The 141,004-nt window shown below is 51.4% G+C and overlaps 3 protein-coding genes across 26 annotated transcripts in view; 1 reads left to right on the forward strand and 2 right to left on the reverse strand.

Annotated features, from left to right (window-relative positions):
- Positions 1-1,361: 1,361 nt before the first annotated feature.
- On the reverse strand, positions 1,362-44,658 carry ELAVL1 (ELAV like RNA binding protein 1). Its single transcript, XM_004059909.3, has 6 exons — positions 44,380-44,658; positions 30,505-30,692; positions 19,894-19,997; positions 12,529-12,682; positions 6,660-6,885; positions 1,362-2,897 (listed from the first exon to the last, which is right to left on the reverse strand). Exons 2-6 carry the CDS (start codon positions 30,674-30,676, stop codon positions 2,573-2,575), a joined length of 981 nt encoding a protein of 326 aa, XP_004059957.1. The 5' UTR covers positions 30,677-30,692; positions 44,380-44,658; the 3' UTR covers positions 1,362-2,572.
- On the forward strand, positions 44,648-100,998 carry CCL25 (C-C motif chemokine ligand 25). 16 transcript variants are annotated; one of them, XM_055371499.1, is made up of 8 exons: positions 44,654-44,843; positions 90,697-90,794; positions 91,614-91,672; positions 91,850-91,972; positions 95,020-95,137; positions 95,234-95,367; positions 96,692-96,808; positions 100,565-100,998. In XM_055371499.1, exons 4-8 carry the CDS (start codon positions 91,900-91,902, stop codon positions 100,570-100,572), a joined length of 450 nt encoding a protein of 149 aa, XP_055227474.1. In that variant the 5' UTR covers positions 44,654-44,843; positions 90,697-90,794; positions 91,614-91,672; positions 91,850-91,899; the 3' UTR covers positions 100,573-100,998. The 16 variants fall into 16 exon arrangements, with proteins under 16 accessions (XP_055227467.1, XP_055227474.1, XP_055227465.1 ...); XM_055371490.1 differs by having other exon boundaries at positions 44,655-44,843; positions 90,677-90,794; positions 96,689-96,808; XM_019014374.2 differs by having other exon boundaries at positions 44,704-44,848; positions 96,689-96,808.
- A 2,750-nt stretch (positions 100,999-103,748) lies between these two features.
- The window catches only part of FBN3 (fibrillin 3), an 86,863-nt gene continuing 49,607 nt past the window's right edge, over positions 103,749-141,004 (reverse strand). For 6 of the 9 annotated variants that reach the window (XM_055371514.2, XM_055371513.2, XM_055371509.2 and 3 more), the window contains 24 exons: positions 139,327-139,398; positions 135,776-135,901; positions 135,368-135,493; positions 134,929-135,054; positions 134,450-134,566; positions 133,861-133,989; positions 132,931-133,050; positions 129,948-130,073; positions 128,581-128,733; positions 128,376-128,441; positions 128,027-128,152; positions 126,554-126,673; positions 126,319-126,441; positions 125,578-125,712; positions 124,710-124,835; positions 123,694-123,900; positions 121,576-121,701; positions 119,707-119,829; positions 119,353-119,469; positions 113,625-113,753; positions 113,413-113,532; positions 111,405-111,639; positions 110,394-110,544; positions 103,749-104,602 (listed from right to left, as the gene is read on the reverse strand). In XM_055371514.2, coding sequence (XP_055227489.1) covers positions 104,261-104,602; positions 110,394-110,544; positions 111,405-111,639; positions 113,413-113,532; positions 113,625-113,753; positions 119,353-119,469; positions 119,707-119,829; positions 121,576-121,701; positions 123,694-123,900; positions 124,710-124,835; positions 125,578-125,712; positions 126,319-126,441; positions 126,554-126,673; positions 128,027-128,152; positions 128,376-128,441; positions 128,581-128,733; positions 129,948-130,073; positions 132,931-133,050; positions 133,861-133,989; positions 134,450-134,566; positions 134,929-135,054; positions 135,368-135,493; positions 135,776-135,901; positions 139,327-139,398 — 3,341 coding nt within the window. In that variant the 3' untranslated portion in view covers positions 103,749-104,260. The other 3 variants (XM_063700936.1, XM_055371515.2, XM_055371510.2) reach the window with 3 other exon arrangements.

The raw sequence follows: 141,004 nt of genomic DNA on the forward strand, positions 1-141,004 counted from the left end.
TTAAGAAAAGGGATCTCCCCTTTGCAAACAGGCCTTGATAAGATGTAATGAACTTTGAGGACACAGGGCCAGCAACTAGAACCTTGATGGAACAGAGATTGCTTTTCAGGAGTGACAGTTGTAAGCCAAATCCTTCCACAAGCTTGAAAGCTAAGACTCCCAAATAAAGGCTTTGGAATTTTTTAGCTAGAAGGCTGTTCAAACAGTGGAGACCACATACAATGAGAATGTTCCTGAACTGAGAAACTTCAGGGAACTTTCAAAGGCTCATATACTTCACAGTTTCTTCTCACCTGTCCCAGCATCAGAATAATTGATAGGATTCAGATAAAAGGGGGCGAGGAAAGAAGCTGAGGTGCTACAAGCCCGTCATCATTTTCACAGTTGAAGCTTAAGACAGAGTTCTCTGTTGAATGCTAGCTACGGGCATGTGTGGGAGTGAGACTCCAGGGGGAGTTTCAGAAGCAGGAATCCCGCCTTCCATCAGAAGGGTGTTGGCTCCCACCTTCCATCAGAAGGGTGTTGGCTCCCACCTTCCATCAGAAGATGCTGGCCCAGGGAAACCTGAAAGGCTTCTTTTTCCAGGAAAGCATTCTGGTCCCAGGATGCAGACTGCTCTCGGGCAACAGAGCAGGGACCCTCTTTTGTGTCGAATCCGGGCAACGGGCCTCGGTTTTGGCTTTTCCTGAGGATCTGGGATTCTGTGGGAGAAAGGAGGTCCTCTCTGGCACCAGGCCGACTTTTATGAGACACGGCCTGGGTACGGATGGCAACATCATCACTTTGCAAGGATTGCGCACACAGCCCCTCAGTAAAAGATCAGGGAAAGGGGAGGGGATGGGCATCCTCAATTGTCCAGGGGCCTCTCGAGACGCTGACCTGCTCTGGGGACGGTGGTGCCTGCCTATTGCTCAATTTCCCACTTCAATAAATAAATACATAAATAGGTATAAATAAACAGATAAATACAGCCATCATCTCATGAGAGCAATAACTAAAAAACAGCCTACGGTCACGTTTTAGTCTCACGTCAAGGTTAAAAACTGCTGGTACTAAGTTATCCTGTTTGTGATTCTCTCTGTATACTAGTTATTTATAAACGCCAGATCCCAGTCTTGAGGAGTTTTAGGTGATCTGGCCCTGCCTATTTCACAGGCTTTCTCTTTCACCCTTCCTCCGGGCTCCTGGTTTAAAAGCCACCAGCCTGTAACTGCACATTCCTGCGTCACAGATTCAGAAATGCTTTTGCTTGAGGCAAGTATTGGTTTCTTAAGATCTTACGACTCCTCCCTGAATGCTGGGCCGCCTGCACCTTCCCTAGCCAAAAAGAAAGAAAAGGTAAAATAAAAAACAAAACAAAATTCGAGCAAAACAAAATCAAATTTAATGGTCTTAAATGCAAAAGTAAAAACAAACAAAAAACACAAAAAAGCAAAAGAAAATTAACAGAACAGAACAACCCAAAATGTCAAGGCAGTTATGAAGAGAACTTTGAGGGTTAATCTTTAAAACTACAAATCAAAGGTTTTGGTTAATAGATAACTGGCAAGAAGTAAGTACTTTTCTGCTGAGTGTTCATACAAAAGCAAAATTCCAAAACAAAATCCGACTAAAATAGAAAAAGGTCTAAGCGCTCACGAGAAGGGATGCGAGAAATACAATGCTCAAATGTTTCTGTGTTATTAAAATACAGAGCCATTTTACGCCTCCAAGCTATGTTAAATGCTCTGGAAAACGGGAGAAATTATCGTGAACAACAGTATCCAATGTGTGGGGCGCTGTGCATGCAATGTGTGGACAGAAACTCGGGATGTCAGAGTAGCAACACATCTTCAGGCGTGCCTGGAGCTTAGATCTGACTCTGGAATATACTGGAGTTTCCCTGAAACTCTTTGGTCCATTCCCATTGGTGCCTGGGCTTACGAAACACGTTTGTGTCCTTCTCTGGAGGGCCCGCCCAGCATGCGGCCTGCGGCCCCCGGCCCCAGTGGTGGCCCACGCTGGACGGGCCCGCCGCCATTCCCAGGACCACTCGGCAGAGCCCGGGACTGAGTGAGCAGGAGGTGGCAACGGGACCTGCCTGGAAAAGGAACTTCCTGTCAACCAAAGCATACATCGCTTACAATGTTGAAGCGGTTGAGAAAACGCACACTCAGCATCTGTCTAACATCTTTAGATTAAAAACTAAAACTAAAAGGTGATTTTTTTTGCTACCCAGTCTGTGGAGACATTGAATGAAACGCGTGTTAGACAGTCTTAGAGGTTAAAGCATGCTTCAGGTTCACCACCATCCAGAGGGACTGGTTAGTCAATGCAGTTCTACTTAGATTTCTGTTTAATATATATCTTAAAGGAAATAACTTACGAAACTTAAGATTGGTCTAACATTGTGGGATTTCAAACATTTGAACATGTCGGTTGCATCCCAGAGTATAAAAACCTTCTCACTTCTCATTCAGACAAAGACAAACACTTGTGAAAATTGGCGCAAAATGAGTTGTACACTAACAAGAAAAGTTTCAACTCCTTCACTCTTAATTATCTATTCCGTACAAAAAAAAGCATGAGCGAGTTATTTGTGGGACTTGTTGGTTTTGAAGGAAACCTGTAAGATTTTGTCCCCCAGGCGGTAGCCGTTCAGGCTGGCTATGGCCATCGCGGCTTCTTCATAGTTTGTCATGGTCACAAAGCCAAACCCTTTGCACTTGTTGGTGTTGAAGTCGCGGATCACTTTCACATTGGTGACGGCGCCAAACGGCCCAAACATCTGCCAGAGGATCCCCTCGTCGGCATCCTGCCCCAGGTTGTAGATGAAAATGCACCAGCCGGAGGAGGCGTTTCCTGGCACGTTGACGCCAGAGAGCCCGCTCATGTGATCGACGCCCATGGGGGAGAACCTGGCAGACAGAGAGCAAGCGTCAGGCCACGGTCAGAGCAGGCGGCCTGGGGATGGGGCAAGGCCTGGACGCATGCTGACCATGGCCGCTGGGCCCCATCCCGCTCTGCGCAGCCACGAGGTGCTCACGGTCGAGACACCTGCATGGGTCAAAACCCTGGGAGGAATTAAATACAGTAGTGGAGGGGCGGGACCCTGTTCTGTAGGGAGCTGACTCTGAGGGGCTGGTTGGTGCCCTCCACTCCTCCCACTGTGTATGTCGGGGTTTCTGTTTAGGGGTTCCTGCGGTTCCCCACATTTTAGATGATGGGCGCTTCTCCTGGTCCTCCGTTGAAGGTAGAAATGCTCTGCAGGCCCCTGACAGCCTCAGCTTTCCCTGGAGGAAACTCTCCTCGTACTGTGGGGTACGTGCAGGGGCTGAACTCCTTTTTCCAAATTTTGCACCTTCCCCTTATCATGACCCGCCCCCAAGCGTTGACAGCCCAGTGGTCTCTGGTTAGAGCACACCTTTGCCAGGGCCACTTGTAGGGCACAAGAATTCCTTCCCAAGCACCAGGCAACCAACCCTCTGTGGCTGGAGCTCAACATCCCACGAGGGTCAGCGGCCAAACCACTGAGGACTGAGAACTCAGGGACAGGGAAGGGCCCTGGGACACCAGCAACGGCAGGCTCACCAAACTTGACCACACACGTGGGGCTCTTTCCACAGTGATACTTTTATTTACATAAAAAATAAGCCTTTCTGGGCCAGGCATGGTGGCTCAAGCACGGAATCCCAGGACTTTGAGAGGCCAAGGTGGGAGGATCACTTGAGACCAGGAGTTTGAGACCAGCCTGGGCAACACAGAGAGACCCCATCTCTAGGAAAAAAACAAAAACCTCAGAAAACAAAAACTAAACTAAACTAAACTAAAATAAAGCCTTCTGAAAATGTACAGATGCTGTAATAAGGATTAAGGTATATGACAAAACAGTTCCTAAAGCTATATTTCCCTCTGGAACTTTCTCAAATTAAAAAAGTAAAGGTCTGAGGGTCAGTTTGGGAATATCTGAGTAGCATACATTTGTGAAGCCGGCATCTGTGAAGCCGCGTGATGCATGCAGAGAAGCATTACCTGCTCCAAAATAAAACTGGGCTTCAGGCTATGGCCCTATCAGCCAAGTGCAGCCCTGCAGGCCCCAGCCGGGGTAAACAAGTGCCTTCAAGCGCCGTTAAACAGATTCACCCTCTCGACAGACACGAGAGGACACCAGCTGCCACGGGGCAGCTCACTAGCCCAACGGTGATTTTCTTTATTTTTGAGAGAGGGTCTCACTATGTTGTTCAGTATGGTCTCAAACTCTTAGGCTCAAGTGATCCTCCTGCCTCCTGAGTAGCTGGACCACAGGTGTGTGCCACCATGCTGGCTAATTTTTACATTTTTTGTAAAACCATTTTCAGGATGGAAAGACTAAGAAGAAAGGGTCTATGTTGTCCAGGCTGGTCTCAAATTCCTGGGCTCAAGTGATCCTCCTGCTTTGGCCTCCCAAAGTGTTGGGATTACAGGCGTGAGTCAATGCGCCCGGCCTTCTTAGGAATTACTCTTGTTGGTAGTTTTTCTCCTGCTGATTTCTCTGGTCTTGACAGTCATAAATCTTCTCCTCTCTTCCTCCAACCCAATTCTTTTCCATCCCTTATCTCTGGGCTTTTCTGGACGTGATAGGGACTGACTGCAAACTCCCTGCAGTCTGGGTCTTTCTTCCTCCTCTTCTCTCAGCCTCCTGAGCGAATCTTTCCCTCCAGACTCTCCCGCCCTCCCCACTTCCTTCCATCACTTTGTCTTAGTGGTTGCCCTGCCACTCACTTTTCCTGCTCGACCAGAAACGTCCACTTCTCCGGTTTCCCCTTTCTTTTCTTGTCCTCATTACTGGGACCAGAGTCCCATGTCTCCTCCAACCTTCCCTGTTTTCCTTCCAGGCTAAGGAGCAGTTCACCCAACCCCACCGCCCATATAGCCCGCCCCATCAAGAGCAGGGCCGACTGTATGATGGGATTTCTAGAGCTGGATTTTAAAATTCAGCTCCATTCCATCCAGAGAAGCTTCCCCAGCCTTGTCTTCAAGCCAGAAACCTCAAGGAAGGCAGGCCAGCTTTGGAATTTGAGCCAGGCTGAGAATGCTGGGTAACTCAGCCATGAGAATAACACCTCTCACAGCAGCATGTGTGGCACTGGGCAGCGCCCACCCAGCCTCACTGATAAAACAACGATGGGGCCGGGCTCATGCCTATAATCCCAGTATGCTGGGAGGCTGAGGTAGGAGGATCACTTGAGGCTAGGAGTTTAAGACCAGCCTGGGCAACATAGTGAGACCCCATCTCAACAAAAAATAAAAACATTAAAAATTAAAAAAAAAGGGAAATCTATCCTTGTCACACCTGAGATAAGCCCTCGATGCCACTCCTTGAGGTTTTGACAAAAACAAAACAAAACAGCCCTGACACTGAGACCTCTGCTGTTTCTGAGGCGACAGCACACCAGATCCTGGAGTCCAAGGCCCTGACTCTCATCGCCTCTATCCCACTTCATCCTGGCAGCCAGAACCATTTTCAGGATGGAAAGACTAAGGAATCCGGGAAAACTCCTTCCCTCTAGGACAGGGCTTATAAACAGAATGCATACATACAACATTCACCAATACAAATGACTCCACGAGGCAGGTGTTTGAAAAAGGTTTGCCTTAGGGCTGCTGATCAAATGTCTAAGAATGCTGGAAGATCTACTCTCACCCAAGTACACCTAAGGCAGCATCTTTTGTCCCACAGATATGAGACGTTCATTATTCATTTATTTTTTAGAGAAAGGGTCTCACTCTGTCACCCAGGCTGCAGTGCAGTGGTGCAATCATAGTTCACTGCAGCCTCCACCTCCTGGGTTCAAGCGATCCTCCCACCATGGCCTCCTGAGTAGCTGGGACTAAAGGCCAGCATCACCATGCCCAGTTTTTTCATTACTTTTTGTAGGAACAGGGGTCTCACTTTGTTGCCCAGGCTGCTCAAACTCGGGGCTTCAAGTAATCCTCCTAACTTGGCCTCCTGAGAGCTGAGATTACAGGTGTGTGCTCCCCAACACTGGGCATGAAACCATCTTTAAAGCTCGCGGCTCCGTTCTGCTGTTACTAGGAACTGCGTGCTGAAGCTCTAAGTGCTCACACTCACAGCAACTGGTGGGGACTGGTGCTGTCTTTTTTTTTTTTTTTTTTTAAATAAAAACAAAAAAAGACAGGTTCTGGCCCTGTGGCCCAGGCTGGAGTGCAGTGGTATGATCACAACTCACTGCAGCCTCAACCTCCTGGGCTCAAGCAATCCTCCCACCTCAGCTTCCTGAGTTGCTGCAACTACAGAAGCGCACCGCCATGCCTGGCCAGCTTTGTATTTTTTGTAGAGATGGGGTCTCGCAATATTGCCCAGGTTGGTCTTGAACTCCTGGGCTCAATCGATCTTTCTCTCTCAGCCACCCAAGGTGCTAGGATTACAGGGATGAGCCACTGTGTCCAGCCTGGAGTCACTGTTTTGATCATGAAAGACAACGCCCCATCGGAAGTAAACGGCTTTCCTACAGACACCTTTCTGATAGAGGTTGTGGTGTGGAGCTGCAGAATGATTCTGAAACGCGCTCTCTGACGGGATCAGTCTGTCATCCCCGTGGTTTCTATTCTGTGGCTGTGCCGTCGCCTGCCAGCGGGGCTAAGTATGGCTTTCAGGAGCGCGCACCCTCCCGACCCACCTGAATCTCTGTGCCTGGTGGTGAACGGGGCCTCCGAACCGTCGCGCTGGCGAGTGGTATAGCTGCGAGAGGAGTGCCACGTTTTTGTTCTGGTTGGGGTTGGCTGCAAACTTCACTGTGATGGGCTCAGAGGAACCTGGGGGTTTATGACCATTGAAACTGGTAATTGCCTCTTCTGCCTCCGACCGTTTGTCAAACCGGATAAACGCAACCCCTCTGGACAAACCTTTTTAACAAATCAACAAAAACGGAGTTAGGGGGAAAAACGCTAGGACTTTCAAAACTGAAAAGCAAAAGTCAGGTCAGTCTACTGTGGGCCAGGCTAGAAGTCTGGTTAAGGAAATAAACAAAAATTAAACCTAAAAGTGAAAACAAATGGATGGAGTAAAGAAAACCAACGACTAACAGAAGATTAAAGCTTCAGACTTTCTTCCCGGCTGAAGCCATGACTCCACAGTGTCGGCGCCCAAAGATATTTTGGTGACAGATATCCCCAATAGACACCCAGGCCTCTTATTTGGAAGAAAGCAACATTAGGAAACAGCACATCCACCGTCACTATTTAGCTGCCAGGTGTCCGCCACAGAGTGGGTGCGTGGGTGTGGTGTGTGGTTGGTGGGTAACAGGGTTGGAGTGGGGACTGCGTCTGAGAGATCCTCCCTGGGCTCAGGGGCCACTCTCCTGGCTGCTGTCTCTGGGCCCGCTGTGACAGCAGGCCTCGTGGCCGAGCCTGCTGCAAAGGTGCCCAGCTCAGCCTGCATGCCTTCTCCTTCATGCCAGGAGGGAGTGGGGTCCTGTGGCCACCCCCTGCCAGCTCCATGCTGCTGCTGTCACCTTACTCCTGTCTTGGGATACTCCACTCTAAGGTCCTACACCCTCCCGTGGGCCCCAAATTGCCGTCAGAATCAAATGAGGCCAGAACACTGCCCAGGCTCACACAGCAGAGCTGAACCTATCCACAGGCTCACCAGGCAGGCCTGGGGTCCCTGTATGGGAAGGGCCAGGGCCCCAGCAGCCAAGCCCAGAGGGCACCTTCTCTTGCCACCTCAACTGAGCCACCCAAGGGCCAGTCCCGGGTTCCCGGCTAAACCCAATCCCTGGACGGAGCAGTGTGAGACCTGAGGCCCGTCCTGCTGTGGGGGACATTGGTCAGCTGGGCATGGGTGTGAGATGCTGAGCAAGGCGGGTGGAAGGAGAGAATGGCTGTCCTCCACCCCTGCCCGTCCATACACTAGGCCCGGGAGGGAAACATGAGTAGCCCGTCCCTTGAGGAACCTGGGAAGCGGGCTGGAAACTGGATGAGGGGGATGGGGGTGAGGGCACACTGAGCAGCGGACTAGCTCCTTCTCCGGGGGCAAGGACATGATGGAGTCAGGGGAAGGCCCAGGGGTGGGAGAGGTGACAGCTGAGAGGCCAATCTGAGAGTGACATCACTAGGCGGGAGTCGCAGGTGTGTCCCAGTGGGAGAGGCCGTCACAGACAGCCCAACCCAAACACCCTGGTTCTCAAGACTTTTAGTCAAGCCAGGCCAAGGCTCGTGCCTGTGGTCTCAGCTACTCCAGAGGCTGAGGCAAGAGAATCGCCTGAGGCCAGGAGTTCAAGACCAGCCTGGACAACACAGTAAGATCTCACCTCTTAAGGAAAAAGAAAGACTTCCAGTCAAAGGGTGTCTTAAGTCAGGTTTCTTCTCCAGGCAAAGGCCTCTGGCGCATGGTAACAAACAACGACCAAAGCCAGGCAGCCCGGGGCCTTGGGTGACCTGTCCAGCGGGCACCCAACTGTCCCCATGTCCTGTCTCCATGCCTCACATGGCACCTTACTCCACCACTTCCTAGAGGGTCCCGCCAGTTGCCCCCACAATCGCGACACTGCAGGCCCCCTGTGAGCACACAGACAGCAGCTTTAGTAAGGTCAGACCTAGCGCTACGCACATGTGCCAGGAATATTCTGGGGCTCAAGCTCATTTCTGAGCTGCTGCTCAGAAGGAACACCTGAAAACACAACCCTGACAGATGCTGTTTTCTTTGAGTCTCTCACGACACAAATGACAGCTTAGTCAGTCTTGGAAACCTAAATGAAAATCTAACTTTAGGCAAATACGACTGAGAGCTGACGCTGGCCGGCTCGTAGGGAAGGTGGCTCCAAGCAGATGGCTTCATTCTGTTTCTAAAGACCCTGTGGCCCAGCGGAGAGAAGGCATGTGTGCAAGTGTGGGTTCCTCGTCTGGGGTTGTAGAGTGGCTTTCAAATGCAAACTGCCTGAGTGAAAGGAAGAAAACTCTAGTAAGGGGGGCAGGAGGGATGCTGTTTAACAGAGGGGGATATCAATTCACTCAATTATTTAATGGATGTATACTTTCTGAAGATGGCTCTGCATTTTTTGTTTTTTTCTTCCCCTAGTGTTTTTTATTTTTAATTTTTTTTTTAAGATGGAGTCTCGCTCTGTCGCCCAGGCTGGAGTACAATGGCACGATCTCAGCTCACTGCAACCTCCACCTCCCCGGTTCAAGTGATTCTCCTGCTTCAGCCTCCCGAGTAGGTGGGACTCCAGGTGCCTGCCACCATGCCCGGCTAATTTTTATTTTATTTTACTTTATTTATTTATTTAGAGATGGAGTTTCGCTCTTTTTGCCCAGGCTGGAGTGCAATGGTGCAATCTCGGCTTACTGCAACCTCCACCTCCCAGGTTCAAACGATACTCCTGCCTCAGCCTCCCCAGTAGCTGGGATTACAGGTGCCTGCCACCATGCCTGGCTAATTTTTTGTATTTTTAGTAGAGACGGGGTTTCACCATGTTGGCCAGGATGGTCTTGACCTCTCGACCTCGTGATCCACCCACCTTGGCCTCCCAAAGTGCTGGGATTACAGGCGTGAGCCACGGCCCCGGGCCCCCTTGTGTTTTTTAGAATTTAACAGCAGAGTCCAAGAAACGGCATAATCTCCAGATGAATACACTATAAAGTTCACAATTAAGGTGGATATAGAAGTGAAGGAATAAAAAAAATTAAGCTCTGTCAGCTCAGGGTGGGATTTTTTTCTCTTTTTTAAAAAAAAGAGTTGGGGGTCTCGCTATGTTGGCCAGGCTGTTCTGAACTCCTGGGCTCAAGCAATCCTCCCACCTTGGCCTCCCAAAGTATTAGGATTACAGGCGTGAGCCACCGCGCCCGGCCATCCTCATCTATTTAACACTAAAAAGCCGGTCACAGGAAGGCAAACTCCACACAGGCTGGCCTGCCACACACACTCTGTCTCCAGCAGAGGGAGCCACAGCCCTGGGATGGGAGCCTCACCTTCCCACCAATTCTGCATCCTGGGGTGGGAAGCAGAGCCGGGAGACCCTCCTGGCTCCCTTCTCTCTGCCTCTCTCACTGTTCTGCAAAGATGACAAAGGTTCCTTAGGCCACCTTGAGGTTCACAGCCGACCCTGGGGGCGCAATACTGAGGTGTCCCCAACACCCTGGGAGACACTATCTTGCAGAGGGAAAGGAAGCAATGCCCCCAGCAGCTGTGTGCAGAGGTGAGTTCCCCCTGCCTGTGGCCCGTGTGTACCTGAGAGACTAGGGAAGGCCCCAAGAGAGTTGGGTAGCTGGAGGCATGTTCTCAGGCATTGGGGGCTCCAAGTGGAGCACAGGCTTCCCTCATCAGGGCCATACTGGACACAGGCCGAGGCAGAGCAGTGCATGTGGGGTCTAGAGGAGGAAGGGAGTGGACTGTGGGCCAGTGAGGTTGGTTCCCCCAGCCCTGGGCCCTGCACAGCCAGCTCAGATGCCCCAGTGCAGAATGGGGGGCAATAAACCCACACACTGGCCCACTGACAGGATCATTCGCTCAGCTGGCACTTGAAGGTAAGTGAGGGGACTTTAGGGACCACAGGAGACTCTTCTGGTGCAGACCAGGGGAGTTTACACCGAGTAACTGGCATCCCCCGACCCTCTCCCCAGAGCAAAGGCAGAATGGCGGCAGCCGTACGAGTGAGCCCTGTCCTTCAGCACTGCCCGGTGCCAGGGCGCGAGTCTGTGCTAGGCTACAGGAAGCTCCCAGGGCCCCCATGAAGTGCAAAGGGGCCCTTCCCCTCCTCTAGCCTGCAGGCCAGGAAGGCCCCACCTGTGTGCACATGAAAGGCGAGACTCTGGGCTGTTGGGGGAGTGCTGCTGTTCTCCCAAAAAGAGGTCACCTCAGAGCATGACTTTCTGTGGCCCAACTACTCGGTGTTATTTCAACATCACAGCCAAGGTGCGGCACACACAGTCTGTGTGGGAAGAATATGAAAACCACCCATACAACGCATGGGCCTCACTGGGCTCAGGGAGTGGACTCTTCCCTGCTGGTTAGTTAGCAGACTCCTGCTCCTGCCCCAAACAGAGCTGAGCGATCCTAAATCCCCTCAGGGTGGCCCGAGCTCCCTGTCCCCCAGGTGGGGCCACGTGCAGGGCTTGGCAAAGGATGTGGTGGGGCACTAGTTCCTAGCCTAGTGCGGCAGGCGGGCCAGGCAGTGGGGCCGGAGCACAGCCGTGGGCGTGCACATGTCCCCTGCTCATCTCTGCCTGACGGCGTCACACAAAGCCCAGAGCCCACATCCAGTGCCAAGACGGACTGGGAGGGCCAGCAAAGTGGCCAGGATTGCCTGCCCATTAGAGGAATTCACTGCCATGTGCTCTGTGCACTTTAGATGTGCTCCCCAGAGAGGGGCATCCGAATTCTGGGGATTTGGGCCATCAGACTACTGCACCCCAAATGCCTGCAATGAAAGCCACAGTGGACAAATGTGCAGCAGCCTTTTCTTTTTCTTTTTTTTAAGAAACAGGGTCTTGCTCTGTTGCCCAGGCTGAAGTGTAGTGGCGCGATCACGGCTCACCACAGCTGTGAACTCCTGGGCTCAAGCAATCCTCCCACCTCAGTCTCCTGAGCAGCTGTGATGACAGGCCCGCACCACCGCACCTGGCTGCAGTATCCTTTTTTTTTTTTTTTTTGAGATGAAATCCCGCTCTGCTGCCCAGGCTGGAGTTCAGTGGCGCAATCTCGGCTTGCTGCAATCTCCGCCTCCTGGGGTTCAGGCGATTCTCCTGCCTCAGCCTCCCGAGTAGCTGGGATTACAGGCGCCTGCCACCACACCTGGCTAATTTTTGTATTTTTAGTAGAGATGGGGCTTCACCATGTTGGCCAGGCTGGTCTCAAACTCCTGACCTCAGGTGATCCGTCCACCTCGGCCTCCCAAAGTGCTGGGATTACAGGCGTGAGCCACCACACCCGGCCTGCAGTGTCCTTTTCACCCCATTCATGGGCAAGGCCAGGACATTTGGGTGCCTGAGGGAAGGCGCTAGAATCTCTTGGTGTTTTCATTGTACATGAAATGCTGGCCTAATCCCCAGCTTTTTTTTTTTTTTTTTTTTTTTTAAGACGGAGTCTCGCTCTGTCACCCACGCTGGAGTGCAGTGGCAAGACCTCGGCTCACTGCAACCTCCGCTTCCCGGGTCCATGCCATTCTCCTGTCTCAGCCTCCCGAGTAGCTGGGACTACAGGCGCCCGCCACCACGCCCAGCTAATTTTTTGTATTTTTAGTAGAGACAGGGTTTCACCATGTTGGTCAGGCTGGTCTCGATCTCCTGACCTCGTGATCCACCCGCCTTGGCCTCCCAAAGTGCTAGGATTACAGGCGTGAGCCACCACGCCCAGACATCCCCAGCTTCTTTTAATGCCATCTTACCTCCTCAGCCTCCTCAAACCAAAGCCAACGTCTTCTCATTTTGGTGCTGTCCTCGTTTGCGGAATAACTAATGACATTTAAAATCAAACGGTGATCTGCCTTCCCTAGAAAACCCAGCCCCCACCTAGAGAACACCCTCCCCACGCGTCTGGGGCCCCTCTGGTACCTGTAGTCTGATCCACGAGGACCCGCGAGTTGATGATCCGCCCAAACCGAGAGAACATGTCTTCTACGTCCTTCTGGGTCATGGTCCGCGGGAGCCCGCTGATGTACAAGTTGGCGTCTTTGATCACCTCTGAGCTCGGGCGAGCATACGACACCTTGGGAACACAACCACTTTCCGAGATTAGTACAGGCACGTGGCCAAAGCATTGAGGAGGGTGTTGAATGTTGGGTTAGGAAAAGCCAACACTGCGTGTTAGAAATCATGCAGGGAACGATTATCATCACTGACGCTCACCGCCTGCAGCCGCATGGTGGCAAGCTCACTGAGGGATGGGCCGTGAGCCGGGATGCCTGGCAGTGCTTCCTCACTGGGTGCTCACCATCCTCAAGGAGGCAGGCGTGACTCCTATGTCACCAAGCCCAGCAACTGAGGGCCCGCAGCTTGTGTGTGGCTACCTCTCTGATGTGCTGGACAGTGAGCCGGTGCCAGAGAGGTCCTGGTGCCTGAAAGCAGCCCGTGCTGCAGCGGGCAAGCAAGCTGGGAGCTACTGGGAACACACGAGACTCCCCTGCCAAAGAGCAAGCTCGCCACGGAAGCCCTGACAGGGGCCGTGAGTTCTGGGAGGACCCCGAGTTTGTACTCAAATCCACTCAAGTGTTCAATATTAAATGACTCAATGCCTTTTGGATTTATATTTTGCAAAATCAAAGAAAACTGAAGAGAACCTTCTGGGTGCTTTGACAAAATGGTACATTCATCATTCGTGTGGAGAGGGTGGTGAGGGGAGCCCAGAGGCCAATGCAAGACAAGGTCTTCGGTGCTTTCTCAGATTGGCGCTGACGGCCGTGCAGACCCCATGGGCCCAGAAGGAAGAAAAGGACCACAGTGGAACCCCTCTGCCTGTGAAGGGGCAGCCTGGCAGGACTCACAGCCTCGTCAGGAGGCTGGGATATGGAGGAGGGAGCAGGAGATGTGTTCCCGAGAAGGGTGGGGACTTGAACCTGTGCGAAAGGAAGTTTGTTCCCTTTGAGTGAGGGGCACAGAACTGATGAGCCAAGGTAACTGAGACCAGAACGCAGGGAGAAGCCGCCGCTCAGGAGTCACTGGGCAGAATCTGCGTGCCGAGAACACACACACAGCATCCTCTGAGAAGCTCCTATCATGTTCCAGAGAAGGAACAACAGACATTGCCCCTGCTCATAGGGCAGTGGGCGGCCCAGCAGGGGAACAGGACAGTCCCACGATGAGAGGAGTGTGGGGCTGGAGGCCAGCTCCGCCTGGTAGCAGTGGGAATCGAGGGAGCATGTCACTACGGAGCCCATGAGGTCTCTGGGGAAGCCGTGCTGCTCCCAGGCCCGGGGCACCTCCATCAGCCTGTGGACAGGAGCTCTGGGGACACTTGCTCACCCCATGATGTGGGTCACGGGCTGCCAGTGCTGTCCCCAGAGAAAAAGAGGCTGCCTTGGCCCCCAGCCTCCCCTAGTGTCCGGGCTTGCCCTGGCTCCCTGCAGACCTGTCTGGACTGGGGCAGTATTTGGGGGCCTGCCAAACCGTGACCCTGGCGCCGGTGGAGCGGAGCTGAGGCTGGCGCTGACTGGACCTACTGCCGTCCCTGGATGAAGCCCCAGAGGAGAAGTGCCCTAGAGCCAAATGCTGGGGAAAGCTCTGATGCCTCCCAAGGACAGGTGTCTCCAAGGACCATGGGAACTCTGCTTTCCTCTTCTCTCTGGACACTGTCATGTTCAGTCAGGCTAGAATCAGAACAGCTGGCGCACAGCGGGCGTGCACTGACCTGGGGCTCCCCGGCCCCTCGGCCAGAACTCTCTTTCCTAAGCTCCCAACATCGCTTGCTCTTTGGCCTCAATCAGGTCTTTTTCTGGCTGCCCATTCTCAAGAATTCATCCAGTGAGGGGTTCAATTGTGTTCCCCCCACCCCACAACCCAAATTCATACGCCGAAGTCCTAACCCCTTGGGACCTCAAAACGTGACCTGATTTGGATACAGTCATTGCGGATGTAATCAGTTAAGATGAGGTCACACTGGTATAGGGTGATCTCTAATCAAATGTGACTGATGTCCTTATAAAAGAGGGAAATTTAGGCCAGGTGTGGTGGCGCAGGCCAGTAATCCCACTGTTTTGGAGGCTGAGGTGGGAGGATCGCTTGAACCCAAGAGTTCAGCCTGGGCAACACGGCAAGACCCCATCTCTACAAAAAAAATTAGCTGGTCGTGGTGGGGCATACCTCTATTCCCAGCTACTCGGGAGGCTAAGGTAGGAGGATCACCTGAGCTCAGGAGTTTGAGGCTGCAGTGAGCCGTGATCACACCACTGCAGTCCAGCCTGGGTGACTGAGTGAGGTCATGTCTTTAAAAAAAAAAAAAAAAGTATTTTTTTTTTGGCTGGGCGCAGTGGCTCATGCCTATAATCCCAGCACTTTGGGAGGCCGAGGCGGGTGGATCACAAGGTCAGGAGATCGAGACCATCCTGGCTAACATGGTGAAACCCCATCTCTACTAAAAATACAAAAAAATTAGCCAGGCATGGTGGCGGGCGCCTGTAGTCCCAGCTACTCGGGAGGCTGAGGCAGGAGAATGGCGTGAACCCAGGAGGCGGAGCTTGCAGTGAGCTGAGATCGTGCCACTGCACTCCAGCCTGAGTGACAGAGCAAGACTCCATCTCAAAAAAAAAAAGTTTTTTTTTTTTTTGAAAACATAAATTCAATTTAGAAAGGCGGGAAATGTGGGTACAGGCACTCTCACAGGGAGAAGGCTGTGTGAAGATGGAGGCAGACACTGGGGCGATGCTTCTCTAAACCAAGCAGTGCCAGAGACCACCAGCCTCCACCAGAAGCGGTGAGAGAGGCCTGTGACAGATCCCTTCCCAGTGCTTTCAAGAGAAACCAACCCTGCTGACACCTTGGTCTTGGGCTTCCAGCCTCCAGAACTGTGAGTTGATACCCTTCTTCTGTTGAAGCAACCTGGCCTGTGGGGCTTTGTCATGGCAGCTGAGCAAACTCCTGACCACTCAGCTTGCCACAGATCCCTCCACTGGCATCAACGCCCAGTTCCTCCTGTCCCTATTTAGTTCTTGACTGCGTTGATCATGACCTGACACGCTACATTTTTTATTTTTTTTTTTAGTTTTTTTTTTGTAGAGACAGGGTCTTGCTATGTTGCTCAGGTTAGACTTGAACTCCTGGGCTCAAGTGATCCTCCTGCCCCAGCCTCCCAAATGCCCTGGATTACAGGCATGCACCACCCTGCCTGGCATCTATTTTACTTATTTAACTTTTAACTTTGCAAACAGACTCTGTGAGGGCCAGACTTGTGTGTCTCCTGCCATATCCAAAGCACTCAGAGCAGCCTCAGGTGAACAGCAGGCATCTGGGGACCGCTGCTGCGTGAGTGGAGTGCGCAGTAGCCACTGCTGTGAAGAACGCCTGCCTATCTGCACTGCAGTCCCCGGCGCCGGCTTCTGTGGGTGACAGGAGTTTTGCTGTTCTGGTTCCTGAGGCTTGGATCTCATAATGTGCTGGGGAAGCCTCCAGGTGACAATGTTAAGTGCCTGTAGCCACACACAGCACCCGGTTTCACACCCTGGCTTTGCCCCTCCATCCCTCCATGACCTTGGCAGAGCTGTTTCACTACTCGAAACATCAGCTTCTTCAACCCGAATCTGGGGACCATTTTTTATGGGGCTGTGGAGAAGGCACGTGAGATACAGGATGGAAGGTCTGGCCCTGTTAGCCTTTGGTAAGCACTGGCTGTGTGTGGCATACAGGGACCCAGCAGTGATGCAGAGCTGCACACAGAGACTGTGCAGCATCCCGGCAGGGACACTGAGCTGCATCTGGGACATGCTCGGCCTGTCGCCTCCATGCAGGACCACTCCCACTGTGGCTGCCTGGGCTGCTACTATGGGAAAAAGATAGGGATGAGGAGACAGGACTCCTCCTTCTCCACTCTGCCACCAAGGGAATGACATCAGGACCAAAGAGGACAAAGCGGACGGGGTGAAGGCAAGGCACGTCTGGGCTCTCTGTGCAGGGCTGGGGCCTCAGAGCCCAGGATGAGCACAAGGCTCCAGGAGGCCCTGCCTGCAGGGGAGGAGCGGGGCAGAGGCTTGGGGCCAGCCTGCAGTTCCCATTATGTGCCTGGCCACTGGGTCTCCTCTAGGATGCGGCCCTTGCCTTGTGCCCCTGCAGGTCCTGCTGCTCAGAATACCCTCATCTCCACCCTGGCCTGGCTAACTCCCTCTCCTCCTCCAGATCTCAACTCTGGCTTTCTTGAGGGAGCCTCCTCTGGCACTGGCCACTATTACAGGCTCCTAAGCCCACCCTGGGACCACCTTACAGAGAATAGTGGGCACCACTGGGCTCCCCGAGGATGGACCATGGGCCAGTGACCCCCAGCACCTGGCAGAGGGCTTGGCCCTAGCCCGTATTGTCATAAAGGATTTGTCTGGTCTCTGTCCCAGATTCCTAGGAGGAAGCTTGTAAAACTCCTGGAATTTCTGTCTTTGTTACCATGAGGCCTTGGATCCCACTTGAGTTTGTGCTAAGTCATGGCTCAGGATGGGCTCCGGCACCAGAAAGACCAAGCATGTGACTAGAGGGCTGGGGCTGTGAGCTGGGCGATACCGGCCTGACCTCCAGGGTGGGGGAGGGGAAAGGGGTGCTGGGGATGGAGTTCGATCACATGGCCAAAGAGTCAATCGGTCATGCATTCGTAATGAGCCCAGTAAACACGGCAGACATCAAAGCTCCACGGAGCCTCCTGGTAGGTGCACAGGTCACATGCAGGGAGGACTAGACACCTGATCCCACCAGGTGCAGACATGTGAGCTCTGTGCTTGGGACCCTCCCTGTGTGGCTCTTCATTTGGCAGGCCCTGAGTTGCAACCTTTATAAACAAACTGTCATCAGAAGTGTGAGTTCCAGGAGTCATTCTAGTGAGTCATGCACCCTGAAGGGGTGGCAGGAACCTCTGAATTTGTAGCCAGTTGGTCAAAAGTGCAGGGGACTGGGGTCCCCCAAAGGGTGACTGGCATCTGAGGTGAGGGCGGTCTTGTTGGGGACCGTGGCCTTAAATGTGCTGGGGCTGTGCTAACTCTGGGTGACTGGTGTCAGAACAGAACTGCAGGACACCAGGTGGCATCAGACCAACATGCAATAAAATCCAGGATCAGTTGAACGCACAACTCCATCCAGGCCCTTATCACACTGCACAGATCAGTCACCTTTAAACTGGGGATGGCAGGGGATCCAAAGTCCCTCAGTATCAAGGTATCTGGCCCAGCACCAGACACTGGCCAGGGGCTCAGTAAAGGTTTGCGGAATGAACACACTTGGAGCACAGAGGACCCCAGGGCTGCGCCGGGGGAACCGCTAGAGGAGCCAGGCCCAGGGAGCCTCGGGGAGACCTGGGGAGAAATTACTTAGGGCTGTCACGTCCCCATGAGGCTGGCCTGTTTCTGCAGAACTAGGACAGTGGTGTGAAGCCACTGAGAAGCAGACTCTGCCGGCAGAGGGCAGGGCCGCCGAAGGTGAGGCAGGCTTCTGCATGCATGGCCGGGATGACAGGGAGGGACACCTGCCCAGGCCTGGGCCCCTGGGGTCCCGTGAGGCTCTGGCTCCAAACTCAGGCAGCCACTCCAGCCTTTCCCACCAACATCAATCCTAGAGAGGCAAGAGAGTCCTGTTTACACACTGGGCACCCGGCTCCTGCATCTGAGTAAACGGAACAGCTATGCAGGAATAATCAACCGTTCTGCTCCACACCTCAGCCTGGCTGCCTCAGAAACAAGAACCTTCAAACATTTTCTAAATAGGGGAGAGAATTCCTAGATGGGGAGTCCAGGGCCAAGGATAAGCCACCTGGGGCTGGAGGCGAGGAAGGGCTGCCCCTGCTCAGGTGGAATCCCATGGCGCTTGGCTGCCCTCACCAGCCCCCACCGGGGAAGGTGCCTCTGAGGACCTGCACTGGACACGAGGAGACAGGAGTGGCGCGCCTGCCCTCAGGGAGCCCACTGCACACCACGTCCATGCGGCATGGGGCAGGTCTGGGAGAGCTGCTGCTGAGCCAAGGTTTGGCCACTGAGTAACCAAGATCATGGGGCAGTCTGAAGGCAGGGACAGAGGCCAGCTGTTGGCTGAAGGTGCTGTCACTGTCAGGTCACAGAACCCCTCTTGGTGGGCAGGCAAAAATCCAGGCTCCCAGGCCCACCCTGCAGTGACTCAGGAGGCCTCCCTGTGACCGTGGAATCTATATGTTACAGCTCCCCAGGAGGCCCTAATAATTGGCAGGTCCAAGAGGGACCCTTCAGGGTGCCTGATGTGACTCAGGGAGCACCTTTCTCTGGGGCAGGGGAATCTAGCAGATCTAAAGGCTCACACAGGACCACCTCATTCCAAATGGCCTCAGAGCAAGAGAGGGGATTCTGGCCGGGAAGCCCTTACGTCTGTGGGTATCTTGTGAAGGCGGGCACTGAGGGCGGGTGGGTGCAGTGGCTGCTGCAGGAAGCCCAGTTGCAGGGGCCTGCCTGGGGCACGGGAGGCTCAGGGAAGGCTCAGCAGTACCCAGGACTGACAGGAGACCAGGGAGCAAAGGTCGGAAAGACACGAGGCTTGACCCAGGTGGCAGGAGCTGCCCAAGAACCCAGGAGCCAGAAGGCAGACACGTGGGGACGGGGGTAAGTGGGGCTCGGGGTTGACAGCCCCAGTGCACGAGAGCGCGGGTCAGATGATGAGGACAGAGGAAATCCATCTGTGTGACCTGGAGGACCTGCAACTCATCCCAGGAAGCCACTATGGCCCTGCTGGAGGTGCCGCCCCTGGGCTCCTGCACAGTTGGCTTCCTCAAGTCACCTGCCGCTGTGAAGCCTCCACACACGGCAACTGCCTGTCACACATAGCTATCCTCTGTCTTGTTTACTGTCTGCACCCCCGACCCATGGGGGCACTGAATTTGTCTGTTTTGGTCACTGTGGGGCACACAGTAGGTGCTGAGTGAGGTGCTGGGTGAGGGAAGGGTTACAACTGGCCCCAAGGAGCGCGGAGGGAGCGCTGGGCAGGCTGGGGGTGGATGGAGCTGTCCAGGGATGGGAACACAGAGAGCCAGGCAGGAGAGACGACAGGGGAGGCCTGGGAGCTGACGCAACCTGGGGGCACCCTGGGCGGGGAGTGGGTCCTGAGACACTCATGTAAGGCCTGGGTCAGATACACCTGACCAGGGTATCTGATGGGAGCCCCCGACGAGCGGCTGTGCTCATAGTCCCTTGGAGAGTGACTGTGAGGCTGGGCAGGGCTCAGCACAGACCTGTGCCCAGGGCAGGAATGGATGCAGTGGTGATCAGATCCCTTTACCTTAATGGTTTTTGACTGGAGCCTCAAGCCATTCAGCGTGTTGATCGCTCTCTCTGCATCCTTCGCGGTCACGTAGTTCACAAAGCCATAGCCCAAGCTGTGTCCTGTGCGAGAGAACATGAAGACATTGATAAGCCAACCGTCTGCGAGTGAGGGACAGGGAGGTCGGGAAGCACTATATCTGCCTGGCCTTTGGGAAATGGGATTACAGGTGCTAGCAAACTTTATTTTCTTTGGCAAACACGTACATTTTCTGCAATGAACACAGGTTACTTTTTTTTTTTTTTTTTTTAAGAGATAGGATCTTGCTCTGTCACCCAGGGTGGAGTCCAGCGCTGTGATCACAGCTCACCGCCACCTCAAATTCTTGAGCTCAAGACAGCCTCCCACCTCAGCCTCCAGAGTATCTGGGACTACAGGCCCGCTCCAGCAGGCCCAAGCTAATTGTTAAAATTATTTTTAGAGATGGGGTCTCACTATGTCACCCAGGCTGGTCTAAAACTTCTGGGCTCAAGCAATCCTCCCACCTCGGCCCCACCTCGACCTCCCAAAGTGTTGGGATTACAGATGTGAGCCACTGCGCCTGGCCAAGAGGTTTTACTTTTGTAATTAAAATAACCCCAAAAGTTATTTACAAAGGAGTATTTTTAAAAAATACTGTGCTATGGACAGCATCTTTCTGAAAGACCAGTCCCGTGGGTGCCGGCTGCTCTGTGGGGCCTGGGTGGTGAGGATGAGGAAGGCCACGGCAGTGGACAGGCTGGTGGGACCCCAGTTTGTGTCACTGCTGTTTCTCTGCCACTTCCTCGTCCAGAGCAGGAGGGCCTGCTGGCACCACCCACCACCAGTTCCATTTACCTTTCCAAGCCTGAGACCAGCCCGACCCCGCCATGGGGCAGAAGAGTCCAAGGAGAGGCCAGGGGCTGAGAATCCCCAGCCCTGCCAGACAGTGGGGGAGAACCAGGTTCACAGGCAGATTCCCCTGCACCCCCTTTGTGAAACACTCAGCACTGGTACAAGTGAACACCCACTCACTGGATACCATGGGAGGGACCTGGGAGGGCAAGGGCAGGACCAGAGGGGAGAGCCTCTGGGGTCAGGGTTCAGAAGGAGCTTCACAGGACATTTGGCCAAATGCTCTCACTAAAGGGGAAGTGAGGAGGCACAGGGAAGAGCACAATCCTCGTCTCCCGCAGCTTATCCATGCACTTGCAAGGCTGCTGAACATCTGCTGTGGGCCTGAGCCTCACCCAGCACTGCTCCATTTCCCCAGCCGGCAGAGCACGACAATGAGCAGGTCACCGAAGAGGAGGTGGCCTGGAGCCCCACTGAGGCAGAGATCCTCCTGGCAGCTGGGCCAGGGACATCCAGATCCATCTCACCGACAGCAAGATTACAAATCCAGCAGAGAGCCTAACCCAGGTTTGCCACTTTCTTTTTAAAATGAATTTTATTTTTCAGAACAGTTTTAGGTTTACAAAAAAATTACAAGGATAATACCAAGTTCCCATATGGCCCCTCCCAGTTTCCCCTATGGGTACCACCGCAATTGAGTATGAAATGCTGGTGACGATGAATGTTCCCATTACCTCTGGTCCACGCCCCAGCCGCTTCCTTAGTCTTTCCCTCATGTTCTTTCCTGCCCCACGACCTCATGCAGGATCCCACGTGACATTTAGTAGTCACATCCCCTCAGGCTCCTCTCAACTATGACAGTTTCTTGTTTCTCATGACTGTGACGGTTTTGAGGACTGGTCGGACATCCCGTAGACTCTCGATTGGGTTTGCTGGAGTCTGTCGCAGCTGGAGCGCCCTTCTCGTCACACGATGTCAAGGGCACAGGCCGTCAACGTGACTTATGGCTGCTGGTGCTGACCGTGATCACTGGGCCGAGGCAGTCAGTTTGCCAGGTTTCTTGGCTGTAAAGTGACTCCCACCCCTTTCCACACTGCCCTCCGCGGAAGGAAGTCAGGACGCCCAGCCCACACTTAAGGCATGGCCCTGACGTAGCAGCTACAGAAATGACGTGCAGTTAGTTCTGCATGGGGCGCTCTCTTTCCTAAAGAACAAAACCAAAATCAGATCCTCTAGACCCGTATTTCTAATAAAACTCCTCATGGCTAAGAGACTCAGCTCTGGGGCCCCGGACAAAGTGAGAACCCGGAGCACCAAGACCGTAGGACCAGGCCCGTGTGGAGCGAATTGGGATCGCAGCTTGGAGAACAAGCAACGGAGCAGTGCAGCCAGGTCAGGACTGCCAGGGCCTCTGCAAGTGCTCCAGATGGCAGTGTGAAACTGGCAGGTGTCCCCGCACCCCCTTTGTGACACACTCAGCACACGTACAAGCGAATACCCACTCACTGGACACCACGGGAGGGACTCGGGATGGCAAGGGCAGGACCAGAGGGGACAGCCTCTGGGGTCAGGGATTCCTGTGATATGGATTCTTGACCACGACGCCAGCCTGGCTGGGTTTTTTTCACTCCTGAACACCTGCTCTCGAAGTGCTCAGCGTCATCTGCATCCGGGCCCCATCTTTCTGCTCCATAAACGAGCCTGGACCACCTGCCTCCTTGGCTGCGGCGCCTCAGGCAGCCTAAGTGCTGCTTGAGAAAGTCACACACTGGTAGGGACTCGAGCACCAATCCCCGTTCCTGTGTCCTCAGCCACAGCCGGTTCCTCTCAACACAGAAACATGGTCCCTGCTTGGACCAAGTCCCTGCTTCCTCATCTCCCAGGTGCTGGGTGATCCTGACTGGTCCCCTAGGATGGTCACTGCCCCAGGGACCGTTTCAGGATGTGTCCCCTGAGCTTTCGGCAGCTCAGGGTAGGGCCTACCCTCTTGGGACACCCCTCCTCCGGGATGTGGAAACCACACCAGGTTTCCATCTCCCTGGCTGTCCCTCCTCAGGCTCCTCACTCCCTGTCCATTCCATGGAGACCCATGGGGCCTGAGGACCCACCTTTGGCCCTTGTCTCTGACACATGCTCTTCCTCACCACACATGCCCACACCTGCCAACATCACCGAGGGAATCGCACACCCCTGGGCTGCCCCTGTCACCTTCCATGGTCAAGCTCTTCTCTGTCCTCAAGGAGCTGACGCATTAACTGAGCACCTACTATGTGTCAGGCCCTGTGCTTGGCTGGGAGTTAGTGATGCATGACAGAGGACGGTCGCTGCCATCATGAAAGCCGTCACATCCCTGGGGGCAAGTCAGACAACATGGTGGTGAGAAACTGACAAGCATTAAGACAGGGGTCAGGAGGGCCCGTTGCAGAGGAGATATTTTAAACCTCTGCATGGCTGATGTGAGCATCCCAGACAGAAGAGCAGGTGCCAAGTCTCCGAGGCAGAGACAATGCCAGTGTATTCCCAGAAAGTAGAGGTGGCCCGTGTGGCAAGGGCCTAGGAAGTGGCCACTGGCAGCAGGGCAGAGCCAGTGTGGAGCCAGCGGGCTGGTGATCTAATCCAGATGGGAGATGCAGGCTTTGTGCACAGGCCAGGGCAGTAGAGGAATGCCCCACCCAGAGGACAGGTAGTGGGGGCAGGCCCCTGATCTCCCTACAGGCTGAGCCTTGTGAGTCAAGGCCTGGCTTCATCCCCAGAATCTGCTCTCCTCTCTGTGGTAGGTGCCTGGAGGCAGCAGGAAGGCAGGCAGGTGAGGGATGAAGGTGCCCTGGTTTCCACCCACTGGGCGAGGCCATCACTGGAAGGGCTTTGTCCAGCACTTGACCACCCACCTCCACCTTTGCCTCCAATACAAACAAATCTGGGCAGCTTTCTAAGCCACCACTGACTGCCCAGGCGACACCCCCAACCAATGAAGTCAGAAAAGGAGGAGGTGGGGGGGTTGCCAGTTGGCCTCAGTGGTTTTAAGTCAGGGTCTCAGTCTGTTGCCAAGACTGGAGTGCAGTGGCACGCTCTCGGCTCACTGCAACCTCTGCCTCCTAGGCTCAGGCGATGCTCCCACCTCAGCACCCCAAGTAGCTGGGACTAGAGGGGAACGCCACCATGCCCAGCTAATTTTTTAATTTTTTGTAGAGATGGGGTTTCGCCATGTTGCCCAGGTTGGTCTCAAACTCCTGAGCTCAAGCGATCCTCCATCCTTGGCCTCCCAAAGTGCTGGGATTATAGGCGTGCGCCACCGCGCCCGGCCTCCTCAGTGGTTTTTAAAGCTCCCTAGTGATTCCAGTGCATGAGGGGCATGGGGCTTCCCATGGTTATGCAGAGGAGAGGAGGCCTCCAGAGGAGAAGTGCAAACGGACCCCCAAGTTACTGTTTCTCCAGGCAGGGTCCACAAGCCACCTGCACCAGGGGCATCTGGAGTTCAATGCAAAAACTTGGCTCCCTAGATGCCCCTACCCCATCCCGGGACCCAGGATGTCAGGCAGGTGTGGGAATCCACATCCCCAAACTCCTTACAGATGCTCCTCCTGCCCACCAGTGGCAGAGCCTGCCATAGCCCCTGCCTGGAGATGGGAGATCAGCCCCGAGACAGGAGGCCTGAGGGTTTGCAAGGGAGCAGGAGGACAGGGAGCCAAGCTCAGAGGGGCCTGGCTCCTGCACAGGCCGTGGTGGGCCTGCCTGGTGTCGGTGCTCAGGGGGCAAACGGGGCCCCTGGGATGGGAGATGGGATGGAGAGGGTGTGGGTGGGAGATACGGGGAAGCAGGAAGGAGACTGGCAGGGAGGAATGCAGGACGCAGAACCCGGGAGTGAAATGCAGGGCTGTCCCAGAGGCCAGTGCATGCCCGGCTCTCACTTCCCTCAACTGGAGGAAGAGCCTCCTCACCCTTTCTGGCCACAAGGCAGGGTCTGAGAGTCACATTTCCCCAAGTATCCTGATGCTGCTGCTGGCCCAGGGACTGTACCCTGAAAGCTGCTGCCTGGAGAAGACAAAGCTGCCTCTGCGGGGAGCACCATGGTTGCCTTACTGGGCACCCATACACCGCCCACACTGGGCAAACGCTGGCCAGTGCTCTCGAACTTCCAAACACATTTCTCCCTCTCTTTGGATGAGGGTTAAGACTGGAGAGCTGCTTCCTTGTCTTACGCTGCCAGACACAATGCTTCCATCCCTCCATGCTTCTTGCAGCTGGAAGCGCCCTGACCTGACATGGGGTGCAGGGCTGAGGGGGAGAGTGCCCTGTGGGTGAAGCCCTCCTCTGCACCGTGAGGGCAGGTCCCGTGAGTTCTCTCTTTAAAGGCTCAAGGGAAGACTTCACTGAGAGACAGAGACTGGAGGTGGGGACTGAATTAATTCAGCAATAAATAAGAAACAGGAAAGGTCTGCAAAAGAAAAGAAACAGGCAAAGGACAAGAAGGGTATTTTACAAAAGTAGTACAAACAACCACTAAATAGAAACAGTGATGAACTTCACTCGAAATAGGAATCACCCTGATCGGATGTCGCTCGTCCCTCACAGGGTGGCAAAGGTGAGAAATCCTGCCAAGGCTAGCGGATAGCAGGGCTGGACAGAAGGAAGGGTGAACTAAGCATCCCCCAGAGAGCAAGTTAGCGACAGGGACCAAGAGCCTTTAAAAGGTGTGCTCTCCCATCTGCTGCTTCACAGGCAGGAAGACTTTCTATGGAAATAACCAGTGAGCAAAGATTTGTGCCAGGACATTTATGTCAGCAGGGCTTTCAAATATCAACAAATGGGAAGCAGAATACCATGCGACCGATGATGATGGGATCGCGAGATGTTCAGCGAAGTGGAAAAATGTCCAGATACAGTAAGGAAAGTTTATCCACAGCCTGAGAGAAGAGCCCATTCTGTAGAAGTACGTGACTGCTTATAGCCATGAATACGTAAAGAAAATCGTTTGGAGGGACATGTGCCCAAAAGCTAACAGCGGTGTGATTGTGGGTGATTTTTGGTTTGTTTGTTTGTTTCTGCTTGGCTCATGCTTAAGTTTTTTTTTCTGTGAGGAGCAAACATGACTCATATTAAGAAAAAAGCCGTCAGGCTGGGAAAGTCCGGAAGGACATTCCTGCAGAGGGAACAGTGTTCAGAGAATCACAAGCGCCCAAGAGTAGAGCCTGACCGGGGGGTGCGGGCGGTGGGGGAGGGTGCAGCAAGTGGGGAGAGGGGGCAGGCGCCCAGGGGTGTCCCTACCCTCTCGGGACACCCCCTCCTCCGGGATGTGGTTAAAGCCTTGGGCAGCGGTGTGGGCTTTAACCCGACCAGAGATATACAGCAAGACAGAAGCCGTGAATGGGGCTGCAGCCTGGTGGCTCCGGCATGACAGGTCATCCATGAGGGTAGAGGGCTGACTCCTTCTGATCCCCAGAGGGACATATGGGGCCACTGTGGAGAGACCAGACACTGGGGCAGGGCTGCGCAGGAAGGCAGTGGGCAGGACCACCGGGCGCTGCAGTGGCCTCCTTAGCTGGTGTTTGTGGGTGGAACAGCCAACAACCAACCAACGCCATATCCCCAACATAGGGACCAGGGCCAGGCCAGCCAGAAACATTCCGAGTCTTGAGAGCAGCACATGGGGCAGTCCCTTCCTCCCAGCCATCATCACAGCCCCTCCTTCCTCCCGCCACCAGTGCCCAGCCCATGGCTGGCACTCAACCAGTATTTGCTGAATGATGATCTGCACTCTCCCCCATCCCCAGCACCACTCATTCATTCACTCCTTCCTTCACTCTGCAAACACCGACTGGCTATGTCTAGGGCTACGGAGATTAACAAAGCTCCTCCCTCCAGGAGAGATACTGATGTGCTGGACCAGAAAGCTCCAGCTCAGTGCCAGGTGGAAACCCCACAGTGCAGGTCGGCCCAGGTGCCATGGGAACCCACAGCGGAGCATCTGACACTTGGGCCAGGGGAGGCCTCCTTAAGCAAACACGACCAGGACCTGAACGGTTTGAGGAGGGGAGTGACAGGGTCACATGCGGGCTGTCAAACAGACCCCTCTGCTGCAGTGAGGACAGTGGTCTTCAGGGAGCAGAGGAGGCCAGTTAAGAGGCCAAAACGACAGCGCAGGCCACCAGCAGTGGTGTCCTGGGCTAGAATGGTGGCTGAGGAGAGAGGGGAAAGGGATGGACTGAAGAAACACCCAGGAGGATGAGAGCCAAGGACACGCCTAGATTTCTGAGCAGAGCTACCAAGTGGATGGTGGTGCCATCGGCTAAGGTGGGGACAACTGGAAACGAGTGGCTGGCTTTAGGGAGAGTCAGGTCAGTTAGGAATATACTGAATTTAAGGGGCCAAGGGCGTCTGGAGCTCAGGACAGCCTTCTGGTCAAAAAGGAGGTGGCAGACAGGGGCAGCTGGGAGCCATGAGGTGACTCTGCCCACCCTGAGTGTCAGCTTTGGAAGAAGAGGAGAATGACATAACCCTCTGAGCATAACCCTCTGAGCATAACCCTCTGAGCATAACCCTCTGGCATAACCGGCTGAGTCAAAGGCTGGGGAAAGGCGCTAAAGACAGATGGGGCATGGCCTCAGGGGCAGTTAGACAGGTGGGAGGAGGAGGTGCTCCTGAAAGCCAATGGGAGAGGATGCTTCTGGAAGGAGGTGGAGACAGGGAACAGGACAGTATGTGGGTGGGAGGCCAACACACACAGCAGTGGCTCTCGCTAGGGGAGACTCTGCCTCCCAGGGGACATGCGGCAATGTCAGGACATTTTTGGGTTTCACCACTGGGATGTCACTACTGGGACCACGTGGGTGGAGGCCAGGGATGCTGCTCAACACCCTGCAGTGTCCAGTGCAGCGTCCAGCCCTGACGTCAGGAGCCACAGATGTGGAGGAACTCCGAGCTAGAGGAAGCTGGAAGCCTGGAAGGAATTCCTTTCAAGACACTCGAAGCCCAGGAAAAGTGGGCACTTGGAGAGCCTGAGGCTCTTGGGAAGCCGGGAAGGGAAGGGAAGGGAGGATCGGGGCTGGAGAGCTGGAGACGCTATTAGTTCCACTGCGAAGCGGGAGGTGGTCATCAGCTGAGGGTGAAGGGGGTGGTCAGAGGACCGAGGAGGGTAAACACGGGGAAATGGCTGCTGTGGGGCTCGGGGACACCCGTGTTGTGAGCTGAGCTAGGCCAGGGATCAGATTCGCCGGGGTGCCTGCCTGGCCGGGTGAGAGGCTGTCTTGGGAGGCTGGGAGAAAGCCGTTGGCTGGGGAGAGGGGTGGTGAGACCTAGCGCCGCGCCCCGGGCCCTGCCAGCGAAGAGGTTTGCCCACACTGGCGGCAGGCTGAGCAAAGCCAGGTTGCAGCATGTTCTCCATAAAGCTCCAGTCACTTGAAGGGCTGCTAACAAGAGGCTGGGCCAAGATGAAAGCCCAGGCCCAGCCACTCCACAACTCCTGGTGCGCCAGTTACTAACTACTGTCCAAAGATAAGACAGGGCTCACCTCTGAACTGAAATAATTTCCAAATTACACTTTTGCAGCCTTCACTGATTCTCAAAACCAGTTCTCTCCAGATTGAGCCAAATCTAGGTGTTCCTTTAGCATAGCTCACATTCCTGTGAAAACCACAAGGGAACAGACAAAGAAGTCAGGTTGCAGGAAAATGACTGCAAATTCCATGGGAATGCTTGCAATATCTCTGGTGCTCAGGAATATCAAGGAAAATTCCCTTCCACCAGAAAGAGGAAAAAGGTGAGAATTGTTAGTGGCACAGGAGAATTTTAAAACCCTTCTCTTATTTAGGATGGTCTCCTGGAGCAGGAGAGAGATGCTGGCTTCTAGAACATTCTAACACTGCTCAAGTTTGTATACTGCGTAAAATCCCTATTGAGAAGGCGTTTATTAAATCAGACTCTTGGAGTTGGAAGGAGAGAAGGCTTTCTTATTCAGTGCCTGCATCTGAAGAGCTAATTCCCTGTAGAGCGGCCAGATAGGCTCTTTGGGAGTCATTTGGGGGTCAGGTGTCTTAAGGTTACTGGGGAAATGTTGAAGATAAAGTGCAATGATGGGTACATCAGGTTCAACACATCACTCTATGTTCATGTATGCCTGAAATGTTTCATAATAGAAACTTTTTTTAACTTTTTATTTTTGAGACAGAGTCTCACTCTGTTGCCCAGACTGGAGTGCAGTGGCGCAATCTCAGCTCATTGCAACCTCCGCCTCCCAGGTTCAAGTGATTCTCCTGCCTCGGCCTCTTGAGTAGCTGGGATTATAGGCGTGCGCCACCACGCCTGGCTAATTTTTGAATTTTAGTATAGACAGGGTTTCATCATGTTGGCCAGGCTGGTCTCGAACTCCTGACCTCAGGTGATCTGCCTGCCTTGACCTCCCAAAGTGCCGGGATTATAGGCATGAGCCACCGTGCCCAGCATTCAACTTTTAAATTAGTTTTTTTTTTTTTGAGACAAGGTCTCACTATGTTGCCCAGGCTAAAGTGTAGAAGACACTTTAGTACCAAGTGGTACTTGGTAAGGTGCAATCTCAGCTCACTGCAACCTCAACCCCCGAGACTCAAGCAATTCTCCTGCCTCAGCGCCCCCAAATAGCCAGGACCACAGATGCGGGCCACCACGCCCAGCTAAGTTTTTGTATTTTTCGTAGAGATGGGGTTTCACCATGTTGCCCAGGCTGGTCTTGAACTTCTGAGCAAGTGATCCTCCCACCTCGACCTCCCAAAGTGCTGGGATTATAGGTGTGAGCCACCATGCCCAGCCTGAAGTGAGTTTTCAGTATAGGGAATCACAGTCCCCAAATCCAGGGTGGCAGACAGAGCCCCGAGAGGACTGGCCACTCCTTGGCTTCCTAAAGCAGGGCGGAGACAGAAAGGAAGGCAGGGGGGTGGGGGCGGGTAGAGGGAAGAGGAGGAAGAGGGGCCATTGGGAGAGGAGGAGGAGGAGAGCTCCGCACATGGTCTGTCTGTAATTCTCTCCCGAGTCCTTGAAGCCATGCTCTCAGAATGGAGGCCACTCTGTAAGGAAGGCCTTCACAGGTGCCAGGACCTCTGCAAACACCTACGAGGTAGGGACCAGGATGTAGAAGCCACAATCTCCACATTCCGGATGGGGACACAAAGGCTTAGAAGTCCCACTGTGAGGGAGTGGAACAGCAGGGCTTTTAGCTGCCAGGCTCCTGCCCCTCTGAGAGTTCAAGCTCAGCGTGGTGCAGAAGTTCAAGTTGATGGCGTTGACAGTAGACAGAGCAGCCCAAACATAACGAAGGGCTGTCCACGAGGTCCTCGGTGTTCTGCTGACCTGGGCCTGACCAAGCATGGGGGCCTGGACATACAGGGGCAGGCCTACCTGTGCCTGCCCTGGACAGTACACTCGCCAGGGTCCCTTCCACACGTGGGACCCAATCAATCTGCCCAGGCCAAGCCAGGTCAGGCTGTGGTTCTCCAGCCCCTTCCAGCTCTCAGAATGCCCTGTCTCTGGTTCCTTCCTCTCCTCCCACTGTCTTATTTTGTACATGCTCTCTGTCTTACAATGAATTTTTCCTCTTTTGGGAACTTATGTCCGATCTTATACAAGAGCAATGGACAGAGTTTGAAATAAAAATGAAACTTCACAGCCATCGTTTCAAGGCTGTAGTTATCCTGCACTGAGGAATGCCACAGAGTTACAGGCAAAGGAGACAGTGCCCAAAGGATGGCCACCAATACCCGGTTTACTAAAACGCCTCCATTTCTTTACCTGCTACTTTATCCCGAATAAGTTTTGCAGATTCAACTTCACCAATGCTGCTGAACAGGCTTCGTAACTCATCCTGGGTCATGTTCTGAGGGAGGTAGTTGACGATCAAATTCGTTCTCCCGATGTCACCCCTGCAGTCTTCGGCCATGTGGTCTTCATAACCATTAGACATTGTATTTTTCAAAAATCTGCCAAGAGAAAAAGAGCAAGTAAATTCAAAATGTTCATACTGCAGTATATGAAGGCAAAACTAGTAACTGCATTTGCACTTAGAGATTTTCTTTCTTTTTTTTTTGTTTTGTTTTGTTTTTGAGACAGAGTCTCACTCTGTCACCCAGGCTGGAGTGCAGTGGCACAATCTCGGCTTACTGCAACCTCTGGATCCCAGGTTCAAGTGATTCTCCTACCTCAGCCTCCTGAGTAGCTGGGATTACAGGCATTTGCCACCATGCCCAGCTAATTTTTGTCTTTTTAGTAGAGACGGGGTTTCGTCGTGTTGGCCAGGCTGGTCTCGAACTCCTGACCTCAGGTGATCCACCTGCCTCAGCCTCCCAAAGTGCTGGGATTAGAGGCATGAGCCACAGCATCTGGCCCTGCACTTAGAGATTCTTTTCTACGCTGCATGTTAACTTACAGCCACACAAAAATCTGCACGTGGATGTTTACAGCGGCTTCACTCATAATTGCCAAAACCTGGAAGCAACCAGGATCTCCTCCAATGGGTGAATGAATGAACAGACTCCATTCATGTGGGTCAGCTGCACAGGGGCATATTTTTTGATGATAAAAAGAAATGAGCTATTAAGCTAGGAAAGACATTTAAAGGAACTTTAAATGTATACTGTTAAGTGATACACTGTATGATTCCAACTCTATGACCTTCTGGAAGAGGCACACTACAGAGAAAAAGATCAATGGTTGCCAGGGATGCAGGTCGGGGTGGGGGGGACAACAAATAGTGGAACACGGGATTGTCAAGGTTTTAGGGCAGTGAAACTATTTTGCATGATATATAGTGGTGGATGTGACAATACATGTTTGTCAAAACCCATAGAATGAACAACATACAGAGTGAACTCTAATCTGAATTACGTGCTTTAGTTACTAATAATGTGTCAATATTGATTCACCAAGAATAACAGAGGTACCACGTGAATGTGAGATGCTAATAATGGGTGTGGTGGCGCCATCACAGCTCAGAGCAGCCAAGGCTCCTGGGAGATCCTCAAGCGATCCTCACACCTCAGCCTCCTGAGTAGCTGGGAACGCAGGCATGCGCCACCACGCCTGGCTGATTTTTAAAACTTTTTGTAGAGATGGTATCTTGCCCAGGTTAATTTTGAACTCCTGGCCTCAAGTAATCCTTCCATCTCACCCTCCCAAAGTGCTAGGATTACGGGCATGAGCCACTGTGTCCGGCTTCTTTCTATTTAAAAAAAATTTTATTCAGTCAATACTTCATTGTAATGCTACGGAACGAGTGTTCTCCACAATTTTTCTGTAAACCTAAAACTGCTCTAAAAAATAGTCTATGGACACAAAACAGAACAACTCCAAGTTCACTAAGAGGGCTTCGGAGAGACCTACAAACAATTCCAGCACCACAATTTAAGATCCTGTAAAAAAGCCTTTGGGTTGTCTCTCGAGAGAATTCCAGATTTCCGATTGCTTTCTCCCCATGTCCAGAGCCTGTGGGGTGTACCTGAACCCCACCCCTGGACACCCTGCTGCTGAGGGGGCAGGTAGGCAATGGTCCTCTGCACCTGTTTATTCCCAAAGACGCAGTGACTGAGCTGGAAAGACGTGAGGGTTTCTCTACCAGTCAGAGGAACTTGGTCTTCACAGTTTGCAGGCTTTGAAATGTCTTTCTCAGTTGCTGAAGTCTTTCCTTTCAGTGATAAACATCAGAGCCAGTGATGACTTTGGAGAAGAGTCCAGATCAATGCGGCCAAGTATGCCGAGCCCGCCCTGCTGAAAGTGCGCCGCACACTGGGCTCACTTCTCAGAGGCCCCTCATCCCTGCCTCTAAACACACAGGTAGGCATCCCTGTGGATGGCCACCCGCCTGGAGGTCTCGGTGAGAGCCCATCCCTTTCCCCAGATCCCTGTTGCTCAATTCTGTTATGTTTGAACACCCAGTGCCCACGGTCATGCGCCTTTGGCCTTCTTTAAAAATAGCCTTGCCAGCAGTTACATAAAAATCTGAACACACCTCTCATGTGGAGATTTCCTACCTACTCCCTGAATCAACGCCGAGGGAAGAATTAGGTCTGGTTTCTTTCTTCCTGGTAGAAACATCCAGGTCTTCCCTACCCTCCTACTACTCTCAGACAATGTGCAAAATCAGTACAATTTCCTAGCATTTCTTTTATTTGAGGATGTCCTATGCTCCCTGCTCTTTAAAAAGTAGGTTAGCATCAAAAGCCATAGAAAAAAAGACTGAAAAGTGAGACTCCATGAAATTAAAAACTTCTGTACAGCAAAAGGCATCACAGACCTAGACGAGGAGGAGTAGCCTAGAGAAAAGATTCACTGCATATTCTATTATTTAGACCTGTGGTTTTCACACTGGGCCATTCTGCCCCCAAGGGGACACAGGGCAATGTCTGGAGACATTTTTGGTTACTGTGACTTGGTCAGGGCCAGGGGTCAGGGGGAGGGGGTGCTACTGACACCTGGTGGGTAGAAGTCAGAGAGCTGTAAAGCATCCTTCAGGGCACAGGACGGCCCCACAACCAAGAATTATCTAACCCCAAATGTCAGTACTGCCGAGGTTGGGAAAACTTGATTCGGAACATCTACAAATTGGTAAGGGATAAAAGAAGAGACGTAACCAAGAGGGAAGTAGGCAAAGGATGTGAGCAGCAATTTATAAAGGCCTTAAATTCAAATGGCTCATAAGTCCAGAAAAAGACACTGAACTTCATCTTCGTGAACAATGAGGAAAATGCAAAAGAAAACCAGATGCTATTTTCTGCCAGTCACATGGAATAAAATCCAGCGCAAGATCACCTGCTACTGATTGAGTATGAGATGGTAGAACCTTCTGACTCACAACTGCAGGATCTTTCTACAGAAATAATCACGCAAGTGCAGGAGTTCAAGACCAGTCTGGACAACAGCGTGAGACCCTGACTCTCAACAAAAAATAAAATAATTTAGTGGGCATGGTGACCCATGCCTGTGGTTTCAGCTACTCGGGAGACAAAGGCAGGGAGGATCGCTTGAGCCCAGGAGATCAAGGCTGCATGAGACATGATGGCGCCACTGCACTCCAGCCTGGGCAACAGAGTAAGACTCTGTCTCAAAACAAAACAAAACAAAAAGTGCAAGGAAGGCACTACCTCATGGTTCATAAGAGTATAAAACTGGATAGAATTCTAAATATTCGTTAATGGGAAATGGCTAAATTTCAACTTTCAGTAGCAGCTCGGGACCTATGGAGTTTAATCATGAGAAACTCCACGTGTCTGTTACACCATCTGTGGCCACGAGATTTTAGAATAGCTCACTGGCTCAAAAACAAACAAACAGACAAAAACATTTGCTGGAAGCTGATCCAAACAGACCACAAGGGTTAACACTGAAGAATTAAAATGCACATTGAAGCTTGCTCAAAATGTAATTCAAGCATTTCCCTTCTTTCTTTCTCTTTTTTCCTTTACCTTTCCTTCTCCTCGCCCTTTCTCTAAGAGTTAGGCATCTACTTTGCTTTTTCCCTCATTCTGCTTTCATGGACGGTGAGATGGACAATGGCTGCCCCAGGCTTACTGTCCACAGTGTGGTATCCTCTAGGCCTGGGAAAAGTGGACCTTCTGAAACACACATCATGGCCTGTGGTACAAATCTGGCCCACTGCCTGTTGTTATAAATAAAGTTTTATTGGAACACAGCTTGTCTCATTTGTTTATGTATTGTCTGTCTATAGATAGTTTTGTACTACAATAACACAGTTAAGTAGTAGCAACCGTATGGCCAAAAAAGCTGAGAATATTTACCATCTGGCTCTTCACACACAAAAAATCTGCCGACCTCTGTTTTAAAATGTAAAAATATAAAATTTCTTGGAGAAAAATCTTTGTGGCATTGGGCTGGGGAAAGATTTCTCAGACACAACACCAAAAGCCCACTTCGTTAAAAAAAAAAAAAATGGATAAACTGGGTATCATCAAAATTTAAAACTTTTGCTCTGTGAAAGATACTGCTAGGAGAATTAAAATCCACCAACTGGAGTAAACATTCGCAAAAGGGACTTGTAGTCAGAACACTTTTTTTTTTTTTGAGTCAAAGTCTCACTCCACTGCCCAGGCTGAAGTGCAATGCCATAATCATAGCTCACTGCAGCCACAAACTCTTGGGTTCAAGCAACCCTCCTGCCTCAGCCTTCCGGCTAATTTTTTATTTTTTGTCGAGATAGGGTCTCACTATGTTGCCCACGCTGGTCTTGAATTCCTGGTGTCAAGTGATCCTCCCATCTTGGCCTCTCAAAGTGTTAGAATTATAGGCGTAAGCCACCTCACCCAACCCAGAACTCTTTTTTTTTTTTTTTTTGAAATGGAGTCTTGCTCTGTCACCCAGGCTGGAGTGCAGTGGCATGATCTCCGCTCACTGCAAGCTCCACCTCCCGGGTTCATGCCATTCTCCTGCCTCAGCCTCCCAAGTAGCTGGGACTACAGGCGCCCGCCACCACGCCCAGCTAATTTTTTGTATTTTTAGTAGAGACGGGGTTTCACCATGTTAGCCAGGATGGTCTCTATCTCCTGACATCGTGATCTGCCCATCTGCCCACCTCGGCCTCCCAAAGTGCTGGGATTACAGGCGTGAGCCACCACGCCTGGCCCAGAACACTTTTTTTTAAGCTCTCAAAACAGAAGCAGGCCAGTGTGCTGGCTCACGCCTGGAATTCCAGCACTTTGGGAGGCCGAGGTGCGTGGATCACCTGAGGTCAGGAGTTTGAGACCAGTCTGGCCAACATGGTGAAATCCCATCTCTACAAAAATACAACAACAAAAAAAATTAGCAAGGCGTGGTGGTGGGCATCTGTAATCTCAGTTACTGGGGAGGCTGAGGCAGGAGAATTGCTTGAACCTTGGAGGCAGAGGTTGCAATGAGCTGAGATCGCGCCACTGTACTCCAACCTGGGCGATAGGGCCAGACTCCATCTCCAAAAACCAAAAACAACATAATGAGCAAACAACCTGGTTTCAAAAATGGCAAAAGATTTGAACAGATACTATACCAAAGAATATATATGGATGGCAGACAGGCACATGAAAAGATGCTCAACATCATTAGTCAAATTAAAACCACATCGAGACACCGCTACCCACTTATTAGAATGGCTAAAGCAAAATAAAACAAAAACAACCAACAGCAACAAAACAGACAATGTCAAGTGCTGGCAGGGATGTGGAGAAGCCAGAATATTCATGCACTGCTGGTGGGAATGCAAAAATGCGAAATGTGACAGCCACTTTGGAAAACAGATTGGCAGTTTCTTACGGTGAAATATACACTTAGCATTGGATCCAGCAATCCTACTCCTAGTATTAAGGCAATAGAAAGGAAAATCTATATTCACACAAAAATCTGTATATAAATGTGCAGAGCGGCATTATTCATAATCATCCAAAACTACAACAACCCAAATATTCTTCAAGCCATTCATGGATAAACTAGGATACACCATACAACAGAATACTACCTGGCAATAAAAGGTATCACCAATTCATGCTACTTGTGTGAATCTCAAATACATCTTGCCACATCATTTCTGTGCCTTCCTGGAAAAGGCAAAACCACAGGGATGGATCTGTGGTCGCTGGGGTTAGGGAGTGAGGGGAAAAATCAATTACACAGGGACAGGAGGAGGGAGTATTTCTGTTTGTGGGAGAGCGAACTTTCCAATCTTTATTATGGTGGTAATCAAACAACTTTATCCGTTTGTCAAAACTCAGAGAACTCTACTCGAAAAAATGAATTTTCCTACATGCAAATTTAAAAATAAATTGTCTGAGTGTGGCGACTCATGCCTTTAATCCCAGCGCTTTCAGAGGCCAAGGTGGGAGGACTGCTTAAGCCTGGAGTTCAAGACCAGCCTGGGCAGCACACAGAGATGCCATCATTACAAAAAAAAAAAAAATTAAAAATTACCCAGGAATGGTGATGCACACCTGTATGCAATCCCAGCTAATCAGGGGGCTCGGCTGGGAGGATCACTAGAGCCTGGAAGGTCAATACTGCAGTTAGCTACGATTGTGCCACTGCAGTCCAGCCTGGGTGACAGAGTGAGATCCTGCCTCAAAAACAACAACAAAACCACAATAAAAATAAATTTTAAAAGGTTTAAAAAGAGAACTTCTGCTCTGCAGCCCTGTTCCTCCTCACACTCTGAGTCAAGGCTGAGCAGCCCCTGCAGGTCAAGTTCTTGGTCAACTAGTAACACGGGAGAAACCAACAACCTGCCCTGCAAAGCAGTTTCATGACGTTTCTGGGCCCCCACCCTCCTCTCTGGAGGCCCTTCCCTTGACCTTCTCCAAATCTGCATCATCAATCCTGGGCCAAAATCAGCTTCTATCCCACAAGCTCCAACCACAACTGGGCCTTGTCACCACTCAGTTACCACTGACTCCCAAGTCGTAGCCACTTCTGTCTCTCGAGGTGCAAGGCCTGCACTGTCCTGCAATCAAGATGCTCACCCCTCTGGTCTTCCCTGTCAGTGGTCACCACCCATTGAGGCTCGGCGGTCACACGATGATGCTCACGGTCAGGCATGCCGTTAGTAAGTGGCAGGGCCAGGCCTCAAGTTGCCACGACAGTGCAACTGTCAAACTGGCAAGGCCCTTCACAATCGGACCCAGGTGGTTCTCCAGCCTCAGTCACCACCCTCCCTTCCCGCTCACTCCAGCTTCTTGCCAATATGCTACAGGCCTCTGCTTTGGCTGTTCCCTCTGCAGGGCACTAGTGTCCTCTCCTTCACTTCCCAGCTCATTTTTTAAAATTAGTGTTTTTTTTTTTTAAAGAGATGGGGGTCTCGCTTTGTTGCCCAGGCTGGTCTTGAACTCCCAAGCTCAAGTGATCCTCCTACTCTGGCCTCCCAAAGTGCTGGAATTGCAGGTGTGAGCCACCATGCCTGGCCTCCCAGCTCACTTTTATTTTTACTTATTTTTCTTTTGAGACAGGGTCTTGCTCTGCTGCCAAACTAGAGTGCAGTGGCATAATCACGGCTCACTGCAGCCTCAAACTGCCTCAGTTTCCCAAGTAGCTGGGACTACTGGTGTGTGCCACCATACCCGGCTGATTTTTAAATTTTTTTAGAGATAAGGGTCTCATTTTGTGCCCATGCTGGCTTCAAGTCATCCTCCCACCTGGGCCTCCCAAAGTGCTGGGATTATAGGTGAGAGCCACTACACCAGGCTGGCTCATCTTTAAAAAGCTACCTTCCTGGCCTGGCGTGGTGGCTTATGCCTGTAATCCCAGCAATGTGGGAGGCCGAGGTAGGCGGATCACCTGAGGTCAGGAGTTTGAGACCAGCATGGCCAACATAGTGAAACCCTGTCTACACTGAAAATACAAAAATTAGCTGGGCGTGATGGTGCATGCCTATAGTACCAGCTACTCAGGAGGCTGAGACAGGAGACTCACTTGAACGCAGGAGGCAGAGGTTGCAGTGAGTCAAAATCACGCCACTGCACTCCAGCCTGGGCAACAGAGTGAGACTGTCTCAAAAAAATAAAAAATAAAAAATAAAAGGCCACCTTCCCCCAGGACAACAGGTTACTTACTCTAGTTCTCAGTGCCTCCATGCCATTGCTGTAAACCTTTGTTACTGTCCCAACCACTCCTATCATTATTTGCCTTACACTCAATGACCAATGTCAGTGGTGAGAACCTTGAGGGCCCAGGTTATACCATTGCCATCTAAGAGTCCCCAGGCAAAGCCAGGGTGTGTCACACAGCAGGACAGGAGGCTGCTGGCTCTCAGACCAGGCTGGAGTGCAGAGGCATGATCACGGCTCACTGCAGCCCCGGCCTCCTAGGCTCAGGTGATCCTCCCACCTAAGCCTCCCAAGTACCTAGGACTGCAGGTGCGTGTCACTACGCAGTCCTACTAAGTCCTCTATGTAGTTCTGTCTAAGCTTTTTTATGTTTTGCAGAGAGGGGGGTCTTGCTTTGTCACCCAGGCTGGAGTGCAGTGGCGCGATCTTGGCTCACTGCAACCTCCGCCTCCTAGGTTCAAGCGATTCTCCGGCTTCAGCCTCCCGAGTAGCTGAGATTACAGGCACCTGCCACCACGCCCGGCTAATTTTTGTATTTTTAGTAGAGACAGGGTTTCACTACGTTGGCCAGGCTGCTCTCGCACTCCTGACCTCAGGTGATCCACCCGCCTTGGCCTCCCAAAGTGCTGGGATTACAGGCATGAGCCACCACACTTGGCCGCTTTTTTATGTTTTGTAGAGGCGGGGGCGGGGGGGTGTCTCGCCATGTTGTTCAGGCTGGTCTTTAACTCCTAACGTCAAGTGATCCTCCTACCTCAGCCTCCCAAGCACTGGGCTTAGAGGTGAGAGTCACCGTCGGTGCCTGGCCTCTGGGAGAAGTCTTGTTTGGATGATCTCTGAAGGTTTTTGACTCCAATGCACTATTTTAAACAATCTTGGTTGTCTATGTGACATCAGTGATGTTGTTCACATCCGTCGATCATCTAGCGCATAACCAGGGGAGAGAGATGTGTGTGTCTTTATGTGTGACAGAAAAAGAGTGAAGCAGTGAGGCTGCTTTCCACCAGGCAAGCATGAGAATCACTTTCATTGCACCATGACGGAGCAGGTATTCTAAACCACTTGAGCCAGAGCAAAACTAGAACAGTCAAATCTATCTTCAGGCTCAATCTTGACACTTCACACATCATCTGACAGGGCTTGGACCCAATAATGTTTAAGGTCCTTTCCAGATGCAACATTCTGAGTCTTCAAGGTAAAAAAGGCTTAGGTCATTCAGGAAATGCTCTGCTGCCAGAAAAAACCCAAAGCACCACCTGACCCAGTTATAAATGCCATGCAAGGCAAGGTCTCAGGTGGACATGGCACCAGCTTCTTCCAAGCCCCTGCCCATGGCCCACAGAAGGGCAGGATGCCTGGCTGGAGCAGCTCCAGCTAAGTGACAATTCCCTTTCAGCCAGGCTGAGAAGCCCGGGGCAGGAGCAGGTCAGGTGTGGCTGGCCTGTGGCCCAGTCCAGGCACCCCACAGCCCTGGTAAGAGCTCTGGCTTCTTTCTGGCTGGTCAAGGCCAAAGGCCACTGCAGGGATCTCACACAGAAGTGCAAAGCAACAGGGCATGGCAGGAAAAAACCCTGAGCTCTGGAGCCTGGCAGGCCCGAGCTGGGCACTAAGTCTCCTGCTCATCAGCTGAACTACTGTGCAGAAGTCGCTCCCCTTCCCAGAGCTTCAGCTTCCTCCACTGGGGATGTCACCCCTTGCTCCACAGTGCCTGGTACAGTGAGTACCTGTCTCTAGTCCCACTTCATGAACAAAATCAAGGTGAATGTATGTCTCCCCAACCTCCCTGTCTGCAGCTACAAACACCTTCATCTCCTCTCCTCCTGTCCTTGCCCTCTCTTCAAACCGCCTCCGCCCCCTGAATTACTTCATTTGGTGGCATAGCCCCACCTGTCCCCCAAGCCACCTCTCTCTAGCCCTTGGACCTAATCAAGCACCATGTCCTGCCCGTTTGATATGTGAGATCTCTCACCGTCCTGCCACCATCCCTATTCAGATTCCTGTCACCTCCTGCTAGACTGACTCCTAAGTGGGATTGCAAACTCAGTGTCTCTAAACCCAGCTTCATCTTCTTCCTCCTAGTCACTCCCCTTCCTTGAGTCTGCCTGTTTCTGTTCATGGTGACATGAGTCTGGCCATCGAGCTGTTCAGGATTGTTCCCTCTCCTGTGATTCCTTCCCCTGACATAAACGTCTCGCTCTTAAAAAAAAATTTTTTTTTTTTTAGAGATGGGATCTCGCTGTGTTGCCCAGGCTGGTCTTGAACTCCTGGCCTTGAGCAATCTTCCACCTTGGCCTCCCAAGCTGTTGGGGTTACAGGTGTGAGCCACTACACCCAGCCACAGATGTCTGTTTGACAGGTACCTGGATCCAGTCACTTCTGAGTAGTCTGCCAATCTTTCCTTTCCCTGGCACAGACAAAATATCAACCACGTGCCAGGCACAGAGCAAAGCATCAGGCATACAAAATAAAGAAGCAGTCCCAGTCCTGACCCTCAAGCGGTTCAGCCATTACAGGGCCACCTCAGTACTGCAACAGCCTGTGACTGGTTTCTCCTTGTCTCCCCCCAGCCTCTCCACCAGGGTGAGCAGTGAACTAAAACTGCTCAGTAGCCACCCCTGGCCTACCTGCAGGGTAACAGCCAAGCCCTCTGCCCAGTGGACACCTGAGCACTCCTGCCACCACTACCCATCTCAGCCTTCTTATCCCTAAAGAACCCACGTGGTTCTTTGAACACACGATGTTCTCTGAACACTGCGATGTTCCCACCTCCGGGCTTGGCTCTATCCTACAAAGCCCCACCCTATTGTCTTTGCCTGGTTAGCTCCTCCCCACCGCTACTGCCTCCTCTCCTCCAGGAAGCATTCTGGGCTCTCCTGTGCCCACCCATGTCCCTTTTCTGGGCTTCCACATCAGCCAGGGCATAATTCTCACAGCACTCATCAGAGTGGGCTGAGATGACCTACACACATCATGCACACTCTCCAGAGCCTAGCGGGGGCCCAGGACACAGCAGCGGAGCAGGGAGAGTCGTTCAGAGGAGGGAGCGAGCCTCACTTCCCTCCCACAGGCTGGCTTCCGTCGGTCTTCCCCTGACCCACAGCTCGGGTCGGCCGCACCGCCTCGCTACTGCCACCTAGGGGCGCCAGCCGGGCGCTGCGCTTCTCTCGCCATTCAGCCTTGAATTCGATTCAATAAACTGAACGGGATGGGAACACTAAGGAGGGAACAGTTGATTCCGGTGCGGGTGGAGGAAGAGTGGCAGTCAGACGAGGCTTCAAACGGCCAGTGAGCTCTGGGCTGAGCCATGGAGCATAAGCAAAGGATCTCCAGGTGGAAGAGATCTGTCTCCAGGTGGAGGCTGCAACAGGCAGGGAGGGTTAGAGTTTGGGGTCTACGTGCAAGGGCGGGGAGGGTTAGGGTGTGAAGGAACTGGCACTCCAAACTAAGGGCTTCTAGCTTTATCTTTTAAGCCACCAGAGAGGTCAAGAAAACGTGTCTTTTTTCTGCACAAAGATTTTAAATTAGAAGGGATACAATTAGATGTGCATTTACAGAACAGAACTCCTGCTGGAGTGTGGAAAGAGGGAAGAGATGGGAAGCGGAGAGTGAGAGAGGCAAGAAATTTTCATAAAGTTTTTTCATAACTCTCTCATTTCTTTTACTTGAAATAGCACCATGGGCTGGGCGCGGTGGCTCACACCTGTAATCCCAGGACTTTAGGAGGCCAAGGTGGGTGGATCACCTGAGGTCAGGAGTTCGAGACCAGCCTGCTCAACAAGGCGAAATCCCACCTCTACTAAAAATGCAAAAAATTAGCTGGACATGGTGGCGGCTGCCTGTAATCCCAGCTACTTGGGAGGCTGAGGTTGCAGTGAGCTGAGATGGCACAACTGCACTCCAGCCTGGGCAACAAGGGTGAAACTGTCTCAAAAAAAAAAAAAAAAGAAAAAGAAAAAGAACAAAAAAAAAAAAGAAATAGAACCATGGTCCGGGCGCGGTGGCTCACGCCTGTAATCCCAGCACTTTGGGAGGCCGAGGCGGGCGGATCACAAGGTCAGGAGATCGAGACCATCCTGGCTAACACGGTGAAACCCCGTCTCTACTAAAAGTACAAAAAATTAGTCGGGCGTGGTAGCCGGCGCCTGTAGTCCCAGCTACTCGGGAGGCTGAGGCAGGAGAATGGCGTGAACCCGGGAGGCGGAGGCGGAGCTTGCAGTGAGCCGAGATGGCACCACTGCACTCCAGCCTGGGCGGCAGAGTGAGACTCCGTCTCAAAAAAAAAAAAAAAAAAAAAAAAGAAATAGCACCATGATCTCAGACTCAACACATCCAGACTGAAACTCTGTCTGCTCAAAACCAATGCATCAACATAAACAGTATTATTTCCTTCCACATTTGGAGACGTTCATGTATCTCAACCTCTTTGTGGGCCTCGAAGTTGCAGAATTTGATAATAGATCCCAGCACAGAACTTTGCACACAGAAAATATTCAATGACAACTGAGTGGAGTGCCCTGGAGCCTTGTGATTATAGGAGCAGTACAATCGAGTGGTTAAGAGTAAGGGTTTTGAATCAGAGGGCCCGAGTTCAAACCCTGGCGCGGCCACTTTAGTGCATGAGACTGGTCATTTGACTGGTCATATCAAGTGACCCATCTAAGCCTCGGTTTCTTCATCTCTAAAATGGAAATTAATGGAAATTATAACATCACCTGCCTCAAGGACTGCAGACAAACGTCCACAAAGTGTCAAGCACATAGTAAATCCTCAATAAATACTGGTGGCTATGTACAACATCATTTATTCAGTGCCTACCAGGCACAGACCACGCACAACGCAACGGGCTTCCCACCCTCTTCAATTTGCACCACACTTTTGTCCTTCCCATTTTACAGATAAGAAAACTAAGGCTCAACAGAGTCAAGCTTGTTCGAGATCCTGGGAGCATCTCCCAGGGCATTAGAACTTTTGGAGGAAGAGCATTTAGTTCAGTAATGGTTCTCACCTGTGCGTGTGAGAGTGGAAGAGACCCCTCCCCCGCAACCCGGGCCATCTGGCAATGTTTGGAGATACTTTTGATCCTCACGACTTGGAGCATGGGGATACTGCTGGCATCTAGTGGGTAGAGGCCAGGAATACGGCTCAACTTCCTACATTGCACAGGGAAGCCCCCACTACCACCACAACCAAAAACTATCTGACCCCAAACATCAGTAGGGCCAACGTCGAGAAACCCTGCTCTAGACAGATCATTCTCCTCATCTTCCCATTTCTGGCCATCCGGATCTTAGACGAACACTTTCTAGCAAGGGGGCTCAGTCCCACCACGGGAAGCCCGTGCAGAAGTTGTGCAGAAGTTCTTCTCCACCTGCCCTGCACACAGTAGGGGCCAAAACCCATTTTAACAAGCCCCGCAGCCCAGAGCACCGGAAAAGGAAGGAAGGGCATCCATCCCCCATTGTTCAACTGTGTGCAGCTTGTGTTTCCAACAGGCACACACACATATTTTACAAATCCTAACGTCCCACGCCCCACAAACAGCTTTGTTAGAAATGGCGCTCAAAAAAAGATGCAGTTTCGATTTTTTTACCCCCAGGACTCCCGTGTATCTACTGAAGGGTTTGCACACTTCTCAAAGGACCTCGCACCGGCCGCGGTGCTCTGACAACGACCACAAAAGAATCTGTGGGATTTCCCGGGGGAGCAAGCCCGTGGGCCGTGACCTCTGCGCGCTCAAAGCGTTCCCGGCGCTCCCCCGTAGCTGGCCCCACTCTCCCGCCCCCGGAGCCCGGGCTTCCAAGGCGACCGGGGCCCCCGGCCGTGCAGCCCGGCCCCCCGGCGCATGCCCACGCCGTATCCCTCTCGCCCGTCCCTCGAGGCGCCAGAGGAATCCGGCCCCGGGGCCTGTCGCCGGCGCCCACACCGGCCCGCCCCGACCCGCCCGCCGCGGCCCCAGCGCGCGTCCTCTCCCCCGGTCCGGCGCGGCCTGGGCCTCGGCCGGTGCAGGCCCGCGGGCGCCCCGCGGCCAGGCCAGGCGAACTCAGGCCTGTCGCGGCCTACCCCGTCGGGCGCCGCGGAAGGCCCCCCACCGCCTCACCTGGACGCGGGCGGGCGGGCCCGGGGCTGCTCCGGGGCGGGCGGGAGGCGGCGGCGGCGCGGCGCTAACGGCTCCGCTCGGCCTCGGTAGCGGTGGCGGCGGTGGCGGCGACGGCGACGGCGGCAGCGGCTCCTCCTCAGCGCGCACGACCCGCTCCGGCCCGCGGCCCGGACACGCCCCCCCGGCGCGCGAGCCCATTGGCCGACGTCCGCCACGGCGCGGTGCTCATTGGCCGGCGTGGCTGTCGCGGCGCCCCGGGGCGCGCGGGAGAGGCGGGACTTCCGGTCGGCGCCGCCTGCGAAGGGCTCCGCGGCCGGCGGAGACGCGGGCAGCCAGCGATGGCCGCGGAGGGGGCGAACTGGGTTCCGGCCCTCGGAGGCTGACGGAAGGCGGTGGCTGAGGAGCGGCGCCTCTGGTTGAGCGCTCGCCGTGTGTCCCGCACGTGTCTGTCCTGCCGCCGCCCGGTAAGGTAGGAACGGTCAGCGCGCCGGGGTTACGGGTACAGAACCTGGGTTCGAATCCCGGCCCCGACGTTTCCGCACTACGTGCCGTTGGGCAGGAGCTGACGTCACCTTGCCGGGCCTCAGTTTCCTTCTCTGGTGCGCTGAGGAGGCGGGGCATGGAACGTGGTCAGCGCTCCATCGGTGCTGGCTCTTTGAGCAAGCCAGTTCCCGAAGGCTCAGCATCTCATTCATTCATTAAAATGTCATTGAGCGCCTACTGTGTGTCAATCACTGTATGGGCAGTGAGCAGAAAAAAAATACCTGGTCTTCTTGGGCTAACATTCTAAACCAGCGCTGGCCTAGAATGCCCTAGTAGAAATACATGCAAGCTACATGTTTAATTTTTTTTATATAAAGATGGGCTCTGGTTCTGTTGCCCAGGCTGGTCTCGAACTCCGGGACTCAAGCGATCCGCCTCCCAAAGAGCTGGGATTACAGGCATGCCTGCACTCTGCCTAATTTTTTCTTTTTTTTTTTTTTGATCTGAAAATAATAGTCTTTTTATTTTTATTTATTTATTTATTTGAGACGGAGTCTCGCTCTGTCGCCAGGCTGGAGTGCAGTGGCGTGATCTCGGCTCACTGCAACCTCCGCTTCCCAGGTTCAAGCGATTCTCCTGCCTCAGCCTCCTAAGTAGCTGGGCCTACAGGCGCTGCGCCACCACAACCAGCTAATTTTTGTATTTTTAGTAGAGACGGGGTTTCACCGTGTTGGCCATGATGATCTGTATCTCTTGACCTCGTGATCTGCCCGCCTCAGCCTCCCAAAGTGCTGGGATTACAGGCTTGAGCCACTGCGCCTGGCCTACAATTTTGTTTTTCTTTTTTCTTTTTTTTTTTTTTTTGAGACAGGATCTCACTCTGTCACCCAATTTGGAGTGCAGTGGTATGATCACGGCTCACTGCAGCCTCAACTTCCCCAGCTCAGGCAATCAATCCTCCGGCTTCAGATTCCTGAGTAGCTGAGACTACAGGATGTGCCACTATGCCTGGCTAATTTTTTATTTTTTTGTAGCGATGAGGTCTTGCTGTATTGCCTAGGCTGGTCTCAAACTTCTAGACTTAAGTGATCCTCCTGCTTTGGCCTCCCAAAGTGTTGGGATTACAGGTGTGAGCCACGGTGCCCAGCCTATTTCTTTTTTTAATCATATTTTCTTAGAAGTTTTTTTTTTTTTTTTTTTTTTGAGACAGGGTCTCACTCTGCTGTGCAGGCTGGAATGCAGTGGTGTGATCTCAGCTCACTGCAACCTCTGCGTCCCTATTCAAGTGATTCTCATGCCTCAGCCTCCCAAGTAGCTGGGATCACAGGCGTGCACCATCACACCCAGCTAATTCTTGTAGTTTTAGTAGAGATGGGGTTTTGCCATGTTGGCCAGGCTGGTCTCAAACTCCTGGCCTCAAGTAATCCACCCACCTCGGCCTCCCAAAGTGCTGGGATTACAGGCATGAGCCACCACCCGGCCTAGGAAAGCTTTTTAGAGATTGGGTCTCACTGTGTTGCCCAGGCTGGAGTGCAGTGGCTGTTCACAGGTGCAATCATCCCACAGGTTTAACTCCTGACCTCAAGCAGTCCTCCTGCCTCAGGCTCCCAAGTAGCTGGGATTATAGGCACGTGCCACCACACCTAGCTCAATTAAATGTTAAATTTAACATTTAATTGTTAAATTTTATAGTAGCCAGCATTCTGGGTCATCACGGTGCAATAGAAGTATAAACAAAGCAGGCCGGGCACAGTAGCTCACGCCTGTAATCCCAGCACTTTGGGAGGCCGAGGCGGGCAGATCACCAGGTCAGGAGTTCAAGACCAGCCTGGCCAACATGGTGAAACCCCAGTCTCTACTAAAAATACAAAAATTAGCTGGGCGTGGTGGCAGGAGCCTGTAATCCCAGCTACTCGGGAGGCTGAGGCAGTGGAGGTTGCAGTGAGCCGAGATCCCGCCACTGCACTCCAGCCTAGGTGAAAGAGGGAAATTACATCTCAAAAAAAAAGTATAAGCAAGCCACAGATTTGTCAGCGAGGTATGTAATTTAAATTGATTACATTGTTAGCCATGTTTAAAATAAGTAAAAAGAAACAGGTGATGTTAGTTGTAATGTGTTTTATTTAACTCAGTAGGTTGAATATGTTATTATTTAAAAATGTAGTCAATATTTTAAAATACAGGATGTTTTGCATCTATTATCTTTCCAAAATACAAGATACTTTGTGTCCTTTTTCTTTCCTGCATGCTTTTTTTTTCTTATTTTTTTGAGACAGAGTCTCACTCTGTTGCCAAGGCTGGAGTTCAGTGGCGGGATCTCGGCTAACTGCAACCTCCCCATCCCGGGTTCAAGTGATTCTCCTGCCTCAGCCTCCCGAGTAGCTGCGATTACAGACATTTGCCACCATGCCCAGCTAATTTTTTGTGTTTTTAGTAGAGACAGAGTTTCACCATGTTGCCCAGGCTGGCCTCGAACTCCTTACCTTAAGTGATCCACCCGCCCTGGCCTCCCATAGTGCTGGGATTACAGGGGTGAGCCACCGCGCCAGGCCCCTGCCTGCTTTTGAAATCTAGTATGTATCTTATACTCCACAGCACAGCACCGCACATCTCCAGTTAGACTGGCTACATTTCAAGGGCTCAACCATCACACGTTACCAGTGGATACTGCATCAGACTGTGCAGTGCTAGATGGGGAGTCAGAAGAGAAACCAAGTGATTTCCATGTCAAGTGGTGAACAGGCTAAGAAGAAAAGTAAATTGGGGAAAGAGCATGGGGAAGAATGTGGGGGTTGCTGTTTGAAAGAGGATGATTGGGAAGGCTGAAGAGCTGTCATTTGCAGAGGGACCCAAAAGAGGTGAGAGCACTGAACAAATGGTTACATTCTTCATTGTCTGCCGCAGTGCTGTCCAGAAGAGCTTCCCACGGTAATGGGCATGTTCCATATCAGCACCGTCCAATTCAGTAGCCCCTGGCTCCATGGGGTTTTCTCTGTTTTTTTTCTGTTTGTTTTTTTTTTAAGACAGAGTCTCACTCTTTTGCCCAGGCTGGAGTGCAGTGGTGTGATCTTAGCTCACAGCAACCTCTGCCTCCTGGGTTTAAGCGATTCTTCTGCCTCAGCCTCCTGAGTAGCTGGAACTACAGGCATGCACCACCACGCCTGGCTAATGTTTATATATATATTTTTTGCTTTGCTTTGTTTTGTTTTGAGATGGAGTCTTGTTCTGTCATCCAGGCTGGAGTGCAGTGGTGTGATCTCGGCTCACTGCGAGCTCCATCTCCCTGGTTCACACCATTCTCCTGTCTCAGCCTCCCGAGTAGCTGGGAATACAGGCACCCACCACCACGCCCAGCTAATTTTTTCTTGTATTTTTAGTAGAGACGGGGTTTCACTGTGTTAGCCAAGATGGTCTCTATCTCCTGACCTCGTGATCTGCCTGCCTTGGCCTCCCAAAGTGCTGGGATTACAGGCATGAGCTGCTGCACCTGGCCTCCATGTGTGTTTTGTAGGGTTTTTTTTTTTTTTTTTTTGCACTTGGCACGTGGCTGGTACCATTAAAGAACTGACTTTCTGGCCAGACAACGGTGGCTCATGCCTGTAATCTCCAGCACTTTGGGAAGCCAAAGTGGGAGGATAACTTGAGGCCAGGAGTTCAAGACCAGCCTGGACAACATAGCAAGCCCCCATCTCTACCAAAAATAAAAAAATAAGCCAGGTGATATGGTGTGGGCCTTTAGTCTCAGCTACTTGAAAGGCTGAGGTGAGAGGATTCCTCAAGCCCAGGAGTTCGAGACTGCATTGAGTTGTGATCATGCCACAACATTTCAGCCTGGGCAACAGAGCAAAACCCCATGTCAAAAAAAAAAAAACAAAACTGAGCGTAAGTTTTTAATTAATTCAAATTTAAATAACCATATAGGGCTAGTCGCTCCTATAGTGGATAGCATAGGGTTGGTATAGTGGTGACAAGTCCTCTGAATTAAGTGGGTCCTTCATGGCAAATGCTTTATGGACATCCTCCTGTGAAATCCTAGAAATAGGCCAGGTGTGGTGGCTCACGCTTATAATCCCAGCACTTTGGGAAGCCGAGGCGGGCAGATCACGAGGTCAGCAGTTCAAGACAAGCCTAGCCAACATACAGAAACCCCATCTCTACTAAAAATAGAAAAATTAGCCAGGCATGGTAGTGGGCGCCTGTAATCCCAGCTACTCGGGAGGCTAAGGCAGGAGAATCGCTTGAACCTGGGAGGTGGAGGTTGCGGTGAAACGAGATCACGGCACTGCACTCCAACCTGGGCAACAAAAGCCAAACTCCATATCAAAAAAAAAAAAAAGGAAAAGGAAACGTTTTAAACTGAGATTGGGGTGATGGGCAACAGAGTGAGACTCTGTCTCAAAAAAAAAAAAAAGACCTTATTTTTTAGAAAAATTTAGACCTGGCACAGTGGTTCACACCTGTAATCCCAGCACTTTGGGAGGCTGAGGCAGCAGGATCTCTTGAGGCCGGGAGTTTGAGACCAGCCCAGGTAATACAGCAAGACCCCCATCTCTAGTAAAAATTTAAAAAATTTGCTGGGTGTGGTGGCACACACCCGTGCTCCCAGCTACTGGGGAGGCTGAGGTGGGAGGATTGGTTAAGCCTGGGAGGTCAAGGCTACAGTGAGCTGTGATTGCACCACTGCCCTCTATTCTGGGTGACAGAGTGTGACCCTATCTCAAAAAAAAAAAAAAAAGAAAAGGAAAGAAAAATTTTAGATTTACAGAAATACTGCCAAAGTAGTAGTAGAGAGTTACCAGGCCTGGTGCTGTGGCAGGTACTTATAATCCCAGCTACTTGGGAGGCTAAAGTGGGAGGATCTCTGAGCCCAGGAGTTGCAGACCAGCCTGGGCAACATAGCCAGACCCTGTCTTTTTTTTTTTTTTTTTTTTTTGAGACAGAGTCTTGCTCTGTCACCCAGGCTGGAGTGCAGTGGCACAATCTCAGCTCACTGCAAGCTCTGCCTCCCGGGTTCACACCATTCTCCTGCCTTAGCCTCCCAAGTTGCTGGGACTACAGGCACCCGCCATCATGCCCGGCTAATTTTTTGTATTTTTAGTAGAGGTGGGGTTTCACCATGTTAGCCAGGATGGTCTCGATCTCCTGACCTCGTGACCTGCCCGCCTCAGCCTCCCAAAGTGCTGGGATTACAGGCGTGAGCCACCGTGCCCGGCCTTTTTCTTTTTTTTTTTTTTGAGACCGACTCTCACTCTATCGCCCAGGCTGGAGTGCAGTGGTGTGATCTTGGCTCACTGCAATCTGCGTCTTCTGGGTTCAAGCGATTCTCCTGCCTCAGCCTCCCGAGTAGCTGGGATTACATGTGCCCACCACCACACCCAGCTAATTTTTGTATTTTTAGTAGAGATGGGTTTTCACTGTGTTGGCCAGGTTGGTCTCCAACTCCTGACCTCACCTCAGGTGATTCACCTGCCTTGACCTCCCAAAGTGCTGGGATTACAGGCGTGAGCCACCAGACCCTGTGTTAAAAACAAACAAAAAAACAGAGTTACCATTATTCTCTATTAGTACCGTATTTTAGTTACAAATGAGTAACATATTGGTAACAAATTAATAATGATAATTTGTTGCAGTTAATGGACCAATACTGATACTTTGCTATTAACTGAAGGTCAGAGTGTATTTAGTCTTCCTTTGTGTTGCCCTAGTATCTTTTTTCTCTCCCAGGATCCCACCCAGGAGACTATCTCACTTTTTTTTTTTTTTTTGAGACAGAGTCTCGCTCTGTCACCCAGGCTGGAGCGCAGTGGCACGATCTCGGCTCACTGCAGCCTTCACCTCCTGGGTTCAAGTGATCCTCCCATTTCAGCCTCCTAAGTAGCTCGGACTTCGGGCACCTGCCATCATGCGTGGCTAATTTTTGTATTTTTAGTAGAGACGGGGTTTCGCCATGTTGGCCAGGCTGGTCTTGAACTCCTGACCTCAAGTGATCCACCTGCTCGGCCTCCCAATGTGCTGGGATTACAGGCATGAGCCACTGCGCCCGGCCAGTCCATCTCACTTTTAGTTCTCTTATCTCGTTAGGCTCTTCTTGGCTATGACAGATTCTCATATTTCCCTAGTTTTTGATGATCTTGACAGTTTTGAGGAGTGCCGGTCAGGTATTTTGGTAAGAGTGTTCCTCTTTTGGAATTTATCTGGCGTTTTTCTCATAAGATACATGTTTTTGGCAGCAAGATCAAGGTAATAAAGTATCATTTTAATCACACCATATCAAGGATACATCCTATCAAATTTATTATTTATTTATTTAAAGAGACAGGGTCCCGGCCAGGCACTGTGGCTTACGCCTCTAATCCTAGCCCTTTGGGAGACAGAGGCAGGTGGATCACTTGAGGTCAGGAGTTCGAGACCAGCCTGGCCAACATGGTGAACCCCTATCTCTACTAAAAAAGTAGAAAAATTAGCTGGATGTGGTGGTACGCACCTGTAGTCCCAGCTGCTCTGGAGGCTGACGCATGAGAATTGCTTGAACCTGGGAGGCGGAGGTTGCAGTGAGCCAAGATTGTGCCACTACACTCCAGTGTGGGGATTACAGGTGTGCACCACCATGCCTAGCTAATTTTGTATTTTTCAGTAGAGACGGGGTTTCACCATGTTGGCCAGGCTGGTGTTGAACTCCTGACCTCAGGTGATCCACCCGTCTTGTTCTCCCAAAGTGCTGGGATTACAGGCATGAGCCACCGTGCCCAGCCTTTTTTTTTTTTTTTTTTTTTTGAATACTGTGGAAGGAAGTCACTATGTGTAGCCCACACCTAAGTTGTGGAAGGTTATACTCTATTTATTTAAGGGTAGACTGTCTACATAAATTTTTTTTAATTTTAGAGACAGAGTCTTGCTGTGTTGCCCAGGCTGGAGTGCAGTGGTGTGATCATGGCTCACTGCAGCCTCAACTTCCTAGGCTCAAGAGATCCTTCCACCTCAGCCTCTCTAGTAGCTGGGAGTACAGGTGCACGTCATCACATCTGGCTACTTTTTGTATTTTTTTGTAGAGCTGGGATCTCACTATGTTGTTCAGGCTAGTCTGGAACTCCTGGCCTCAAGCACTCCTCCTGCCTTGGCCTCCCAAAGTTCTAGGGTTATGATTTGCATCACTACATCTGGCCCTACATAAATTATTATTATTTTTTAAGCTTGTCCACAGCTGAAACATAAGTTTTCTAGAATCCTTCCACGTGGGAGATTGATCTCGCTCTCCTCCACTTACTAGGTCATTGAATTATATCAGGATGGAATGCTGGATATTTATTTATTTATTTATTTTACTTTTGAGATGGAGTTTTGCCCTTGTTGCCCAGGCTGGAGTACAATGGCATGATCTCGGCTCACCACAACCTCCGCCTCCTGGGTTCAAGCGATTCTCCTGCCTCAGCCTCCCAAGTAGCTGGGATTACAGGCATGTGCCACCACGCCCGGCTAATTTTGTATTTTTAGTAGAGATGGGATTTCTCCATGTTGGTCAGGCTGGTCTCGAACTCCCGACCTCAGATGATCCGCCTGCTTTGGCCTCCCAAGGCAGTGATTACCGGGATTACTGGCGTGAGCCACTGCACCCGGCCTGGGTGTTTATTTTATGCTTTGTGTTATAACCCAATACTACTGTATTTTGTCGGTCAAATTGTTCCAGCTTTGGCCGTCTACCACTCTTTAATTTGGCTCCTGTGGCCCTTTGACATATTCCCATCAATGTGTTTTTCAGTGGTTTTTTTGTTTGTTCGTTTTATTCGAAGCGGTTCCTTAAACTTTGTGGCAACACAGAATGCTGCAGGCCTATCTTGTGTATTTCTGCCCTTCGTCCTAGAAGCAGCCATGTCTCCAAGGGGGCCCTGGTTCCTTTTAGTAGAGAATGATATTGAAAACCAGGATCTGGGGTACCGGCAGTGCTCATTGCTACTGGAATGTTGTTTCTTTAGATCTTTAGATCACCAATAGCTTTTTTGTTTGTTTGTTTGTTTGTTTGAGACGGAGTCTCGCATTCTCGCCCAGCCTGGAGTGCAGTGGCGCGATCTTGGCTCACTGCAAGCTCCGCCTCCCGGGTTCACGGCATTCTCCTGCCTCAGCCTCCCAAGTAGCTGGGACTACAGGCGCCCACCACCACACCTGGTTAATTGTTTTGTATTTTTAGTAGAGACGGGGTTTCACCATGTTAGCCAGGATGGTCTCGATCTTCTGACCTTGTGATCCACCCGCCTCGGCCTCCCGAAGTGCTGGGATTACAGGCGTGAGCCACTGTGCCTGGCCTTTTTTTTTTTTTTTTAAGACAGGGTCTCACTATGTTGTCCAGGCTGGAATGCAGTGGTGCCATCTTGGCTCACTGCAGCCTCAGCCTCCTGAGCTCAAGCCATCCTCCCACCTCAACGTCCCAAGTAGCTGGGACTGCAGGTGTGTGCCACTGTGCCCACCTAAATTTTTGTATTTTTTGTAGAGACAGGGTTTTACCATGTTGCCCAGCCTGGTCTCTAACTCCTGAGCTCAAGTGATCCACTCACCTTGGTCTCCTGAAGTGCTGGGATTACAGGCGTGAGCCACCAAACCCAGCATCAGTAGCTCTTTTCTTTTCTTTTTCTTTTTCTTTTTTTCTTTTTCTTTTTTTTGTTTTTGTGAAAGGGTCTGCACTCACCAGCAGTGTGACCTTGGGCGAGTCATTTAATCTCTCTGAGTTTTAGCTTCCTCATCTCTAAAATGGGGGTGAGCCAGATGTGGTGGCTCACACCTGTACTCCCAGCACTTTGGGAGGCTGAGGTGGGCAGATCATTTGAGGCTAAGAGTTCAAGACCAGCCTGGCCAATATGGTAAAACTCCATCTCTACTAAAAATACAAAAATTAGCCAGGCATGGTGGTACACACCTGTAATCCCAGCTGTTCTGGAGGCTGAGGCAGGAGAATCACTTGAACCCGAGAGGGAGAGGTTGCAGTAAGCCGAGATGGCGCCACTGCACTCCAGTCTGGGCAACAGAGTGAGACTCTGTTTCTGGTAAATAAAAATAAAATAAGGCCGGTGTGGTGGCTCACACCTGTAATCCCAGCACATTGGAGGCAAAGGCAGGCAGATCATCTGAGGTCGGGAGTTCGAGACCAGCCTGACCAACATGGAGAAACCCTGTCTCTACTAAAAATACAAAATTAGCTGGGCGTGGTGGCGGGTGCCTATAATCCCAGCTCCTCGGGAGGCTGAGGCTGGAGAATCGCTTGAACCCAGGAGGCGGAGGTTGCGGTGAGCCGAGATCGCACCATTACACTCCAGCCTGGGAGACGAGTGAAACTCCGTCTCAAAAAATAAAATAAATAAAATGGGGGTATCACAGTACAGGTGATCCTTGAACAACCTGGGTCTGAACTGCACAGGTCCATTTACAGCTGGATTTACTTCCACCTCTGCCACCTGTGAGACAGCGAGACCAACCCCTCCTCCTCAGCCTACTCCGAGTGAAGATGACAAAGATGAAGACCGTTATGATCCACTTCCACTTAATGAAAGATGAATGTATTTTCTCTTCCTAATGATTTTTTTTTTTTTGGAGACAGAGTCTCGCTATATCCCCCAGGCTGGAGTACAGTGGTATGATCTTGGCTCACTGCAACCTCCGCCTCCTAGGTTCAAGTGATTCTCCTGCCTCAGTCTCCCGAGTAGCTGGGATTACAGGCGCCCGCCACCATGCCCGGCTAATTTTTGTATTTTTAGTAGAGATGGGGTTTCACTATGTTGGCCGGGCTGGTCTCAAACTCCTGACCTCAGGTGATCTGCCTGACTTGGCCTCCCAAAGTGCTGGGATTACAGGCATGAGCCATCTTGCCTGGCCTCTTCCTAATGATTTTTTAAAGTCCATCTTGTTTTCTGTGTCTTACTTTATCATAAAAATATATGATACAAATAAAATACAGAATATGTGTTAATGGACGGTGTATGTTATGAGTAAGGCTTCCAGTCGACAGTGGGCTGTTATTGGTGGTTAAGTTTTGGGGGCGTGTGTGTTCAAGGGTCAACCGCACTTCCTGAGGGCACTGTGAAAACTAAATTAAATAACCCAATTTTACAATCTTTGGAACCGGGGGCAGGTGGCTGGGGCTCACACCTGTAATTACAGCACTTTGGGAGGCTGAGGCAGGAAGATCCCTTGAGGCCAAGAGTTTGAGACCAGCCTGGGCAACAAAGCAAGACTGTCTCTACAAAAATTTTTAAAACTTAACCAGGCAGCTGGGCGCGGTGGCTCACGCCTGTAATCCCAGCACTTCGGGAGGCCAAGGCGGGCGGATCACAAGGTCAGGAGATCGAGACCATCCTGGCTAACATGGTGAAACCCCGTCTCTACTAAAAATACAAAAAATTAGCCGGGCATGGCAGTATGCGCCGGTAGTCCCAGCTGCTGGGGAGGCTGAGGCAGGAGAATGGTGTGAACCCGGGAGGCGGAGCTTGCAGTGAGCCGAGATCGTGCCACTGCACTCCAGCCTGGGCGACAGAGCGAGACTCCATCTCAAAAAAAAAAAAAAAACCAGGCGTGCTGGCATGTGCCTGTTGTCCAGCTAGTCAGGTGGCTGAGGTGGGAGGATCCCTTGAGCTCAGAAGTTTGAGGTTGCCATGAGCCGTGATCGTGCCACTGCACTCCAGCCTGGGTGACAGCAAGACCCTGTCTCTAAAAAAAATTTTCTAAAACAACAAAACCCAGGTCTGCTTGGTCTCAAAGATCTTTATTTGCCTGCTCTGATGGCGAGGTAGGAAGTTCTTATCTGGTTTTGCCTTTTTATTTATTTATTTATTTTTGAGATGGAGTCTGTCTCTGTCATCCAGGCTGGAGTGCAGTGGCACAATCTTGGCTCACTGCAACCTCCGCTGATAGCAGATTACACTTTTAGTTTTTTATGAGACGGAGTTTTGCTTTTGTCGCCCAGGCTGGAGTGCAGTGGCAAGATCTCGGCTCACTGCAACCTCCGCCTCCTGGGTTCAAGCAATTCTTCTGCCTCAGGCTCCCAAGTAGCTGGGATTACAGGTGCGCACCACCATGCTCGGCTAATTTTTTTTGTATTTTTAGTAGAGACGGGGTTTTGCCATGTTGGCCAGGCTAGTCTCGAACTCCTGACCTCAAGTGATCCACCTGCCTTGGCCTCCCAAAGTGCTGGGATTACAGGCATGAGCCACCACATCTGGCTCTGTTTTGCTTTTTTTTTTTTTTTTAAATGAGAAGCATAGTCTTGATCCTGGGGAGTAGGAATCGGCCACGGTAGTTCGGGGTATTCTTGCTGTCCCTCTCAGTCCCTGTCTGTTCCTTCAGCACAAGCTATTGTGAGTCCAGGAGGTCAGGAGACACAGAAGCTGACTGAGCCCAAGTCCCTGTTCTAGAGGACATCACTGCCCTGAGGCAAAGAAGGACATGTGGACACATAAATCCACCCAACGTGACAAGGGACGGGCACAGATCGGCCTCCCACGGAGGGCAGTGTTGGGGCCACATTAATCCATGAGGGAGGGTCGGCTGGGCAGAGAAGAGAGGTGGGGAGTTCCAGACAGAGGGACCGGCAGGAGTAACGGCACAAATTTGTCAGGGAGGATCATTCAGGGAGCAGGGGTGCCGGTTCGGAGGAGAGATCACAGTGAGGTGGCACTGGCCTTGAGGAGCCCTGGAAAGTCGGGCAGAGAAGATCTGATGTGATCTCATAGCCCATGTAGTCAGCCCACAACAGCCCGATTCAGCCCATCCCTGTTTTCCAGCGGCCCGTGAGCCAAGAATGATTTTTCTACAGTTGGAAAAATAACAATAGTGTTTTGTGACATGTGAAAATTACATGAAATGCAAGTTTCAGCGTCCATGAAGTTTGACAGTAACACAGCCACGCCTCTCCTTTGTGTGTGGCCAGGGGACGCTCTTGAGCTGTCATAGAGGCGGAAGTTGTGCACAGGACACGCTTCATGGATGTGCAAACTGCATCACACAGGGCCCTGCCCTTCCACTGTTCCTGTTCTGAAGTTCTTTATGATTGAAGGGCCCCAGGTTTTTATTTTGCATCAGGCCATGGACATTATATCATGTAGGGTACATAGCAACAGAGACCATGTACCCTAGAAAGCCCCAAATATTTGCTATCAAGCCCTTTTCAGAAAACATTGGTGGATCCCCCGCAGAGATTTCCATGTCCTGATACCCTGGAACCCATGAATATGGTACCTCACACGGCAGGCTTAAGGGTCTTTTTTTTTTTTAAGAGATAGGGTCTTGCTCTGTCACCCAGGCTGGAGTGCAATGGCATGATCACAGTTCACTACAGCCTCAAAACTTTTAGTCTCAAGTGATCCACCTGGCTTAGCCTCCTGAGTAGCTGGGGCTACAGACATAATGCCCAGCTAATTAAAAAAAAAAAAATAGAGATGGGGTCTCACTATGTTGCCCAAGCTGGTTTTATTGAACTCCTGGCCTCAAGTGATACTCCCAACTCAGCCTCCCAGTGTTGGGATTACAGGCATGAGCCACCGTGCCCAACCTGGTTGAAGATTTTGAGATGGGCCAGGCATGGTGGCTCATGCCTATAATCCCAGCACTTTGGGAGGCTGAGGCGGGCGGATCACCTGAGGCCAGGAGTTTGAGACCAGCCTGGCCAACATGGTGAAACCCTGTCTCTACTAAAAATACAAAAATTGGCCAGGTGTGGTGGCACACGCCTGTAGTCCCAGCTACTTGGGAGGCTGAGGTTGCCGTGAGCCGAGGTCGCACCACTGCACTTCAGCCTGGGCAACAGAGTAAGACTCCATCTCAAAAAAAAAAAAAAAGAGATGGGAGATCATTCTGGATGATCTGGGTGACCCAGTGTCATCACAGGGTCCTTATAAGAGGGAGGCAGGAGGGTCAGAATCAGAGATTGGAAGAGGCTGCACTGCTGGCTTGAAGGTGGAGGAAAGGGCCACAAGCCAAGGAATTCAGGTGGCCTCTAGACGTTGGAAAATGCAGGGAAATGGATTCTCCCTTGGAGCCTCTAGAAGGAACCAGCCCTGCACACACCTTGATTTTAGAACCTAGTAAGAACTAATTTCAGACTTCTGACCCCAGGATTGTAAGATAATAAAAATGTGCTGCTTTGGGCTGGATGCGGTGGCTTATATCTGTAATTCCAGCACTTTTGGGAGGCTGAGGTGGACAGATTGCTTGAGCTCAGGAGTTTGAGACTAGCCTGGGCAATGGTGAAACCCCATCTGTACAAAAAATAAAATTAGCTGGGCGTGGTGGCATGTGCCTCTAGTCTTAGCTACTTGGGAGACTAAGGTGGGAAGATCAACTGAGCCCAGGAGGCTGAGGCTGCAGTGAGCCATGATCGCACCACAGCATTCCAGCCTGGGCGACAGAGTGAGGCCCTGTCTAAAATTAAAATAAATAGCTGGGCACGGTGGCTGACGCCTGTAATCCTAGCACTTTGGGAGGCTGAGGCGGGCAGATCACAAGGTCAGGAGATCAAGACCATCCTGGCTAACACAGTGAAACCCCATCTCTACTAAAAATACAAAAAATTAGCGGGGCGTGGTGGCGGGCGCATGTAGTCCCAGCTACTCAGGAGGCTGAGGCAGGAGAATGGCATGAACCCGGGAGGCAGAGCTTGCAGTGAGCCGAGATCAAGCCACTGCACTGCAGCCTGGGCAACAGAGTGAGACTCCATCTCAAAAACAAAAAAAAACACCATCACCACCACCAACAACAAAATTAAAATAAATAAAATAAAATAGTTGTTTTAAGTCCCAGGGTTGTGGTTATTTGTTACAGTAGCTGCAGGGAACTAAAAGGGGGTGGGCATTGAAAATTTATTGGCTGGGCGCGGTGGCTCACGCCTGTAATCCTAGCACTTTGGGAGGCTGAGGCGGGCAGATCACTTGAGGTCAGGAGTTCAAGACCAGCCTGGCCAACATAGTGAAACCCCATCTCTACTAAAAATACAAAAATGAGCCGGGCTTGGTGGTGGGCGCCTGTAATTCCAGCTACTCAGGAGGCTGAGGCAGGAGAATCGCTTGAACCCAGGAAGTGGAGGTTGCAGTGAGCTGAGACCATGCCACTGCATTCCAACCTGGGCAACAAGAGTGAAACTCCATCTCAAACAATATATATAAAAATACAAATACAAGTACAAAAATTAGCCGGGCATGGTGGCACGTGCCTGTAATCCCAGCTACTTGGGAGGCTGAGGCAGGAGAAAGGCAGGAGAATCGCTTGGACCCAGGAGTCGGAGGTTGCTGTGAGGTGAGATCGTGCCACTGCACTCCAGCCTGGGCAACAGAGTGAGATCTGTCTTGAACAAACAAACAAACAAACAAAGAATTTATCTTTTAACTGAAAGAGTTTAAAAGTGAGAGACTTACGTGATTCTCTCTCTCTTTTTTTTTTTTTTTTTTTGAAACGGAGTTTCGCACTTGTTGCCTAGGCTGGAGTGCAATGGCGTGATCTTTGCTCACCGCAACCTCTGCCTCTTGGGTTCAAGCAATTTTCCTCCTGCCTCAGCCTCCCGAGTAGCTGGGATTACAGGCATGTGCCACCATGCGGGGCTAATTTTGTATTTTTATTAGAGATGGGGTTTCTCTATGTTGATCAGGCCGGTCTCGAACTCCCAACCTCAGGTGGTCTACCCACCTTGGCTTCCCAAAGTGCTGGGATTACAGGCGTGAGCCATGGCACCCGGCCGTCTCTGTCTCTTAATTTCTCTCTTTCTTTCCTTTCTTTCTGTCTCCCTTCCTTCCTTTCTTTTCTTTTCCCTCCTTCCCTCCTTTCTCTTTCTCTCTCCTTCCTTCCTTCCTTCCTTTTTTCCTTCTTTCCACGGGAACCTGGGGCAAGTAGAAGATGCAACATGAGAAGGGGGAGGCCTCCAGGGAGGCCATCTAGACAATTGAAGGAGAGACGGCAAAGTGGACTGGTGGCCGGAGGAGTGCTGGAGGGTTCTGGAGAGAAGGAGGCTGATTCCAGATGTTTAAGATGTGGGGTCAGCAGGACCCTGGGTGACCAGTGAAATGTGGAGAAGGTGGCAGCCAGGTCAATTAGAAACAGATGTGGGGGAAAGCCATTCTCTCTCAGAATTCTGGAGGGTTCCATATATGGGATGGAGTTATTCTGGGGACATCATAAGAAATGGGTGTGCCTGTCAGGCGAGCAGTTCACTGGTCAGCCCCCACACAGAGCTGAAGCATCATAGCCTACCCCAGTTCACTGCCCATTCTGAAAACAGAAGCCGGGCAAGCTCCAAAAAGCCGGAAGAACCTTCTAGAAGCCCTGTGTTCTTCTGAGGCCCAACTTCACTCTGATGCCATCTCAAGCGCCAGTGAGATCAGTCATAGAAGATTAGAGGCTTTATTTTTTCTCAGGCAGTTGAGTTTATTTTCAGGTTAGCAGCAGTTTGGAGTTCGCTTCCTGGATGAGGTCAGAGTTGGAGGGGCAGGTGGCCACAGTGTGCTGTGTGCAGTGTCCTTGCAGCCACGACACTTTGGCCGTTCTACCTTGTGCACAGTTCTGTCTCAAAGAGACTGGCCCCAAAGCAGGCACAGAAATACCAGGCTTACTTACTTACTTACTTTATTTATTTGTTTATTTTTGAGATGGAGTCTCACTCTGTCGCCAGGCTGGAGTGATCTCGGCTCACTGTAACCTCTGCCTCCTGGGTTCAAGCGATTCTCATGCCTCAGCCTCCTGAGTAGCTGGGATTACAGGCACGTGCCACCACACCCAGCTAATTTTAGTGTTTTTAGTAGAGATGGGGGTTTCACCCTGTTGGCCAGGATGGTCTTGATCTCCTGACCTCATGATCCGCCTGCCTCGGCCTCCCAAAGTGCTGGGATTATAGGCGTGAGCCACTGCGCCTTGCCTATTTACTTATTTAAGACAGGGTCTTGCTCTGTCACCCAGGCTGGAGTGCAGTGGCATGATCTCTGCCCACGGCAACCTCTGCGTCCCAGATTCAAGTGATTCTCTTGCTTCAGCCTCCTGAGTGGTTGAGATTACAGGTACCCGCCACCACGCCCGGCTAATTTTTTTGTACTTTTGGTAGAGACGGGGTTTCACCATGTTGGGCAGTCTGGTCGCGAACTCCTGATCTCAAATGATCAGCCCGCCTCAGCCTCCTAAAGTGCTGGGATTACAGGCGTGAGCCACCGTGCCTGGCCACCAGGCTTAACTTTAGGAATTACTTCACTTTCCCCAGCCGCAGTTCGTTTATTTGTACAAGGCAGGCAGTACCGGTGCCACCACCTCGAGAGCCTGTTTAAAGCAGGCACCGAGCAGGGCACTTAACGCACCTTCTTGGTGGCTGTCCAGTAAACAACATGGGGGTCAGCGACCCAGAGGGCAGCACAGACCTCTCCACCGCTTGTCACAGAATTGCAGCCTCTCTAACACCACGCACAAGATAACACGGGTCACTGGCCTCAGCCAGCTCGGGACGTTTTCCAGAGTTCACTTTCTGGATCCTACCTATAACCCTTCCATTCCTCTCTCTTTCTCTCTCTCTTTCTCTCTTTCTTTCTTTCTCTCTCTTTCTCTTTCTCTCTTTCTTTTTCTCTTTTTTTTTTTTTTTTTTTTGGAGATAGAGTCTCGCTCTGTCGCCCGGGTTAGAGTACAGTGGCGTGATCCCGGCTCACTGCAAGCTTCGCCTCCCAGGTTCACACCATTCTCCTGCCTCAGCCCCCCGAGTAGCTGGGACTACAGGCACCCGCCACCACGCCCAGCTAATTTTTTGTATTTTTTAGTAGAGACGGGGTTTCGCTGTGTTAGCCAGGATGGTCTCGATCTCCTGACCTTGTGATCCACCTGCCTCGGCCTCCCAAAGTGCTGGGATTACAGGCGTGAGCCACCGCGCCTGGCCTCTTTTCTTTTTCTCTCTCTCTCTTTCTTTCCTGCTTTCTCTTTCTTTCTCCCTTCCTTCCTTCCTTCCATCCCTCTTTCCCTCTCTCTCTCTTTCTTTCTTTGATGGAGTCTCATTCTGTCATCCAGGCTGGAGTGCAGTGGTGCAATTTCGGCTCACTGCAACCTCCGCCTCCTGGGTTCAAGTGATCCTCCTGCCTCAGCCTTCCGAGTAGCTGGGACTACATGTGCGTGTCACCACGCCCGGCTAACTTTTGTATTTTAGTAGAGATGGGATATTGCCGTGTTGGCCATGCTGGTCTCAAACCCCTGACCTCAAGTGATCTACCCATCTCGGCCTCCGAAAGTGCTGAGATTACAGGTGTGAGCCACCATGCCCGGTCTCCAGAATATTTTCATCGCCCCAGAAAGAAACCCCGTACCCATTACCTGTCACTCCCCATCCCCGGAACCCACTGGTCTACTTCCTGACTCCATGGATTTTTTTCCTCCGGATACTTCATATAAATGGAATCTTATCCAGTGCATTATTTTGTGTCTGGCTTCTTTCACTGAGCATGTTTTTAAGGTTCACGTGCTATTGTAGAAGGAGTTAGTACTTCATTCCTTTTCAGGGTTGAATGTAATTTCATCCTATGCCGGAGGCTGAGTCAGGAGTGTTACTTGAAGCCAGGAGTTCCCTTAGGCAACATAGCAAGACTAACTTTAAAACATCTTTGAAAAATTAAGCCTGGGCTGGGTGGTTCATGCCTGTAATCCCAGCATTTTGGGGGGCCAAGGCAGGCAGATCACCTGAGGTCAGGAGCTTGAGACCAGCCTGGCCAACATGGTGAAAGCCCATCTCTACTAAAAATGCAAAAATTAGCCAGGCGTGATGGCGGGAGCCTGTAATCCCAGCTACTGAGGAGGCTGAGGCAGGAGAATTGCTTGAACCCGGGAGGCAGAGGTTGCAGTGAGCCAAGATTGCGCCACTGCACTCCAGCCTAGGCGACAGAGCAAAATTCCATATCAAAAAATAAAAATAAAATAAAAATTAGCTGGGGGTTGGCAGGGTGCAATGTCTCACCCCTGTCAATCTTAGCATGTTGGGAGGCCAAGGAGGGCTGATCACCTGAGAATTGCTTGAACTCAGGAGGCGGAGGTTGCGGCGAGTGTAATAGTGCGATCTTGGCTTACTGCAACCTCTGCCTCGTTGGTTCAAGCGATTCTCCTGCCTCAGCCTCCCTGAGTAGCTGGGACTACAGGTGCCCGCCATCACACCCAGCTAATTTTTTTTTGTATTTTTAGTAGAGACAAGGTTTCACCATGTTGGCCAGACTGGTCTTGAACTCTTGACCTCAGGTGATCCTCCCGCCTTGGCTTCCTAAAGTGCTGAGATTACAGGCATGAGCCACCGTGCCCGGCCTTTTTTTTTTTTTTTCTCTATTTTTGAGATGGAGTCTCACTCTATCGCCAGGCTGGAGTGATCTTGGCTCACTGCAATCTCTGCCTCCAGGGTTCGAGCAATTCTTCTGCCTCAGCCTCCTGAGTAGCTGGGATTACAGGCACGCACCACCACACCAGTCTAATTTTTGTGGTTTTTATTTTTATTTATTTATTTTTTGAGATAGAGTTTCTCTCTTGTTGCCCAGGCTGGAGTGCCTCGATCTCAGCTCACTGCAACCTCCACCTCCTGGGTTCAAGAGATTCTCCTCCCTCAGCCTCCCAAGTAGCTGGAATTATAGGCGTCCACCACCATGCCCGGCTAATTTTTTGTGTTTTTGTAGAGAGGGTTTCACCATGTTCGCCAGGCTGGTCTCAAACTCCTGACCTCAGGTGATCCACCCGCCTCGGCTTCCGCCTCAGCTTCCCAGAGTGCTGGAATTACAGGCGTGAGCCACCACGCCTGGCCTAATTTTTGTATTTTTAGTAGAGATGGGGTTTCACCATGTTGGCCAGGCTGGTCTTGAACTCCTGACCTCAGGTGATCTGTCTATCTCAGCCTACTGAAAGTGCTGGGATTATAGGCGTGAGCCACCATGACTGGACTTCTTCCTATTTTTTTTGTTTTGTTTTGTTTTTTGAGACCGAGTCTCGCTGTGTCGCCCAGGTTGGAGTGCAGTGGCGCGATCTCGGCTCACTGCAAGCTCCACCTCCCGGGTTCATGCTATTCTCCTGCCTCAGCCTCCCAAGTAGCTGGGAATACAGGCGCCTGCCACTGCGCCCATCTAATTTTTTGTATTTTTTTTAGTAGAGATGGGGTTTCACCGTGTTAACCAGGATGGTCTCAATCTCCTGACCTCGTGATCCGCCTGCCTTGGCCTCCCAAATGCTGGGATTACAGGCGCGAACTACCGCGCCCGGCCCCTTCTTCCTATTCTTTCAAAGCCACCAGTTGCCCTCGTATGATAACCCATTATCTATTAACCCATGGATCTGTTAACCCAGGAATGGATTAATCAGTTCATGTGGGCAGAATTCTCATGACCCAGTCACCCCTTAAAGGCCCCACCTCTGTCAACATGGCCACATCAAGGATTAAGTTTCAACGTGAGTTTTGGAGGGAACGAACATTGAAACTGTGGCACCAGGTGTTATCAGTCTATTAAAAGCTCATGCAAATTGATAAGCACCAAAGGTGCAAAGATCAGAAACAGACAATTCCCAGGAGGATAAGGCGGGGGGGCGTCTAGGAGCCTAAGAGTGGATGTATTGGGCATCAAGGGAGGGCCTGTTGGCCAGGGTTGGTCACAGCAAGGATCATTCCAATGCTGCCGGGACCCCAACACTTGCTTTCTGGCCGGGCGCGGTAGCTCACGCCTGTAATCCCAGCACTTTGGGAGGCCGAGGTGGGTGGGTCACGAGGTTAGGAGATCAAGACCATCCTGGCTAACATGGTGAAACCCTGTCTCTACTAAATGTACAAAAAATTAGCCGGGCGTGATGGCGGGCGCCTGTAGTCCCAGCTACTTGGGAGGCTGAGGCAGGAGAATGGTGTAAACCCGGGAGATGGAGCTTGCAGTGAGCAGAGATCACGCCACTGCACTCCAGCCTGGGTGACAGAGTGAGACTCCGTCTCAAAAAACAAACAAAAAACACTTGTTTTCCAAAGGGGTGGCTGCCACTTCAATTGGAAAGACCCTTTGGACAATGCACACCCAGCATATAAGAGGGTTCATAGGCCAGGCGTGGTGGCTCACACCTGTAATCCCAGCACTTTGGGAGGCTGAGGCAGGAGGAGAATTGCTTCAGTCTGGGAGTTCAAGACCAGCCGGGGCAACATAGCAAGATCCTGTCTCTATGGAAAAAAAAAAAAGGTCGGGCCCAGTGGCTCACACCTGTAATCCCAGCACTTTGGGAGGCTGAGGCAGGCAGATCACCTGAGGTTGGGAGTTCAAGCTCAGTAGCTCTCTGAAAATACAGATCACCTGAGGTCAGGAGTTCGAGCTCAGTAGCTCTGTAAAAATACAGTAATTAGCCGGGCATGGTGGTGCACGCCTGTAACCCTGGCTACTGGAGAGGCTGAGGCATGAGAATCACTTGAACCTGGGAGGCGGAGGTTGCAGTGAGCCAATCGCGCCATTGCACTCCAACCTGGACAACAGAACGAGACTCCATCTCAAAAAAAAAAAAAAAAAAAAAAGAGGGTTTGTAGTCTGAGCTTGTGATTATACCACTGAAAATTACCCCAAGCCACTTGTTGAAGGGCTGCCTGCAGAAGGACGTGTCTTAGGCTCTTTAATAAGTTACCTTCTGGTTGGAAACTACCTAAACGCCCAGCACACAGGCTGGCCCGATAAATCACGCACCCATGGGAGTTATGGTCAGGGGGCCTGTGACTCTGTAGAGTGGTAGTGGCTCCCGGGCCCTGGGCCAAGCGCTGTACTGATGCCCTCAAATCCTCATGGTAACAGCCTGTTCAGTTCTGTTCACCCCATTTTACAGCAAGGGGCTGCTCTGGGGGCAGGGAGGAGCCCAGCTGGGTGGGAGATCGTGGGTTCATGGTGGCATCTGTGGGTACTCCATCCAATCAAGGGTCTGAGGCTTAAGAAGCTTAAATTTGGGGGAGATAGGGACATTCTCAATGGTGCAGTTAAAGCAGTGGCTTCAGATTCTGGTGGGAGAGGAAGGAACTGAGGCTGGGGAAAGGGATGTATTGGTCTTTTCTTTGGAAACACTCTTGCTCTGTCGCCTAGGCTGGGCTGGAGTGTAATGGCACGATCTCGGCTCACTGCAACCTCCGCCTCCCAGGTTCAAGCGATTCTCATGCCTCAGCCTCCTGAGTAGCTGGGATTACAGGCATGTGTCAGCACGCCCAGCTAATTTTTGTATTTTTAGTAGAGACAGGGTTTTGCCATGTTGCCCGGGCTGGTCTTGAACTCTTGGGCAACAGTGATCCGCCCACCTCAGCCTCCCAAAGTGCTGAGATTACAGGCATGAGCCATCGCCCAGTCTCACTGGTCTTTCATCTTTGTTCCATCCTCATTCCCATTCAGCACCTGATGTGCTTCTCTCTTACTGGGGTGCACCCCAGGGGACGCATGACTGTGCTACAGCCCACGGGGTTTCAGCAGGGTGAGCAGAGGACCTCAGGTGGCCCTTGTTACCCACACTCATTCCCTGCCAGGTCTTCCACAGGTCAAGGAGCCAGGATCCTGGGGTTTGGACACCCCATTCTCTGGTGGATGGGGCTGGCCTGGAGCCTGGGTGGGAGTACCGGGTTTCATACATCGGGGACTCAGGCTTGGGGAGGGGTCACATGGAAGATACCTGGCTGGCCAGAGCAGTTGCTGCCACAGCAGGTAGAAGGCAGGAGCCAGGATTGGGTGGGCCCGCGTGGGAGGGACGGCCCAACCCTGAAACTAGCCTCCACCCTCCAGGGTACAGGGGCTTCCCTGGACACACACTGGCCTTCCTCATCCTCCTCTTTATACCATTGCACCCAGGTTTGTTTGTCTGTTTTTAGTGACAGAGGCTTGCTCTGTCGCCCAGGATGGAGTGCAGTGGCACAATCTCAGCTCACTGCAACCTCTGCCTCCCAGATTCAAGCGATTCTCCTGCCTCAGTCTCCTGAGTAGCTGGGATTATAGGCATGTGCCACCGCATCCGGCTAATTTTTGATTTTTTTTTTTTTTTTTTTTTTTTTTAGTGGAGACGGGATTCATTATGTTGGCCAGGCTGGTCTCGAACTCCTGACCTCCAGTGATCCACCTGCCTCGGCCTCCCAAAGTGCTGGGATTACAGACATGAGCCACTGCACCCAGCCCCTGGGGTTTTATTTACCCAGATCCCCGCTGCCTTTCCTTCCTGTGGCTGACATCTCCCTACACTGTCCCCCAGAAACACAGCTGTTTTGCCCTCAACCACAGCTCCTGCATCCAGTGCAGGGCCTGGCTCTTGACTGAGACATCAGCAAATGTGAGCCCTGCTCTCCTGGGTCACTGCAGGCTCCTTCAGGAAGGAGGCGGGGATCTGTCCCCTTTGGCATCCCCAGTGCCCAGCATGGGGGGCCTGGCACCCATGAGGCAGCCAAGGCTTTCGGACCGGACGAACAAGCAGTGAGCCCTGCCTTCGAGGGCCCGTCTTGAGGACACCAGGTGGGTTTATGACATCCCAGCGGACATGAGGCCCCCAGGGACCAGTTCCTCTCCGGCATTGGCACCAGGGCCCCTGCCCCACTGGATCAGACCTCCCAAGCTTGGGGTCCCTTTTCCAGTAGGCAAGAGAGGCACCCCACTCCTGCTTCAGCCCAAGGAGAACCTGCCGACTCCAAGGGGTAGCCATTGAGGGGATCAGTGACGTAAGTCCTTCAGAGGCAGCAGGGACAAGGAGCTGTAGGGAAAACAGGGCAGGCCTGGGGTGGGGGGGTGTGGGGTGCTGACAAGGTGCAGACCCACCACCCCAACCCCGCCCCTCCTCCGCAGATCCATCACCTCTGCCCCGTGCCCCATGAATGAACCAGCTCATTCCCCGGCCCAGTGACCAGCACAGGCTCCAGACGTTTCCCTCGGACATTGTCTGCCTGACCACCTCTTCCAGCACAGTGAGGGGCCTGGGATCTGGAGGCCAGAGTGGGCCAGGCCTAGGGGTGGGGAGAAAAACGTCACTATTCTTAGATCCCTCGTCCTCCAGGGCCCAGGCCAGGCGGAGCAGTCACATTCCAGAGGTAGAAACCATCAGCCCACACAAATGCTTGTGTTCCCTGAGGAGGCCAAGGGTCACCAGGAACTAAAATCAGCTTTTCCCAAGAAAGGCGGGAGACAGGGTGGGGGGCAGGGGGCAGGGTTAGGAAGGCCAAAGGTCACCCAATAAACCCTTCCAGCTGCCCCTGGTGGAAAGCCCCTCTGAGTCCGGAGGGATGAGGACAGACGGATTCTCGCCCTCTAAGCTACTCTGCGGGCTGGCTGATTCTTCCTGGTAGGGGGCGGTCCTGTGCAGTCTAGATTATTTAGCAGCTCTCTGGCAGCCCACTGCCCCCCCAACCCCCCAGTGGTGACAGCCAAATCTCTCTCCAGGCACGGGCCAGGTGTCCCCTGGGGAAAAATCGACCCCAGATGAGAACTGTACTTTCCCAAACAGAGCTTCCAGGTGGCGTCTGGGGTAGATATTTAGGATCCTGCTGTTCTATGGACTCTGTTCTCTCAGCCTGGAATCCCCTTCCCGCATAGCACAACCCCCCGCCAGCCCTGCAATCTTCCAGAACTAAACCCACACATCACCTCCCTCAGGAAGTGTCCTGTGGGCCCCCCATCTTATGATTTTGGCCCCCACGGATGCTGTGGTAGGTAAAATAAAGCCCTTTTGGCCAGATATGGTGGCTTACACCTGTAATCCCAACACTTTGGGACGCCGAGGAGGGAGGATCGCTTGAGCCTAGGAGTTAGAGACCAGCCTGGACAACATAGCAAGACACAGTCTCTACAAAAAAAAATAAAAAAATTAGCTGGGGCCGGGCACGGTGGCTCACGCCTGTAATCCCAGCACTTTGGGAGGCCAAGGCAAGTGGATCACAAGGTCAAGAGATCAAGACCATCCTGGCCAAGATGGTGAAACCCTGTCTCTACTAAAAATACAAAAATTAGCTGGGCCTGTTGGCACGTGCCTGTAATCCCAGCTACTCGGGAGGCTGAGTGAGGAGAATTGCTTGAACCCGGGAGGTGGAAGTTGCAGTGAGCTGAGATCGCACCACTGCACTCCAGACTGGCGACAGAGAAAGACTCCGTCTCAAAAAAAAAAAAAAAAAAAAAATTAGCTGGGGCAGGTGCAGTGGCTCATGCCTATAATCCCAGCACTTTGGGAGGCCGAGGCGGATGGATCCCTTGATGCCAGGAGTTTGAGACCAGCCTGGCCAACAAGGTGAAACCCCGACTCTACTAAAAATACAAAAATTAGCCGGGCATGGTGACACATGCCAGTAGTTCCAGTTCTACTTGAGAGGCTGAGGCAGGAGAATTGCTTGAACTCAGTGGGGGCAGAGGTTGCAGTGAGCTGAGATTGAGCCATTGCACTCCAGCCTTGGCTGCAGAGCAAGACCCTGTCTCAAAAAAAAAAAAAAAAAAAAAAAAAATTGCTGGTCTTGGTGGCTCACACCTGTAATCCCAGCACTTTGGGAGGCTGAGGCGGGCAGATCACCTGAGGTTGGGAGTTCGAGACCAGCCTGCCCAACATGAAGAAACCCTGTTGCTACTAAAAAATCAAAATTAGCTGGGCGTGGTGGTGCATGCCTGTAATCCCAGCTACTCAGGAGGCTGAGGCAGGAGAATCGCTTGAACTCGAGGGGCAGAGGTTGCAGTGAGATGAGATGGAGCCACTGCACTCCACCCTTGGCTATAGAGCGAGACTCTGTCTCAGAAAAAAAAAAAATGAGGAGGCAGGAGGGTCACAGTCAGAAAGAGACTGGAAGAGGCTGCGCTGCTGGCTGTGAAGGTGGAGGAAGGGGCCCCAAGATGAGAGCTGTAGGTACCTCTAGAAGCTGGGAAAGGCTGAAAATGGAGCCTCCAGGAGGAACCAGCCTCATCAACACCTTAATTTTAGGACATCTGACCTCCAGTGCTGTAAAATCATAAATCTGGGTTGCTTTAAGCTGCTCTGTTTCTGGTCATTTGTTTCAGCAGCCACGAGAGACTCATACCAGCTTCTGCTCTGCAGCCCCGAGTCAGTCCTGGAGAGCCGCCGGGCAGTCGGCCTGGCATTTGCCTTTCCTGGCACGAGCTTTGTAACCTGGCAGAGCTGCTGGCTGTGGCAAGCATCTCCTAGGAGATGGGAGAACTCAATGGAAAAAGGTTTCAGAGTCAGGGCTTGGGTGGACCACATTCCTTCAAGCTTTATACCATAGAGAGCTTTGTTAGGGAGGTGGAGAAGCAGACAAAGTGATTCGTGTTCTCTCCAATTTATTTATTTATTTAATTTATTTATTTTCAGACGGACTCTCTCTCTGTTGTCCAGGCTGGAGTACAGTGGCTTGATCTTGGCTCACTGCAACCTCCGCCTTGTGAGTTCAAGTGATTCTCCTGCCTCGGCCTCCCAAGTACCTGGAATTACAGACATGCACTACCACACCCAGCTAGTTTTTTGGTATTTTTAGTGGAGACAGAGTCTCACCATGTTGGCCAGGCTGGTCTCCAACTCCTGACCTCAAGTAATCCACCTGCCTTGGCCTCCCAAAGTGCCGGGATTACAGGCGTGAGCCACCATGCCCAGCCCAAATAATTGTTTTAAAAGGCCAGGCTGGTGGCTCATATCTGGAATCCCAGCACTTTGGGAGGCTGTAGTAGGAAGATCACTTGAGCCCAGGAGCCCAGGAGTCCCAGGCTGTAGTGAGCTATGATTGGGCCACTGCACTCCAGTCTGGACAACAGAGCCTACCCCCATCCCTGCCCCCCCAAAAAGTTATTCCTATAAAGACCCAAGGGCCCAATCTTTGTTTCATGGTACCTTTGTTCTTTATTTCTTACTACTTATTCATTTTTAAATATTCTGAATAGTCAAAGTCAAGATGTAGCTGACTTTGAAATGCTTCCCTGCCAGGTGTAATGACTCACACCTGTAATCCCAGCATTTTGGGAGGCTGAGGCAGGAGAATTGCTTTAGCTCAGGAGTTCAAGACCAGCCTGGGCAACATAGCGAGATCCCTGTCTCTACAAAACAATGAAAAAGTTAGCTGGGCATGATGGTGCACACCTGTAATCCCAGCTACTTGGGAGGTTGAAGTGAGAGGGATCACTGGAGCCCAGGAGTTTGAGACTGCAGTGAGCCATGATCACACCACTGCACTCCACCCTGGGTAACAGAGTCAGACCCTGTCTCAATCAATCAATGAATCAACATTTTAAATATGAAACGTTTTCCACATTCTTCAACATGTCCTAGGGCTGTCCTTATTCCCTTTCCCTAGGACAGCTCATTTTTGAATTTTAGAAGCAATGCTAAAGGGAAAATGTGTCTGTGTGTTTTTGTTGTTGTTGTTGTTTGTTTTTGTTTTTTTTTGAGATGGAATCTCACTCTGTTGCCCAGGCTGGAGTGCAGTGGCATGATCTTGGCTCACTGCAACCTCCACCTCCTGGGTTCAAGCCATCCTCCTGCCTCAGCCTCCCTAGTAGGTGGGACTACAGGCATGCGCCACCATGCCTGGCTAATTTTTGTATTTTAAGTAGAGATGGGGTTTCACCGTGTTGGCCAGGCTGGTCTTGGACTCTTGATCTCGTGATCCGCCCACCTCAGCCTCCCAAAGTGCTGGGATTACAGGCGTGAGCCACTGAGCCCGGCTGGGAAAATGTGTTTTAAGTTTCAGTTAGGCCAGGTGCAGTGGCTCACGCCTGTAATCCCAGCATGTTGGGAGGCCTGTAAGAAATAAAGAAAGAGGAAAGAAACACAAAAGTTGGCTTGCCAGTCAACACAGGTTTATTTTAGAGAAAACAAACCTGAGAGGAGTATTCCAGGCAAGTTGAGTCAGAGGCAAACTCTCTTACAGACTAAGAAGTTTTTTTGTTTTTGGGTTGTTTGTTTGTTTCTTGTTTTTGTTTTGAGACAGAGTTTCGCTCTTGTTGCTCAGGCTAGAGTGCAATGACGTGATCTCGGCTCACTACGACCTCCGCCTCCCAGGTTCAAGCTATTCTCCTGCCTCAGCCTCCCGAGTAGCTGGGATTACAGGCATGTGCCACCATGCCCGGCTAATTTTTGTATTTTTTAGTAGAGACGGGGTTTCACCATGTTGGCCAGGCTGGTCTCGAACCTCGTGATCTGCCCACCTCAGTCTCCCAAAATACTGGGATTACAGGCATGAGCCACCGAGCTCAGCCCAGACTAAGAGTTTTAAGGATTCAGGGTGGGAGAGTTTATCAGAGGCTTGGACTGCTTCTGTGTCTCTTTGTTGTGCTTATCTGGGAGGGAGAGTTGCGTGTCTGTCCCCATACATCTTCTTGCAGCTGCAGGCATACCCGCCCCCCAAAAACCCCCGCCCAGAGTCTGCCTTTGGCTTCCCTGTTTCAGTGCACCTGAAGGGAAAGGAATGTGCTTATTAAGTAAGGCCCCACTGTTTTACTGGGGCCCACTGTATGAGGGTGAAATTTGGCAATTACCCAACAGACTTTCCCCCTATTTCCCTCTGTGCCCGAGCTGTCTTATCTGTGTTTTACTACCTGCTCTTTCTGGCTGCTTGTAGTTAGAAGATAAGTGATTTCCTTGAAATGTAAGAGGCTAGAGAGGGAGCTGGAACTTAAAGTGGTGGGGTTTGTCCAAGATGACAGTGCTCCTGCTCTGTCATTCCAGACCCTATAGTTGTAAAAGGACAAGGGGCGACGAGTTCTTTCTGGCTACTTCCTGCTGATGTGGGGTTGGGGGGAGACACGGAGAGTGTTTTGGTCTTGGATTGCCTGCAGGAGCAATATTGTGTGTAGATGTTTTGGTAGTTGTCTGCGAAATGGCCATAAAGGGTAAAAACATTAGTCCTAGGCTTTTCAGCAGCGTTTCTTTTTTCTTCTTTTTTTTTTTTTTTTTTTTTTTTTGAGACGGAGTCTCGCTCTGTCGCCTAGGCTGGAGTGCAGTGGTGCGATCTCAGCTCATTGCAAGCTCCACCTCCCAGGTTCATGCCATTCTCCTGCCTCAGCCTCCCAAGTAGCTGGGACTACAGGCGCGCGCCACCACGCCCGGCTAATTTTTTGTATTTTTAGCAGAGACGGGGCTTCACTGTCTTAGCCAGGATGGTCTTGATCTCCTGACCTCGTGATCCGTCTGCCTCGGCCTCCCAAAGTGTTGGAATTACAGGCGTGAGCCACTGCGCCTGGCCTTCAGCAGCGTTTCTTATTAGGCCTAATTGGTTGAGACAGAATCAACATTTTTTTCCCAATGACAGGCAGAGGCTCATGTTTGGGAAGACCCATGTGTTATTTGTTTGTTAGCAACTGTTATTCCTGGTATGAGGATAATAACTAAGCCAAATGCTACAGTAATTGAGACTCTGTGTCCGATATTCCACCCTGAGGGTACTACAGTATATAGTCCTTCTGCAAATAGTAGACTAAAGCAATTCCCACGAGGGTGGCATAGTAAATAATTTCCATTAAAAAAGGTTTTAATATTTGGCTTAAAAGGAGATGTAGAAATGACAAAAAGTATTTGGTGAGGTAGGGGTGAGACTAAAATGAGTAATTTCCACTTAGTTACTTATCTTTTTTTTTTGTTTTTGAGATGGAGTCTTGCTCTATCGCTCAGGCTAGAGTGCAGTGGCATGATCTCAGTTCACTGCAACCTCTGCTTCCCAGGTTCAAGCAATTCTCCTGTCTCAGCCTCCCGAGTAGTTGGGATTATAGGTGTCCATCGCCACACCTGGCTAATTTTTCTATTTTTAGTAGCAACGGGGTTTTACCTTGTTGGTCTCAGGCTGGTCTCAAACTCCTGACCTCAGGTGATCCACCCACCTCAGCCTCCCAAAGTGCTGGGATTACAGGTGTGAGCCACCTTGCCCAGCCACTTATCTTTTATGATTTTCAGGTTAAGATTTCTTATTTTTTTTACATTGATAGGACCTTTCTCTGGGCTATTAGGGGTTGCTTTCTCCACTCTTTAGGCTTTGAGAGTAATGTATCCAGGAGTTGATTTCTGTAACACATATAATTTAAACTGTAGAAAATAATAAAAATTGAAAAACATTAGGCAAGACTAGAATTTAACAACAGGTGTGCTATAGTTTTTGAAACATAATTTTCACTCTTCAGTTTCCCATTTTTATTAAAAGATAAATCATGGTAGGACTGGTTTGCTTTATTATATTTGGCTTAATTATTTGCATAGAGTGCAGCAAGAATAATTATTTGCTACATAGGCCTTTTTTTTTTTTCTTTTTTTCTTTTTCTCGAGACAGAGTCTTGCTCTGTCACCCAGGCTGGAGTGCAATGGTATAATCTCAGCTCACTGCAACCTCCGCCTGCTGGGTTCAAGCAATTCTCCTGCCTCAGCCTCCTGAGTATCAGGGATTACAGGTGCCAGCCACCAGGCCTGCTAATTTTTTTGTATTTTTAGTAGAGATGGGGTTTCACCATGTTGGCCAGGCTGGCCTTGAACTACTGACCTTGTGATCTGCCTGCCTTGGCCTCCCAAAGTGCTGGGATTACAGGCGTCAGCCACCACACCTAGCCGCTACATAGGCCTTTTAAATCAGCTTTGATGGAACTTTGTTATGTAGAAGGAATTTGAGATAAGACTTGTTTAAGCCAAGCCCAGCCATGGATTTGTACCATGAAATACCTATGAGTTGGGTGAATTCCTCTCCTCTTGAGGTTTTAAGATAACTTGGGGTTCCTGGCCTGTCAGAAAATGACCTTCTTTACTTACCACAGATCAGAAACCCTGTACAGGAACTGTGTACACAAAATATAAGGCCAGTTTCCAAGGGCTTTATTGACTCCATAAGTCACTCAAGGTCAGGAGTTCGAGACCAGCCTGGCCAACATGGCGAAACCCCATCTCTATTAAAATACAAAAATTAGCCAGGTGTGGTGGCATGCGCCTGTAATCCCAGCTACTTGGGAGGCTGAGGCAGGACAATCCCTTGGATCCAGAAGGAAGAGGTTGCGGTGAGCTGAGATCGCACCACTGCACTCCAGCCTGTGTGGCAGAAGGAGACTCCGTCTCAAAAAAAAAAAAAAAAAAAAAAAAAAAAAAAAATTAGCTGGGCATGGTGGCGGGTGCTTGTGAATTGCTTGAATCCAGGAGGCAGAGGTTGCAGTGAGCTGAGATCGTGCCACTGCACTCCACCCTGGGCAACAGAGGGAGACTGTCTCAAAAAAACAAACAAAAGAAAGGAAATTCACAGTCAAATGGACACCTACCCTATGCAGCACCCTTAACCCTTTCAGTAGCAGCTAAAATAGGAAGATCAGGCTGTGTTGCCTTGGCGTCCCCTGGCCTCCGCTATCAGCCCGGGGGTCCACCATGCCTCTTCCTGATGCCAGAGATGAGGAGGGCTGGGGGCACCACCTTGAACAAACAGCCTCACATCAGAGGTGATGGGAAGAAGGCTGTGATACAGACACTCATGGGGCCGTGTTTCTGCAGCTGAAAGAGTGAGAGCTGTAAGGAGCGGGGGCTAAGGCTGTTCAGCTTAAATTGGGAGCCAGTGCAGGGGTTTAGGACCGGGAGGCGAGAGAGGGGACAATGAGGCAGGATGGGATGGGGGAGCTGGATTTCTTTGGCATGGGGGAAACTTGAGAGCAATCCTGGCATTTATCCATCTGTTGCCAGAGGGAGCGGCTGTGGAACCAGGGAAGGGAAAACAACAGGTGGTCATAGAAGAGAGAGGGTGATGTATGAATCGTGGTTTTAATTTTCTGTGCTTATGATACTTTAGATCTAGGGCTTTGAAGACCAGGAGAGGGACGGACGGTCCCTTCTGGGGCTGGCCAGTTCCTAGAGATAGAAACACTTCCCTCCAAGTGTGCCTTTTCTATTCTGTTCTGTTCCTTTTCTTTTTCTTTTCTTTTCCTTTTCCTTCCTTCCTTTCCTTTTCTTTCCTTTATTTCCTCCTTCCTTCCTTCCCTCCCTCCCTTCCTCCTTCCTTCCTTCCCTCCCTCCCTTCCTCCCTCCTTCCTTCCTTCTTCCTTCCTTCCTTTCTTCCTTCTTCTTGGCTTTATTTCTTTTTTTTGGCTCTGTCACCCAGTCGCCCAAGCTGGAGTGCAGTGGTGCCATCTCAGCTCACTGCAACCTCTACCTCCTGGGTTCAAGCAATTCTCCTGCCTCAGCCTCCCAAGTAGCTGGGACTACAGGTGCACACCACCACACCTGGCTAATTTTTGTATATTTTTTAGCACAGATGGGGTTTCACCATACAGGCCAGGCTGCTCTCAAACTCCTGACCTCAAGTGATCTGCTTGCCTCAGCCTCCAAAAGTGCTGGGATTACAGGCGTGAGCCACCGTGCCCAGCTTCTTCTTTCTCTTTTCTTTTTCTTTTCTCTTTTTTCTTTCTTTCTCTCTCCCTTCCTTCCTCTCTCTTTCCTTCCTTCCTTCTCTTTCTCTTTCTTTCTCTGTCTCTTTTCTTTCCTTTCTTTCCTTCCTTCCTTCCTTCTTTCTTTCTTTCTCTTTCTTTCTTTTCTTTCTGTTTCTTTGTTTCTTTCTTTGTTTGTTTCTTTCTTTCTTCCTTCCTTTCTTTCTCTTTCTTTCTTTCTTTCTTTTCTTTCTTTCTTTCTTCCTCTTTCCTTCTTTTTTGAGACAGAGTGTTGTTCTGTAGCCCAGGCTGTAGTGCAGTGGTGCAATCACAGCTCACTGCAGCCTCAACTTTCCAGGCTCAAGCAATCCTTCTGCCTCAGCCTCCCTAGTAGCTGGGACTGCAGATGTGTACAACTATGCCCTGCTCATTTTTTTTTTAAAGATGGGGTTCTGCTATGTTGCTCAGGCTGGTCTTGAACTCCTAGGCTCAGGTGATCCTCCTACTTCAACCTCCCAAGTAGCTGGGATCACAGATGTGTGCCACCACACCTGGCTAATTTTTAAATTTTTTGTAGAGACAAAGTCTCACTGTATTGCCCAGGCTGGTCTCAAACTCCTGGGTTCAAGTGACCCTTCCACCTCGGCTTCCCAAAGTGCTGGGATTACAGGTGGCAGTCACCGTGCCTGGCTGGGAAGCATTTCAAAGTCAGCTACATCTTGACTTCTACTATTCAAAATATCAAAAATAAATAAAAAATAAGGAACAGGCCGGGAGCAGTGGCTCATGCCTGTAATCCCAGCACTTTGGGAGGCCGAGGTGGGTGGACCACCTGAGGCTAGGAGTTCAAGACCAGCCTGGCCAACATGGTGGTCTTGAACCACGATGGTGGTTCACTCTCCAAGCTCTCCAAGCTGGTGACCTTGGGAGCTATATGTTAAAGATGGCAAAGCCAGAAGATGGAAGGGACCTGTGTTCTGGAAACAGCCCTCAGAGAAGCCCTACCTGACAATCAGGAACATTCATCATGGACTTTACATGACTGTGGTGGATGGTATCATTTGTTCACAATTGCCTTTGTTTAAATGTATGTGTCCCTCCAAAATTCATACATTGGAACTAAAAACCCCAGGTGTTAGTATTAGAAGGTACAGCCTTTGGAACATGATTAGGTCATGAGAACTCTGCCCTCATGAATGGGATTAATCCCATTAGAAAAGGCTGGGTGAGGTGGCTCATGCCTGAAATCTCAGCACTTTGGGAGGCTGAGGAGGGAAGGATTGCTTGAAGCCAGAAGTCTGAGAGCAGCCTGGGAAACACAGCAAGTCCCCATCTTTACAAAAAACAAAAAAGTTAGCTGGGTGTGGTGGCATGCTCCTGTAGTCCTAGCTCATTGGGAGGCTGAGACTTGATGATTGCATAAGCCCAGGAGTCAAGGTTGCATTGAACTACGATCGCACCCCTGCACTCCAGCCTGGGCAACATAGCAAGACCCTGTCTCTAAAAAAAACAAGAGAGGGGGGTTGAAGGGGAGCAGGTAGGTCCTTTTTACCTTTCTGCTGTGTGAGGGTGCAGCAAGAAGGCTCCACCTTGGGAGGAGAGAATGAGCCCTCACCCAGGTACTGAATCCTCCAGTAACTCCATCTTGGACTTCCCAGCCTCTAGAACTGTAAGCAATAAACTTCTATTATTGACAGATTACCTGGCCTCAGGCATTTTGTTATATCAGCACAAAGAGACTAAGACAACACATCTTCCTCTCTTCCTCCCCGGTCACTGCTCCCTGTGGGTGGGGTGCACTCCCCATTCTCCAGCTTAGGGTGTGGCCACGTGACTTGTTTTGGCCAATGGGACCTGCATGGAAGTGACCCTCATCAGATCGGAGACAAAGGCTGAGGAAGCATCACGTGGTCCCACCACTCTGCTTGCATGTCACCTTGCCATGAAACAAATATGGGCCCTGATGGATCGCCTGAGGTCAGGAGTTCGAGACCAGCCTGCTTACCATGGCAAAACTCTGTCTCTACTAAAAATACAAAAAAATTAGCTGGGCATGGTGGTGGATGCCTGTAATCCCAGCTACTTGGGGGGCTGGGAAAGAATGAAACTCCATCTCAAAAACAAAAAAACATATATGGGCCCTGAAGCCTCTGAATGAAAAGTCACATGGAACAGATGCAAATCCAACTCACAGCCTGGAGCAAGTTCCAGTGGGGCTACAGGTGACCCCGAGACCCACAAAGGGAAAATCATTGCTTTTTATTTATTTATTTATTTATTTATTTATTTATTTATTTATTTATTGAGACAGAGTCTGCTCTGTTGCCCAGGCTGGAGTACAGTAGCATGATCTCAGCTCACTGCAAGCTCTGCCTCCGGGTTCAAGCGATTATCCTGCCTCAGCCTCCTGAGTAGCTGGGACTTCAGGTATGCACCACCATGGCCCAGCTAATTTTTGTATTTTTAGTAGAGATGGGGTTTCACCATGTTGGCCAGGCTGGTCTCAAACTCCTGACCTCAGGTGATCTGCCCACCTCGGCCTCCCAAAGTGCTATAATCCACCATGGCCAGGCTTATTTTATTTTTTTAAAACAAAGCAAAACAAAAAAAAAACACTTGGGGCCAGGTATGGTGGCTCATGTCTATAATCCCAACATTTTGGGAGGCCAAGGCGGATGGATCACTTGAGGTCAGGGAAAATGTCTCTCCTAAAAATACAAAAATTAGCCAGGTGTGGTGGTGGGCGCCTGTAATCCCAGCTACTCAGGAGGCTGAGGCAGGGGAATCACTTGAACCAGGGAAGTGGAGGTTGCAGTGAGCTGAGATTACACCACTGCACTCCAGCCTGGGCGACAGAGTGAGACTCTGTCTCAAAAAAGTAACAACAATACTTGGCTTGGCTACCCTGATCAAATCACAAATTCCTCATGTGTAGAATGGGAGTAAGTATATTGTTTACCTTAATGTGTCACTGTAAGCATCTACTGCAACAACGCACATGAAATTAGCCCAGAACAAGAGAGGCACACAAGTAAGTGTGGGGTGTAGGGGGAAGTGGGAAAGCTGGGGGAAAGGGGGGCCTGAGAAGACATTTTTTTAAATTTTATTTTTATTTTTAATTTATTTTAATTTTAATTTTATTTTTTTGAGACAGAATTTTTCTCTTGTCACCCAGATTGGAGTGCAATGGCACAATCTTGGCTCACTGCAACCTCCGCCTCCTGGGTTCAAGCGATTCTTCTGCCTCAGCCTCCTGAGTAGCTGGGATTACAGGCACACGCCACCGTGCATGGCTAATATTTTTGTATTTTTAGTAGAGATGGGGTTTCGCTATATTGGCCAGGGTGGTCTCGAACTCCTGACCTCAAGTGATCCACCCGCCTCGGTCTCCCAAAGTTCTGGGATTACAGGCATGAGCCACTGCACCCAGCCAGGCCTGAGAAGAGTTTATAGGCCTGTGAAGGGCTGGACAAGCTGAGAGCTCCCTTGGGCACTTGGGGGCCTGCAGCAAGGAGGCTTGGTCCCCTCTCAAGTCTGAGGTGCTTGCTCAGCCTCTGTTGGTGGGGAAGGGGAACATCACAGGCAAAGGGATGACTGAAGTACATCCCTTCCATGAGGTTTGATGGCCTTGAAGTGGAGGCACGTACACAATAAGATTTCAGGGGCAGGCAGAGATGAATAGGGCAGTCCCGGCCAGGCAGGTGACTCACGCCTATAATCCCAGCACTTTGGGAGGCCGAGGTGGGTGGATCACATGGTCAGGACTCGAGACCAGCATGGCCAAGATGGTGAAACCCCATCTCTACTAAAAATACAAAAATTAGCCAGGCGTGGTGGCAGGCACCTGTAATCCCAGCTGCTCGGGAGGCTGAGGCAGAAAACTGCTTGAACCCAGGAGGTGGAGGTTGCAGTGAGTTGAGATCACGCCACTGCACTCCAGCCTGGTCAAAAGAGTGAGACTCCGTCTCAAAAAAAAAAAAAAAAAAAGAAAGAATAGGGCGGTCCCAACATGTGGCCCAGGGTGACAGGGTGTCAGAGCTCAAAGCTGAATACATAATCCCAGCCATGCTGGCTGCCTGGAGATGGGCAGAGTGAGGGCTTGCCAGGCAGAGTGCGCTGCTAGGGCAAAGGCTCAACAGGAGGCAAGCGGAGGTGGGAGCCCTGGGGGAACAGCAGGTGCCGTGAGAGAAGAGGCAGGAAAGAGGAACCGTGGTGACCCAATCTTCCTCCCCAGCCTCCTCTCCAGCACCTCACCCCCAGGACTGAGTGGGCAACTGGCAGATCTTAATCCATATGCTTATAACAACCAGGAGAGGCCAGAGAAGGTGGCTCATGCTAGTAATCCCAGCTCTGTGGGAGGCTAAAGTGGGCAGATAATCTGAGCCCAGGAGTTGGAGGCTCCAGCAAGCTGTGATAACACCAGCACTCCAGCCTGGGCGACAGAGTGAGACTCTGTCTCTAAAAACAAAAAATTGGCCAGGCCACAGTGGCTCATGCCTGTAATCCCAGCACTTTAGGAGGCCAAGGTGGGTGGATCACGAGGTCAGGAGATTGAGACCATCCTGGCTAACACGGTGAAACCCCGTCTCTACTAAAAATACAAAAAATTAGCTGGGCTTGGTGGCGGGTGCCTGTAGTCCCAGCTACTTGGGAGGCTGAGGCAGGAGAATGGCATGAACCCGGGAGGCGGAGCTTGCAGTGAGCCGAGATCACACCACTGCACTCCAGCCTGGGCGACAGAGCAAGACTCTGTCTCAAAAAAAAAGAAAAAAAAAAGAAAAAGAAAAAGAAAATATTTGCCAGACATGGTGGCTCATGCCTGTAATCCCAGCACTTTAGGAGGCCGAGGCAGGTGGATCACTTGAGGTCAGGAGTTTCAGACCAGCCTGGCCAACATGGTGAAACCCCATCTCTACTAAAAATGCAAAAATTAGCCAGGTGTGGTGGTGCACACCTGTAATCCCAGCTACTCAGGAGGCTGAGGCAGGAGAATCACTTGAACCCGGGAGGCAGAGGTTGCAGTGAGCCAAGATCCTGCCACTGCACTCCAGCCTGGGCAACAGAGCAAGAATCTGTCTTAAAAAACAAAAACAGGCCAGGCGCAGTGGCTCACACCTGTAATCCCAGCACTTTGGGAGGCCGAGGTGGGCAGATCACAAGGTCAGGAGATCGAGACCATCCTGGCTAACACGGTGAAACCCGGTCTCTACTAAAAATACAAAAAGAAATTAGCCAGCTGTGGTGGCGGGCGCCTGTAGTCCCAGCTACTCGGGAGGCTGAGGCAGGAGAATGGTGTGAACCCGGGAGGCGGAGCTTGCAGTGAGCGGAGATTGCGCCACTGCACTCCAGCCTGGGCAACAGAGTGAGACTCCATCTCAAAAAAAAAAAACAAAAAAACAAAAACAAAAACAGAAAAAGAACCACAAGAAGATGGGTTGGAGGAGCAGAGGTGAAAGCGCAGACAGGTTCCCTAACCCTATAGGCACTGACAGCCTCCTGGGTTCCCTTTGTATGCATGGCCGGCCTACTGGACTGCCAGGGTTCTCACATTTGAGAAGTAGGTAGCAGTGGGAGGGAGGTTTGTCTGATTCTCCAGGGAGCTAAGGAGGTGGCTCAGATCGCCCCCGTCATTCCAGAAAGAGAGACCTAATTCTAGGATCTGCCCACCTTCACCCAGTGGGTCCAGCATGCCACTTTCTTTTTTTAATTAATTAATTTATTTTCTGAGACTGAGTCTCGCTCTGTCACCTAGCCTGCAGTGCAGCACGCAGTGCAATCTTGGCTCACTGCAACCTCCACCTCCCGGGTTCAAGTGATTCTCCTGCCTCAGCCTCCCGAGTAGCTAGGATTACAGGCACCCGTCACCATGCCTGGCTAATTTTTGTATTTTTGGTAGGGACAGGGGTTTCACCATGTTGGTCAGGCTGGTCTCGAACTCTTGACCTCAAATGATCCACCCGCCTCGGCCTCCCAAAGTGCTGGGATTACAGGTGTGAGCCACCGCGCCCCATCCTGTTTTTATTTTTTTCAGAGGCAGAGTCTAACTGTCGCCCAGGCTGGAGTGCTGTGGTGCAATCATAGCCCACTGCAACCTTGAACTCCTAAGCTCAAGCAGTCCTCTTGCCTCAGCCTCCCGAATAGCTGTGACAACAGGTCCACACTACCATGCCCTACCATGCCTGGGCTGTTGAATCTCCCTGCCCTCACCACACCCTCTGCGGCATCTTCCAGATGACCTTGGCAAAGCTCAGATGCAGACCTGACCACAACCCTCCCCTGACTAAATACATCTATTCAGGGTGGGTGCGGTGGCTCATGCCTGTAATCCCAGCACTTTGGGAGGCCGAGGCGGGTGGATCACCTGAGGTCAGGAGTTCGAGACCAGCCTGGCCAACATGGTGAAACCCCGTCTCTACTAAAATTACAAAAATTAGCTCTGCGTGATGGCACGGGTCTGTAATCCCACCTACTCGGGAGGCTGAGGCAGGAGAATTGCTTGAACCCAAGAGGCAGAGGTTGCAGTGAGCTGAGATGACGCCACTGCACTCCAGCCTGGGCCGCAGGACTCTGTCTCAAAAATAAAAATAAAAATAAATAAATCTTTTAGGCAGCTTCTTCTTGGCCACTGGATGAAGGTCACCCTTCTGGGCTTGGCACGTGAGGCTCCAAATAGCTTCTCCCTGCCTACCTCATCTTCCGCTATCCACCCCCGCACCTCCTGCCCCAGATACTCTGCACTTGGCAGTTCCCTCTAGCGTCCTGCCCTGCTGGTCTCTGACTAACATGAGGTTGTCCTTCAGGTCACCATTCAGCTGCAGGTCCCCCTGGAGACAGGTGGGATGCCCTTCACATCCCCACAGCCTGATGCAGATGTTCCTCCAGGAATGTCTGATCAGGAGACATGGCAGCCTAAGGCAGAGCGAGGTGGCTCACGCCTGTAATCCCAGCACTTTGGGAGGCCAAGGCGGGATGATCCCTTGAGCCCAGGAGTTCAAGACCAGCCTGGGCAACACAGGGAGACCCTGTTTCTACAAAAAGTTACAAAATTAGTTGGGCATGATGGCATGTGCCTGTAGTCCCAGCTACTTGTGGGGCTGAGGCAGGGGGATCGCTTGAATCCAGAGGTCAAGACTACAGAGAGCTGTGATCATACCACCGCACTCCAGCCTGGGCAACAGGAACATTATCTCGGCCAGGCACAGTGGTTCATGCCTGTAATCCCAGCACTTTGGGAGGCCAAGGTAGGCGGATCGCTTGAGGTCAGGAGTTCGAACCAGCCTGGCCAACATGGTGAGACCCCATCTCTACTAAAAATACAAAAATTAGCCGGGCGTGGTGGTGCATGCCTGTAATCCCAGCTACTGGGGAGGCTGAGGCAGGAGAATTGCTTGAGCCTGGGAGGCGAAGGTTGCAGTGAGCCAAGATCGCACCACTGCACTCTAGCCTTGGCAACAGAGTGAGACTCTGTTTCAAAAAACAAACAAACAAACCAAAAAACAAAAAAAAAAACAAAACCAAAAACAAATCAGAGACATTATCTTGAAAAAAAAAAATCCTCCTATTAGCTGTGAGGGCCACTTGGAGAGTGGTATTATCTGCCTTCTGTCTCCAGCTCTCTGCACATCACTGGGCACCTGTTTTTACTTACTTAATTAATTTGTTTAGAGACAAGCGACTTAGTCAAGTTACTTGGTCAAGCAATGTAACCTCTCTCAGCCTCAGTTGATTGTTCTTTCCCTATAAAGTAGGAATGAATTTTAACCTAATAAGGTTCTTGTTACCTCAACCCACTCTCTTTAAAGGCATCCACTAGCTGGGCGTGGTGGTACATGCCTGTAATACTTAGGAGGCTGAAGTGGGAGAATCGCTTGAGCCCAGGAGGTGGAGGTTGCAGTGAGCCAAGATCACACCACTGCACTTCAGCCTGGGTGACACAGTGAGACCCTGTCTCAAGGAAAAAAAAAAAAAAAAAAAAAAAAAGGCATCCAGCCCATCCCTAGTCTCTTCCAATCACACCAGCATTGGTGACAGTGATCCTCATCTGAAAATTGTTTTTAAATTTTTTTAAAATTAAAATTTGTTTTTCCTTGTCAGCAGAAAGTCACATCTGAATGTCTTGCTTCATTACTTGCTGCTTCTCTTGTCTGCAACGCTACTAGGCACTGAGCACGTGGGACTGACTCCTTCACTACTTGTCCCCAGCACCCAGCCCAGTGCTGGGCACATAGAGGGTGCTCAATAAGTGTTTGTTGAATGAATAACAAATGGTCCCACATAGATGTTCCATGAGGCATCTGCGACATCAACAACATCATTTTTTTTTTGAGATGAGTTCTTACTCTGTTGCCCAGGCTGGAAGGCAGTGGTGCAATCATAGCTCACTGCAGCCTTGAACTCCTGGAATCAAGCAATCCTCCTGCCCCAGTCTCCTGAGTAACTGGGACTATAGATGCCGGTCACTTTGCCTGGCTATTTAAAAAAAAAAAAATTTTTTTTTTTTTTTTTTGTAGAAATGGGGGTCTTACTATGTTGCCCAGGCTGGTTTCGAACTCCTGGGCTCAAGTGATGCTCTTGCCTTGGCCTCTCAAAGTGTTGGGATTATAGGTGTGAGCCACCACACCCAGCCAGTGACCATCATCTTTGATAGTTGCAATGTGTCGGCTTGCTCACTGCTGTCACCCTGGAGCCCAGCATGTGGCTGGAACATAAGGGATACTCAGAAAACAGATGTGGAAAGGGTGAGTAGAGCTCAGCATGTTCAAAGAGGGACTCAGGACCCTATAGGACCCTCCCCCCAAGGCCTGCCACCCGCTCTGTCCATGCAACCCCTCCTCTAGCCCAAGGCAGCAAGCAGGGCCAGGATCAGGCAGTCACTCTTCCCAGCTGTCTGGCCCCCGCACATCCTGCAGAGGCAGGACAAGTACAAGGACGAAAGCCAAGGTCATGAGCTCGGTAATACCAGTAGTCTGAATCCCTCTGGAGAACCATGGCCCCTGCCCAGGCCACTGCTACAGCTGTCCCCTGGAAGACAGAGGCCTCAGGTTAGCCTGGAGTGGGGATCCCCTCAGAACTGACTTTCCAGGAGCCAGCAGAGCCAGCTACATCAGGGACTTAGGGTTCAGGTTAGAGTTAACCAAATTCTCGAACATCAGGCCAAGGGCTTGCAAGACATCCTGGAAAAACCCTTCTTCCTTCCTCCTCCTTCTCCTCCTCCTCCCTATCCTCCTCCTCCCCCTCCTCCCCCTCCTCCTCCTCCTTCTCCTCCCCCTCCTCCTTCTCCCCCTCCTCCTTCTCCCCCTCCTCCTTCTCCCCCTCCTCCTTCTCCCCCTCCTCCTCTTCCCCCTACTCCTTCTCCTCCCCATCCTCCTTCTCCTCCTCATCCTCCTTCTCCTCCTCCTCCTCCCTCTCCTCCTCCCCTCCTCCTCCTCCTCCTCCTCCCCCTCCTCCTTCTCCTCCTCCTCCTCCTCCTCCTCCTTCTCCTCCTCCTCCTCCTCCTCCTCCTCCTCCTCCTCCTCCTCCTTCTCCTCCTCCTCCTTCTCCTCCTCCTCCTCCTCCTCCTTCTCCTCCTCCTCCTTCTCCTCCTCCTCCTTCTCCTCCTCCTCCTCCTTCTCCTCCTCCTCCTCCTCCTCCTTCTCCTCCTCCTCCTCCTCCTTCTCCTCCTCCGGTTGCTGGGCAACCACTATGCATCTGGACCAAAGCAAGAGGCAGCTGGTTTAAAGACACACACAGACTGAAAGTGAAGGGAGGCAAAAAGATATTCTTTGAAAATGAAAACCGAAAGAGATCAGGGGTAGCTATACTTGTATCAGATACAATATTTTTTAAGTCAAAACTCTAACATGAGAGGAAGAAGGTCATTATAGAATGAAAAAGGGGTCAGTTCATCAAGAGGATAAAACAATTATATATATATGCACCTAACATCAGAGCACCTAAATATATAAAGGAAATATATATAAAGGAAATATGAACAGATCTGAACTGCAATACAGGAATAGTACTGCACTTTCAACAATGAATACCAGCCTGGGCAACAGGCCACAAAATTAAAAATATATAGTTGTGGGGTGTGGTGGTGCATATCTGTAGTCCCAGCTACTTGGGAGGCTGAGGCAGGAGGATTGCTGGAGCCCAGGAGTTCAAGGCTGCAGTGAGCCATAACAAGATCACTGTACTCCAGCCTGGTGGACAAACTGAGACTCTGTCTAAAAAAAAAAAAAAAAAAGGCAATGAACAGATCCAGGCAGAAAATCAGTAAGGAAACATTGGATTTGAAATACACTGTAGATCAAATGGAACTAATGACATATGTAGAACATTCCATTTGACAGCAGCGGAATGCACATTCTCCTTAAGTGCACAGGGGACATACTCCAGGATAGATCATGTTAGACCACAAAGCAAGCCTGAACAAATGTAAGATTGCCAAGCGCGGTGGCTCACACCTGTAATCCCAGCACTTTGGGAGGCCAAGGCAGGTGGATGACAAGGTCAGGAGATCGAGACCAGCCTGACCAACATGGTGAAACCCCGTCTCTACTAAAAATACAAAAAATTAGCCAGGTGTGGTGGCGGGCGCCTGTAGTCCCAGCTACTTGGGAGGCTGAGGCAGGAGAATGGCATGAACCCGGGAGGTGGAGCTTGCAGTGAGCCGAGATGGTGCCACTGCACTCCAGCCTGGGCAACAGAGTGAGACTCCGTCTCAACAACAACAACAACAAACAAATGTAAGATTGCAATTATATCAAGTATCTTTTCTGACCACAGTGATACGAAACTAGAGATCAATAACAGGAGGAATTCTGGAAAATTCACACGTGAGAAAATTCAACAACATTCTCCTAAACAATCAATGTGTCAAAAAAGAAATTAAAACGAAATTAAAAAATATCTTGAGGCCAGGTGCAGTGGCTCACGCCTGTAATCCCAACACTTTGGTGGCTGAGGCAGGAGGATCACCTGAGGCCAGGAGTTCAAGACCAGCCTGGGCAACATAGTGAGACCCCTCCCCCATCTCTACAAAAAATAAAAATAATTAGCCAGGCATGGTGATGCTCACCTGTAGTCCCAGTTATTTGGGAGGCTAAGGTGGGAGGAACACTTGAGTTGGAGGCTGCAGTGAGCTACGATTGTGCCACTGCACTTAGCCTGGGTGATAGAGGGAGATCTGTTTCTAAAAACAAAATAAAACAAACAGAAACAACAACAACAAAAAACTTGAGACAAACTGAAATGGACATAAAATATACCTAAACCAATGAATGCAGCAAAAGTGGTTCTAAGAGGGAAGTTTATAGCAATAAATAAATGCCTACATAAAAAAGAAGAAAGATCTTTCAAATAACCAAATTCTCTTTAAAAAGAGGTAACTGGAGGCTGGGCATGGTGGCTCAAGCCTGTAATCCCAGCACTTTGGGAGGCCAAGGCAGGCAGGTCACTTGAGGTCAGGAGTTCGAGACCAGGCTGGGCAACATAGTGAAATGTAGTCTCTACTAAAAATACAAAAATTAGCCAGGCATGGTGGTGGGCGCCTGTAGTCCCAGCTACTCCGGAGGCTGAGGCAGGAGAATCGCTTCAACCCAGGAGGTGGAGGTTGCAGTAAGCCAAGATCGTGCCACTGCACTCCAGCCTGGGCAACAGAGCAAGACTCTGTCTCGAAAAAAAAAAAAGAGGCAGCTGTGGGTACAACAGGAGTCCAGGCCTGGGAGATGGGGCTCCTGGGGTGTGGATTGCTCCCTACAAGACTCGTGACCATGCAGGGCGGTGGGGGCTCATCAGAAGCCAAGAGTCTCATCAGGGACCTGGAGGCACTAGAGTTCAGGAGAGCTGCAGGCAGCTGGGGTCTGATATGCAAAAGTGACTACAGGAGGACCCCCACTTCTGCCCATAGTGTTCTCCCAGTGCAGCTGAGCCTTTGCCAATGACCTCCCAGTCATCTGCTCTATGGCGCTTCCCCACTGGGGGACTGTCCTTTTCTTCACAGTATTTAAGAAATAAAAATTAGATTTTCCTGGCCAACAAAAAAAGTAAGTAACTTGGCTTCTCTGACCCTCAGTCTCCTCCTTTGCACAGTTGGGCCAATGGTGAGCACCCAGGAGCATCCTTCATCCCACTAGAGGTGCCTGCCACTGGGTAGGGCAGATGTGGTGGTGGCTGGTGCAGGCTTCCCAGAACATCTCATCGCCCCTGCCCACCACCTGGCCACTGCAACCAACTGGGCTTGTCTAGAAAGACACCTGCCTACCCACCCAACCCTGCAGGCTCTGGGGTATTGGTCTCTGAATTTAGCTAAGCTACAGGATGGAGACCACCCTCAACTGCTCCCATCATCAGAGATGCAGAACAGAAGTCGGTGTGGGGGGGCACTTGTTCCCCCCAGCTGTGCTGATTTCACACTGGCGGAGAAGAGGACCCTTGCTGATAGCAGACTGCTCTTTTATTTTTTTATGAGATGGAGTTTTGCTCTTGTCGCCCAGGCTGGAGTGCAATGGCAAGATCTTGGCTCACTGCAACTTCCACTTCCTGGGTTCAAGCAATTCTCCTGCCTCAGCCTCCCAAGTAGCTGGGATTACAGGTGCGCGCCACCATGCCTGGCTTTTTTTTTTTTTTTTTTTTTTTTTGTATTTTTAGTAGAGATGGGGTTTCACCATGTTGGCCAGGCTGATCTCGAAGTCCTGACCTCAGGTGATCCGCCCGCCTCGGCCTCCCAAAGTGCTGGGATTACAAGTGTGAACCACTGCTCCCAGCCGATAGCGGATTACTCTTAATGCCCCCAGCTGCTGCAGGAGTGGAAGAGGCCAGTCCAGCCCCGACTGTGAAGGTCTGGCCTTTACTCAAAGCAACTGTGGTCCTCAGAACTCCGGGTTTTAACTCGGCCTGAACTCCGGGATCATCCCGTTTCTTGCTCCAACCCCTGGGTTCCAGGTCCCCAGCGCGCCCACCCCAGTGCACCTTGCATGCTGGTCCCTGGAGGGCCCCCTTACTGGGAACCCCTCCTCCCCGTGAAGGCTGCCGGCGGGACAAACAGTGAGGGGTGAGGCAGGGAGGGAGACTTACGTTGGGGACCTCCCCCAAGTCTGGGTCACACCGTCTTGGCCGCGGCCCGCGGGTTGGGAAGGTAGGGGGCAGTGAGCCGTAGCGGAGAGGCTGGCCCCAGCCCGCCACGCCGCTTCCCCACGCTCGCAGCCACGCGGAGCCGCGTCCTGGTCCAGCCTCACCCACCCAGAGCAAGAGGCGGAGGAACTGGAACAGCGCCTGGGCCCGTGGACTGCCACTGGCCGCAGCAACGGGACGGGTGAGAGCACCTGCCCCCGACGCGTCTTAGCTGCTCTGGTGGGGCGGGGCTGACCGTGCAAGCCCCGCCCCAGTCTAAGCCCCTCTTACAAAGCCCGGCCCCTTACCATAAGCGCCATCTGTCAGGCTCCGCCCACTGTCTTAAATCCCACTCACTCTGCCCTGCCCCTGACTCGGAGCCATATAGCAAGCCCCGCCCATAGTCATAAGCCACGCCCACCCAGCCCTGCCCCTGGGCTCTAAGTGTCATTTATCTAGTCACGTCCCCGGCTAGAAGCCACACCCACCAGGCCCGGCCCCAGGTCTAAGCCCCACTCACCCGGCCATGTGGTTTGGGACAGGGAAGTAGGCTAGGGGCCGCCGCCTCTGGGCTCCCAGTGGAAGGGGAGAAATGAGAAAGGAGTTTAGGGTGTGATAAATACCCACAGAGGTCAGATGTAGCTATGGATGCAGGCGATAAAAAGTTTAAAGCAATCAGCTGTGCGGCCTCTGCAGCGCTCATTTCACCCTCCCTAATCTTCACCTCGTGTCTCCCCTAGTCCCTGTGTCCTGGCTGGGTCCTGCTGCCCCAGGGAAAGAAGACATGCCTTCTCCCATCCTGGCTAACACGGTGAAACCCCGTCTCTACTAAAAATACAAAAAATTAGCCGGGCGTGGTGGCAGGCGCCTGTAGTCCCAGCTACTCGGGAGGCTGAGGCAGGAGAATGGCGTGAACCCGGGAGACGGAGCTTGCAGTGGGCCAAGATAGCGCCACCGCACTCCAGCCTGGGCAAAAGAGCGAGACTCCGTCTCAGAACAAAAAAAAAAGACATGCCTTCTCGGTGAATGTTGCTTTGCTTCCTGAGGGCATGGCTACCCGGGGCTCCTGGCTTTTCTTCCAAAAACAAAACATTTCTTCCATTTTTTCTTTTTCTTTTCTTTTCTTTCTTTTTTTTTTTTTGAGACAGAGTTTCACTCTTGTCGCCCAGGCTGGAATGCAGTGGCCCAATCTCGGCTCACTGCAACCTCCGCCTCCCGGGTTCAAGCGATTCTCCTGCCTCAGCCTCCTGAGTAGCTGGAATTACAGGTGCCCCCCACCACACTCGGCTAATTTTTGTAGTTTTAGTAGAGATGGGGTTTTGCCATGTTGGCCAGGCTGGTCTCAAACTCCTGACCTCAGAGGATCCACCTGCCTCGGCCTCCCAAAGTGCTGGTATTACAGGTGTGAGCCACTGTGTCCGGCCACCGTTTTTTTTTTCCATTTTTTGAGACAGGGTCTTGCTCTGTTGCCCAGGCTGGAGTGCAGTGGCATGATCACAGCTCACTGCAGCCTCAACCTCCAAGGCTCAAGCAATCCTCACACCTCAGCCTCCTGAGTGGCTGGGACTACAGGTATGCACTACTACGTCGGGCTAATTTTTAAAAAAATTTTTGTAGTGACGCAGGTCTCTGTATATTGCCCGGGGTGGTCTTGAGCTCCTGGGCTCAAGCTATCTTCTGGCCTTGGCCTCCCAAAGTGTTGGGCTTACAGACATGAGCCACCATACCTGGCCTAGAGAGTTTCTTTCTTGTTGGGGCTGTTCACCGGTGGGAGGTGCACCACTGTGCCGTGCTGACTATATTCATAGAGTTATGTAACCATCACTCTCATCTAATTTCAGAACAAAAGGAAACCCATACCCTCTCACAGTCAGTCCTTCATTCTCCCCTCCCCCCATCCTGTGGCCACCGCTAATTTACTTTCTGTTTCTATGGATTTGCCTGTGATCACAACCAGAGGGTTTCTGTGACATGCTAAGTTACCTAACCATGGTGTGGAAGGAGAGGGAAATGGAGTGAAGTTGGGGACCCACCAGGGAACAGGTGGCTTGAGGGTGGGGGGAGCGTGAAGGTAAGGGCTTGTTTGGGGGCTCAAGGCAGTCTGAGCCTTGTTCGCAGGCAGCCAGTGTCCACCAGGTGTGTGCAGGTGAGGGAAACAGGGGAAAAAGGGCCCTTTCTGGAGACAGTAGGGGTGCTGGCTGGGAGGCCTGGGATGGGGAGTGGGGAGGCAAGGGGACCTGTGGGTCGAGGTTGGAGCTTGCTGTAGAAGAGGGAGAATTCCAGAGGCTGAGAGTGCAGGTGGAGAGGAGGAGGAAGGGAGGAGGGCGGGCAGGGGGTGGCTGGGTGGGGCTCTGTCTATAAAGAGTGAAGCTCAGCGTGTTGGTCCTGCAGATGGGACAGCTTGGCCTACAGCCCGGCGGGCATCAGCTCCCTTGACCCAGTGGATATCGGTGAGTCTTTTCCTTGAACATGACTGAGAGGAACAGCTTGTCCCTCCGGCACAACTTGTTCCTACTTTATACAACCTCCTTCCCTTGCCATATGCCTGGGGCTTAAGAGGGGGGATGTTCCCAGTACCCACTCCCCTCCTCTTCCTCAGTCCTTACCACTTCCCTCCACGACCCCAGGTGGCCCCGTTATTCGTCCAGGTGCCCAGGGAGGAGGACCCGCCTGCAGCATGAACCTGTGGCTCCTGGCCTGCCTGGTGGCCGGCTTCCTGGGAGCCTGGGCCCCCGCTGTCCATACCCAAGGTACTGTGTTCGGCAATGCCTACCCCCAAGTGCCCCTCTCCCCATGCCCCCACCCCACCCCTTTTGTCTCTTATCTCCTCCAGAAGTCTCCCCAATCCCATCTCCACTGAATTCTCCTGCTCCTGACATGCAGGAACTCCTGGTGTTTGGTTAGCTCTTGGGATGGGGTCGGGGAGATGGAGAGTCCCCAGTTCCTTCTTCGAGAGCCCCATGGAGTCTTTTGCAAGACTCCTAAAGATGTGAGGGAGCAGAGGGTGGCTTCCAGCTGTGGGCAAAGCCAGTTACTGCCAGGGATGTATTGTAGAATCCTAATCCTGCCGAGCCAGGGGTGGGGTTGGAGATCAGGGCCCTGGAGACTGACAGGAGTGGATTCCCATCCTGGTCCCTCCATGCAGTCCAGCTGAGAGTTAGTTGCTCCTAAACCTTTTTTTTTTTTTTTTTTTTTTTTTTTGAGACAGAGTCTCCCTCTGTCGCCCTGGCTGGAGTGCAGTGGCGCGATCTTGGCTCACTGCAACCTCCGCCTCCTGGGCTCAAGCGATCCTTCTGCCTCAGCCTCCCAAGTAGCTGGGACTACAGGCATGTGCTACCATGCCCGGCTAATTTTTGTATTTTTTAGTAGAGATGGGGTTTCACTATGTTGGCCAGAGTAGTCTCGATCTCTCCTGATCTCAGGCGATCCGCCTGCCTCAGCCTCCCAAAGTGCTAGGATTACAGGTATGAGCCACTGTGCCCGGCTTCCTAAACCTTTAGGAGCCTCCGTTTCCTCAGCTGCAAAGTGGGAATCTAAAATTCCCACTGCATGGCTCTGACTTGAGGGTCCAGTGAGCTCATGCCTGCAAAAGACTAGGCCTCATGTCTGGCGGCGGCAATAGTAACTGTTCCTGTTAGTAATAGGGAACTCTTTCCTTCTTCCCCACTCCCTACTGCAGAGCAAGCACTTGAGGATTTCAGTCGCCAAAGGACAATTCCTGGGCCTGGGGTGTCCCCACGGGAGCCCTGACACTGGGTCCTACATCCTCTGAGTTTTAGCAGCTGGCCAAAGCAGGGTCCCTGGCTGGGTGGCAGACCCAGGGCCCCACACTCCTGCCCTGTCTGCCCCCACCTGACCCACCTGCCCCTCGGCTGGATCTGATGGGTCCAAGTCCTTGGCCTTTGCCCGGGAAGGGGGTTGGGCTGTGGTCTGATTGTTTTGCTATCAGTGCCAGGCCCAGCCCAGCCCTTTGATCCTGGCCTCCAGCCTTGGGAACTACCTGCCTGGCACTGCAGTCCGAGGTTCCAACAGAATGTGCTGCCCCTTGCCCTCAGAGGCCGAGGTTGGGAGACACCTGGAGGGCTCGAGTCCTCCCTTTCCCTGCTCCTGCTGGGCTGGGCGCTGCAGGGACTCAGACTCGGCCTCTGGAGGTTAGTTCTGGCAGAGGTGAGATTGCAGAGAACTCCAAAGTCCATTTAGGCAGAGAATTGCACCCCAGCTTCCTCCACTACCTCATCAGCTCATCCTCGGTTCATTCATTCCACCTGCTCATCCCCCCAGAACTTTCTGGCAGCACCACCTCCTCCTCTGGGCACCCCCCACAGTGCCTGTGCTTCCCCCTTTCTGCAGAGATCAGTTTCCCGGGAGCTCCCTGAAGACAACACTAGGTCTAATTCATCTATGTGTTTCATCTCTGCTTGTCTAGACAATTGACATTTACTGAGAGCTCTTTACTTTGTATTAAAACAATTTTTTGTTTTTTGGTTGGTGTTTTGTTTTGTTTCATTGAGACAGAGTTTTGCTATTGTCGCCCAGGCTGGAGTGCAATGGCGTGATCTCGGCTCACTGCAACCTCCACCTCCTGGGTTCAAGTGATTCTCCTGCCTCAGCCTCCAGAGTAGCTGGGATTAAAAGTGCCCACTATCAGCCGGGCACAGTGGCTCACGCCTGTAATCCCAGCACTTTGAGAGGCCAAGGTGGGTGGATCACAAGGTCAAGAGATCAAGACCATCCTGGCCAACATGGTGAAACCCCATCTCTACTAAAAATACAAAAATTAGCTGGTCGTGGTGGCGGGCGCCTGTAATCCCAGCTACTCGGGAGGCTGAGGCAGGAGAATCGCTTGAACCCGGGAGGCAGAGGTTGCAGTGAGCTGAAATTGAGCCACTGCACTCCAGCCTGGGCGACAGAGTGAGACTCTGAAAAAAAAAAAAAAGGCGCCCACCACCATGCCTGGCTAATTTTTGTTTTGTTTTGTTTTGTTTTGTTTTGTTTTTTGAGACGGTGTCTCACTCTGTCACCCAGGCTGGAGTGCAGTGGCGCGATCTCGGCTCACTGCAAGCTCCGCCTCCCGGGTTCACGCCATTCTCCTGCCTCAGCCTCCCAAGTAGCTGGGACTCCAGGCGCCCACCACCACGCCCGGCTAATTTTTATATTTTTAGTAGAGACGGGGTTTCACCGTGTTAGCCAGGATGGTCTCGATCTCCTGACCTCGTGATCCGCCCACCTTGGCCTCCCAAAGTGCTGGGATTAAAGGCATGAGCCACCGCGCCCGGCCTAATTTTTGTATTTTTTTAGTAGAGACGGGGTTTCACCATATTGGCCAGGCTGGTCTCAAACTCCTGACCTCAGGTGATCCACCCACCTCAGACTCCCAAAGTGCTGGGTTTACAGGCATGAGCCACTGTACTGAGCTGCCAATCAGCTCATTTTTAGGAGGGTAGAACTTGGCTGGGGAGGGGTGGTGTTGGCCCCTCCTCACAGTGCACCTGCACTCTGAGTCACCCTTTTCCCCAGAGCAGGAGTAGAGGTGGCCTTGGTCCGTTCATTTGCTAGTTCCACACCCTTCCCAGCCGGGACCCAAGGGTCCTCTCCAACCTCTGGCTGTCCCAATATCCAGGGATAAGGGGTGGGCCAGGAGGCTTTTTCTTTCCTAAGGCTGTTCCTCAGCCTCTGCCGGGCCTGGAAGGGTTGTGGTATGAGCAGACAGGTATGCAGACAGGTGCCCTTGCCTGTGGCTGGCCCTGCCAAGTTAACATGCAAGGGTGCGAGTGTCTGGGCGGCTGTGTGGTTGCAGGTGTCTTTGAGGACTGCTGCCTGGCCTACCACTACCCCATTGGGTGGGCTGTGCTCCGGCGCGCCTGGACTTACCGGATCCAGGAGGTGAGCGGGAGCTGCAATCTGCCTGCTGCAATGTGAGTGGGGCCGTGGGGGCTGGGGGGGTGGGGTGCACACACAGCCTTGCTGCCAGCCTACACCCTAACCTGGGCACCCCCCTCTGCTCACCACAGATTCTACCTCCCCAAGAGACACAGGAAGGTGTGTGGGAACCCCAAAAGCAGGGAGGTGCAGAGAGCCATGAAGCTCCTGGATGCTCGAAATAAGGTTTTTGCAAAGCTCCGCCACAACACGCAGACCTTCCAAGGTGGGCAAGACCTCTGCTGGGCATCTAGGGGGCCTGCCCTCCCTGCCTGCAAGCCCATGTGTGGTTCAGACCCCGAGGGAGGGAATTGGAGACCAGAATACTGACACCTGCCTGAACCCCAAACAAAGCCGGTTGCTGGTGAGTGGGGCACCAAGTGAATGACCAACTGATTGAGTCATTGTCCAGTTTTTGTTTCTGGAGATGGGGTCTTGCTCTGTTGCCCAGGCTGGAGTGCAGTAGCATGATCATAGCTCACTGCGGCCTCAAACTTGTGGGTTCAAGCAATCCTCCCACTTCAGCTTCCCCAAGTAGCTGCGATTACAAGTGTGTGCCACCAGTCCAGCTCTTTTATTATTATTATTATTTTGAGACAGAGTCTTACTGTGTCACCCACGCTGGAGTGCAATGGCGCCATCACAGCTCACTGAAGCCTTGACCTCCCAGGCTCAAGCAATCCTACCTCAGCGTCCTGAGTAGCTGGGACTACAGGCATGCTCCACTAATCCAGCGTATTATTATTTTATTTTTTATTTTTATTTTTTGAGATGGAGTCTTGCTGTGTCATCCAGGCTGGAGTGCAGTGGCACGATCTCGGCTCACTGCAACCTCTGTCTCCTGAATTCAAGCGATTCTCCCACCTCAGCCCCCTAAGTAGCAGGAGCACAGGCTCACGCCACCACGCCTGGCTAATTTTGGTATTTTTAGTAGAGACGGGGTTTCACCATGTTGGCCAGGCTGGTCTCGAACTCCTGACCTCAGATGATCTGCCCGCCTTGGCCTCCCAAAGTACTGGGATTATAGGCATGAATCACCATGCCTGGCTCCAGCTCATTATTATTATTATTAGTAGTAGTAGTATTATTATTATTATTATTATTTTGAGACAGGGTTTTACTCTTGTCACCCAGGCTGGAGTGCAGTGGCACAATCACAACTCACTGCAGCCTTGTGTTCCTGGGTTCAAGCAATCCTCCCATGTCAGCCTCCCAAGTAGCTGGGATTACAGGCACACACCACCATGCCTGGGTAATTTTTTATTTTCATTTTGCAGAGACAGGTTGTGCCATGTTGCCCAGGCTGGACTTGAACCCCTGGACTCAAACAATCCACCTGCCTTGGCCTCCCAAAGTGCTGGGACTACAGGCATGAGCCACTGCACCCGGCCAGTCCAGTTCTTTTAATCAGGACACTTTCCACTGGTACAGATGGAAAGCTCAAGCACATGGGAGACTCATTGGCTTAAATAACCAGTCAACAGCTTCAGGCTCAGCTGGATCCAGGAGCTCAGAGCTCTTGCTTATTTCTCTCTCCATTTCTCCAGCAGGCCCTCATGCTGTAAAGAAGTTGAGTTCTGGAAGCTCCAAGTTATCATCGTCCAAGTTTAGCAATCCCATCAGCAACAGCAAGAGGAATGTCTCTCTCCTGGTATCAGCTAATTCAGGTAAGGACTCTTGGTCATGTGACTGTCTCCCATCCATCACCTTTGCTGAGGGTTGACGGCTCATGATTGGCTCACGCTGGGACAGGAGATTCACCTCCAGGACCAAGGAGGGGTGGTTGTGTGGTCAGTGCCGCAGATTCACAGGGGAGGGTCCTCGGTGGCTGTCCACTGCTGTGACTCAGCCCAAAGACACTACAGCAAGTGAGAAAGTGAAGCCCCAGGGGAGTGGCCCAAGAGCTCCAGGGCCCCCCAAACCCAGCAATCCTCCAGCAGGGACCGGGTGGGTGTCCTGTAATTCTATCGAATTCTGACATTGTGTGTGTGTGTGTGTCTCTCTCTATACATATAAAATATATATAAGTAAATATATAATATATAAATATATATAATATATATAAGTAAATATATAAATATATAATATATAAGTAAATATATAATATATAAATATATAATATATAAATAATATATAATATAAAGTATATATAATGTATAAATAATATATAATATATAAATATATATATATATATTTTTTTTTTTTTGAGATGGAGTCTCGCTCTGTTGCCCAGGCTGGAGTGCAGTGGCGCGATCTTGGCTCACTGCAAGCTCCACCTCCCGGGTTCACGCCATTCTCCTGCCTCAGCCTCCCGAGTAGCTGGGACTACAGGCACCCGCCACCATGCTGGGCTAATTTTTTGTATTTTTAGTAGAGACAGGGTTTCACCATGTTAGCCAGGATGGTCTCGATCTCCTGACCTCGTGACCCACCCGCCTTGGCCTCCCAAAGTGCTAAGATTACAGGCGTGAGCCACCGCGCCCGGCCTAAATAGATATAATACATAAATATATAATATAAATATATGTAATATATAAATATATAATATATAATATATAAATATATATCTTATATATAATTAATATATTTTTTTATGGCAGGGTCTCACTCTGTTGCTGAGGCTGGAGTGCAGTGGTGCCATCTCGGCTCACTGCAACCTCTGCCTCCAGGGTTCAGGCGATTCTTGTGCCTCAGCCACCCAAGTAGCTGGGATTACAGGCATGCATCACCACGCCTGGCTAATTTTCATATATTTATTAGAGATGGGGTTTTGTCATGTTGCTTAGGCTGGTCTCTAACTTCTGGCCCCAAGCAATTCTCCCACCTCGGCCCCCCAAAGTGCTGGGATTGCAGGCATGAGCCACTGTGTCCAGCTGACATTGTCTATCTGGAGGTAGTGACACAATCCACAGGTTAAGGACTCAGTCCCACAAGACTGCCCCCATTTCAGATGCTGGTTGCAAGTAGCAAGTTGTCACTTTATTTCTGACTGATTGTCTGTAAGTCAGGGCTTCCACCTCTGGTTGGATCATTGGCTAGAACAGCTCACAGGACTCACGGAAGCGCTCTACTTGTGTTTACCATTTTATTGTAAAAGATTACAAAGGGGCTGGGCATGGTGGCTCACACCTGTAATCCTAGCACTTTGAGAGGCTGAGGCAGAAGGATCAATTGAGCCCAGGATGGCCGGGCGCGGTGGCTCACGCCTGTAATCCCAGCACTTTGGGAGGTGGAGGCGGGTGGATCACGAGGTCAGGAGATCGAGACCATCCAGGCTAACACGGTGAAACCCCATCTCTACTAAAAATACAAAAAATTAGCCGGGCGTGGTGGCAGGCATCTGTAGTCCCAGCTACTCTGGAGGCTGAGGCAGGAGAATGGCATGAACCTGGGAGGCGGACCTTGAAGTAAGCCGAGATCAAGCCACTGCACTCCAGCCTGGGCAACAGAGCGAGACTCTGTCTCAAAATAAATAAATAAATACACAATAAAAAATTGAGCCCAGGAGTTTGAGACCAGCCTGGGAAACATAGCGGGACCCTGTCTCAAGAAAAAAAAAAAAAAATTTTAAATTAGCTAGTTGTGGTGGCATGCACCTGTAGTTCCAGCTGCTTGGGAGGCTGAGGTGAGAGGATTACTTGAGCCCAGGAGGTAGAGGTTGCAGTGAGCTATGATCATACTGTTGGAACCTCAGCCTGGGGGACGAAATGAGACCCTGTCTCGAAAAAAGAATAAAAAGATATTACAAAGGATAGGGATGAATAAGCCAGATGGAAGAGATGCTTAGGTAGGCAAAGACTGGAAGGGACTCAAGTGTAGAAGCTTCTGTTCCCGTGGAGTTGGGGTACACCACCCCTCCCACACACGGATGTGGTCACAATACCCTGAACCCCATAGTTCAGGCTGTCTTTTTTTCAGAGATGAGGTCTCACTCTCTCCGCCAGGCTGGAGTGCAGTGGCGCCATCTAGGATCACTGCAAGCTCCGCCTCCCGGGTTCACGCCATTCTTCTGCCTCAGCCTCCCGAGTAGCTGGGACTACAGGCGCCCGCCACCACGCCTGGCTAATTTTTTGTATTTTTAGTAGAGACGGGGTTTCACTGTGTTAGCCAGGATGGTCTTGATCTCCTGACCTCATGATCCACCAGCCTCAGCCTCCCAAAGTGCTGGGATTACAGGCGTGAGCCACCATGCCCGGCCTAATTTTTTTTTTTTTTTTTTTTTGAGACAGAGTCTCACTCTGTCACCCAGGCTGGAGTGCATGGCGCAATCATAGCTCACTGCAACCTCCGCCTCCAGGGTGGGTTCAGGTGATTCTCCTATCTCAGCCTCCTGAGTAGCTGGGATTATAGGCATGCACCACCACTGCCAACTAATTTTTGTATTTTTAGTAGAGATGGGGTTTTGCCATGTTGGGCAGGCTGGTCTTGAACTCCTGACCTCAAGTGATCTGCCCACCTCGACTGTCCAAAGTGCTGGGATTACAGGCGTGAGCCACCGTGCCTGGCCTTCACCAGGGATTTTTTTTTTTTATTTTTAATAGAGATGGCGTTTCACTATGTTGGCCAGGCTGGTCTCAAACTCCTGACCTTGTGATCCACCTGCCTTGGCCTCCCAAAGTTCTGGGATGACAGGCGTGAGCCACCATGCCCAGCCAACCAGGGAATTTTTTAGAAGCTTCATCACATAGGAGTGAAGGATGATTAACTCCATTGCCAACCTTCTTCCCCTTCCTGGAGAATGGGACCAAAAGCTCCAAGTTGCTAATCAATGGCTTGGTCTTGCTGGTGACCAGCCCCCACCCAGAAGCCGACCAAGAGTCACCTCATTAGAATAAAATATGTCCCCATTACCCAGGACACTCCAAGGGATCCAGAGCTCTGTGTCAGAAACAGAATTCAAAGACCAAATATTAGCACAAAAGGCCAGGTGCGGTGGCTCACACCTGTAATCCCAGCACTTTGGGAGGCCGAGGCGGGCAGATCACAAGGTCAAGAGATCAAGACCATCCTGGCTAACATGGTGAAACCCTCTCTCTAAAATACAAAATTAGCTACTAAAAATACAAAATACAAAAATACTAAAAATACAAAAAATACAAAAATTAGCCGGGCATGTTGGTATGCGCCTGTAGTTGCAGCTACTAGGGAGGCTGAGGCAGGAGAATCGCTTGAATCCTGGAGGCGGAGGTTGCATTGAGCCGAGATTGCGCCACTGCACTCCAGTCTGGCGACAGAGCGAGACTGTCTCAAAAAAAAAAAAAAAAAAAAAGTTAGCATAAAAGATTCTAGCACTCCTATTACTCAGAAATTCACAAGAGTTTTAGGAGCTGTGTGCTAGGGACTGGAGGTAGAGACAAATGCATATAGTTACTATTATTTTACAGCCATCAATTTTACTTCGGCCTCTCTCATTGCTTCTGCAGGACTGTGAGCCGGCTCATTTCTGGGCTCCATCGGCACAGGAGGGGCTGGATCTTTCTCCGATAAAACCGTCGCCCTACAGACCCAGCTGTCCCCACGCCTCTGTCTTTTGGGTCAAGTCTTAATCCCTGCACCTGAGCTGGTCCTCCCTCTGCACCCCCACCACCTCCTGCCCCTCTGGCAACTGGAAAGAGGGAGTTGGCCTGATTTTAAGCCTTTTGCCGCTCCAGGGACCAGCAGCAATCCTGGGCAGCCAGTGGCTCTTGTAGAGAAGACTTAGGATACCTCTCTCACTTTCTGTTTCTTGCCGTCCACCCCGGGCCATGCCAGTGTGTCCCTCTGGGTCCCTCCAAAACTCTGGTCAGTTCAAGGATGCCCCTCCCGGGCTATGCTTTTCTATAACTTTTAAATAAACCTTGGGGGGGTGATGGAGTCATTCCTGCCTGTTACGTTTCTTTTTTCTTTTTTTTTCTTGCCTGTTATGTTTCATGATGAGGTGGAAGTTGCTGCTGCCCTGCCCTGGGGTGAAGCCAATGCGATCTTTGCCACCCCAAGCTCTCCTAACAGACGGCTCTCCAGGGGCCAAGCATTGGCCACTGGTTGCAGAATGCACTTCCCAGCTGGTGACCTTAAACCAATTGCTGACTCTCTGGGTACCTCTCAGCTTGTCTGTAGAGTAAGAGTCACTGTGCTTGCTCTACTTAGATTCCAGGGCTGTGGTGAGTCCAGCCGATGGACACAGAAGCCCTCTGCAAGCTCTTATAGGCTGCCTGGAGGCCACTGGTAAGCCAGGACCAGACCAAGGGCAGAGCTCTGGTGCCAGGCGCTAGTGACAATTCTGCAGGTGGAGGCCTGAGTCACCACCCGATGATGCTGTCTTCAGTCCTTGGCAACCTCAGTTTCCATCACAACAGAGAATGATCTGGATGAAAACCAATGCACATTGGCTGGGCACCGTGGCTCACTCTGTCATCCCAGCACTTTGGGAGGCCAAGGCGGGTGGATCAACTGAAGTCAGGAGTTCAAGGCCAGCCTGGTCAATATGGTGAAACCCCATCTCTACTAAAAATGCAAAAATTAGTCGGGCGTGGTGGCAGGCACCTGTCATCCCAGCTACTCGGGAGGCTGAGGCAGGAGAATTGTTTGAACCCGGGAAGCAGAGGTTGCAGTGAGGCGAGATCATGCCACTGCACTCCAGCCTGGGTGACAGAGCAAGAGTTTGTCTCAAAAAAAAGAAAGAAAGAAAGAAAACCAAGCACATCATCTCTTAGGGGACACCCTGGTGGTTTGGGATCAGGGACAGGGATGAAGTTGCAGAAGAAACGGAGTCACGTTCAGTGTTCGGGCTCTACCGTGCACTATGTGGGTGACCCGGACAGGTTCCACAAGCTCTCTAAGCCTCAATTTTGCCCCCCCGGAAAATGGGGGTGATAATACTGCCTGCCTCATAGCGCTTTGTTGGAGACCAAATACACTGTGATGTGTGACATGCACAGCACACAGTACATGCTAACTGTGTGTTTATTAACACAATGAGTACCCTGGCCATCCAATTGGAGTCCGCCTGGAACCATGCATGGTGGTGTGGGGGCTGATGGCCTGGGAACATGCCCACCTTTTTTTTTTTTTTTTTTGAGACAGAATCTTGCTGTGTCGCCCAGGCTGGAGTGCAATGGCACAATCTCCGCTCACTGCAACCTCCGCTTCCCGGGTTCAAGTGATTCTCCTGCCTCAGCCCCCTGAGTAACTGGGATTACAGGCACGTACCACCACCCCTGGCTAATTTTGGTATTTTTAGTAGAGATAGGGTTTCACCAAGTTGGCCAGGCTGGTCTTGAACTCCTGACTTCAAGTGATCCAGCCTCCTTGGCCTCTCAAAGCACTGGGGTTATAGGCATGAGCCACTGCACCTGGCTGCCCAACTTCCTCCCCTCCCCTCCTCTTTTATTTATTTATTTTTTTTGGTGGAGTCTTGCTCTGTTGCCCAGGCTGGAGTGCAGTGGCATGATCTCAGCTCACTGCAACCTCTACCTCCTAGGTTCAAGCGATTCTCCTGCTTCACCCTCCTGAGTAGCTGGGATTACAGGCGCCCACCACCACGCCTGGCTTTTTTTTTTTTTTTTTTTTTTTTTTTGTATTTTCAGTAGAGATTGGGTTTTGCCATGTTGGCCGGGCTGGTCTCAAACTCCTGACCTCAGGTGATCCACTCACCTCGGCCTCCCAAAGTGCTGGGATTACAGGTGTGAGCCACCACACCCCGCCAGGCCACCCAACTTTCAACCTGGCCTGACCTTGGCCAAAGTGTTTAACTTCTCTGAGCCTCAGTTTTCCCTGTAAAATGGGGATGGTAATAGCATCTATTCCGTGAGGTTGTAGTGACAATCAAAGTGGTCAATAATGGTAAAATACTTGGATACTAACACCTGTAATTCCAGCACTTCGGGAGGCCAAGGCAGTAAGACCACTTGAGCCCAGGAGCTCAAGATCAGCCTGGGCAGTATAGGGACACCCCCATCTCTAAGAAAAATAAATGTTAGGCCAGGCATGGTAGCTCATGCCTGTAATCCCAGCACTTTGGGAGGCCGAAGCAGGCCGATCACCTGAGGTCAGGAGTTTGAGACCAGCCTGGACAACATGGTGAAACCCCGTCTCTACTAAAAATACACAAATTAGCCGGGTATGGTGGCACACATCTGTAGTCTCAGCTACTCGAGAGGCTGAGGCACGAGAATCACTTGAACTCGGGAGGCAGAGGTTGCAGTGATCCAAGACGGCGCCACTGCAGTCCAGCCTGGGTGACAGGGTGAGACTCTGTCTCAAAAAGAAAGAGAAAGAAAAAGAAATTTAAAAAAATTAGCTGGGTGTGGTGGCGTGCACCTTTGGTCCCAGCTACTTGGGAGAGGCTGAGGTGGGAGGATTGCTTGAGCCCGGGAAGTGGCGACCACAGGGAGCCACGATCGCGCCACTGCACTCCAACCTAGGCAAGAGAGCAAGACCCTGTCTCAGAAAAAATAAAAAAAAATTCGAATGGTGTCTGGTATGTAGTACATGGTCAGGAAGCGTGAGCCGTTATTACCATTCTGGGGAGCCCATAAGGCCTTCTGCTTCCCCAGGCACAAGATCTGCCTCGCCCAATCCGAGGGCAGCATCTACTTACTTCAAGAACTTGCCAAGGGGCAGGCAGACTTAACCCAAAATAACTTTATTATCGTCTCCACTTTTGATATAAAAGCATTCTCCAAATGGGGGGTAAATGTGGCAAGTCACTGCGGAGTCTGGGCCCCCTGTACACCCTTCTACTCCGAGGAATAAGCCCTGTGCCCACCCCAGTTGCCCATTGCCATGTCCTACCAACTCCCTGCCCCCCACCAGGGCAAGCCACAGTGCAGCACAGAAGTGAAAGCCTGAGACTGGCCAGACACGGTGACCACAGGGCCTCTTCCTGACCTTGGCTGTGGGGGGGATTGCACATTGCAGCTTTTTGCTGTCTCTAGGAAAGATTGAGTAACTGGGGGGCCCCCGGGGCTGGCACAGAGGCCCAGGCAGAGGCCGGGCTTGCCTGAGGTTGTCGTGTAGCATTTCACTCTTCCTGAGTTTCGGGGTTCAATCTGGTTAGCCATCACTTCTGGGGATCAGTCCTTCCCAGTTCCAGAATCCCCCTTCTCTGGACAGCTGGGGCCCGCTGAGGCTCCTCCCAACTAAAGCAACTGCAGCTGCACCTTCAGCCTCAAGGCCTGGCCCCGTGGCCCTGGCTGCCCCTCTGGCTGGACACCCCAGGGTCCTGCCATGTGGCTCACCACCTCCAGCCGGTAGGTTCCAGGCCCCGGCCGCCTCCGCCCCAGCTGCAGGGAGCTGACGCCACGGAGGCGATGCATGCGAAAGAAACCTTGCTCGTTTCCACGGACAATGACGTAGCGGACCCAGCCCTCCAGACCCTCCAGGGCCGGCCGGAGCTCCAGGATGCGCTCAGCCTGGCCCAGGTGTGAGAGGTTCAGGCCCAAGGTCAGCAGGGCCTCGGAGTCAAGGGTGGCCAGGTTCACCTGGGAAGAAAGGCCAGGTGTGTGGTCAGAGCCCAGGAGAATCGGGATGTGGTGTGGGTAGGGGGTCCTCAGATGGTGGCCAAAGAGGAGATTCTGGCCAATCTCTAAAGTGAAGGAAAGAGCCATAAAAAGGAATGAAATCATGCCATTTGCAGCAACGTGGATGCAGCTGGAGGTCATTATCCTAAGCTAATTAATGCAGAAACAGAAGACCAAATACGGCATGTTCTCAGTTATAAGTGGGAGCTAAAAATTGCATACCCATGGACATAAAGATGGGAAGAACAAACACTAGGACTACTAGAGCAGGGAGAGAGGGAGGGAGACAAAAGTTGGGAGGCCGAACGCGGTGGCTCATGCCTGTAATCCCAGCACTTTGGGAGGCCAAGGCGGGTGGACCACAAGGTCAGGAGTTCGAGACCATCCTGACCAATATGGTGAAACCCAGTCTCTACTAAAAATACAAAAATTAGCTGGGCGTGGTGGTGGGCGCCTGTAGTCCCAGCTACTTGGGAGGCTGAGGCAGGAGAATCGCTTGAACCCGGGAGGTGGAGGTTGCAGTGAGCTGAGATCACGCTACTGCACTCCAGCCTGGGCAACAGAGGAAGACCGTCTCAAAACAAATAAATAAATAAATAAAAGGAAAACTACCTATTGGGAACTATGTTCACTGTTTGGATGATGGGATCAGCAGAAGCCCAAACTGCCTCATCATGCAATATATCCATTTATTAATAACAAACCTGTACCCTCTCAATCTAAAAAAACAGGATGGGCACAGGGGCTCATGCTTATAATCCCAGCACTTTTGGAGGCTGTGGCAGGAGGATTGCTTGAGGACAGGATTTCTTTGTTTCTTCTTCTTCTTTTTTTTGAGATGGAGTCTTGCTGTTGCCCAGGCTGGAGTGCAGTGACACGATCTCGGCTCATTGCAACCTCTGCCTCTTGGGTTCAAGTGATTATCCTGCCTCAGCCTCCCAAGTAGCTGGAATTACAGGTGCCTGCCATCATGCCTGGCTAGTTTTTGTATTTTCAGTAGAGACAGGGTTTCACTATGTTGGCCAGGCTGGTCTCAAACTCCTGGCCTCAAGTGATCCGCTCACCTCGGCCTCCCAAAGTGCTGGGATTACAGGCGTGAGCCATTGTGCCTGGCCAAGGCCAGGATTTTGAGGCCAGCACGGGCAACATAGTGAGACCTCATCCACCCACAAAAAGTGAAAATATTAGTACTGGTGTGCACCTGTAGTCCTAGCTACTTAGGAGGCTGATGTGGGAGGTCCCAGGAGTTCGAAGCAGCAGTGAGCTGTGATCACACCTCTGCACTCCAGCCTGGGTAACAGACTGAGACCCTGTCTCAAAAATATATATATGTTTATTAGGCACCTACTGAATTCCTGGCAATCTTTGAGGCACTGGGGATTTAGCAATGAGCAGAGAAAAATCCTTCCCCTCAGGGAGTTTACCTTCTAGTAAAGCAAAGCAGATAGTAGACAAATAAATGGAAAATGTAAAAGTGACAAGATGTGCTACAAAAAGACATGAAGTTGGCTGAGGGCCAAGGTGGACAGATTGCTTGAGCCCAGGAGTTTGAGACCAGCCTGAATAACCTGGTGAAACCCTGTCTCTACTAAAAATACAAGAAATTAACCAGGTATGGTGTTGCACGCCTGTAGTCCCAGCTACTAGGGAGGCTGAGGTGGGAGGATCCCTTGAGCCTGGGAGTTCAAGCTGCAGTGAGCTATGATTGCACTGCTGCATTCTAGCCTGGGTGACAGAGTGAGACCCTGCTCCCCAAAAAAAAGAAAATAAATTGATTTTAAAAATCAATAAATAGGCTGGGCGCAGTGGCTCACACCTGTAATCCCAGCACTTTGGGAGGCTCAGGCAGGTGGATCACGAGGTCAGGAGATTGAGACCATCCTGGCTAACAAGGTGAAACCCCGTCTCTACTAAAAAAAAAAAAAAAAAAAAAAAAAAAAAAAAAATTAGCCAGGCATAGTGGCAGGTGCCTGTAGTCCCAGCTACTCCAGAGGCTGAGCCAGGAGAATGGCATGAACCCAGCAGGCGGAGCTTGCAGTGAGTGGAGATCACGCTGCTGCACTCCAGCCTGGGTGACAGAGCAAGACTCCGTCTCAAAAAAAAAAAAAAATCAATAAATAGGGTGGGCACGGTGGCTCATGCCTGTACTCCCAGCACTTTGGGAAGCTGAAGTGGGTGGATCACTTGAGCCCAGGAGTTTGAGACCAGCCTGGGCAACATGGTGAACCCCGTCTCTACAAAAAATACAAAAATTAGCTGGGCAGGTGTGGTGGTACATGTGCCTGTGGTCTCAGCTACTTGGGGGATTGAGGCGGGAGTATTGCTTGAGCCCAGGAGTTCAAGGCTGCAGTGAGCTATGATTGCGCCACTGCATTCCAGCCTGGGTGACAGAGCGAGACCTTGTCTCAAATAAATAAATAAATAAATAAATAAATAATAAATCAATAAAAAAATAAAGTGGAGGAAAATACTGCTTCCCTTGGCATCTCAAGTCTGGTTGTTCATCCGCAAGGTCAGCTGGATCTGTAGACTCAGTGGCATAAGGCTGAGGCTGCTTCTGAGAGAGGCAGGGAGATGGCCACTGTTACACACTACAGACCCCTAGTCCCAGCTGAGGGACCTTGCTCAGACCCCTGCCAGCCTGGGCCAAAGGTATCAAAGATTTGTTCTCAGAGACCCAGCAGCCAGGGGATTATTCAGATGACATTGCGACCCAGAGCCCTAAGGTCACTCAGAAATGTCTTGGGATGGCTGGTGTTAGGAACAAGGGCCTTTCAGCAGAAGCCAGCCCCTAAAAGAATGCCGGAGCTGACAGTGAGAGAAACGGGATGCCAAGCAGGGCCAGAGAGGAGAGCGTAAAGGACCAGACAGAAGAGCCGCCTGATAGCTTCCGCTGTGCTTCCTGCATCTGGCCCTCTTTGAGAGCCCCTTGTGTGCCAATGACAAACCCTTCTTTATTTAAGCTCCTCTGAAGTGCCTTCCTGGTCTTGGCAGCTGGACAGGGCCCTGAATAAGACAGCGAGCCTCAATGGCAGGCTACCCCAGGGCTGGGTGACGTATCCAACCCCACAGAAGGTCATCTGTGTTTCCTTTGCCTTTGTTTTAGGGAGCACTGTGTTGGTTTGTCCTCATTTACATGCCGACGGAGTGTTTTGCTGTTGCATTCAAGTGAAAGTTATTCCTGTTCCCCAGCCCCTCAATTCTGGAGATCTCAGGCCTTCTTCCCACGGAATGTTGTTAAGACTTATGCTCTTACTGACCCCTGCTGGCAGTCAGTGGGTATTGCAGGCAAAGGCACAATACAGCCCTATTTTTGAGACAGGGTCTGTCTGTCACCCAGGCTGGAGTGCGGAGGTGTGATCACAGCTCACTGCCGCTTTGAACTCCTGGGTTCAAGCAATCCTCCCGCCTCAGCCTCCCAAGTAGCTGGGACTACAGGCACTTGGCACCACAGCTGGCTAATATTTTCACTTTTTGTAGGTGGAGGGGGTTTCACTATGTTACCTGGGCTGGTCTCAAAATCCTGGCCTTGACTGGGCACAGTGGCTCACACCTGTAATCCCAGCACTCTGAGAGTCTGAGGTGGGCTGATCACTTGAGGCCAGGAGTTTGAGACCAGCCTGGCCAACATGGCGAAACCCCATCTCTACTAAAAATACAAAAATTAGCCCTTCTCTGTCTTGATCTACTTCTGCCCTGGGACCCTGACAACCACTCACTCACTCTTATTGAGTACCAAGGGGTACCAATACAGTAGTAAATCCTACAGACACAGCTCTACCCTTATGAAGTTTACAGAAAATATCAGTAACTATGGGATAATATATACATCCACAGTTTTTCCTAGCAAGGGGGAAAAAATAACTAGAGGGGAAAAAGGGCCTTTCAGTAATACAAAGTAATACACTCACATTTTATCTAATATAGAAAGCCTCTCAAGCCCAATAACCCTATCCCATGTCTCACTTTGTTTTTCCCCATAGCACTTATCATGTGTCATATTTGTCATGTGTTATAAAAGATGATATGTTTTACATGTTGATTTCTTGTGTGTCTCCCTTTTAGAATATCAGCCTCACGAGGGCAGGTGTTTTTGTTGTTGTTGTTCACTGTTGCTCCATTACAGTGCCCAGCAGTGGTATTCAGTAAAATCTGTGGAGTGAAGAAGCTTCGACCTAAATGTCTGCAGTGGGGGTGAGTTTGGGGTAATGGTTTCCATGCTCAGTGATAATTGTTTGGGAAACAATGTAAAGTGATGGCTTCGGAAGACAGAGGGGCCCAGGATGGCTGGCCATGGATGCCAAGGCTGCTTGTAAAGAGAAGTCCATGTGCCATATCCATGGAATCTCTGAACCACCACGTTCAAGTTCTGTAACTTGGGCATGTGCCCTAACCTCTCCGAGCCTCAGTTCCTCCATCTGTAAAATAGGGATAATAGTGGCATCTAGGCCAGGTGCAGTGGTTCATGCCTGTAATCCTAGCACTTTGGGAGGCCGAGCCGGGTGGATCACCTGAGGTCAGGAGTTCGAGACCAGCCTGACCAACAAGGAGAAACCCCGTCTCTACTAAAAATACAAAATTAGCTGGGCGTGGTGGTGCACGCCTGTAATCCCAGCTACTCGGGAGGCTGAGGCAGGAGAATCACCTGAACCCAAGAGGCAGAGATTGCGGTCAGCCGAGATTGCGCCATTGCATTCCAGCCTGGGCAACAAGAGCGAGACTCCGTCTCAAAAAAAAAAAAAAAAATAGTGGCATCTACACCTCCCAGGGTTGTCATAAACATTGAGAGGCTGTGAACAGAGAGCACTTGGAGTGATACCTGCATACAGCAGGTGTTTAATACATTTTTGGCTTTCAGATCCCTTGGGTGATGGCTGCAGGACTGACCCGTAGTCAGGGACTCTTCAGTTGAGGGGCAAGCAGCTGGCATCTGTGGCAAAACTGCCCTCTCTGCACACCTTGATGGGGTGGCCCGAGAGGGAAGGAGGGATGGAGCCATAGGCCTGCCCTACGGCTACTGAGTGGTGTGTTGAAGATCCCTGAGAATCCTAGAGACAAGGCAGGTTCAGGAACTCCAGGAGCACCTCAGGCACAAGAGGGGTACAGGGCAGATGCTGAGTGGGTATGTCAGGTTGGGGCCCTGGGGCTCCTAAGGGGAGCCTCTGCTGGGGTCCCCAGAGAAAAGACTCACCTCCCCAAGGCTCAGACAGGGAAGGGGCTTGGGCTTAACTTGGCCTAAGGGTTTGTGAGAACAGCCCAGAGGGATGCACAGAATAGTTGAGATGGGCAGAGCTGTGATACAGAGGCCACTTAGGGTCCCATTGGAACTAAATCCCAAAAGGGTCCCAAGGGAGGCCTTCACCAACCAGGAGGTGAGGGGGTGACAGATTCCAGGGTGCAGGCAGGGTTGGAGGAGCCCAGGTATTTCCCCGCATCCAAGTGCCTTTATAAAAGGGACCCATAGAAAGCATCACAGCCCGGCCAGGGTCTGTATGGAAGACGCCTAACTTGTCACCAGGAGTGAGGCAGAGTGTTCGGGAGATGTGTCCCCCAGAGACCCCCCGAAGAAAAATCCCAGGGCTGAGAAAGCACAAGAAGGCCCTAAGCCGGCACCATGACATGGGGAACCTGTTGGGATGTGGAGCCTGGTGCTCCTTCTTGGGGGGCTGACATGACTAAGTCGGGTCCACAGCCTCTTTCCCACACTCACCCATTCCCTGGCCACCCCTGCCTAGTGCAGCACCCATGTCACCTGGTGGTCCCTGTGGGCACTGCGTCGTGGCCGGTCCCGAGGGGAGAGGCCATTGATCTTGCATTCGTAGCAGGCTTCAGACGAGAGCAGCTCCTCTTTGTCCGGGGTGTCCTGGGGTCCAGGGCTGAAGCCCAGGCCGGAGACACAGTGCCTGGGCCAGGACGGACAGGGTGGAGGGGTTTCAGAGGCGGGCTGATGGGACCTCCCCAGCCACGCCGCTCCACCCCATACTCCGTTCTGAGTCATGCTGCAAATGCCCACGCACACAAATGCCTCTGAGCATGTGCTGGTGTGGCTCTGTGTTTACGAGTGTGTGTGCACCACATAAGGGTGTGCATGTGTGTCCCTTGGTTCATTTGGGGATAGGTGTGAACACAGGAGTGAGAGGACGTGCACAGGCTGGGATGGATGAATGGACATGAGCATACCCAGGGGCATGTGCGTGTGCCAACCTGTGTGTTCACATGGGGAATAACTCATGCAGGCATATGTGTGCTCGTAGGAATGTGTGAATCTCCCTGAGTGTGCCCGGGGATGTGTGTATAGTGTGAGCACTCACAGATGGCTGACGCATGCTTCCTCACCTGTGCAAACTGGGAGGTAGCAATGGCACTGTGCCCCCAGGGATGTGGGCATCCATGAGCCTGAGTGCACACTGGGACATGCGCGCACGCACACGCACACACACACACACACACACACACACACGTGTGCATGCTGGGATCTGTAAATGCACAAGAGTGCCCACGCATGCTGGTACAGGTGTGTGCCATGTGGACAACTACATGTTAGTGGTGTGAGGATGAGTGTGAATAGATACAGGTGCCACTGTACCTCTGCGTGTCCAGGACTCTGCATATGTGGGCAAATGCCCACGCATGCACAGGCTGAAGGAGCTCTTCTGGTAAATTCTTGGCATGCACAAAGCCCCGTGTGTGTGTGTGTGTGTGTGTGTGCGTGCATGGATGCTTGCAGGGCATGGAGTCTGCTTGCCCCACTCCAGCCTCTCACCCTTGCCCAGCCCGGAAGTAGCCTTGAGGACAGCCGCACAGGAAGCCACCAGGAGTGTTGGCACAGCTGTAGCTACAGGGGCCACGCCGTCCGGCGCACTCATCCACATCCTGGCAGCCCCCGAGGGCCTGATCAAAGTCAAAGCCAGAGGGGCAGACGCAGCGGAAGCCACCAAGAGTGTTGTGACAGGAGGCGCTCCCGCAGGTGGGGGGTGACAGGGCACACTCATTCTCATCTGTGGGAGGAAAGGAGGAGGAGAGGGAGGACGCAGAGGTGGGGCAGTGCAGCCTTCACACCCCCAGAGCCCTCCACCTGGAATGCTCTATGTTCAGAGCCCAAGTCCAATGCCAAACTCTCCAGCAAGCTGGCAGTGAGCCCTGAGACTAGATCGGCCCCATAGCCCCGCTGCCCCAAACCCTGTGGTTCTCCTTCACAACATCTCTCAACACTTCCCCTAAACCCCAAAATGTGGGATGATCTAGAACAAGCTTTCTCACCCTCAGCGCTATTGACACTTGGGGCCAGATCATTCTCTAGGGAGGAGGCCTCCTTGCACTGTGGGACGTTGAGCAGCATCCCTGGCTTCCACCCGCTTGACACCAGGAAAACCCATCTGCCTCCAATTGTCTGTTTAGAGTTGGGAGTCTCACTCTGTTGCCCAGGCTGGAGTGCAGTGGTGCAACCATTGTGCACTGCAGCCTTGACGTCCTGGGCTCAAGGGGTCCTCCTGCCTCAGCCTCCCGAGTAGCTGGGACTACAGGTGTGCACCAACATGCCTGGCTAATCTTTTAACTTTCTGTAGAGATGGGGGTCTTGCTATGTTGCCTAGGCTGGTCTTGAACTCCTGGCCTCAAATGATCCTCCTACCTCAATATCCCACCAGAGTGAACTACCATGGTGGATCCCAATTGTGATGATCAAAAATGTCTCGCAGACACTTCAAAATGTACTATGGTGGTAAAATGGTCCTCTGTTGAGAACCTAGTTGGGGGTCTAATTAATCTCTGTTTCCTTTGCTGGACTGAAAAACTCAAGGCAGAAATGGTTTTTCAGCTCACTTCTGCATCCGAGCTCAGGGCCTAGTGAAAGGCAGGTCCTTGGCAAACAGTTGGGGAAAGAATGAATGAGTCAGTACAGGGAGGAGGAGACAAGTTGAGGAAGAGTTGCCAGCAAAGGCCAATGGTCTGTGGGATCCCCAAGATCCCCAGGGGACAAGCACCTTGCCTGGGGGATGGTGTCGTGTGGTGTGGGAACCCCAAGAAGAACTTAGATAAAGACCCACCATGACAGACAAAAGGAGGGGGCAGAGAAGGCACTGCCTGTGAGGCAGTGGGAGAGCAGGGATAGCCACATCACAAAGGCCACAGGAGAGAGTGTCCAGGAGCCTGAAGGGGCAGACTGTGGTGCCAAGAGCAGTGGAGGTAGAGGATGGAGGCCGAGGAAAGGTCTCAGGAGACAGCAAGTGGGCCCGAAAATGGTAGAGGGTGAAAGCTGCACTGCAGTGGAGGAATGAAAAGAGCAGTGAAAGAGGCTGCTAGGAGGTCCTAGAGCAGCCAGAAGATGGGGGAAGGTTGGGGGGCAGAAGGCTAGCCCCCCAAATGGAGGGCCTCTGCAACAGCTATGGCAATGATATAGCATGCACACCTCCATCGCCCCTTGCAGCATCCATAGCAGACATCAGTAATCACACTCGTGGCAGACATCACTAATCAATCACAACACTCTTTCCCTGTGATCACAAAATTGCAGACTTCAGGTCTGAAAATCTTTCTCAACTGAGTCCTCCAGGCCACCATGCCCTAAGGAATGAACTCAGACACTTTTCCATGCTTATTCTGCTGCACCTTGACTCCCCAGCAGTGGGGAACTCACTACCTTCTGGGCTGGCCTGTTCAATCTTTAGATAATTGTGCTTGTCACATCATCTTGCAGGGTGGTGTCTGTTAGTCACCTGCTCTGAGCAGCTTCTGGTGGAGGGCCCAGCTTCTTCCCAGCCCTTTCTACTCACCCACACACTGGGCCCACTGGGAGTGCTGGGTGAAACCCTGGGGGCAGCCACAGCGGTAGCCCCCTAGCTGGTTCTGACAGCCGTGCTGGCAGCGGTGGGGCCCATCACATTCATTCACATCTGAGACATAGAGAGAGAGAGAGAGGGTTTACCAGACGGCTCTCAGGACCAACACCCCCAAACACTAGACCCCAGCCAAAGCTGGGCTGTACCTTCACAGCCATGGCCTGAGCTGTCCAGGGTGAAGCCTTGGTGGCATTCACAGCGGAAGCTGCCCGGGGTGTTGTGGCAGTGCCCGCGGGCACCACATGGGCCAGGTTGGGCTGAGCACTCATCATTGTCTGCAGAGGAGAGAGATCAGGCAGGGTTGCCTGCTGGTTAAGGAACTCGTGTCAGGTGACACAATGCCAGTCCCACCACTGTGTGCCTTCAGGCAAGTTGCTCACCCTCTCTGTGCCTGTTTCCCACTCTGTGAAATGAGATCTGTAACAGTTCCTGACTCACAGAATAGGCACCAATGTTTGAGATCCTGCACATAAAGAATCTCATCTCCACCGCCTCAAAGCTGTGTGTCCTTGGGCAACTTACCTACCCTCTCTGTGCCTCGATGTCCTCAGCTGTATATGGAGATGATAATGTCTACCTCATTGCATTTTTGTGTGCGTGCGAGACAGAATTAAATTAACCTAATCATGTAAAAGGCTTAGGGCAGTGCCCGGTAAAAGAGTAAAAGATAAACAAAGCCTCTTTTCCTTCTCCCATGGAAAAATGACATAGTGTTGCCTGTTGGGTTTTGTTCTCATGGAAACCTGACAATAGCGTGAGGTCAGCCGGTGCCATGGATTGATGTTTGTGTCTCTCCAAAATCCTATGTTGAAGCCGTAACCCCCAGTGGGCTGGTATTTGGAGATTAGGTCTTTGGGAGGTGATCAGGGTTAGATAAGGTCATGAGGGTAGGGCTTTTATGATGAGAATAGTGCCCTTATAAGAGACACCAGAAAGCTTGCTCTGTCTCTGCCAAGTGAGGACACAGCAAGAAGGTGGCTGTCTGCAAACCAAGAAGAGAGCCCTCACAGAACCAGCCATGCTGCCACCTTGATCTTGAACTGCCCAGCTTCCAGAACAGAAAAAAAAATAAATCTCTGTAGTTTAAGCCACCCAGTGTATGGGTTGTCCGTGTGTGTGTGTGTGTGTGTGTGTGTGTGTGTGTATAAGCTATTGTTTTAAACTGAATAGTCTGTGATCATCTTTCTATGTCTTTAAATATTCTTACTATTCTTGGGGGCTGGGTACAGTGGCTCATGCCTGTAATCCCAGTGCTTTGGGAGGCCTAGGGAGCCTCCGGATCACCTGAAGTCAGGAGTTCGAGATCAGCCTGACCAACATGGTGAAGCCCCATCTCTACTAAAAATACAAAACAATTTAGCCAGGTGTGGTGGTACACGCCTGTAGTCCCAGCTACTCGGGAGGCTGAGGCAGAAGAATCGCTTGAACCTGGGAGGCGGAGGTTGCGATGAGCCAAGATTGTTCTACTGCACTCGTCTGGGTGACTGACAGAGTGAGATTCCATCTTAAAAATATATATATACACACACATATATATATTTTTTTCTTACTATTCTTATTTGCATAATTTTAAATGGCCACCACATCTTCACTTGGTGTGGATTTGCTCTGCTTCATTTAACCAACTGTTAATTTTGTTTTTTTTTAGATAGGATCTCATTCTGTCCCCTGGGCTGGAGTGAAGTGGCACACTCTCAGCTCACTGCAACCTCCGCCTCCTGGGCTCAGGTGAGCCTCCCACCTCAGCCTCCTGGGTAGCTGGGACTACAGGTGCACAAGACCATGCCTGGCTAATTTTTGTATTTTTAGTGGGGACTACATTGTCCACTATGTTGCCCAGGCTGGTCTCAAACTCCTGGGCACAAGAGATCCTCCCAACTCAGCCTCCCAAAGTGCTGGGATTACAGGTGCAAACCACTGCACCCGGCCCAGTTTTTGGATTTGAATTTGCTAAATCCCACACTTGCAGTCTATGGTATTTTGTTATGGCAGCCTGAGCTGGCTAAAATGGCCAGGTTGCTACGACGGTAGGAGGGCATTGGTACAATGGCCAGAGAGCATTGCTACAATGGTAGGAGCCCATGGCTGGTATATTGCATTTGAACTGGGATTTTGAGGAATGAACAACAAATTCCTGGTGGAAAATCCTGCTTTTAGCTTCCTTGAGTACAGAGATTCTTGACACTAAGCACATATCTATGGAGATGTAGAGTCTCTCTTGGGGTCGGGCACAGTGGCTTATGCCTGTAATCCCAGCACTTTGGGAGGCCAAGGCAGGCAGATCACCTGAGGCTGGGAGTTCGAGACCAGCCTGACCAGCATAGTGAAACCCCGTCTCTACTAAAAATACAAAAATTAGCTGGATGTGGTGCTGCATGCCTGTAATCCCAGCTACTTGGGAGGCTGAGGTGGGAGAATCGTTTGAACCCAGGAGGCAGAGGTTGCAGTGAGCCACGATCACGCCCCTGCACTCCAGCCTGGGCGACAGAGTGAGACTCTGTCTCAAAAAACAAAAACGAGCAAACAAAAAGTGAATATCTCTTGGGAACAACAGACATGGGAACATGCAGCTTCTAAGTAGGAGTGGCCCCTGCAGCTGCCTAAGCTGTCACTTGAGGGGCCACAGAGAATAGCTCTAGACTCTGGCCAGAAGAAATGTCTGGCACAGCCAGGCACCTTGGCCTGCAATCCCAGCACTTTGGAAGGCCGAGGTGGGCAGATTGCTTGAGCCCAGGAGTTTAAGACCAGCCCGGGCAACATGGCAAAACCCCGTCTCTACAAAAAATACAAAAATTAGCCAGGCATGGTGGCACACACCTGTAGTCCTAGCTACTTGGGAAGCTGAGGCAGGAGGATCGCTTGAACCTGGGAGGTGAGATTGCAGTGAGCTGAGATGGCACCACTACAATCTCCAGCCTGGGCGACAGAGCAAGACTCCATCTCAAAAATTAAAAACAGAAATGTCTGCCACCATCCACAATTTCTTTCCTTTACATCTAGCAAAGCAAACCAAGTGTCAGGCTGGCCTACTGTGGTCATGTGAGTTTGCTCTTCTATTAATAGTTTAGTCATCAGCAGACAGGAACACCCTGAGACAAAATCCAAGCCACTGTCTGTTGTATCAATAAAGTTTTATTGGGACACAGACACGGTCTTTCATTTACGTATCTCTCCAGCTGCTTTGATGCTAGCATGGCAGAGTCCAATCATGGCGACAGAGACCATCTCAACTACAAAGCTGAAAATATTTACTTCTCTTGAGCCCTTTGCAGAAAAAATTTGTTGACTTTTGATCAAGTTGAGCCTCACACCACCACCTGCCTGGCTGAGAATTTAAACTCATTTCTAGTGAGAGAAGCAGTCACATGTGAGCTTGCTCCACGGATGGTACCCATGTGATGCACGGCCCTGGTCCATGCAGCTGCTCACACATCCAGTGAAAACCTTACTTTTTTTTTTTTTTAATAGAGATGGGGTCTCACTGTGTTGCCCAGGCTGGTCTCAAACTCCTGAGCTGAAGCAATCCTCCTGCCTCAGCCTCCCAAAATGCTGGGATTACAGGTGTGAGCCATTATGCCTGGCCACAGACTTTAATGTTGCAGAGAAACAGAAATGCCTCTTGTTTCAAGAGCCTTTGTTCAAATGTTCTCTCTCTCTCTCTTTTTTTTTTTTTTTTTTTTTTTTGAGAGTCTTGCTCTGTCCCCTAGGCTGGACTGCAGTGGTATGAACACTGCTCACTGCAGCCTCAACCTCCTGGGTTCAAGAGATCCTCCCACCTCAGCCTCCTAAGTAGCTAAGACTACAGGCAGGTGTCACCACCTCTAGCTAATTTTGTATTTTTTGTAGAGATGGAGTCTTGCCATGTTGCCTGGGCTGGTCTCAAACTCCTGGCCCTAAGCCATCCTCCCAAAGTGCTGGGATTACAGGCATGAGCCACAGTGCCCAGCCAAATGTTCTCTTTTGGTGACACTTGACCTGATCCCTCTCTTAAAACTGAAGCCCTCTCAGGAGGCTGAGGTGGGAGGATCACTTGACACCAGGAGTTTGAGGCTTCAGTGTGCTGTGATCACATTTGTGAATAGCCACTGTACTCCAGCCCGGGCAACAGAGTCATTAAGAGACTCCATCTCTAAGAAACAAAAAACAAAACAAAAAACCCAGATGTGGTGAGCCTGTAGTCCCAAGTATAGGGAAGCTGAAGTGGGAGAATTGCTTGAGCCCAGGAATTTGAAGTTTCAGTGAGCTGCGATCACATTGCTGTATTCCAGCCTGGGTGATGGAGCAAGACTCCATCTCTAAAACAAACAAACAAACAAACAAACAGACAACATAACCAAAAACAACCACCACCAAACCTCTCCCCACCCTCCAAAACAACCCTGTGGCCCTCTCCTTCTTTCCTGAATTCCTGCTTTTACTTTTTCTTTCTTTCATGACACACATCACCTTTGAACACACTGTTCTGTTAATTTTTTGTTTGTTTGTTTGTTTTCGAGACAGTCTTGCTCTGTCTGAGTGCAGTGGCACGATCTCGACTCACTGCAACCTCCACCTCCCAGGTTCAAGTGATTCTCTTGCCTCAGCCTCCCAAGTAGTTGGGATTACAGGCACCACAACCACACCCGACTAATTTTTGTATTTTTAGTAGAAACGGGGTTTTGTCATGTTGGCCAGGCTGGTCTCAAATTCCTGGCCTCAAGTGATCTGCCAGCCTCAGCCTCCCAAAGTGATGGGATTACAGGCATGAGCTACCACACCCAACCACACCATTCTGTTCATTTCTTGTTGTCTGCTTCTAGTCTTGATTCCGTGCTAGAAGGAAAGTTCCATGATGGAAGAGCCCTGCCTTTTATGTTTGTTGCTGTACCCCCAGGGTCTATAACAGGGCCCGACAAACCATTTCTGTTTCTGTAACAGGCTCTGTCCCAAGACTCTTCTCTGCCAATATAGTGTAAAAGCAGCCACAGGTGATTGTAATCAAGTGGGCTTGGCTGTGTGTCAATAAAACTTTATTAAAAAAGCAAGCAGGGGGCCGGGCTTGGCTGGCAGCCTGGAGTTTGCCACCCTTTGGTCTAGAGCACTGCCTGGTACACAGTAGGTGCTGTCTGGGCAGATTAGTGGGCACGTGAATGGGGCCACCCTTGACTAGGCTCTGCCTTTGGGGAAGATTGTGTTCCCTGGGGGCCATGAGACACTAAGAAACAATGATGGTAGCAGATGCCCCTGTGGCTTTAGCTGTTGAACTGATTTCCTCTTGGGACTATGTGAGACCTGGGATTTCAGGAGCGCTCTGGGGAGGCTCTGGGAGGGAGATCCAGCAGGGACTTGTCAGGGAGAAGGCAAGATGCCATAAGCCAAGGCGAGAGGGCCTCTCTCCTCCCAAAGGAGAGGAAGGAGGTTCTAGATGCCTCCAGGAAGCGAGCACTAAGGAAGTAATGACTTTGTTCTGATCACCCCCATGTCCCCAGTGTCCAGTACACACCGGGTGCTTGATACTATTTTTTTTGAGACAGAGTTTCGCTCTTGTTGCCCAGGCTGGAGTGCAGTGGTGTGATCTCAGCTCACTGCAACCTCTGCCTCCCGAGTTCAAGCGATTCTCCTGCCTCAGCTTCTCGAGTTGCTGGGATTACAGGCACCTGCCACCATGCCAGGCTAATATTTTTGTATTTTTAGTAGAGACGGGTTTTCACCATGTTGGCCAGGCTGGTCTTGAACTCCTGACCTCTCAGATGATCCACCCGCTTCAGCTTTCCAAAGTGCTGGGATTACAGGCGTGAGCCATTGTGCCCGGCCAACTTGATATTTTTTTGGTGAGCAAAATAACTAATGCTGGGGTCATGCGTCACCTCCCGGTGAGGGGCAAGGGTCACTCACCGAAGCAGGCCTGGTGGCGCTGGGTGAAGCCGGGCGGACAGCGGCAGGTGAAGGCGCCCACAGTGTTGACACAGAGGAACTGACAGTTGTGCTGCCGGGAGGTGCATTCGTCCAGGTCTGCAGCACGGATGGTCCAGCAGGCTCAGGGCAGGGCCCAGTGGGGATTAGGGGCTTCCCAGGGGCTGCCCTTGCCACCTCCAGGCAGAGGGGTGACAAGAGAAAGACCCCGGAGATGGTGCTTGACTCCATGCAGATGGGAGGGGGTGAGATTGCAGGGGACATGTCTTGGGCATCCCTTTGGGGCCCTAGACTGCATGCAGTGGCGGGAGTAGGGGAGAGTTGAAAGGACATCACCTTTGCAGGTCCTGCCATCCTCCTCCAGCAGGTAGCCTCGGGGACAGCTGCACAGGAAACTGCCCTTCGTGTTTTTGCAGAGGAAGGTACATGGCTTGGGGACCTGGCTGCACTCATCCACATCTAGGGAAGGACAGCGTGGGTGGTGGGGCGGGTTAGACAGACATTCCCTGGGGGTGTTCAGGGACTGAGGTCTCCACCCAGACCCCGACCATCTGAAATCTGTGGACTTACACAGGAATGAACACTTCTTTCTGCAAAAAGCCAGATGGGAAATACATTTGGTTTTGCAGGCCACACCATCTCAGTTACAACTACTCCATGTGGCTTTTGTACTAGCAAAGCAGCCATTGAGGGTAAGCAGACAAATGTGCATGGCTGTGTGCTAATAAAACTTTATTGACAAGAACAAATGGAGGGCCAGACTTGACCCTCGGGCTAGAGTTTTCTTCCCGCTGACTTAGATGTACGCTTGCTACAAAACACAACTGAAAAATATCAGGATGTGCAAAATAAAAGGAAGAAATAACAGCAGGAAAGTGGCCCAAACAGGGTGGGGGTGGGAGAATGAAAGGATCCTCCCTCCCTCCCTCTCTCCCTTCCTTGTTTCTCTCTTTCTTGAGACGGAGTCTCGTTTCATCACCCAGGCTGGAATGCGATGGCGCAATCTCAGCTCACTGCACCCTCCGCCTCCCAGGTTCAAACAATTCTCCTGCCTCAGCCTCCCAAGCAGCTGGGATTACAGGCACATAACACCTGGCTAATTTTTTTTCTTTTTTCTTTTTTCTTTTTTTTTAGTAGAGACGGTTTCACGATGTTGGCCAGGCTGGTCTCAAACTCCTGGCCTCAAGTGATCCTTCTGCCTCAGCCTCCCAAAGTGTGCTGGGATTACAGGCGTGAGCCACCTCACTTGGCCTTCCTTCCCTTCCTTCCTCTCCCTTTCTCTCTCCCTCTCTTTCTCTTTATTTCTTTCTGTTTCTGTCTCTCTCTCTTTCTTTTTTCTTTCTCTTCTTTCTTTCTTCTCTTTTTTCTCTTTCTCCCTTCTCCTTCTTTGTTTCTTTCTCTCTCTCTCTCTTCCTTCCTTCCCTTCCCTTCCTTCCTTCCTTCCCTTTCTTTCTCTCTTTCTTTCTTGACAGAGTCTCACTCTGTTGTCCAGACTAAACTGCAGTGGCATGATCTCAGCTCACTACAACCTCCACTTCCTGGGTTCAAACGATTCTCCTGCCTCAGCCTCCTGCGTAGCTGGGATTATAGGCGTGCACCAGCACGTGCAGCTAATTTTCGTATTTTTAGCAGAGATGGGGTTTCACCATCTTGGCCAGGCTGGTCTTGAAATCCTGGCTTCAAATGATGTGCCCACCTTGGCCTCCCAAAGTGCTGGGATTACAAGCATGAGCTACTATGCCTGGCCTGTTTTTTTTTTCTTTCTTTCTTTCTTTTCTTTTCTTTTTCATTTTTTAAGAGATAGGGTCTCACTCTGTCACCCAGGCTGGACTGCAGTGGCACACTCATAGCTCACTGCAGCCTCAGACTCCTGAGCTCAAGCAGCCTCCCAAGTAGCTGGGGCTACAGGCGCATGTGGGACTACAGGCCACCATCCTGGCTAATTTTTTTTAGCGATGGGGTCTCACTATGTTGCTACAGAACTCCTGGTCTCAAGTGATCCTCCCACCTCGACCTCCCAAAATACTGGGATTACAGTAGCGAGCCATCACACCTGGCCCTCAGTTGTCTGTATGGTTCGGGCACCACTTTGTAAATGAAAGCCTAACATTGCAAACTGGAAAGTCTCAGGGAAGTTTTGCTCAGGGGCTGCACAGAAGGTGGCCAGGCTGGGCCAAGGGTGCAGGTGCAAAGTGCTGGGCTCACCCAGGCAGGTAGTAGCAGTAGCATCCAGTGTGTACCCGGCCTGACAGTGGCAGCGGAAGGAGCCAAGGCTGTTGATGCACTCCCCATGAGCACACAGGTGAGCAAACATACGGCATTCATCTACATCTGGGAAAAAGTAGGGTACAAATGGGGCTGGCTGGCTGCCTCGCGCCTCTACCGAGGCATGTCTCCTTCTCTCTGCCCAGCAGCCGTCTCCTCGGAGGAAAGTCCAGCCTCCCTTCCACACTGGCCACTGCACCCCAGCCCACGTGGACCCCATCCTCAGGCTGCGGATGACACCTGAGCCTGCAGGACACGCCCATGAAGCTTCCAGGGAGGAGTACTCACACCCACCCCTCCCCAGCCTCAACAGCGACACCTCCTCAGTGCACCAACATGCAGAACAGAGACACGCAGTGCACGCAACATGACACACCAGCCACACACCTAGATGCTCCTGCAGAAACACGGGAACACACACCAACACTTAGGGACTCCCGAGTCTCCCCCCAGCCACACCCCCAAAAAGCCATTTCCTCCCCAGTCCTACTTTTTTTTTTTTTTTTTTTTTTGAGGGAGAGTCTCGCTCTGTCGCCCAGGCTGGAGTGCAGTGACACGATCTCTGCTCACTGCAAGCTCCGCCTCCCGGGTTCATGCCATTCTCCTGCCTCAGCCTCCCGAGTAGCTGGGACTACAGGCACCTGCCACCACGCCCGGCTAATTTTTTGTATTTTTAATAGAGACAGGGTTTCACCGTGTCAGCCAGGATGGTCTCAGTCTCCTGACCTCGTGATCTGCCCGCCTCAGCCTCCCAAAGTGCTGGGATTACAGGCGTGAGCCACCGCGCCTGGCCCTCCCCAGTCCTGTTGATGTCACTGCTGGTCACATGGATAACCCATCTCACTATCAGTGACACACTCAATGAGACACACTGATGTCCTTATGCTCGCTCACACGCAGACACTCACATACCTGCCCTTGTACACTCACCCAAGTCCACAACACACAGGCCGCTGGCTCCCTCTCACTGCCTTCTACTTCACAGATGAACACGGTGTATACTTCTCACCCAGCTGACGCACACAGACACACACCAGCTCCCACGCAGTCCAGAACGAGCTCTCACTCACAAAGAACACACACTGGGCCGGGCGCGGTGGCTCACGCCTGTAATCCCAGCATTTTGGGAGGCTAAGGTGGGCGGATCACTTGAGGCCAGGAGTTTGAGACCAGCCTGGCCAGCATGGCAAAACCTCATCTTTACTGGCCATGGGAGAGCCAGCCTGTCCCATGGCCCCAAAGAGATCCTTTGGGTCTGTTAAGGCCCTCTTGCTTTTTATTTTTATTTATTTATTTTTTTGAGACAGAGTTTCTCTCTGTTGCCCAGGCTGGAGTGCAATGGCGTGATCTCGTCTCACTGCAACCTCTGCCTCCCGGATTCAAGGGATTCTCCTGCCTCAGCCTCCCGAGTAATTGGGATTACAGACACACGCCACCAAGTCCAGCTAATTTTTTGTATTTTTAGTAGAGATGAGGTTTCACCATGTTGACCAGGGTGGTCTCAAACTACTGACCTCAGGTGATCCGCCCACCTTAGCCTCCCAAAGTGCTGGGATTACAAGTGTGAGCCACTGTGCCCGGCCTATTTTTATTGCTTTTGGAGACGAGGTCTTGCTCTATCACCCAGGCTGGAGTGCAGTGGCACTATCTTAGCTCATTGCAGCCTCAAATTCCTGGGCTTAAGCAATCCTCCTTCTTCAGCCTCCCAAAGTGCTGGGATGACAGGTACGCTACTGGGAGGCAGAGGTTGCAGTGAGCTGAGATTGCACCACTGCACTCCAGCCTGGGTGTCAAAGCGAGACTCTGTCTCAGAACACATACACACACACTGGCTCACACACCTGCTCCCTCAACCCCCCGAGTTCTTCCACGCATATGGGGCACATGTACTGGTTCTCATATCTGCTAGCACAAAGACACACACACACACACACACACACACACACACACACAGTGTGGCTCACACATTCCAGTACCTGCTGCAGTACAGACACATGACCCTGAGCAAACTCCCCCGTTTCTTTCCTCCCTGGGGGTCCTGAGGGCATGGGCACCCACCTCGGCCCTCAGCAGTGTAGCCTGAGCCATGGGGGCACAGCTTCCTGTAGGCAGAGGTGCCGGGCAGGGGACAGAGCTCGCAGCGGGGCCCCCAGCCCCGGCCACCCCCACAGCAGCACTCGGCCCTGGTGACAGCCTCACTGCTGCTGGACAGAGACCGGCACGTGGTCTGCAGCACCTCGGCAAAGCAGGGCCCCTGCCGGATGTCTGCGGAGAACAACGGGAAAGACAACGGTCACTCCAGGAGGCTGGTTTGGGGGCAAAGACTGAGCTTGCTTTGGGGTAAGCTGTATTTTGGGGGTGTTGGGGATAGGGGTGTCCAGGAGGGAGTTGGATACACAGGACAGATGGCCCTAGTGGGTCACCGGCTGGGGTTAGCTCCCCAGAAGTGGGAGATCTGGGGAAGGTTGGTTCCAGGGTGTGGAGCCAGTAAGTTGCAGGAGGCATGGAGGGAGCATCCCGTTCTTCCAGTATTTAACAGAAGGGACAGAGGGAAGAGGGGCAGCAGGGGAGCACTGGACATGTGTGTCCGGATTAGCTCAGCAACCCCCTGGGTTGCCCGTCAGTGCCGCAGGCCCCGTCCCTGCCTTGGAGGGCTCCCAGACAGTGGGAGGGACAGGCAGTGGGAGGGACAGGCAGTGGGGGGACACGCAGTGGGAGGGACAGGCAGTGGGGGGGACAGGCAGTGGGGGGGATAGGCAGTGGGGGGACAGGCAGTGGGAGGGACAGGCAGTGGGGGGGACAGGCAGTGGGGGGAACAGGCAGGCAGTGGGGGGGAACAGGCAGTGGGAGGGACAGGGAGTGAAGGGGACAGGCAGTGGGGGGAACAGGCAGTGGGGGGAACAGGCAGTGGGGGGAACAGGCAGTGGGGGGAACAGGCAATGGGGGGAACAGGCAGTGGGAGGGACAGGGAGTGAAGCGGGCAGGCAGTGGGGGGAACAGGCAGTGGGGGGGACAGGCAGTGGGTGCCACATGGTAGGTGGTTGCATCCACTGTGCGTGTCCAGCCACACTCACCGTGGCACTCGGTAAGGGTGGAGCTGGGCTGGAATCCCTCATCACAGTCGCACCGGAAGCTGCCCGCAGTGTTGACACAGCGGCCATTGACACAGAGGTCAGGCTGAGCGTGGCATTCATTGTCATCTGAGATGGGAGGGGTGAGGCAGGTGGGTGGGGAGGCCACAGGCAGCCAGCCTCTCCCACGGACCCAAAGGGCCCCTTTGGATCTGCCCAGGCCCTCTTATTTTTATTTTATTTATTTTTATTTTTATTATTATTATTTTTTGAGACAGAGTTTCTCGCTCTGTTTCCCAGGCTGGAGTGCAATTGCCTGATCTTGGGTCACTGCAACCTCCACCTCCCGGGTTCAAGAAATTCTTCTGCCTCAGCTTCCCAAGTAGCTGGGATTACAGGTGCCCGCTGCCACGCCCAGCTATTTTTTTTTTTTTTTTGTATTTTTAGTAGAGACGGGGTTTCGCCGTGTTGTCCACCCTGTTCTCAAACTCCTAACCTCAGATGATCCAACCGCCTTGGTCTCCCAAAGTGCTAGGATTACAGGCGTGAGCCACCGTGCCTGGTCTTATTTTCATTTTTATTGTTTTTGGAGATGGGGTCTCACTGTCATCCAGGCTGGAGTGCAGCGGCACTGTCCTCCCACTGCCTGTCCCCTCCACTACCTGTCCCTCCCACTGCCTGTCCCCCCCACTGCCTGTCCCTCCCATTCATTGAAGCCTCAAATTCCTGGGCTCAAGCGATCCTCTCGCCTCAGCCTCCCAAAGTGCTGGGATGACAGGTATGAGTCACCGTGCCCGGTCCAACCCTCTTGCTTTGACCTCTCCCTTCCACAAGGGGTTCCCTGCACCCCTGAAGCTCCAGTGCCCCATACCTGTGCAGCCCTCCCCAGAGCCAGGCAGGGGCCGCATGCCTGGGGGACAGACGCACGCGAAGGTACCGATGAGGTTCTTGCACTCCATGCCCCGGGCGTGGCAGTCCTGCTGACCATCTGCACACTCGTCCACATCTTCGGATGACCAGAGACAGATGGTCAGTCAAGGCCAGGCACCCTATGGCTGTGGGGACCTGGATTCCACCCTGCGTCAGCCCTGTGGGACCTGAGTGAGTTCCCTGCAGGCCCTGTCAAGTGTCTATCCCTCTTAGGAAGGGAGCCCCCAGCTCCTGCCCAGCCCCAGCCTCCAAGAAGCTGAGGGAATCAGGAATTGTCCCCCAAAGCTTGCATCCCCTGCCCATGTCAGGGTCTGTGAGTCTGCTCATGGCCCCTGGAACACTGACCCTGAAACAGCCCCAGAGACATTGAGTCCCCGACCAGGGTCTCCCACGCTTGACACTATGAACATTTGGGATAGGAAAGTTCTTTGTGGTGGGCGGCTGATCTGTGTGCATTGCAGGATTTTTTTTTTTTTTTTTTGAGGCGGAGTTTTGCTCTTGTCGCCCAGGCTGGAGTGCAGTGGCATGATCTCGGCTCACTGCAACCTCCGCCTCCCAGATTCAAGCGATTCTCCTGTCTCTCAGCCTCCCAAGTAGCTGGGATTACAGGCGTGTGCCACCATGCCCAGCTAATTTTGTATTTTTAGTAGAGACAGGGTTTTACCATATTAGTCAGGCCTACCTCGACACATGGCCCCGTCCTCCCGCAGGGTGTAGCCGGCTGGACAGGTGCACAGGTAGGAGCCCTCGGTATTGTGGCAGCGGAAGGCACAGAGCAGAGGGTTCAGGGAGCATTCGTCGATGTCTGGGGAGGCCAGTGGAGGTGCCAGCTGGGTAGGGGCTGAGGGCGGGACCTCCACTCCCTCCCCCAGGCATCTCCGTCACACGGCCCAGGTCCTGGGCAAGCAGAGTTGTACCCTCGCAGGTCATCATGAGGCCAGGCTCAAAGCCGTCAGCACAGGCACATTCGAAGCCCCCGATGACGTTGGTGCATGTACCTTGCCCACAGGGGTGGCCGACAGAGCACTCGTCTGTGTCTGGGTGGGAGTAAGGGGGTGGTCAGCGCCTGCAGAGGGTCCCCCATCCTCAGTAGCATCCCATCTGCCTGCCTGTTGACCACCACAGATCGGATGGGGCCAGATCGAATGCACCTCTAGTCTGGCTATGGGGCAGGCAAGCGGTGTGTGTTTAGTGAATGAATGAGTGAATGTGTGAGCAAGTGGGCAGGTAAAGGAATGCATGAGTGAGCAAGGGAGTGAGTGAATGAGCAAGAAGTGAATGAATGAGCCAGTGAATGAAGGAGTGATTAAACCAGTAACTGAAACTGAGGCAGGAGGGTCATTTGAGCCCAGGAGTTCCAAAAGAGCCTGGGTAACATAGCAAGACTTCATCTCTAAAAAACATATAAATGAGTAAGTGAATGAATGGTTAAATGAATAAGGGAATGAGTGAGTAAAGGGGTGAATGAGTGGATGAATTAGTGAGTGAGTGAATGGAGAAATCAGCAAGGAAGTGAATGAATGAACAAGACGGCAAATGAGGAAACGAATGAGTGACTGAATAAGTGAGTGAAAGCATGAATGAATGAGCAAAGGAACAAGTGAGTAAATGAATAAATGAGTGATTGAATGGGTGAATGAGCAAGGAGACAAATGAAGGAACGAATGAATGAGTGAACAAACAAGCAAGTGAATGAATGAGGGAGCAAATGAGTGAATGAGTGAATGAGTAAATGAATGAGTGAGTGAATGAATGAGCCAGTGAATAAATGAGGTGTGAATGAATGAGGGAGTGATTGAATGAACAAGTGAATGAATGAACAAGCGAAGGAATGAGTGAGCAAAGGAGTGAATGAGTGAGTGAATTAGCAAGTGAATGAGTGAGGGGGCAAATGAGTGAATGAGTGAATAAGTGAGTAAATGAATAAGTGAGTGAATGAGCAAGTGAATGAATGACGTGTGAATGAATGAGGGAGTTAGTGAATTAACAAGTGAATGAATGAACAAGTGAAGGAATGAGTGAGCAAAGGAGTGAATGAGTGAGTGAATTGGTAAGTGAATGAATAAGGGAGTAAATGAGTGAGTGAATAAATGAGTGAATGAATGAGAAAATGAGTAAGTGAGTGAGCAAGTGAGTGAATAAATGAGTCAGTGAATGAATGAGTCAGTAAATGAATAAGTGAGTGAGTGAATGAATGAGCAAGAAAATGAGTGAGCAAGTGAATTAATGAGTGAATGAAGCACAGAGGGAGAAAAAGTGAATGGGGGAGAGAGGCAGTGGTTAAGGACAGGATCTCACCCACTGCCTGGGGGTGTCTTCCCTGCCCTGCTCTGCTCCTTCCTGTCCTGGGAGGGGCCTGGGACAGAGCTGGGGAAGAGCTGGCCACTCACCCACACAGTTGATGCCAGTGAAGTCCAGGCTGTAGCCAAAGGGACACTCACAGCGGAAGGATCCATCGGTGTTGACACAGACGCCGTTAGTGCAGACGCCAGGGTTCTCTGCACACTCATTCACGTCTGCGGATGGCAGGCGTTGCAGACATGGCTTCTGTCACCATGCAATCGCCAGAGCCCTGGCCACACTCAAGGCCCCAAGGGGACAAAAGCCCAAGCCCCAGGCTGGCAGGGTCCAGGGCCACCCAGGCTCTCAGGGGGAGCCTGAAACTCAGAGACCCAGGCAGTGCGGAGATGGATCTGGGTGGCCCAGAAGGGGCTCTTAGCACGTGGGTGAGGGGCTCACCTTCTCGGGAGTCATCCAGGCCTGGGACTGCCCCGTGGCCAAAGGGGCAGAGCTCCTGAAAGGCAGCTGGACGGAGAGGGGGAGGGGAGTCAGAGTCAGGGCCTAGGTGCAGCCCCCAGGTGTGTGCAGGGAAGGATGAGAGAAGAATGAGACAGGAAGGTGAGGGCACATCATCCAGGGAGCCTGGACAGGGGTGGGCACTCACCGTTGCCCTCCTGGGGACACAGTTCGCAGGGGTCTCCCCAGCCCTCCCCAGGCCTCTTACTGCAGCAGCAGCGGGTCTTGGTGGTGTTGAAAGCTTTGGGCACCGAGCACTTCCCAGCCTCAAAACGGGTGAAGCAGAAACTCTGCCGTGTGTCTGTGGGGTGGGGGCTCCATTACCCTGATTGAAAGCCGCTGGCAGTGCCCACCTGCCCCTGTGACCTCCCGCACCCCAGTCCTGGTGAATGGGTTGTGCTGATCCTGCCAGTGGCCAATCAGAACATGCCATGCCCCTGGTCATGGTGATTGGTTTGAGTATGGACATGTGACCTACTTTGGGCCAATGAGGATCTGCCCTGGGTTTTTAGTTGTTGTTGTTGGTGGTGGCGGTGGTTTTTTTTTTTTTTTCAGATGGAGTCTTGCTCTGTTGCCCAGGCTGGAGTGCAGTGGCACGATCTCAGCTCACTGCAACCTCTACCTCCCAGGTTCAAGTGATTCTCCTGCCTCAGCCTCCCAAGTAGCTGGGATTACAGGCATGTGCCACCACACCCGGCTAATTTTTGTATTTTTAGTAGAGACGGGGTTTCACCACATTGGCTAGGCTGGTCTCAAACTCCTGACCTCAGGTGATCAGCCTGCCTCAGCCTCCCAAAGTGCTGGTATTACAGGCATGAGCCACCGCCCCCGGCCTGCCCTGGGGTTTTGAGGGGACAGCTGGAATCCCACCCCACTTCATTGCTTTGGGGTGTTCTCATGCCAGGAAGAAAGATCAAACTCGGTGGTTACTCTTGGATCAAAAACCCCTTCCTGGAGAGGCAAAACGACTGAATCCAGAAAGCCCGAGGATCCAAACCCCCAATCCTTGGCTCTGGACACCTATCAAGTCCTCACCAGCAGGCTGGGGTCCCAGCCTCCCAGAACAGCAAATATTTGCTGAGGTGAACTGCAGGCTCTGCTCTCACCCTTATTGCCCCTGACCTGTGAGAGAACAGGCTGGCTCAAGCTGGGTGAGGTTAGCCCACAGTAGACAAGGCTAGCCCAGCTGAAATGAAGCCAGCCCAGAGTAGTCTAGGCTAGCTCAAACTGGACAAAACCAGCCCACTGACAGCCTACAGTCATGTGACCAATACAAGGAAAACCTAAATAAGCACACACCTAGCTCAGAATGGACCAGGTTAGCCCTCCGTAGACATTACCTCTATAGCCAAGAGGTTGCTGGCACTAGGATAACTCTGCTAATGCAGACAGACACCTCTGCCTGGTCAGAGCTCCCAAAGGGTCATACAAGAAACCACAGCCCTCTTTTCTGGGCGATCTGACCCTTCCCCGCCCCACTTCCCACCCTCTTCCCTAAGCCCTGTGTGGACTTACCAAAGCAACGGTGCCCATTGTCAGAGAGGACAAAGCCAGGTGGGCAGAGGCACTGGAAGCTCCCAGGGCTGTTGGTACAGGTGCCAAAGAGGCAGAGGTTGGGCTCCTCTGAGCACTCGTCGATATCTGGAAGGGCAGGGACATGAGCTGGGTGGGGGGCAAGTAGGACCTCCACCACTGGGGAGAGGACTCAGCTGTGAGAAGGGGCAGATGGAGTGCAGGTCCAGCCAGGGGCTGCAGCGGGGCTGGGGTCCTGAGAGCTCAGTATGAGCTTCAGCACGAGGTGGGCATTGTGTGTGCACATAGGTCCTTCCCGGAAGGCATCTCCAGAGCAAAGGTCATCATCAGGAATAGTTCATGATTGGAGACTGAAACTGCACATAGTACAACCTCTACAGAAAACAGTGTGGAGATTCCTTAAAGAACTAAAAGTAAGGCCGGGCGCGGTGGCTCATGCCTGTAATCCCAGCACTTTGGGAGGCGGAGGTGGGTGGATCACGAGGTCAGGAGATTGAGACTATCCTGGCTAACATGGTGAAACCGTGACTCTACTAACAATACAACAAAATTAGCCGGGTGTGGTGGTGGGCGCCTGTAGTCGCAGCTACTCGGGAGGCTGAGGTAGGAGAATGGCATGAACCCAGGCGGCAGAGCTTGCAGTGAGCTGAGCTCATACCCCTGCACTTGAGCCTGGGTGACAGAGCGAGACTCTGTCTCAAAAAAAAAAACAAAAAACAAAAAAACTAAAAGTAGAACTACCATTCAATCCAGCAATCCTACTACTGGGTATCTACCCAAAGGAAAGTAAGTCATTATATGAAAAAGACACACGCACGTGCATGTTTATAGCAACACAATTCACAATCGCAAAAATCTGGAGCCATCTTGTTTATAAATGCCCATCAGCCAACGAGTAGATAAAGAAAATGTGGTATATAATACGCCATGGAATACTACTCAGCCACAAAATGGAATGAAATAGGCACAGTGGCTCACACCTGTAATCCCAGCACTTTGGGAGGCCAAGGCTGGTGGATCACTTGAGGTCAGGAGCTGGAGACCAGCTTGGCCAACATGGTGAAACCCTGTCTCTACTGAAAATACAGAAATTAGCTGGGCGTTGTGGTGGTGTGCACCTGTAATCCCAGCTACCAGGAGGGTGAGGCAGGAGAATCACTTGAACCCGGGAGGTGGATATTGCAGTGAGCTGAGACTGTGCCACTCCAGTCTGGGTGACAGAGTGAGACTCCACCAAAAAAAAAAAAAAAAAAAAAGGAACAAAATAATGTCCTTTGCAGCAACTGGGATGGGGCTGGAGGCCGTTATTCTAAGTGAAGTAACTCAGGAATGGAAAACCAAATATCATGTGTTCTCACTTATAAGTGGGAGCTAATCTATGAGGATGCAAAGGCATAATAATGATATAAAGGACTTTGGGGACCCCCAGGGAAGGATGGGAGGGGGATGAGGGATAAAAGACTACATACTGGGTACAGTGTATACTACTTAGCTGACAGATGCACCAAAATCTCAGAAATCACCACTGAAGAACTTATCCATGTAACCAAAAACCACCTGTTCCCCCATAACTATTGAAATTAAAATAAGAAAAAATAGAAAAAAAAATTTAAACCTTAAAAAAAGAAAATTGCACAAAGCTAACTGAGACTGGATATATTTACCCTACACCGGACAGGGTTAGCTCATGTTGTACTAAGCTAGCCCAAATGGAATAGATCAGAATAGGCCGGGCATGGTGACTCACGCCTGCAATCCCAGCACTTTGGTAGGCTGAGGTGGGAGGATCGCTTGAGGTCAGGAGTTTGACACCAGCCTGGCCATCATGGTGAAACCCCGTTTCTACTAAAAATACAAAAATTGGGCCAGGCGCAATGGCTCATGCCTGTAATCCCAGCACTTTGGGAGGCCAAGGCGGGCAGGTCACGAGGTCAGGAGATCCAGAGCATCCTGGCTAACATGGTGAAACCCCGTCTCTACTAAAAATACAAAAAAGTAGCCGGGCATGGTGGCGGGCGCCTGTAGTCCCAGCTATTTGGGAGGTTGAGGCAGGAGAATGGCGTGAACCTAGGAGGCGGAGCTTGCAGTGAGCCGAGATTGTGCCACTGCACTCCAGCCTGGGGGATAGAGTGAGACTCCGTATCAAAAAAAAAAAGAAAAACAATTAGCCAGGCATGGTGATGAGCGACTGTAATCCCAGCTACTCAGGAGGCTGAGGCAGGAGAATCTCTTGAACCCGGGAGGTGGCGGTTGCAGTGAGCTGAGAGTGAGACTCCTCTCAAAACAAAACAAACAAACAAACAAACAAAACAAAACAACAACAAAAAAAGAATAGATCAGAAGTGGCCAGGCCAGACTGGTCCAGGTTAGCTCAGGTTATACAAGGCTAGCCCAGATGGAAGCCTGGATCAGAGGTATTCAGGCCAGACTGGTTCAGGTTAGCCCAGGCTAGCCCATCTGCTCAACCCAGACTGGTCCAGGTTAGACCACAGTGAACAAGGCAGCTCATCTGCTCCGCCCAGGCTGGTCCAGGTTAGCCTACACTCTCTGAGGCTAGTCCAAGTGGATAAATGGACCAAAGGAGATGAGGCCAGACTGGTTAGTCCAGACTGCATGAAATCATCTCTATGGGTGATTACACCGGTGAAGCTTAGGCCAGACTGGTCCTTGATCTCCAGTTAGCAAGTGAGGAGCTCTACATTTGGGTGCACTGAGAAACAGTGAGACCCCACACTCATGTCAATTTATAGGATTCATGAGGAAGCCTGTGGGCACTAGAGACAAAGTCCTGAGTGCAGAGTCCAGAAACAATCAGAATGACAATAATAGTTTATGAAGCTGTGTTTGACGCTGTGTTAAGTACATCTCCACCTTCATCACAACCCTAGCTGGTATTCCCATTTTACGGATGGAGAAAGAGAGGCACTTCCTGGCGCCAGAAACGGGAGTGGGGCTGGACACTCACCAATGCAGTGGTCACTCTGCACCTGGAAGCCAAGGGGACAGATGCAGCGGAAGGAGCCCTCGAGGTTCTGGCAAGTGCCTGGTAGGCAGGTTCCTGCAAGGCTGAGGCACTCATTGGTGTCTGTGAAAAGGAGGAAGAAGGGTCCTTGTGCCAGCCAGGATGCAGGGGGCTCACTTGGGACTGGGACCAACACCTGCAATCACTGTGTGATCACTGAGGGCCCCAGGACAAGCCCTCCCAGTGGCAATTCTGGCTCCAGGGCAAGGGCTGAGACTCAGGACGACAGGGACAGCTGGGGAAGGATTATCTGACTCTCGTGGGGTTATAGGTGGGGCCAGATGGTGTCCAGTGGAAAGAGGTAGCAAGATTCCTAATCTGGCACCACCAGTAGATTCCTTCCATGGTATCTATTTAGCGCTTCTACTATTCTTTGCTTCTGGAAACTTACATTTTCAAGACAGCCTCACCCTACACAACAAACCCCATCCATAGAAACATAGGTTTGATGTGCTGATTTTATAATTATTTTATTTATTTATTTATTTTGAGATAGGATCTTTCCCTGTTGCCCAGGCTGGAGTGCAGTGGTGTGATCATAGCTCACTGCATCCTCAAACTCCTGGGCTCAAGTGATTCTCCTGCCCCAGCCTCCTGAGTAGCTAGGACTACAGGCAATAGCCACCACTCCTGGCTAATTTAAATTTCTTTGTAGAGACGAGGACTCACTATGTTGCCCAGGCTAGTCTCAAACTCCTGGCCTCAAGCAATCCTTCTGCCTCAGCCTCCCAAAGTGCTGGGTATTTTTTTTTTAAATCTTAAAATAAATGCTTGGGTAGTAAATGGATCTACGCTCACCCAGAAGTACCAAACTGTGGTGTACATGGAGCAGGGGCTGGCTGAGATGCCTCCGAGCACCATAGGCAGACTCACCCACACAGTTCTTCCCATCAGCTGTGAGCTCAAAGCCATCCTGGCAGAGGCAGTGGAAGGAACCAGCTGTGTTGAGGCAATGGCCAAATCGGCACACCTGCCCCACCAGGGTAGTACACTCGTCAAAATCTGTAGAGGGGAGATGGGCAGGCCAGTTCACCCACAAAACTTGAAGGGATCAAGCCTTCCTTGTACTTCTGTCCACAACTGAGTTGAGCTGATAGCATTGGCTTCAACTCGAGCACTCATGTATAGACTGTGTATATTAGCCTTCCACCTATCTTATGAGGTAGTTGCTGATATTTTCTAATATAACCACATAATGCTATGAATTTGCCTCTAAGTGCCCCCTTAGCTGCATCCTATGTATTTTCAAATGTTATGCTTTCATTTTCATTTTCTTTTACTTCAAAATATTTTCTAATTTTCCTTATGATTTATTTGACCTATGGATTATTTAGGAGTATGTTATTTAATTTCTAAATAATCGGGGACTTTCTGGGCATCTTTCTGTGGCCAATTTCTAGATTCACTTCCTTAGATTCTGAGAACCTACTTTGTGGCCAGCCTGCCACCTGAGCCGACTCACCCACACAATCCCCATTGTGTGTCACCACAAAGCCAGGGAAGCAGAGGCAGTTGTAGGAGCCAATGATGTTCTTGCAGGTCCCATTTCCACAAGGCTGCCGGTCACACTCGTCAATGTCTGCAGAAGCAAAGCCGAGAGCCCAACCCAGCTCACCCAGGGCACTGGGGGACTTGGGGAGTGAGAGGCCAGCTGGACCTAGCACTTCTCCCCTGCACCTAGCCCTGCCTAGATGACTGGGCAGTGACCCCTGGCGGTGATGGCTGGGAAGTACTCCTGGTGTGATATATCACCCCCATTTTATAGATGGGAAAACTGAGGCACAGGGAGGCAGATCAACCATTTACCCAAGATCTTAATCTCAGGACCCAAACTTGGATCTCTTTGTGAACTAGGATGGACAGAAACACCACTTCCATCCCAGGGGAGGTTTAGACCCCAGGCAGCCTGGCTTGAAAGGAGGGGGAAGATAAGGGTCTCACCCATGCACAGGGTCTGGTCTGCAGAGGCCTGGAATCCACGGTGACACAGACACATGTAGCTGCCTTCTGTGTCCATGCAGTCACCATGGCTACAGACATTCGGGATCTCCCGACACTCATTCCGTCCTGGGGGTGCAGAGAGCATGGTGTTCCCAGGGCCCCTACCACACAGTGTTTGCCTGAGCTCTCCCTACTACAATGGGGAAGCCAGAATCTGCCTTGAAGTTCTCCACTCAAACTTCCACCAGGGGCATCAGGCTGTCTGCATCGACCTGAGCTCTCACCTCTATCACATCATATTAACAGACACTCTCAATACATCCCCCACCCCCCTAATAGTATAGAAAAGGAGAAAGACCTGGACAGAGCCATACCCCATCTAAGTCCCCATGGGTGACAGAGCCCAGCTCCCTCACCTCCTCCCAGGGACCCTGCTCACCCACACAAGCCCCGCCTGGCGACAGTTTGTACCCTCGGGTGCACTTGCAGCGGTAGCTACCAGGGATGTTGATGCAGTCGGCATTCTGCTGGCAGGGACTCTCCCTGCTGCCACACTCATCGACATCTGGGCAAATACAGCAAATGAGGTGGGGGTGACAGAGAAGCCCATCCTGCAAGAATCAAACCTGAAACCCAGTCCACTGCTTCGGAGCAGGTGGTTTCTCTGGAAGCAGCCAGAACTGGAGTAAGGGTGGTTATATGAGATGGAGGCCCTTGGAAAGGTGTTAGCCCATTATACAGACAGGGAAATGGAGGCTTACAGAGTTTTAGTTACTCGCCCAGATTGCACAGTGGCGGACATGCATCCCACCCAGGCCCCAGGGCTGGGAACAGGGAGAGGTGGCACCTTCACAAGCCAGCAGGATGCTGTTGTAGTTGAAGCCTGTGGGGCACTCGCAGCGGAAACTCCCGATCTGGTTTATGCAGATTCCATTGGCACAGATGGCGGGGATCTCCCCACACTCATCAATGTCTGCAGAAGGCATCTGCCATCAGGGGCAGCCCAGCCCCCTGGGACTTCCAGCGATGCTGAGCGAAGGGACCCACTAGCCCTGCAATCTGGTTGAGGCTGTTGTGGCCACAAACCAGCACACACTCAAAAAAATCTTGCTGTGACCAAAATACATCCACTCACACCAGAAAGAGATGAGGATGTGGGAGGAAAGACAAGAGCAGAGAGACAGTGTGTGTTTTTCTCAATTAAAAATGCACACTTCCTGTGACCCAGCAACCCTGCTGGAAAGAAATGGCCTTAAGCATAAGCAGGACAGCGGTATGAGATGCTATTTAGCAAGAAACTGGAAACATCAATTGATGAATGCAGAGCAAAATGTGGGATGTCTGTACCATGGAATATTCTTCAGCCTTATTAAGGAGTAAAGCCCTGTAACATGTGACAATGTGGTTGAAACCTAAAATCATTCTGCTAAGAGAAGCCAGACATGAAAGAACAATATTGCATGACTCCATTTAAAGGAAATGTCCAGAAGTAGCAAATCAATAGAGACAGAAAGTCGATTTGTGGTTGCCAGGGGCAGAAGGGAGGGGGTAAAGGGAGTGACTGCTAATAGGCATAGGGTTTACTTTTGTGTGATGAAAATGTTTTAAACTTAGATTGAGGTGATGGTTGTGTAACACTGTGAATGTACTCAAAACCACTAAATAGGGCACTTTAAATGGGTGAAGCGTGTGGTATGTGAATTATATCTCAATAAAGCTGTTATATATAAACAATCTAAATGTCCATCAGTAGGGGACTGGAAACAACCTAAGTGTCCATCAAAAGGGGACTTGAAAGAACCTAAGTGTCCATCAGTGGGGGACTGGAAACAAACTAAGTGTCCATCAATGGGGCACAGGAAACAACCTAAGTATCAATCAATGGGGGACTGGAAATAACCTAAGTGCCCATCAATAGGGGACGGGAAACAACCTAAATATGCATCAGTGGAGGACTGGAAACAAACTAAGTGTCCATCAGTGGGGGACTGGAAACAACCTAAATATCCATCAATGGGGGATTGGAAACATACTAAGTGTCCATCAGTGGGGGACTGGAAACAACCTAAATATCCATCAATGGGGGACTGGAAACATACTAAGTGTCCATCAGTGGGGGACTGTGATGAAAATGTTCTTTTTGTGTGATGAAAATGAGTTCTAAACTTATATTGAGGTGATGGTTGCATAACTTTGTGAATGTATTCAAAACCACTAAACAGGGCACTTTAAATGGGTGAAGTGTGTGGTATGTGAATTATCTCTCAATAAAACTGTTATAAACAATATAAGTGTCCATCCAAAGGGGACTGGAAACAATCCACCTATCTATCAATAGGGGACTGGAAACAATCCAAGTGTCCATCAAAAGGAGATCTGAAACAACCTAAGTGTCCATCAGTGGGGGACTGGAAACAACCTAAGTTCCCATCCCTGGGGGACCTGGGATGTATCTGCACCATGAAACACTTTCAGGCAGGGCAAAGAGAGAGGCTGCACAGCAGATAGTAACCTGGCCGGTTCTTCAAGACACAATTTGGACGAAAAAAGCAAGTTGTAACCAACATGTCAAGCATTACATCATTTATGTAAAATGCCCCAGAAACCAACGTCATATATTTTCAGTAGGGGACCTATTATGTAATGAAGGAAGAAAAAACTAGAAAGAAATATTCCAGCCATAAAGCATAAGAACGTCCAGAGAGGGAGAAAAGAGACAGAGTTGAGGTGATGACTGGAGGAGAAGTGGGTTTTATTTGCCATGATTTGATTTTTTTTTTTTTTTTTTTTGCAACGGAGTCTCGCTCTGTCGCCCAGGCTGGAATACAGTGGCGCGATCTCGGCTCACCGCAAGCTCCACCTCCTGGGTTCACGCCATTCTCCTGCCTCAGCTTCCTGAGTAGCTGGGACTACAGGCGCCTGCCACCATGCCCGGCTAATTTTTTTGTATTTTTAGTAGAGACGGGGTTTCACCTTGTTAGCCAGGATGGTCTCGATCTCCTGACCTCGTGATCCGCCCGCCTCGGCCTCCCAAAGTGCTGGGATTACAGGCGTGAGCCACCACGCCTGGCCGCAATGGTTTGATTTTTTTAAAAAATAAGGAGAATATATTCAGAGGATTAAAACAAATGAAAATGAATTCATCAGTTAAACACTGCATAGTTGAAATTTGGCATGCAGGTGCTAAATTATGCAATACGTTGTTAAAAAAGGGAGTATTCTGGCCAGGCGCAGTGGCTCACACCTGTAATCCCAGCACTTTGGGAGGCTGAGGTGGGTGGATCACCTGAGATCAGGAGTTCGAGACCAGCCTGACCAACATGGTGAAACCCTGCCTCTATTAAAATACAAAAATTAGCCAGGCGTGGTGGCAGGTGCCTATAATCTCAGCTACTCGGGAGGCTGAGGCAGGAGAATCACTTGAACCCAGGAGGCGGAGGTTGCAGTGAGCCAAGATCGCACCATTGCACTCCAGCCTGGGCAACAAGAGCGAAACTCCATCTCAAAAAAAAAAAAAAAAGGGGGGGCATGGAGCAATTTGACACAAACTGCAACACGGGTGCACCTTGAGGACATCATGTTCAGTGAAATAAGCCTGACACAAAACGACAAATCCTATGTGGTTCCACTCACAGGAAGTCCCTAGAACCGTCAGATTCACAGAGTCAGAAAGTAGAATGGTGGGTGCCAGGGACTGAGGGGGATGGGGAGTGAGAGTTTCATGGGGACAGAGTTTCAGTGGGAGGAGATGAGAAAGTTCTGGATGGTGATAGTTGCAAAACAGTGAAAGTGTACTTAATGCCACTGAACTGCACACTAAAAATGGTTCAAATGATACTTTTCTGGAGACAAAAAAAAAAAGTCTCACTCTATCCCTCAGGCTGGAGTGCAATGGCGAGATATCGGCTCACTGCAACCTTTGCCTCCTGGGTTCAAGCGATTCTCATGCCTCAGCCTCCCGAGTCGCTGGGATTACAGGCATGCACCACCATGCCCAGCTAATTTTTGTATTTTTAGTAGAGACAGGATTTCAACATGTTGGCCAGGCTGGTCTCAAACTCCTGACCTCAGGTGATCCACCCACCTCGGCCTCCCGAAGTGCTGGGATTACAGGCGTAAGCCACTGTGCATGGCTCGAATGGTAAATTTTATGTTGCATATATTTTACTATCATTTTAAAAAATGGATAACAGTTTAATAAAAATAGTGTCATTCTTTTTTTAAAAAGAAGTGTTTTTGAGGGCAGGATTCCTGGGGAGCTGGAGGTGTGTGGAGCGAGGAGGAGGGGAGGATGGAGGAGTGGATGTAAGGAAAAGAGCTGTTGAGGAGGGGAGGGGTGGGAAGAAGCAGACGCAGGTGGATGGGTGCCCAGGGATAGAGCAGGGACCGCTCACTCACCAAGGGGCTTCCCCGTGTGGATGTCAATGAGGAATCCCGGGGCCTGATTTCCACACAGGATCTGGTAGTCAGCTGCGCAAAGCGGAACAAAGCTGAGTCTGGGGCTGCAGGCCTGACCCCAGCCCACTCCCAATCTGGAGGGGACACCTCATTCCTGGAGCCCAGCCCTCACCTGGCCACCTTGAACTTTTTTTGCTCTCCCCACCCTTTCCCTCCTTCCACTTATTTAATTTAATTTTTTTGAGACAAAGTCTCGCTCTGTCACCCAGGCTGGAGTGCACTGGTGCAATCACGGCTCACTTCAGCCTTAACCTCCCAGGTTCAGGTGACCCTCCCACCTTAGCCTCCCAAGTAGCTGGGATTACAGGCGTGAGCCACGACGTCTGGTTTTTAAAGCCATCTAGTTTGCAGTAATGTTTTGCAGCAGCTCTGGGGAATGAATACAGCTATAAGCCCCTAGAAGTCCCCTTCCCATCACTGTCCCATTCCTGCAGCTCCTCCTGGTGCCTGGGCTGGCTGCTAGATCATTCCAACAGGACTCATTCCTGCTGTCAACACACTCTGTTGGCAGTCCTGCCTCCAGGCCTTGGCTCCTGCTGGGCCCCTGCCTAGAACACCTTCCCTCATCCTGACGGATGTTCCCATCAGGGTCCCAATCTTGGCTCTGAGCTTCTCCAGGTCTGCCCCTTCCCCAGCCCAGGAGGTCTATGGTATCTCTAACCAGCTGTGCTTTCCTCCCTGGCCTGGGACATTTACCGACCCCCTCCCACCCTATCCCAGCCCCAGCTACTCCTGTGAATCTTCAAGGGCCTTCCCCACCAATGAAAACTCCATTGATCCATCCTGAATTCTCGAAATCTGCAAAATGGAAGAAAAGCTGCCTTGCTCACTTTCAAGTATTGCCTTCCATACATGGGGACTGACACAGTTTGGCTGTGTCCCCACCTAAATCTCAACTTGAACTGTAGCTCCCATATCCCCACATGTCACAGGAGGGACCCGGTGGGAGGTAACTGAGTCATGGGGGTGGGTCTTTCCCATGCTATTCTCGTGATAGTGAATAAGTCTCGTGAGATCTGACAGTTTTATAAAGGGCAGTTCCCCTGCACGCGCTCTCTTGCCTGCCACCATGTAAGACGTGCTTTTGCTCCTCCTTCACCTTCTGCCATGATTGTGAGGCCTTCCCAGTTATGTGGAACTGCGAGTCCATTAAAGTCCTCCTTTTTTTTATTTTTATTTTTTTTTTGAGATGGAGTCTTGCTCTGTCACCCAGGCTGGAGCGCAGTGGCACGATCGCGGCTCACTGCAAACCCCACTTCCCGGGTTCAAGCGATTCTCTTGCCTCAGCCTCCCGAGTAGCTGGGATTACGGGCCTGCGCCACTATACCCAGCTAATTTTTTTGGTATTTTTAGCAGAGACAGGGTTTCACTGTGTTGGCCAGGCTGTTTTCAAAAGCCTGACCTCAAGTGATCCACCCGCCTCGGCCTCCCAAAATGCTGGGATTACAGGCGTGAGCCACCACACCCAGCCAAACCTCTTTTTCTTTATAAATTACCCAGTATCCAGTATTTCTTCACAGCAGTATGAGAATGGACTAATAGAGGGACAAAACTTCAACTCTCTGGCTCTCATCAGAACAAGGAGGATTAATCTAAGAGCCCTAAGGGCACTGTATTT

Source organism: Gorilla gorilla, chromosome 20, assembly GCF_029281585.2.
Source record: "Gorilla gorilla gorilla isolate KB3781 chromosome 20, NHGRI_mGorGor1-v2.1_pri, whole genome shotgun sequence".
Lineage (NCBI taxonomy): Eukaryota > Metazoa > Chordata > Mammalia > Primates > Hominidae > Gorilla > Gorilla gorilla.

Coding starts and splice junctions, on each gene's coding strand:
- ELAVL1 (XM_004059909.3), bottom strand. CDS start 30,676: ATGTCTAATGGTTATGAAGACCACATGGCCGAAGACTGCAGGGGTGAC. Junction 19,998..30,504: donor TATTCGGGATAAAGTAGCAG/GTAAAGAAATGG, acceptor TCTCTCGCACAG/GACACAGCTTGGGCTATGGC. Junction 2,898..6,659: donor CACCAGGCACAGAGATTCAG/GTGGGTCGGGAG, acceptor TCTGTCTGCCAG/GTTCTCCCCCATGGGCGTCG.
- CCL25 (XM_055371492.1), top strand. CDS start 91,900: ATGAACCTGTGGCTCCTGGCCTGCCTGGTGGCCGGCTTCCTGGGAGCC. Junction 91,973..95,019: donor CCCCGCTGTCCATACCCAAG/GTACTGTGTTCG, acceptor GTGTGGTTGCAG/GTGTCTTTGAGGACTGCTGC. Junction 95,138..95,233: donor TGCAATCTGCCTGCTGCAAT/GTGAGTGGGGCC, acceptor TGCTCACCACAG/ATTCTACCTCCCCAAGAGAC.